The sequence below is a fragment of the Zingiber officinale genome, chromosome 11B, assembly GCF_018446385.1.
Source record: "Zingiber officinale cultivar Zhangliang chromosome 11B, Zo_v1.1, whole genome shotgun sequence".
NCBI lineage: Eukaryota > Viridiplantae > Streptophyta > Magnoliopsida > Zingiberales > Zingiberaceae > Zingiber > Zingiber officinale.
In genome coordinates, this window is record NC_056007.1 from 29858828 (window position 1) to 30003006 (window position 144179).

Below are 144179 nucleotides of genomic sequence, written 5' to 3' on the forward strand. Positions count from 1 at the left end.
ACATGTGTCATGTCATGTGCAAGATATCTTAAAACATATCATATAATACTTGAACATAATATCATCATGAGGGTCCGGCTCGTACCACATACATACATAAATGTGTGCAATCCCTAGGACAGGGTAGCTAGCCCCGAACCTACTAGGGAACTAGGTCAATTCTTTTAAAAATTTAATTAAGGTTAAGGATTTTAACTAATAGTTTTAATAGATTTGTTAAATAATTAGGAGATAATTAGGTCAATTCTTTAATTTAAGTTAAGAATTAAGTAGGTTTTAAAAAAGTGATTAAATTAAGAGATTAAGTTAAGTTTTTTAAGAACAAATTAGTGTAAGTTATAAGTTAATTTCAAGTTATGAAATTAAGTTAAAACTTAAGTTAATTAACATAATTTAGAATTAATTTTGAAGATTAATTATCTTAAGAAGTTAATTAAAGATTAATTTAAGAAAAAGTATGAATTTAATTAATGGTTAACTAAATTGATAAACTTGAGGATTAATTAATTCAAGTTTAAAGGTTATTTTGAGTTAATTTCATTAATTGATTAATTGAAGATTAATTTGAGTTAGTAATTGATTAAGTCAAAAATTAAGTTAACTTAGGTTAGAAAACTAATTGAGATGAGAATTTAAGACGAGTAGTAGTAATAAAAGCTTAGTTAAAGATACTCATCTATTATTGGTTCTTAATTGTCTAATCCTTGGTTACTAACTAACTATCAGAAGATAATAGTGTTTACTTGGTTAGTCAAATCAAGTATTTATGTCCAATTAGATATTTGCTGAAAAAGTACTACTTGATTTAATCAATGTATTGCTATATTTTTCGCCCAGACTTATGTTGATGCACTGATATGATCATCTGAAGTCCAAGCAAAATGCCTATGCATCTCACACCATTCTATATTTATAAATACACAATCAAGGTAACCTAGTGTGTTTGTGTAACGCCCCGCCCCTCCTACTAGTAGGGGAACATACATGCATATTAAAATTTCTTTCTAAAGTAAAACAACGGAAGTATCATGAAGTCATGCGGAACATCAACATAAATAAACTTAGTTCATGTCAACATAACATAAAATAAGCATAAGCAGGTCTTTTCTTTTTCTTAGCCGAGCCACCACCACACATATCTCTTGCCTCTCCTGCGGCTCCCCTAGTTATCCATTCTTTGCCTTTATCTGCGGTACAAGGAAAGAAAGCTATAAGCACACAGGCTTAGTAAGATCCTTTCCTACTCACAAAAACGTATTTCATATCATAATCACATAAGCATATAACAATGAAGACATAATCATTTAAACATCGTATCATGTAAACAGAGCATCATCACATATCATATCATTAAGTAACATCATGTTATATCATATCATAAATAAAAGAGCATCATGTCATATAAATCATAAGAGCATATCACATCATAAAGAAATATCATGATATATCATATCATAAATAAAAGAGCATCATGCCCTATAAATCATAAGAGCATATCACATCATAAAGAAATATCATGATATATCATATCATAAATAAAAGAGTATCATGTCATACAAATCATAAGGGAATATCATATCATAACTTATTATATCATGCAAGATGTCTTTTAAAACATGTGTCATGTCATGTGCAAGATGTCTTAAAACATATCATATAATACTTGAACATAATATCATCATGAGGGCCCGGCTTGTACCACATACATACATAAATGCGCGCAATCCCTAGGACAGGGTAGCAAGCCCCGAACCTACTAGGGAACTAGGTCCGTACTATGACCGTCGACCTAGGGGCGTACTAAGGAGCCCATCCGTTGTAAAATAAGATTGGTTGTTTGGTATTAATGAACATTAAAGACAACAGTTAAAAATGTTGTAAAACTAGGTAAACTACAACGAAATATTTTTGTAAAAAGTGATAAAAGACAATGATTTTATCCGTTGTAAAATATATTAAAACTGTTGTAAAAGAAACAAAACGTGTCAAATATTATCTACCACTACAGTTTATATTTGTTATAAAAAATGTTTACCACAACGGTTTATTTCTGTTGTTGAAATTATTTACCACAACGGTTTTAAAACGTTGTCATATCCTTCGTAGCCAAATTTTGGGCATATAAACAACAATGGATAAAAATCGTTATCAAATGTCTACAAAGACAACGGATTCAAAACCGTTGTCGTAGGGCAATACATTCTACAACACCCTCAGTTACAACGGTTTTTTGACCCTACGACAACGGATAATATCCGTTGTCGTTTGCAGTTTTTGTTGTAGTGATCATATCATAAGAAGAGTCATGAGCATGTTAGAGTAAATTTTAAGCTCTCCTAGGTCTTAATTCTCATCATGGGCGAAGCCCAAAGGTGTAATACATCAAGGTTCCAAACAACATACAAGCATGAAACCCTAAGAAATCTTCCTACCTTTTTATAAGGAAAGTCATGAGCATGATAGCATAAATTTTTAAACACTCCTAGGTCTTCATTTCTATCATTGCCAAAACCCTAATTCCCTAAGGTGGCATGCATTTAGGTTCCAATCAACATACAAGTGTGAAAACACTAAGTACTCTTCATAACATATTAATAAGCAAGTCATGATCATGGTAAACTAAATTTTTAAACTCTCCTAGTCAATTACTTCTATCATGGACGAACACTTCATGAGCATGAATTTAGGTTTTAAGCTACATACAAGCATAAGAACACCAAACAAATCTCTTATCATAGGGTACATATCATAAGGACTTAGTAAACATGTTGAGTTTAGGTCTTAAGCTTCCTAATCTTTTATTCACACTTTGGCCGAAAGTTCAAGAGCATGGATCTAAGTTTTAGTTAAGCATAAAAGCATAAAAAAAACATTAACTAACTCCTATACTAGGGTACATATCATAAGAACATAGTGAACATGCTTAGTTAGGTCTCAAACTTCTCTAAATCTTTTATTCAAGTCTTGGCCGAAAGTTTCAAGAAGTGACATTAAGTTTTTTAAGCATTCTAACCTCATGGAAAACACATAAACAACTTGTACCACAGGTGAGGGGATACTTACATCCTCTTGCTTATTTTTCCTAAGGAAGATGGTACCCTGTGAAGAGGAAGAAGAAACTTCTCCTCCTAGTTCTCTCTTTTCTTCTCTTGCTTGTAAGGAGTAGATCTTGAGGACTCCTTCTTGTGAATTAGTTTTCTTAGCAAGAAAAACCTTAGCTTGGATTTTCGGAAATGAGAGAGGGAGAGGTTTAGGTCTCGATGGAGGAGGAAGAAGAAGGAGGAAGAAGTAGCCAAACTTTCTCCCCTTTCTCTTCTCATTCTTATTTATTCTTAATGAGGATGAAACATGTCCCAATTCATCCCTTCACTCCTCTACTCTCTCACCCTCTTAATTCCCATGAAAATACAGAAAAAGAAGGAAGAAAGGTAACTTGTCTTTTGCTTGATTCTTTTCTTAACTAAGAGAAAGAGGAGGAAAGCCACTTGTCTTTCTCTTGTTCCCTTATTTAATCATACTCTTTATCTTTATCTATAATTTCTATTCCTTTCTATTCATGTGTCATTCATGATTCTAGTGGTTATTATACACTAATTTAACTTTATCATTTGTGGGAGGTTCAAGGTTCAAACCTTAATCTCTCTTTCTTTTTATTTCTTTTTAGTTCTATTTCCATTTCCCTTTTATTCTAAAAGAAAAATACCCATAAGTATAGCTTATTATTTTGTGGGTGTTACAGTACCCCATACCTCATAGAAAGTTCATCCTCGAACTTAAAATAGCTCCGGATACCTTCGTTTCATATCGTCTTCTCGTTCCCAAGTGGCTTCTTCGAACCGTTGATTTTACCACAGGACCTTTACTAGGGGTACCTTTTTGTTCCTTAGTCTTTTGATATCTCGATCTAATATCTGAACCGGTTAGCTCTCATAACTTAGGTCCTCTTGCACTTGTACTGTCTATGGTTCAATCTCTTGGTCCGTACTCGGAATACATTTCTTTAGCATTGAAACGTGGAACATGTTGTGGATGGCCGACATCTCCTGCGGCAGCTCTATTTCGTAAGCTACCTTGCTAATTCTTTTCAGAACTTGATATGGTCCCACATAGCGTGGGCTTAGCTTTCCCTTCTTACCAAACCTCATTACTCCTTTCATAGGAGCTACCTTGAGGAATACTGAGTCTCTGACACTGAATTCCAATGGCCTTCGTCGCTTATCCGCGTAATTCTTCTGTCGACTCTAAGCAGTTTCTATTCTTTGGCGGATGTTCTGTATAGCACGGGTGGTGTTGTCGATGAACTCTGTTTGAAATCTCATCTCCTTCTTTTCACCGCCTTCGTACCAACATATAGGAGATCTATATTTCCTCTCGTATAAAGCCTCGTTGGGCGCCATTTCAATAGTAGCTTGATAACTATTGTTGTAGGCGAATTCCGCTAAGCATAAATATCGGCACCAGTTCCCTTTGAAGTCTAAGGCGCAAGCCCGTAACATGTCTTCTAGTACTTGGTTCACCCTTTCTGTTTGTCCGTCAGTTTGCGGGTGGAAGACAGTACTAAATAATAGCTTCGTGGCCAAGAGCCTTCTGAACACATTCCCAAAAATGTGAAATAAAGCGACCATCTCTGTCAGAAATGATGGTCTTAGGAATCCCATGTAATCTAATAATTTCCTTGACATATAATTGAGTCAGTTGCTCAATTGAATAAGTCATCTTGATTGCTAGGAAATGGGCAGATTTGGTTAATCTGTCCACAATTACCCATATAGCGTTATGGCCGTTCATTGTCTTAGGTAATCCTGAAATAAAATCCATAGAGATATCTTCCCATTTCCATTTTGGAATTTGGATTGGCTGCAGTAATCCTCCAGGCCTCTGGTGCTCTGCTTTAACTCTCTGGCAGGTCAGGCAGGTACTGACGTACTGAGCCACATCTCTTTTCATACCGGACCACCAGAATTTCTTTTTCAGATCTTGGTACATTTTGGTGGATCCCGGATGCATTGCATAGGGTGTTGCGTGGGCTTCTTCTAGTATCTTCTTTCGTAACTCTGGGTCGTCGGGAACACATAAACGATCCTTGAGGTATAATATTCCACTGTCAGTAATACGGAATCCATCATTCTTTCCCTCTAATACCTCTTGATTTATCCTCTGGATGCTTGGGTCACGAGTTTGCTTCCCCAATACATCATCAAACAGCGTCGGTGCTATAGTCAGGGTAGAGAGTTGTCCGGACACATCTTCGGCCCTGTAGCACCAATTTTCCCTGGGTTCCCCAATGAACTCGAATATCAATTTAGCTTCAAATCAGAAAACCACTTTCCTTTGACGGCCCTCGATCGAAGCGCCGTACTTGCTTAGGAAATCCATGCCCAATATACTGTCATACTCTTGCATGTCAAGCACTATCAGATCACAGTAGAGTTCTCTGCCTCCAATTATGATGGGTGTGGCCCGTAACATATGAGTAGATGACATTACTTCTCCCGAAGGCAGGGTTGTTAAGAATTTGCCATTTAAGGCTTGTGGTGGTATCTCTAACTTATCCATGAAGGACGTAGAGACAAACGAGTGTGTCACCCCAGTATCAAATAACACATTAGCATACTGACTGAAAATAGGCAGCTGACATGTGACAACTGTAGAAGCACTCGCCACATCATCTTTTGTAAGAGAGAAAACCCTGGCATTCGTCGTAGTTGGTGGGACTTCCAATCTTCCTTGGCTAATCGGAGTTCCTTCGATGGCAACTTGCATTAGGTGTAGCTGTGAGGGGGCACTCCTGTTCTGGTTATGCTACTGGGCTGGTGTCTGGAACTGGATAGGGCAGTCTCTGGCCATATGTCCTTCCCGTCCACAATTGTAACACTTTCTCGTACCTATGTGGCATACCCCGGAATGTTGTTTCCCACAAGTAGTACACTAAGGGTACTTAGGTTACTTACTCGCTGGTCCTCCTTTAGTGTTGTTCCATTGCTTTCTCTTTCCATTAGGGTTTCGTTTCCAGCTTGCTCTAGTACCTTGAGGTTTCTATCCTTCTGTCTGTCCCTGATTCTTACTCTCGTTCATCATCTTCTGATAATGTTCGGTGATCAGGGTACTACTGACCAGTTCTTCTATAGTCTGCGGTCTATTAATTCCGCTGGCCACATTCAAAGCTATCTCAGGTCGGAGCATTTTCAGCATCAGCCTGATCCTTTCTCTTTCTGTGCTGACCAACTCTGGGCAGAGGCGTGCGAGACGGTTGAAGCGCTTTACTGCTTCGTTAACTGATAAGTCACCTTATCGGAACTCGGTGAACTCGTCGTAATGCCGGTTTGTTACTTGCATATGGAAGAATTCCTCAAAGAACTCTGTTTCGAAATCTGTCCAGTTCATCTGATTAACCTGTCTCTTGACCTTAACTCTTTCCCACCACATTCTTTCATCTCCAGAGAAGCAAAATAATACGCACTTGATCTTTTCTGGTACAGGCCAGTCTAGCAGTTCCACTATACTTTCCACTGTCTTGAACCAAGCCTGGGCGTCCCATGGCTCACAAGTACCCAAGAAGTTTTCCGGCTTCAGCCTTAGCCACTGTATCAAGTAAGTCTCCTGTCGGACCATTGGGGCAGGGGCTACCGGTGGTACTGGTGCAACTATTGGTATGACGGGCACTGCATTCGGATTTGCTGGTGGGGTGACAAGATTTCCTTGCTGACCCATCAAAGCAGTGATCACTTGTTGTTGTTCTGTGATCTGACGCTGGAGGTTTGTGACCACTTGGGTCAGATCTGGTGGAGTCATTGTCTCCTCGGTCCTGTTATCGTGTCTTCTAGCCATATCTATTTCCATAAATAACAATAAGGCTAGCATAAGTCTAGAGTCATCCCTACTTATATTCGTGCACATTAACATCGCTTATCATACATAAAGGAAATCCCTATCGGTCATACTTAGGTCCATGCATACTAAAAAAAAAAACATTTCTTATCATGCATAAATAGAATAGCGTAAGTACAGAAATTCTTACTTGGAGCGGCAGGATAAGGGCTTGATATGTGAGTAGTGGGAAGGCTAACCTAGCTCTGATACCAACTTGTAACGACCCGCCCCTCCTACTAGTAGGGGGTTACTTACTTACGAGGGGAACATACATGCATATTAAAGTTTCTTTCTAAAGTAAAACAGCGGAAGTATCATGAAGTCATGCGGAACATCAACATAAATAAACTTAGTTCATGTCAACATAACATAAAATAAGCATAAGCAGGTCTTTTCTTTTTCTTAGCCGAGCGACCACCAAACATATCTCTTGCCTCTCCTGTGGCTCCCCTAGTTTATCTATTCTTTGCCTTTACCTGCGGTACAAGGAAAGTAAGCTATAAGCACACAGGCTTAGTAAGATCCTTTCCTACTCACAAAAATGTATTTCATATCCTAATCACATAAGCATATAACAATGAAGACATAATCATTTAAACATCGTATCATGTAAACAGAGCATCATCACATATCATATCATTAAGTAACATCATGCTATATCATATCATAAATAAAAGAGCATCATGTCATATAAATCATAAGAGCATATCACATCATAAACAAACATCATGATATATCATATCATAAATAAAAGAGCATCATGTCATATATATCATAAGAGCATATCATATCATAAAGAAACATCATGATATATCATATCATAAATAAAAGAGCATCATGTCATATAAATCATAAGAGCATATCACATCATAAAGAAATATCATGATATATCATATCATAAATAAAAGAGCATTATGTCATATAAATCATAAAATTATATCATATCATAAAGAAACATCATGATATTTCATATTATGAATAAAAGAGTATCATGTCATACAAATCATAAGGGCATATCATATCATAACTTATTATATCATGCAAGATGTCTTTTAAAACATGTGTCATGTCATGTGCAAGATATCTTAAAACATATCATATAATACTTGAACATAATATCATCATGAGGGTGCGGCTCGTACCACATACATACATAAATGTGTGCAATCCCTAGGACAGGGTAGCTAGCCCCGAACCTACTAGGGAACTAGGTCAATTCTTTTAAAAATTTAATTAAGGTTAAGGATTTTAACTAATAGTTTTAATAGATTTGTTAAATAATTAGGAGATAATTAGGTCAATTCTTTAATTTAAGTTAAGAATTAAGTAGGTTTTAAAAAAGTGTTTAAATTAAGAGATTAAGTTAAGTTTTTTAAGAACAAATTAGTGTAAGTTATAAGTTAATTTCTAGTTATGAAATTAAGTTAAAACTTAAGTTAATTAACATAATTTAGAATTAATTTTGAAGATTAATTATCATAAGAAGTTAATTAAAGATTAATTTAAGAAAAAGTATGAATTTAATTAATGGTTAACTAAATTGATAAACTTGAGGATTAATTAATTCAAGTTTAAAGGTTATTTTGAGTTAATTTCATTAATTGATTAATTGAAGATTAATTTGAGTTAGTAATTGATTAAGTCAAAAATTAAGTTAACTTAGGTTAGAAAACTAATTGAGATGAGAATTTAAGACGAGTAGTAGTAATAAAAGCTTAGTTAAAGATACTCATCTATTATTGGTTCTTAATTGTCTAATCCTTGGTTACTAACTAACTATCAAAAGATAATAGTGTTTACTTGGTTAGTCAAATCAAGTATTTATGTCCAATTAGATATTTGCTGAAAAAGTACTACTTGATTTAATCAATGTATTGCTATATTTTTCGCCCAGACTTATGTTGATGCACTGATATGATCATCTGAAGTCCAAGCAAAATGCCTATGCATCTCACACCATTCTATATTTATAAATACACAATCAAGGTAACCTAGTGTGTTTGTGTAACGCCCCGCCCCTCCTACTAGTAGGGGAACATACATGCATATTAAAATTTCTTTCTAAAGTAAAACAACGGAAGTATCATGAAGTCATGCGGAACATCAACATAAATAAACTTAGTTCATGTCAACATAACATAAAATAAGCATAAGCAGGTCTTTTCTTTTTCTTAGCCGAGCCACCACCACACATATCTCTTGCCTCTCCTGCGGCTCCCCTAGTTATCCATTCTTTGCCTTTATCTGCGGTACAAGGAAAGAAAGCTATAAGCACACAGACTTAGTAAGATCCTTTCCTACTCACAAAAACGTATTTCATATCATAATCACATAAGCAAATAACAATGAAGACATAATCATTTAAACATCGTATCATGTAAACAGAGCATCATCACATATCATATCATTAAGTAACATCATGTTATATCATATCATAAATAAAAGAGCATCATGTCATATAAATCATAAGAGCATATCACATCATAAAGAAATATCATGATATATCATATCATAAATAAAAGAGCATCATGCCCTATAAATCATAAGAGCATATCACATCATAAAGAAATATCATGATATATCATATCATAAATAAAAGAGTATCATGTCATACAAATCATAAGGGCATATCATATCATAACTTATTATATCATGCAAGATGTCTTTTAAAACATGTGTCATGTCATGTGCAAGATGTCTTAAAACATATCATATAATACTTGAACATAATATCATCATGAGGGCCCGGCTTGTACCACATACATACATAAATGCGCGCAATCCCTAGGACAGGGTAGCAAGCCCCGAACCTACTAGGGAACTAGGTCCGTACTACGACCGTCGACCTAGGGGCGTACTAAGGAGCCCATCCCTTTTTACTAGACCCGTTCATAGTCTGTCGGCCTAGGGGCACTTATGGAGCCCACCCTTGGTACAAGCCATACAAAGTAAAATAACATGTCATAGTTTCTTATCATATCATGAAGAGTGCTCTTAGTCCCAACTAATAGGGAAGCAACTCTTAGGTCTTTTCTTGTCATGTCATAAAGAGTGCTCTTAGTCCCACTTAATAGGGAAGAAACTCTTAGGCCTTTACTAATTATATCATAAATCATGCATACTTGAGCATAAATCACATCATAAGATTCATCATAATGCATGATTCATAAACATACATAAATGAGCATATTACTTTTTATATCATAAAGCATGCATACTTGAGCATAAATCACATCATAAGATTCATCATAATGCATGATTCATAAACATACAATGAGCATATTGCTTGTCATATCATCTGCATACATACTTGAGCATAAATCACATCATAAAAGTCATTATCATGCATGGTTCATAAGCATACATAAGTGAGCATATAGTGCATCATAGGAAACATAATCATGCTTGGAAAACCTTAACTAGCATCTCTTCATTCATATCGTAGCATGTGAAACACCTAGTAAAATCATAATTGGGTCTCTAACCCTAATTCCATGTAGTGGCTGAAAGTTCCAAGCCTAGCCCTAGGTTTTATACAACATAAAATCATGTGAACCCTCACTACAACAAAAACCTTCATAGACATCGGTTTTCCACCGGTGTCTATTTCATTTTCGACCGATGTCTATGAAGCTGATGTTAAAAGTCTGCTATTTTAGACATCGGGTTAAAATCGGTGTAGTATCACTTAACGACACCGGTCTTCGAATCAGTTATTAACCGGTGTAGTATCACTTAACGACACCGTTTCATCAACGGTGTAAAACCGATGTAATATTGTATGTTAATAACACCAGTTTTGGCAGCGGTAAATGACCGATGTAATATTAGTTAATAACACCGGTTTTGCAGCGGTGGAAAACCGATGTAATATGTATATTTTTTAACAGCACAAATTTGATTTCCGAAACAATGAAAAACCGACAATAACAAAAAAAAAATTCACAAATATTCACAAATTATACAAATATTCTTCATTCAATAATATCCATAAAATACACAAATATTCACAAATTATATAAATAATCTTCTTACAACAATATCCATAAAATACCCAAACATTCTTTTTACATCAAATGCTAGCTAATAGATATCAAAATCAAGGTAAAACATTCTTTTAACACATCAAGGTAGAACCGCACTTCAAATGTAATCTAGCATGCCTTCAGCCCACTAGAACCGTACTTCGTCAATTTCAACTCTGGAGTACTTGAGATTTGTAAACTGTAAAAATACATAAATAATATATTAGTAAACCAAGACCAAAAATCATAGTTGAAAAAGTAGTAAGAGCACCAGGTAACAAGATGACTAATTTGAATGCTTAAATTAGAAGCAAAACTCTGCTTGCACAAAACTCAAATTAGAAGCAAGGAAAAGAGTTGGGTAGAAGGGAAAATGAAACTCTGCTTGCACAAAAACAATCACCTATTCTTTTTCGTCCCACCAGCAAAACTCTGCTTGCATCATGTTCCAGAGAACATTGTACATAAGCGTTGATGCTTGCTCAGGTGAAACAATCCTCTTCCTGCAGAAAGATCCGATAGAAGGACACTTTCTTTTCCGTCCACCTCGTGGCCGTGACTGCCATTGCTCGTCGATTTCTAGGAAGTCACCCTGCAACAAGAAGCTCAAAGCAACTCAGAATTCATGCAAACCTAGATTAAATATTTGTTCAGATTCAAACAAAATTCAAAATTGAATTTGCTAACATTTCAGATCACCATGTCAAGTCTAGTAGATAAATCTTAGACTAAACACTTACTTGAATGTAACTATGCACACCAGATTTTTCATGGTTATCCATGACATGCTTGTAGGGAAATTTCTTCCCACATTTAGAAAATCTACATGCAAATGGACGAAGATTTTGATGGACTGCTCTTATGTGCTATCTGAGATTTGATACCTGCAAGGCACAAAAACTATACTTTATAGTTACTAAATAGAAGATTGATTGCTTATCCAGAAATAAATTAAGTGATGGATATAAGAAGAAAAAAAGGGTGATCTTCCAATAAATTGTCCTTATCAACAAGTGTGCATTTATGCAATTAATAATGAATGTGGTAAAAGGCCATTTGAACATCTATTTTAACTGCCTACACACTCCAAGCCTCTGTTAAAAAAAGCTCAAATTACCTTTGATCTGTTCATATCTGATAATTGTCTTTGCCTAGGTGTTTTAAGCTTCTGTTAAAAAGGCTCAAATTAGACATCTCCATGATCTTTACCTTTGATCCATTCATATTCAATAATTGTCTCCTAGTTCAAGAACTGCTTCTAATACAGGAAAATCAACCTCAATAATAGTTTCAGCATGTCTTAGTCTCTTGCAAAGAGGTTAAGCTTCGAACAATGTCCTAACCAAATTCCTGATGGCGCACAAATTGGGATGCAAACATATTATGGTTTTATTTGGTCATGATTTTAACCTCATCCTATTAATTGAAAAAGTGCTACTAGATTGCCTCCAAATAGTAATTAAGCTTTGACGGCCTGAGAGACAGAAAATCGATAACTACACAAAATTCAGGTCTTACATTTGAAAAGGTGCGTTCACAACCTTCAAAGTTACATTTTGTCCTCTCAGTCACCTCACTTGCTTCATGCATGTGTTCATGTCGTTTAATATTCTTCTTCAGCTGTTTTGTTCCACAAATCACACAATCAACATAAAGGTGAGAAGTTTTGATATGTGCTTTAAGGCATTCTGCATTTGTGAATGTCTTCATACATCCAGGTTCATTGCTAACGACTTCCACATATTCCAATATATAAACAAAATGCTAACATTGAATATATATTCCTTAATTAGCACATAAAACTTTGAACATGCTTTAAATATCTGAGACACAAGTTTCAATATGAAGATGAATTTGACATGCAATCGAGTACCTGATTAGAAATGTAGTAACGGTTTCCAGACAAAACAAGATGAAAACCATACTTGCGTAACATTGGTGGGATGGGAAGCAAATAACAGTAGGAGCAGCTTGCTGCAACGACGAACACCAGAGCAATTTCAGATAGTTATCTAGCCGAGGTGAAAAACCAAACTTATTATTATCTTTGAATTTAGCGCCATCATATCCTTTCTTGACCTATCTCCTTTGTTGGTAAAATTTGGTTAAACTCCAAGTTGTTCTAAGAGGATTGGAGAGAACTGAACAACACCTGAAATTTCTCCCTATTGATGTTCTCCCAGTTAATTAACTCGGCATTCGGTGAAAGAGTGAAAAAGAGACCAATTCCCAGCACAAGCACCAAAACACTACCCTTCATGCAGCCAAAATTACGTGTTAACTTCATCAAAATTGTCTTGCAGTACTTGTCAGCTTCATTGATGGATGCTACTTGGCTGGGGTCTGTGTTTCTTTATAGGGCATCTTCATTCTTTGATAGAGAAAATAAGAAGAAAAAGATTTTGATCAGCAACTAAATTTTGAAAAACACTGTGCAACTAAACCTGACCACATCTAGATACAAGTGCAACAAATAAGTAAATTTATCATATCATGCACACGATAGATGCCAAGGATGGAAATCCAAAAACCGTGAGCTTCGAATGACTGAACTTGGACAAGAAAATTAGAAATATTTGATAGTAGCTATGCTTACTTTAGCCCTCAAATGCTTAAGTGTTACTTTGAGAGTGTCGGGGGAAATTTTGGCCGAGTAATTTCGCCACTCAGTGGAGAGTTTCCGAAGAACAATAATTGTCGCACCAACATTCTCTACATAGAGTTTTTACTTCATGATACAACAGTTAAAGTAGTTAGAAAGGTTTACAAAATAATAAAAGCTATAAATAGCACGTTTGAAGAACAACTCACCCACTGTTTATAGCACTCAGCATTCTGAGTCAAACACCAGATGAACAAATCCGTCGCTTCCTTTGTTAGCTCGGAATTATCTGTATATAAGTTCCATGTTAAGTACAGTCATACTATGAAAACATCAGCCTAGGACACATAATAATGCAATATCTCAATTACACTTTCTTGAATCGCTTGGATGGCAAAAGGCAAAAGCTGTTGTGATGCTTGCTTTGTGGTTTTGGTACCATAACCAGTAAGAGCCAACTCTTTTAGAGTAGGATAAAACGTCTCAAATCTTTCAGTTGTCTGCAGAAAGATATATTAGGAACTCATCGTAAAATTTTATGCAATATGGAGATCTTCCATGGAAATAGGCAAACCTTGACTCGAGCTGTAGAAGCAGGAAAAGTCGCCCGCATGAGTAGATCAAGTACAGCAGGTGGTACTATGCGTTCCCCCTTCCGAACAGCACCATTTAACATAATAGTTTGAGCTTTCGGTCCAGAGAGAATCCTGAAATAAAGCCAGAAAGTAGCTTTTGACTAAAGCAATAAATAGAAACAAAAGGATAAGAGTATCAGCATTGCCTCATGACAAACCTTTCGACCAATTGCAGCACCAAGTCCCTAGACTGTGGGTTCACATTTGATTTTCCACAAACTACAGGAAATAGGAAATATGACCAGATGTACATGCCGACAATCAGATCGGCCGTCCATGTCGCCGCTCCACCGCCTGCCTTGAATGTGCATCGCCTCGTACCCCTCCCCCTCGAACCACCGCTCCCGCTCCAAGTGGCGGCAAAGGGGGAGCCGTTGGAAGGGCGCCGACGAAGGCGAGGTCGTGATTGCCGGAGAGGTAGATCGGGCGCAGAAGGGGAGATAGCGGGAGGGGAGGGATAGGAGGAAGTAAGTCGATTCCCCTTCTGTGTACGAGCTCCTGGATCTTGGTGCTGTTCTATCTTCCTTCGGATTCCCTCACGTTGCCGACCAACCGTGCCATGGTGGTCATGGGCGTCCTCTCGTTGTTCGGATCTTGTCGGCCCCTACCTTAGCCGGGAAGAGCAAAGAGAGGAAGGAGGAGGAGGAAGAGAGGATCGGACGAGGAGGCAGAACGGAACGTCGATCCAGGAAGGGGCGTCGATCGAAGGGGAAGAAGGAAGGGGCGTCGATCGAAGGGGAAGAGGTAGATGAGGCTTGGAGGTTTAGCTTTAGGTTTAGGCTGAGAGAAGGGGTGCGATATTGGTAGGTTTGGAGGGAACTTTGTGAAGTATTGTAAATTTTGGCTGGTGGAAAAATTAAATTATTATTTTTGGTTAATTAACACCGGGTTTTAAAAACCGCTGTTAAAACCGGTGTCTATTAACAAAAAAAAAGGCGCTCATAGACATCGGCTAAAAAATCGATGTCTATGAGTGAAAATCTGCGCTCATAGACACCGGTTTTTAGAAAAACCGGTATAAAATACTCAAAGACATCGGTTTTTGCTTAAAACTGTTGTTGTTCCACCGATGTCTATGAGGGTTTTTCTTGTAGTGCCTAAACCAATTTCATATCATAAATCATTAAGAACATAATAAGCATATTTGGTTTAGGTTCTAAGCTTCCTAGGTCTTTGGACTTGTTAAGGCCGAAAGTTACCATGCCTAGTTCTAGGTTATACACAACATAAAAGCATGTGAACCCTAAACCAATTTCACATCATAAATCATTAAGAACATAATAAGCATGTTTGGTTTAGGTTCTAAGCTCCCTAGGTCTTTTAACTTGGTTATGGCCGAAACTTAGGGGCATGAAAACTAAGTTCTAAACAACATACCAGCATAAGAATATCAAGCTAACTTCATATCATATCATAAGGGAATTCATGAGCATGCTAGATTAAATTTTGAGCTTCTTTGGACCCTAAAATTCATCATGGCCGAAACATAAGGAGACATGTATGAAGATTTCAAGCAACATTCAAACATGATAACCCTAGGTTAGCTTTATATCATATCATAAGAAGTGTCATGAGCATGTTAGAGTAAATTTTAAGCTCTCCTAGGTCTTATTTCTCATCATGGCCGAAGCCCTAAGGTGTAATACATCAAGGTTCCAAACAACATACAAGCATGAAACCCTAAGGAATCTTCATACCTTTTCATAGGGAAAGTCATGAGCATGATAGCTTAAATTTTTTAAACACTTCTAGGTCTTCATTTCTATCATGGCCAAAACCCTAATTCCCTAAGGTGGCATGCATTTAGGTTCCAATCAACATATAAGTGTGAAAACACTAAGTACTCTTCATAACATATTAATAAGCAAGTCATGATCATGGTAAACTAAATTTTTAACCTCTCCTAGTCAATTACTTCTATCATGGCCGAACACTTCATGAGCATGAATTTAGGTTTTAAGCTACATACAAGCATAAGAACACCAAACAAATCTCTTATCATAGGGTACATATCATAAGGACTTAGTAAACATGTTGAGTTTAGGTCTTAAGCCTTCCTAATCTTTTATTCACACTTTGGTCGAAAGTTCAAGAGCATGGATCTAAGTTTTAGGTAAGCATACAAGCATAAAAAAAAACATTAGCTAACTCCTATACTAGGGTACATATCATAAGAACATAGTGAGCATGCTTAGTTAGGTCTCAAACTTCTCTAAATCCTTTATTCAAGTCTTGGCCGAAAGTTTCAAGAAGTGACCTTATGTTTTTAAGCATTCGAACCTCATGGAAAACACATAAATAACTTGTATCACAGGTGAGGGGATACTTACATTCTCTTGCTTGTTTTTCCTAAGGAAGATGGTACCCTTGTGAAGAGGAAGAAGAAACTTCTCCTCCTAGTTCTATCTTTTCTTCTCTTGCTTGTAAGGAGTAGATCTTGAGGACTCCTTCTTGTGAATTAGTTTTCTTAGCAAGAAAAACCTTAGCTTGGATTTTCGGAAATGAGAGAGGGAGAGGTTTAGGTCTCGGTGGAGGAGGAAGAAAGAAAAAGAAGGAGGAGGAAGAAGTAGCCAAACTTTCTCTCCTTTCTCTTCTCATTCTTATTTATTCTTAATGAGGATGAAGCATGTCCCAATTCATCCCTTCACTCCTCTACTCTCTCACCCTCTTAATTTCCACGAAAATAGAGAAAAAGAAGGAAGAAAGACAACTTGTCTTTTGCTTGCTTCTTTTCTTAACCAAGAGAAAGAGAGGAAAGCCACTTGTCTTTCTCTTGTTCCCTTATTTAATCATACTTTTTATCTTTATTTATAATTTCTATTCCTTGCTATTCATGTGTCATTCATGATTCTAGTGGTTATTATACTCTAATTTAACTTTATCATTTATGGGAGGTTCAAGGTTCAAACCTTAACCTCTCTTTCTTTTTATTTCTTTTTAGTTCTATTTCCATTTCCCTTTTATTCTAAAAGAAAAAATACCCATAGGTATAGCTTATTATTTCGTGGGTGTTACAGTACCCCATACCTCATAGAAAGTTCATCCTCGAACTTAAAATAGCTCCGGATATCTTCGTTTCATATCGTCTTCTCGTTACCAAGTGGCTTCTTCGAACCGTTGATTTTGCCACAGGACCTTTACTAGGGGTACCTCTTTGTTCCTTAGTCTTTTGATATATCGATCTAATATCTGAACCGGTTGGCTCTCATAACTTAGGTCCTCTTGCACTTGTACTGTCTGTGGTTCGATCACTTGGTCCATACTCGGAATACATTTCTTTAGCATCGAAACGTGTAACACGTTGTGGATGGCCGACATCTCCTGAGGCAGCTCTATTTCGCAAGCTACCTTGCCAATTCTTTTCTGAACTTGATATGGTCCCACATAACGCGGGCTTAGATTTCCCTTCTTACCAAACCTCATTACTCCTTTCATAGGAGCTACCTTGAGGAATACTGAGTCTCCAACACTGAATTCCAATGGCCTTCGTCGCTTATTCGCGTAATTCTTCTGTCGACTTTGAGCAGTTTCTATTCTTTGGCGGATGTTCTGTATAGGACGGGTGGTGTTTTCGATGAACTCTGTTTGAAATCCCATCTCCTTCTTTTCACCGCCTTCATACCAACATATAGGAGATCGACATTTCCTCCCGTATAAAGCCTCGTAGGGCGCCATTCCAATAGTAGCTTGGTAACTATTGTTGTAGGCGAATTCTGCTAAGCATAAATATCGGCACCAGCTCCCTTTGAAGTCTAAGGCGCAAGCTCGTAACATGTCTTCTAGTACTTGGTTCACCCTTTCTGTTTGTCCGTCGATTTGCGGGTGGAAGGCAGTACTAAATAATAGCTTCGTGCCAAGAGCCTTCTGAACACATTCCCAAAAATGTGAAATAAAGTGACCATCTCTGTCAGAAATGATGGTCTTAGGAATCCCATGTAATCTAATAATTTCCTTGACATATAATTGAGCCAGTTGCTCAATTGAATAAGTCATCTTGATTGCTAGGAAATGGGCAGATTTGGTTAATCTGTCCACAATTACCCATATAGCGTCATGGTCGTTCGTTGTCTTAGGTAATCCTGAAATAAAGTCCATAGAGATATCTTCCCATTTCCATTCTGGAATTTGGATTAGATGCAGTAATCCTCCAGGCCTCTGGTGCTCTGCTTTAACCATCTGGATGCTTGGGTAACGAGTTTGCTTCCCCAATACATCATCAAACAGCGTAAGTGCTATAGTCAGGGTAGAGAGTTGTCCGGTCACATCTTCGGCCCCGTAGCACCAATTTTCCCTGAGTTCCCCAATGAACTCGAATATCGGTTCAGCTTCAGGTCGGAAAACCACTTTCCTTTGACGAAACTCGATCGAAGCGCCGTACTTGCTTAGGAAATCCGTGCCCAATATACTGTCATAATCTTGCATATCAAGCACTATCAGATCACAGTAGAGTTCTCTGCCTGCGATTATGATGGGTGCGGCCCGCAACATATGAGTAGATGGCATTACTTCTCCTGAAGGCAGGGTTGTTAAGAATTTTCCATTTAAGGCTTGTGGTGGTATCTCTAACTTATCCATGAAGGGCGTAGAGACAATCGAGTGTGTCGCCCCAGTATCAAATAACACATTAGCATACTGACTGAAAATAGGCAGCTGACCTGTGACAACTGTAGAAGCACTCGCCACATCATCTTTGTTAAGAGAGAAAACCATGGCATTCGTCCTAGTTGGTGGGGCTTCCAATCTTCCTTGGCTAATCGGAGTTCCTTCGATGGCAGCTTGCATTAGGTGTAGCTGTGAGGGGGCACTCCTATTCTGGTTATGCTGCTGGGCTGGTGTCTGGAACTAGATAGGGCAGTCTCTGGCCATATATCCTTCCCGTCCACAATTGTAACACTTTCTCGTAAACTTGTGGCATACCCCGGAATGTTGTTTCCCACAAGTAGTACACTGAGGGTACTTAGGTTACTTATTCATTGGTCTTCCTTTAGTGTTGTTCCATTACTTTCTTTTTCCATTAGGGTTTCCTTTCCAGCTTGCTCTGGTACCTTGAGGTTTCTGTCCTTCTGTCTGTGCCCGATTCTTACTCTCGTTCATCGCCTTCTTATAATGTTCAGTGATCAGGGCACTGCTGACCAGTTCTTCTGTAGTCTGCGGTCTATTAATTCCGCCGGCCACATTCAAAGCTATCTCGGGTCGGAGCATTTTCAGCATCAGCCTGATCGTTTCTCTTTCTGTGCTGACCAACTCTGGGCAGAGGCGTGCGAGACGGTTGAAGCGCTTCACTGCTTCGTTAACTGATAAGTCACCTTGCCGAAACTCGGTGAACTCGTCATAATGCTGGTTTGTTATTCGCATATAGAAGAATTCCTCGAAGAACTCTATTTCGAAATCCGTCCAGTTCATCTGATTAACCTGTCTCTTGATCTTAACTCGTTCCCACCACATTCTTGCGTCTCTAGAGAAGCAAAATGATACGCACTTGATCTTTTCTGGTACAGGCCAGTCTAGCAGTTCCACTATACTTTCCACTGTCTTGAACCATGCCTGGGCGTCCCATGGCTCACAAGTACCCGAGAAGTTCACCGGCTTCAGCCTTAGCCACTATATCAAGTAAGTCACCTGTTGGACCACTGGGGCAGGGGCTACCGGTGGTACTGGTGCAGCTATTGGTATGACAGGCAATGCATTCGGATTTGCTGGTGGGGTGACAGGATTTCCTTGCTGACCCATCAAAGCAGTGATTACTTGTTGTTGTTCTGTGATCTGGCGCTGGAGGTCTAGTGGAGGCATTGTCTCCTCGGTCTTGTTACCATGTCTCTAGCCATATCTATTTTCATAAATAACAATAAGGCTAGCATAAGTCTAGAGTCATCCCTACTTATATTCGTGCACATTAACATCGCTTATTATAGATAAAGGAAATCCCTATCGGTCATACTTAGGTTCATGCAAACTAAAAAAAAAACATTTCTTTTCATGCATAAATAGAATAGCGTAAGTACAGAAATTCTTACTTGGAGCGGCAGGATGAGGGCTTGATATGTGTGTAGTGGGAAGGCTATCCTGGCTCTGATACCAACTTGTAACGCTCCGCCCCTCCTGCTAGTAGGGTGGGGGGGGGAGGGGGGGTTACGTACTTACGAGGGGAACATACATGCATATTAAAATTTCTTTCTAAAGTAAAACAGCGGAAGTATCATGAAGTCATGCGGAACATCAACATCAATAAACTTAGTTCATGTCAACATAACATAAAATAAGCATAAGCAGGTCTTTTCTTTTTCTTAGCCGAGCCACCACCACACATATCTCTTGCCTCTCCTGCGGCTCCCCTAGTTTATCCATTCTTTGCCTTTATCTGGGGTACAAGGAAAGTAAGCTATAAGCACACAGGCTTAGTAAGATCCTTTCCTACTCACAAAAACGTATTTCATATCATAATCACATAAGCATATAACAATGAAGACATAATCATTTAAACATCGTATCATGTAAACAGAGCATCATCACATATCATATCATTAAGTAACATCATGCTATATCATATCATAAATAAAAGAGCATCATGTCATATAAATCATAAGAGCATATCACATCATAAAGAAATATCATGATATATCATATCATAAATAAAAGAGTATCATGTCATACAAATCATAAGAGCATATCACATCATAAAGAAATATCATGATATATCATATCATAAATAAAAGAGCATCATGTCCTATAAATCATAAGAGCATATCACATCATAAAGAAATATCATGATATATCATATCATAAATAAAAAAGTATCATGTCATACAAATCATAAGGGCATATCATATCGTAGGTATCATGTCATACAAATCATAAGGGCATATCATATCATAACTTATTATATCATGCAAGATGTCTTTTAAAACATGTGTCATGTCATGTGCAAGATGTCTTAAAACATATCATATAATACTTGCACATAATATCATCATGAGGGCCTGGCTTGTACCACATACATACATAAATGCGCGCAAACCCTAGGACAGGGTAGCTAGCCCCGAACCTACTAGGGAACTAGGTCCGTACTACGACCGTCGACCTAGGGGCATACTAAGGAGCCCATCCCTTTTTTACTAGACCCATTCATAGTCCGTCGGCCTAGGGGCGCTTATGGAGCCCACCCTTGGTACAAGCCATATAAAGTAAAATAACATGTCATAGTTACTTATCATATCATGAAGAGTGCTCTTAGTCCCAAGTAATAGGGAAGCAACTCTTAGGTCTTTACTTGTCATGTCATAAAGAGTGCTCTTAGTCCCGCTTAATAGGGAAGCAACTCTTAGGCCTTTACTTGTCATGTCATAAAGAGTGCTCTTAGTCTCGCTTAATAGGGAAGCAACTCTTAGGCCTTTACTTATTATATCATAAAGCATGCATACTTGAGCTAAATCACATCATAAGATTCATCATAATGCATGATTCATAAACATATATAAATGAGCATATTACTTGTCATATCATAAAGCAGTCATACATGAGCATAAATCACATCATAAGATTCATCATAATGCATGATTCATAAACATACAATGAGCATATTGCTTGTCATATCATCAGTATACATACTTGAGCATAAATCACATCATAAAAGTTATTATCATTCATGGTTCATAAGCATACATAAGTGAGCATATAGTGCATCATAGGAAGCATAATCATGGATGGAAAACCTTAACTAGCATCTCTTCATTCATATCGTAGCATGTGAAACACCTAGTAAAATCATAATTGGGTCTCTAACCCTAATTCCATGTAGTGGCCGAAAGTTCCAAGCCTAGCCCTAGGTTTTAAACAACATAAAATCATGTGAACCCTAAACCAATTTCATATCATAAATCATTAAGAACATAATAAGCATATTTGGTTTAGGTTCTAAGCTTCCTAGGTCCTTGGTCTTGTTATGACCGAAAGATACCATGCCTAGTTCTAGGTTATACACAACATAAAAGCATGTGAACCCTAAACCAATTTCACATCATAAATCATTAAGAACATAATAAGCATATTTGGTTTAGGTTCTAAGCTCCCTAGGTCTTTTAACTTGGTTATGGCCGAAACTTAGGGGCATGAAAACTAAGTTCTAAACAACATACTAGCATAAGAATATCAAGCTAACTTCATATCATATCATAAGGGAATTCATGAGCATGCTTGATTAAATTTTTAGCTTCTTTGGACCCTAAAATTCATCATGGCCGAAACATAAGGAGACATGTATCTAGATTTCAAGCAACATTCAAACATGATAACCCTAGGTTAGCTTTATATCATATCATAAGAAGAGTCATGAGCATGTTAGAGTAAATTTTAAGCTCTCCTAGGTCTTAATTCTCATCATGGTCGAAGCCCTAAGGTGTAATACATCAAGGTTCCAAACAACATACAAGCATGAAACCCTAAGAAATCTTCCTACCTTTTCATAAGGAAAGTCATGAGCATGATAGCTTAAATTTTTAAACACTCCTAGGTCTTCATTTCTATCATGGCCGAAACCCTAATTCCCTAAGGTGGCATGCATTTAGGTTCCAATCAACATACAAGTGTGAAGACACTAAGTACTCTTCATAACATATTAATAAGCAAGTCATGATCATGGTAAACTAAATTTTTAACCTCTCCTAGTCAATTACTTCTATCATGGACGAACACTTCATGAGCATGAATTTAGGATTTAAGCTACATACAAGCATAAGAACACCAAACAAATCTCTTATCATAGGGTACATATCATAAGGACTTAGTAAACATGTTGAGTTTAGGTCTTAAGCCTTCCTAATCTTTTATTCACACTTTGGCCGAAAGTTCAAGAGCATGGATCTATGTTTTAGGTAAGCATATAAGCATAAAAAAACATTAACTAACTCCTATACTAGGGTACATATCATAAGAACACAGTGAGCATGCTTAGTTAGGTCTCAAACTTCTCTAAATCTTTTATTCAAGTCTTAGCCGAAAGTTTCAAGAAGTGACCTTAAGTTTTTAAGCATTCTAACCTCATGGAAAACACATAAACAACTTGTACCACAGGTGAGGGGATACTTACATCCTCTTTCTTGTTTTTCCTAAGGAAGATGGTACCCTTGTGAAGAGGAAGAAGAAACTTCTCCTCCTAGTTCTCTCTTTTCTTCTCTTGCTTGTAAGGAGTAGATCTTGAGGACTCCTTCTTGTGAATTAGTTTTATTAGCAAGAAAAACCTTAGCTTGGATTTTCGGAAATGAGAGAGGGAGAGGTTTAGGTCTCGGTGGAGGAGGAAGAAAGAAAAAGGAGGAGGAAGAAGAAGGAGGAAGAAGTAGCCAAACTTTCTCCCCTTTCTCTTCTCATTCTTATTTATTCTTAATGAGGATGAAACAAGTCCCAATTCATCCCTTCACTCCTCTACTCTCTCACCCTCTTAATTCCCATGAAAATAGAGAAAAGAAGGAAGAAAGGCAACTTGTCTTTTGCTTGCTTCTTTTCTTAACCAAGAGAAAGAGGAGGAAATCCACTTGTCTTTCTGTTGTTCCCTTATTTAATCATACTCTTTATCTTTATCTATAATTTCTATTCCTTGCTATTCATGTGTCATTCATGATTCTAGTGGTTATTATACACTAATTTAACTTTATCATTTGTGGGAGGTTCAAGGTTCAAACCTTAACCTCTCTTTCTTTTTATTTCTTTTTAGTTCTATTTCCATTTCCCTTTTATTCTAAAAGAAAAATACTCATAGGTATAGCTTATTATTTCGTGGGTGTTACTATACCCCATACCTCATATAAAGTTCGTCCTCGAACTTAGAATAGCGACATCACGCGGCACGGTCTTCCTGCTGAGTGCATCAGCCACTTTGTTCGCTTTTCCGGGATGATAAAAGATCTCGTAGTCATAGTCCTTAACTAACTCGAGTCATCTATGTTGTCTCATATTCAGGTCTTTCTGGGTGAAGAAATATTTCAGACTCTGGTGATCGGTATAAATATTACGCCGGACTCCATATAAATAATGTCTCCATATTTTGAGAGCAAAGACCACGGCTGCTAGTTCCAGGTCATGAGTGGGGTAATTCTTTTCATGCTCTTTGAGTTTTCTAGAGGCGTAGGCAATGACCTTGCAGTCCTGCATGAGTGTAGCTCTAAGTCCTAATTTGGAAGCATCGCTGTACATGTCGTAGCCTTTGTTATTTTCCGGAAGAGTAAGGATTGGAGCACTGGTCAGTCTCATTTTTAATTCCGTGAAACTCTTCTCACATTCATCCGTCCATTCATACTTTTTGTTCTTCTTGGTGAGAACTATCATAGGGGCTGCAATTTTAGAGAAGTCCTCTATAAACTTCCGGTAGTAGCCTGCTAGCCCGAGAAAACTTCTGATTTCACTAACATTCTTTGGCCTGTTCCAGTTACTTATAGCTTCGATCTTGTTTGGATCTACCATTACTCCGTCCTTTTAGATGACATGACCCAGGAATGATACTCGATCGAGCCAAAACTCACATTTGGAGAACTTTGCATATAGTTGTTTCTCTCGATGAACCTGTAGTACGATATTCAGGTGTTCAGCATGCTCTTCTTGGGTTCTCGAATAGATGAGAATATCGTCAATGAAGACGATGACAAATTTGTCGAGATATGCCGAAAATACCCGATTCATCAGGTCTATAAATACCGTAGGAGCATTTGTTACTCCGAAGGGCATAACTATGAACTCATAATGTCTGTATCTCGTTCGAAATGCCGTCTTTGGTATATCATCCTGCTTCACTTTCACTTGATGATAGCCGGACCTTAGGTCAATCTTTGAGAAAACGGTTGCACCCTTTAGTGAACAGGTCGTCGATCCGTGGAAGAGGGTACCTGTTTTTTATTGTCACATTATTCAGCGCTCGGTAGTCTATACACATTCACATAGACCCATCCTTCTTTTTCATGAACAGTACCAGAGCTCCCCAAGGAGAGTGACTCGGGCGAATAAGTCCCTTGTCCAGTAACTCTAAAAGCTGTCCCTGGAGTTCCTTCAACTCAGTCGGCGCCACACGATAAGGTGCTTTAGAGATCGGCTTAGTACCGGAAATCAATTCGATCTCGAATTCTATTTCTCTGTCGGGGCTAACCCTGGTAGTTCATCAGGAAACACTTCCGGATAGTTGCACACTACTCTGACATTTTCTAGTTTTGGGTCCTCAACTTGACTTGTATCGGCCACGTGTGCTAGAAACCCAGTACATCCCTTATTTAACATCTTTTGTGCCTTTATGGATGATAAGAATCTCCTAGTTTCTTTCCTTGGTTCTCCAACAAATTTGAACATTGGTTCTGCTTCAGGTCGGAAGACCACTTTTCTTTGACGACACTCGATCGAAGCGCCGTACTTGCTTAGGAAATCAATGCTCAATATACTGTCATAATCTTGCATGTCAAGAACTATCAGATCACAGTAGAGTTCTCTGGCTGCGATTATGATGGGTGCGGCCCGCAACATATGAGTAGATGACATTACTTCTCCCGAAGGCAGGGTTGTTAAGAATTTGCCATTTAAAGCTTGTGGTGGTATCTCTAACTTCTCCATGAAGGGCGTAGAGACAAACGAGTGTGTCGCCCCAGTATCAAATAACACATTAGCATACTGACTGAAAATAGGCAGCTGACCTGTGACAACTGTAGAAGCACTCGCCACATCATCTTTGGTAAGAGAGAAAACCCTGGAATTCGTCGTAGTTGGTGGGGCTTCCAATCTTCCTTGGCTAATCGGAGTTCCTTCGATGGCAGCTTGCATTAGGTGTAGCTGTGAGGGGGCGGAGTAACCCATAGGTATACTCACTTGGTTATCAGGATTCATAAACTCTAATACTTAAGCCTGGAGGTTTAGAGTCTGAATCCTGGGGGAGGCAAAAATCCACTGATCATGGGTGGAAAGTCCTAGTGAGTAACGGCACGGCCAATGGTTGTCGGTCGACGATATTAGAGGTCGCCAAATGGGCCGACGACATAAGGGCCGATGGTCGACGACATGAGAGGTCGCCAAATGGGCCGCTAAATGGGCCAAGAGGGTCGGGTCGTTACAGTTTGTAAGATGCTCAATTTCTATTTTTATAGGATCATGCTTTCTAGGGATTTGATCTAGGCTAAGGCCAAAACAAATTTTGGAACACTAATAAAATAGGAAATTTTTTAAAAACATAAATAATTTTCATAGAATTTAAACATTATCCAAATAAATATCCTCCCCCTTAATCTAAGATTTTTCAGACTCAATCAATATTTTTAAACTTATTTACAAACAATTTTAATGAATTAATTATGTGATTTTAGTTTAATTGTCACGCCCCAGAGGAGTCTCTGTCCGAAGAAATTTCGGCAGCATCTCCCCTATACGGCGGACAATATGAAACTTTCTACATATCACATATACATCAGCCACAGGCGGCTGGAATGATAACAAAAATAAAAAAAAACAAACACCACGTAGTTAATAAAGATATTCAGCCTCTGGCTGTCACAACCACGCAGTTATAATAGTAATCAATAACCATAGGACTCTGACTCAAAATCCACCCTACTCCACTACACTCGTAAAGCTCAAATCCAACGAACTCACCTCTTCTGCCGTCCAGGCAGGCACGTAGTAGAATGAAATCTAATATCATATCAAAAATCCATCAAAAGGTGTCAATCCATACAATATCTATAGGAAAAATCCAAAGACAATACTAAAACAAAGTCTGATATAGAAAAAGGCCAAAATAAAACCAATAACGAACTAGTAGAGAACTAGCTCTACGTGCATATGGGGGGCCAGCGACTGGAACTGCTCCGGACAGCCTCAACCTGAAAATATCAACAATAGAGGCGGGGTGAGTCCAACACTCAGCAGGTACAACTGATATGCATAATGAAACAAGTAACAGATAACACTAATCATGCGTACAGTCTCCTGAATACGAGAAGGAATAAATGCAACTGAAATGAAATCAGGAGATAACTGTACTAACCGGAATCAAGGTACAAAGGTAACAGGTCGTCAGACCGAAGAAAATCATAATCCTGTATGCATGTCAATCAAATGCATCCATACAAATGCAGCATATAAGTGCAGCAATCACAACAATAAAATGCAATAAATGCATATGGTGACCGTGCACTCGGACATCACTGCTCCTGACAGTGACTGAGTGGACGGAATGCTGTCGGAGTACTCCTGTCCTCTGGCCCCAAATCATAAATGGGGGAGCTCAATGCTCTCATCTCCCACAATGACGGGGAGGATATCTCTGCCGGCTACCACGCTGAGTCTCCTGACCAACGGAGCCAAACAGAGTCCACCATCTGCCGGCTACCACGCTGCTACACTAAATGCCAACGGAGCCAAACAGAGCGGAACTGACTGCCGGCTACCACGCTGAGTCACCTGACCAACGGAGCCAAACAGCAGAACCGCCACACTCCAGCCAGATATACAACTAATCCATGGGTGGTGTGTGCAGTACATGTAACTGGCGATGTGCTCAACCAAAGTGGAGCCGACAATCGCACAGCATGCAATCATGATGCATGTCACTAAAAACATGGCATAGTCCATATAACTAGATACAAGTGTGTACCACTGGAAGAAGTATCAAATAGAAGGTACACCAATAAAATAGGGTATCAAATAAACCCTAGATCCAAAACATATCATAGCATGTGGTTGGTTCACTACCTAAAGCATATGTGATCAGGTAGATATCATGCAGTGCAGCATAAATAAACAAACAAACATGTAACTAATCATGTAGCGACCAACCGAAACAAACAGATAACACAATTATTGTTATATGTTAAACATATTATCATGCATATCAAAAGACATTAGTCAAAGTACCCGCCTCCGAAAATAGAAAGGTCCAATCTGACTCCGAGATACTCGTCTCGCGTCAAAGTCCTGTGTTAAATCGTACAGTTTAGCTAATTTAATTATAAACAAATAGCTAAACTAATTTCTAATCCACTGACCAGTTAGGATTAGTTTCATTAACCCCAACTACACCGTTATACAACTTATAAACCTAAATCAATAATTATTGCTAACACAACTAGGAATAATCTAACACAAAGATCAAAACCATAAACCTTACCTCAAATCAACCGCTGCTGGAAGTCACAAAGTTGTTGCCCAATTAGGTTTGTTTACAGCCAGCAAAGATAAATTGCTGCTGGAACAAAACGAACAAACCAAAACAGTAATTAATCCACATTCTTATACATACAGAATTTCCAACCAAGCTACAACTAGGACAATCCATTTTCCTACATCTTACCTAGGTTGGCACCCGTTGCAGAAGCCAGTAGATACCGAAAGGAGTGGCTGTCCAACCACAGCACAACCCCACAGCAAGTTCTAATGCACCACACGATCACAATTGCAGCCTTGACTGCAAACCCACAACATAAAATTTCGCTTTACTGCTGGATATAAAAATGCGACAGGAAGGGTTGCTGCCAGAAATCAGAAACACCCCTCAAAGCACATAAACTCCACCAATTCGTGACCTAGAGTGGCAGCAAGGAGAGGTCAAGATCAAGAGTAGAGATTACTATCAAACAATAACCTAATTTCGACCAAACTTACCTCCAAGATCAAATAGGGCACGGCTGGAGACTAGGGCAGAAGCAAGGAACTGGCTGTGTCGCGAGCCCAAAGAGGAGAAGGAGTCGCGATGACCGATTCTCGCCCAAGCGTCGCCAACGTTAAAGCACAAGGATGGTGGCGTCGACAAGGCACAGGGGTGGCAACCGGCGCTAGGGCTCGGCTCGATCCGCGTCGGTGAAGGGAAGAAGGCGTCGGCTAGGGTACAACCCGCGGAATCGAGAGTAAGGTGGCGGTGGCGCAATGAAGGAAATGAAGAAGAGAAGAGTCGGCCTTCCGTTTTGTACACTCGGAAAGGAGCAACCACCGCCGGCGGTTAGGGCAAGGAAGAAGAGAAGAAAACGCACGGGGAGAAGAGGCTCGGGCACAAGGCTTCGACGAGGAGAAAAGAAGAATATAAAATAAATAAAAAGAAAAGTAAAAAGGAAAAGTAATCATAAACATTTCCTCGCTTAAATGGGGTAGCCTAAACAGGCTTTTCTGGACCCTGTTTTTATCCCCGTCAAAACGTCCGTACGAGCTCCGAAAAATTCTCGAAAAATGTCCAAAAATTCTGGAAAATTCCCTTATTCATATCCGCCTATTTCCGGTATTTTACATTAATTATTTAGATTTAATTTAATTTATTTTTAAATTATCCTTATTCATTTCACCCGTCTAAATTTTAAAATAAAAGGGATCCTATGATTTTTTTAGATTAGCTAAATTGAATTTTAAGGTTTGGTTTAACTTTATGTTAGATTCAAGTTTAACTTTGGGTTTAATAAATAGATATTCTTTGGATAAACTTCTGGGCTAAGGTGAGTCACCTGGACATCATTAGAGTAATCATGCCTTCAAGGCTTTCCAAATAGTCCTATCCACTGAACTTAATAACAAAACTTTGGTCTAATCAGGTAGGATTGGTAAAGGATAACTTCAGTTAGTTCCACTAAGTCAAATGTACCAGATCGAAGCCATATCTTCCTAGATATGAATAAATAGAGTTTTCCTAACCTACTATCATCCAAAACTTCTCCAGTACTATTTTTTCAAGTTAAACTTTTATCCATTTTTAATCTAATCCTAATTACCCTGCCGGATAACCTATTGTTTTGGAGGTGCAAACTAGTTTGGATCCTCCTCCTGAATTATTGACCTTTTTAGTTTAGGTTTTAGGTTTATGTCAATTACTTTTATAGTTATAATGGACTTGTTGATAATTTGAGTTTGAGTTAGGTTTGTAGTTATTTGATTTATTTTTTTGATTTGGATTTGGTTTAGTTGATTTTGTTTTACATTTTAGATTTTGGTTTGGATTAGGTTTAGATGGATTTATGTAATGAATTTCATGTTTGGGCACATAGAATTGATTGAGTCCTACTTGCATTGTTAGGCACACTTTTGGAATCCAAACTTTAATTAAGTTTTGTTTTAGTTTATGAGTGATATAAATATTTTATTTGTTGAGCTGGACTTGTATTCGAGTCCAAACTTATTGTACATGCCTTTTTGAGTTTTAAGAATTAAATCTAAATTTTTTAATCTAGTGGTGAAAGTTTCTAATAACCCTTTAAGTTTATTGATTTCACTTTTTAAATTTGTGTTTTCCTTCTCAAGTGTTACATCTTGATTTAGATCTTTATTTTTAGTGTCTTCTTTGAGACATAGATTTTCCTCAAAAAGTGATCCATTCTATTTTTCATAGTTAATTAATTTTTTGTTTAAACATGCAATTATTCTAAAAACTTTGGAGGTTAAGATGGAGAATAACTCGTTCGAACCTTTAGAAATGAGTACAGACTCGTGGCTTGATTCACCCTCAGACTTGCTTTTTGATTCCAGTCTTGTTGCCATCAATGTGAGGTAATTGTGATACTTATGATCCTCAACATCTGATTCTTTTGAGGATGACTCATCCCATGTCGCCTTGAGTGCCTTTTTCTTCCTGGCTAGTTTGGGTTTATCATCTCTCATCTTTGGACACTCATTCTTGTAGGGTCCTTTCTTGTTGCACCTGTAGCATGTGATCTTTGCCTTCGAGTCACTTGCTTTGATCACCTTTTGTAAGTCCTTCTTCGTGAAGTTATTCTTCCTTTCATGAATAATTTTATAACCATGTTCACGAGTTGTTCTTCTTCATCTTCTGAGTCAGATTCAGATTTTGGCTCTGGTTTGTGCTTGTGTTTAGCTTCTTTTGAGGGACCTGCAAAAAGATCAATATGTTTCTCGACCTACTTTTAGTTAGTCTATTCCTGGAGTTCAAGTTCACAAAACAACTCATCTAGTTTTAATTTAGAAAAACTTCTTGAAATTTTATAGGCATCCATGATGGATGCCCAAAATACATTTAGTGCGTACCTTATAAGATCATGGTTCTCCATTTGGTGGCCAATTGTGTGAAGTTCATTGAGGATAGCCTTTATCCTCACATATAGTTGACTCATAGATTCTCATTCCTATATTTTTATGTTAAATAGTTTATTTAAAAATATATCCCTATTGTTACCTTTACATCGTTGGTTCCCGCGTGTAATGTTATGAGTTTGTCCATAGCTCCTTCGCATTTTCATGTGGGCTGATGCGGTTCAGTTCTTCGTTCGTTAGCCGCACTGGATTGTATTAAGATCTTTGAAGTCGATCTGAGCCTTCTTCTTCATTTCTGGATTCCAATTATTTAGGTCCATTAGACTTTCGACGTTGTTGACGGGCACCTTGTATCCTTTGGTGACGTTGAACCATTGGTCGAAGTCGGTCTTCAAGTACACCTCCATCCATTTCTTCCAATATAGAAAGTTATCATCGTTAAAGATGGGAGGACGTATGGTAGAGTATCCCTCATTTTGGGCCATGAACCTTGCACATAAAAGAGGAAAAGGCAAAAAAAATTCCAAGACTAGGTCTTGGATTAGTAGTGTGGGAGAAGAAAAAAATATTAAAACTTGATTGGTGTTGCACCAATTTAAAGTCATTTGTAACGAAAAAAATTTATCCAAAAAAGGTAATTGTACCAGTTTGGACTATACTAAAAAAGTTCAAAATCCAAAAGAGCGAAAAAAAATTACCCCTTGCTTGATTGGCGGTTGCCCCAATTTAGAGCGGTATCCACTCTGATACCACTTGTAGGATTAGAAAGAATGCTAGAGGGTGGGGGAATAACAATCGTCGAAAATGAGTGCAGAATTAAATCGAAGTACGCAGTGGAAGAAAAATAAACCAATGCTAACAAACCAAGTTTTACTTGGTTCAGAGCCTTCGACGACTCCTACTCCAAGGTCTGCACTCGTCGAGTACTTTCGTTGGGCAATCCCCTAACAGTTTGCAAAAAGTGTGCAGGAGTTAAGTATAAGAACTGGAAATAAAAGTTACCAACAACAACAAAATGGGAAAGTCTTGGTTACAGGTTGTCGGAGGAGCTTCACAGCATCACAGGAGCTTTTTCGGAGTACCGAGCAAGAGAGAAACTTATCGTAGTTGTTGTTTTGAAGCTCTGGGTCGAAGCCCTTTAAATAGGTTCATTCCGGGTTCCTGGAACCCCTCTGAGCACCTGCACCACATGGCTTGACCAATCGACGCACTTCACGTCAGGTTGTGGATGATTTTTTTATTCCGGGGGCTTGGATCGAGTTCGGGTGCCCAGATCACCTGGGCACCCTCAACACTCACTGGGCGAGCCTGCTCTGAGCTCTTGGACTCCTTTTGAGAGCCCGGACCCTTTTCTTTAGCATCTTCCACCTGCAGAAATGGTTAGTCCATGCAATCAAAAAATATATGTTACCCTACAAAACAAAGTTAGCATAACATGATAAAATGTGAGTATTAATTAGATCCTGTCTCCACGAGACTTGGATTTAGTCAAGATCTTAACTTAGGTTTCCCAAATGGACCCAAGTTGGATCGACGCCTATAGTTCCCTCAACAAGGAATGAGTCCTCACTGGATCTCTTCCCCAGTTACTTACCTTCACTTACCACTTGCAGTCACTTGACTTGCCTCTGACCCACCAGGTCTTCCCGTCAGTTGTCAAGTCTGTAGACCCAACTGGAATTCGATCAGTTGTTAGGTCCCGTGGACTCAACTGGACTTCTTGCCAGATATCAGACCTCGCGAACCTATCTCGACTTCCCGCCAGCTATCAGGCCCGCAAACCTAGCTGGATTTCAACTTGGTGTCAGGTCCCTCAAGTCAACTCCTACGCACTTGGTAGAGTAGTTAGACAAACAACACATCTAACTTTAACATATTTATCATACATCAAAATCAGTTATTAGTGCAACCTGCACCAATAGTAACCAAGTAAAACTCTAGCCTTTTACCTACTCCTTTTAAGTTGTTATTTTTTTATTGTTATTATTGTGCTACTAATTAAAGGATCGAGAAAGGGGTTTATTTTTCTTGTAGGCAATTCACCACCCCTCTTGTCGACTCCGCTGCACCAATAATTGGTATAAGAGCTAGAACACCTTAGAAAGACTAACCGCTAACTGAAGCACCGAGACGATGGCCGAACCGAGCATCTACCCGTCGAAATTCAAGGGAGAATTTGCGTTATGGAAGAAACGCATGGAAATATTTTTTAAAAATGATTTTGAAATTCTTTTGATAATTAAATATGATTTTATAGCCCCCAAAGACCAATAAGGAGTAGAAAAGAAGAGTATATGTGGGCTAAGAAGGAGCAAGTAGACTTCCTAGAAGTCAGCAGAATTGATGCCTAAGAATCAGCAAAGGAAGAAACTTTGGGAGAAGTTCCTGGAGCTACACAAAGGTAGTCTGAAGCCAAGCTCACAAAATGGGATTTGCTCCGAAGCCAACTGATCAACCTCTGGCTGAAAGAAGGAGAATTAGTAGCGCAACTGCACACTAAATTGAAGGAGCTGATCATCGGACTCATGAATCTCGGAGAAAATGTAACAAACTGAGATCCCTAAGGTATGCATTAAATACTTTTCCAAGGACACCCGAATGGTCCTCAATTGTCAACTCCTATTATATTTCTAAAGATCTATAGGTAAGTACATTAGAAAGTTTATTTTTCACTTTGGAACTTCATGAATCTAGATATACAGAATCAAAGGAACCCAGACAGAACATCACCCTAAAGGAAAGAATGGATGATCCAGACTCTGAAGCATCAATTGATGAAGACGAAGTGACCCTAATGGTAAGAAAATTTAGTAAATTTATTAAAGCTAATAAATTTAAGAAGTCGTAGGCAAGAAAGTACTTTCGGAGCAAAAGAAATGTTTGGTGCTACAATTGCCAAGGAGAAGGGCACATTAAGGATGACTGCCCAAACTGAAGAAGAAGGAGAAGGATAAGGGAAAAAAACCAACACGATCAAAGCACAAGAATTTGAAGGCCACATGGGATGAATCATCATCCTCCAAATCCGAGATCGAAGCCTACGTCGGACTAACTCTAATGGAATATCACTAAGGAGAAGATAAAAGCAGCTCAGATATGAGTATCAATGAAGGGGGAAGATCTTTAAAAGAAAGTTACGATGAAGGAAGAGCATCAGAACATGTGGTAAGTGAGGTACGTGCAATTTCTCCAAAATAGTCTTTCTAATTCATTAAAATGCTTTCAAAGAACATAGTACAATTAGAAAATGATAATGCTAGGTTAAAATTAAACTTAGTAAAGTCATGCCCCTTAGATATGCTTGATAATCTAAAGTTGGAAAATGAAAAATTGAAAACACAAATAGAAAAGCTAGATAATGACTATTCATATTTGAGTTCAAATATCTTTCAAAGATCAACATTAAAAATAATGGTAGAATTAATTGGTACATAAGAAATCACCAAGGACAAATTAGGAAAATCCCTAGAAAAGAAACTATGTACCTCCCAAATTTTTAATAAATCTAGTAGGTAGGAACCTATAATGGGTTCCTAAATCTTACTTAGATAATTAAACAAATTTTTATTTGCATGCCTAAATTATCTTATTAGACAAAGTAATGCATGCTAGCAATTTAATTTACCTGATTTATTCTTGTCGATAAAATTAGTCATTTTTGTTCTAGTCAATTTTTTTGCTCAAAATTTATCTGTACAAAATGAAAATATTCTCAAAAATTTTTCCGTTGAGTTGTTTTTTTTTAAAACGGTATTTTAAAAAATATTTCATAAACTTATTCTATTTAAGTCTGATAAAATTTTTTAGAATTTTATGAAATATATAACAAATTTCTAAAAAAAATTTCGAAACAGAAGATTGATTAGTAAAGATAGAAATTTTTTAAAAATTATATGTAAAACCTGTTAGCATACTAATATTTCTTATTAAGAACCCCTAGAAAAATTTTCAAATATACTAATAGTTTATTTTATTTTTCCCAAATTTTATTTTGATGTGATCAAAGGGGGAGAAGTAAGTACAAGTTAAGGAGGAGTAAGAATTTTATTGCTTATTGCTTAATTCATTACAAATTTTATTACTAAATTCATTACAATATTTGATTCTAATTGCAACTTCTTTACATAAGTTATGTTATTGTATTTTTAACCTTAAGTTAAACTTGGGTTGATACACATAAAAAAGGAGGAGATTGTAAGTACCTCGTGGTAGTTTTGTTGTGGTCAACCAAGTTAAGTTTGGTCTTGTGTGTGTTTGATCCTTGTGTTTAAGTGTGAAGGAGCTTAAAAACACAAGAAGTTGAGTGGAAGACGCAGCTAGCGAGAAGGATGGCACGAGAAAAGAGCCGATGAGCTCGGTGCATTCGAGGGACGTAGTGCTACGGAAGAGTACACTGGTGGATGAGAAAGACGTGCATGACGTTCAAGGGACAAGAAGCCAGGGAGGAAGCTTGCTCGAGGAGAAGGTCGGAAGATGGGTCTAGGTAAGCCCAATTTTGAATGATCGAAATCACCCAGGCGATCGAGAGTAGCAGAAGAGCCAATGGGGAGCTATAGAGTTGCTGGAGGTGCCCTCAATTTGGTTGGAGGCACCTCCGGGCCTTTCTGTGGGAAGGTACCTTCAACCACCCATGGAAGACGCCTTCAACCCTTTGAAGGCATCTTAGACTAGGAAAAATGTAACCGTTAGAGAAGATAAAACCTTATCTTGGCTTGTCTCAGTGGAGGCGCCTTCCACATTGTTGGAGGCACCTTCCAACTTGTTGGAGGCGCCTTCCAAACTTGGATAAGATTTTTTAGGGGCTATAAAAAACTCTTGGACCTAGGAAATATAGAACACCTTCAGTATTAACTTTCCTAGTCATTCTTGAGCTGTCAACGTGTGTAAAAGGCTTCTCCGCCTTCAACGAAAGAGATCTTCTAGTGTTTTTCAATGTCTTAGATTAACAACCACCTAGGTTGTAACCAAGTAAAACTTTGGCCTTTTAATTACTCTTTTTAAGTTGTTATTTCTTTAATTATTATTATTGTGCTACTAATCAAAGGATCAAGAAAGGAGTTTATTTTTCTTGTAGGCAAATCATCCCCTCTTTTGCCCGCCCCGCTGCACCAATAGTTAAGAGCATTCGTAGCACGCATCGTGCACTGCAACTAAGAGCATTTGTAGTGCACAGTGCGTGCTACAGTTAGAATGTGATATTAACCACATATAATTATCAACATCGTACAATTATTATTAATATTTATTTAAAATATATAATCTAAATTTAAAATTTAGACATCAACATTGATCCTGTCCGAACGCTGAATCAACAGACGCTGGGTATGAGGCGCTCTCCGAAGGGCTGACGTAGACCTCCGACCAGTCGTGTGGACCTCCAGCGAACCTGCAAAGAAGTCGGACCGGGAAGGGGTTCCCGGCGACGACCCTCCGACGCTCAAGTCAGGCAAGAGGAAATGCAGAAGTGGCTTCGAATATGGGTGAATGCATACCTCTGGCGAAGTGTGAGGCTCCTTATATAGAGCTGTGAAGAGGCTCATGCACATATACCGAGGCGAATACGTGTCCTCTAACCATACCTCAGTATGGGCTTGTCAGAAGAGCTTACCTGACACCATACTGCTACAGTCCGCGCACATCTCTGATGGGACAGCGGAACCCTCTGTCGTAAGATCCTGCGTATGGCCTGGTTGTTGAAGATACCCGCTGTCAGAAGATGTTCCTGTTAGAGTGTATACTAAAAGCCTAGCTTTTGGTATAAACATTAATCTAGAAATAAGAATCGCATTGGTCAAATGTCTACATTTATGATAAATGTAGTTGCTCAATTAATTTATATTGTAGATAACATGGTGTGTGGTGTCACATACAGAAGATCATGTTATCAGTTCCTTATAAATTATAAATAGTAGCTCACGACCAAGATGGAAAGGAACAAACCATTGGAAGGTCGTAGTGTAATTAGGTATTAGTTTATCTTAACTATATGATTACACTAGTACACTTAGAGTGTATTGAGTAGGACCATTTGAGGTCGTTCCTTTTATACTGACTTTATAAAAGAATAAAGACCTAAGTTATTATGGAAGTGTGTGCTCTTAATCCTAATATAATAACAAGCACATATATTTGATATTTATTTCTTTAATTTATCAATGGGTGAGATTTAGTTCGATAAATCAATAAACCCGATAAGTTGGGAAATGGTATCACTTATAGTGTGTGTTGTTGATTATAGAAGGAAACTGTGTCCTAGAGATACTAGGTTGATAATGTCCTCAAGAGGAGCTCATAAGGATTGTCATGTTAAACCCTGCAGGTGGACTTAGTCCGACATGATAATAAGGTTGAGTGGTACTACTCTTGGACTTAGATATTAATTAAATGAGTTGTCAGTAACTCACTTAATTAGTGGACGTTCGATATCTTAAACACAGGGAGACTAACACGCTCATAATAAGAAGGAGCCCAAAATGTAATTTGGGATTGGTGCGGTAGTTCAATAATAGTTCTTTAGTGGAATGAATTATTATTGATGAAATTAAGTTGTGTGTTCGGGGCGAACACGGGATGCTTAATTTCATCGGGAGACCAAAACCAATTCCTCCTCTCGGTCCCTATCGTAGCCTCTAGTATATAGAGATTTATACCCACCGCATACCCACCTTCTTACCCATCCAATGGGGCCGGCCAAGCTAGCTTGGAACCCAAGCTAGGGCCGGCCAAGATCAAGTGGATGAGTCATGTAGGTGGCCGACCAAAGCTTGGGTCCCAAGCTTAGGTGGCCGGCCACTAGAATATTAAAAGGATTTTATTAAAATTATTTCTTATGTGGATATCATGATTTTAAAGAGAGTTTAAAAATTAAAATTTCCTTTTATAGTTTTCTACAAAGATTAAGAGAAGAGATTAATCTCTTTCCTTATTTGTAGTTTAAAAGGATGGTTTTAATTTTGGTAAAACTTTCCTTATTTGTAAATCATCTACATGTTTAAAAGAGAGTTTAAAATTTGAAATCTTTCCTTATTTGTTGATTAAAGGAGGATTTTAAATTTTAAGAAAACTTTCCTTTTAACCATGTTCATGATTTAAAGAAAAGTTTAAAATTAATAATTCTCTTTTATTAGTTTCTACAAAAGATTGAGAAAAGATTTGATATCTTTCCTTATTTGTAGATTAAAAGAGATTTTAATTTTAGAGATAACTTTCTTTTATCCACATGTTTAAAAGAAAGATTTTAATTTATTAAATTTCCTTTTATAAACCAATCATGAAGGATTAAATTATTGGAGAAATTTTATAAATTTCTGGAGACAAATTAGGAAGTGTTAATTAATTAAAACTCTCCTTGTTTGTAGCTTTGGTGTCGACCATGTAAATTGAGAAAAGGAAAATTGTTTTAATTAAATAAATTTTTCCTTTTCATGGCAAAAGAATTAAGGAAGTTTTAATTAAATTTCCTTATTTGCCAAGACCAAGGATTATAAAAGAGGGGGTAGAGAAGGCTTCATGGTGAACAACCTCTATTATTTCTCTCCCTCTTTTCCTTGGTGTTGTGGCCGGCCAACCTCTCTTCCTCTCTTCCTCTTGGTGGTGGCCGAACCTTCTCTATTTGCTTGGAGCTCTTGTGGTGGCCGGATACTACTTGGAGAAGAAGAAGAAGAAGGAGAGAAAGCTTGTATCCCTTGGAGCTTGGTTGGTGGAAAAAGATCTTCATCTTTTGGAAGCTTTGTGCTTGGCCGAAACTTGAAGAAAGGAGAAGAAGGTGCTTTGGTGGATTCTCATCTCGGAAGATCGTTGCCCACACAACGTCCGAGGTTAGAAGAGGAATACGGTAGAAGATCAAGAGGTCTTTCTAAAAGGTATAACTAGTATTTTTTCTTTCCGCATCATACTAGTTATTTTTGGAAATAATACCAAATACAAGAGGCTTACGATTCTAGTATTTCGAATATGTTTTTCGAAGTTGTGTTCTTTTGTTTTATTTTTCCTTGTGATTTGATTGTTCTTTTCGGTTAACCTAAAGTTATTTTAGGAAATTAAATATTAGATTTCTATAAAAGGTTTTGTCTAGTCGGTGGTGGTTGCTCCCATATCCAAGAAGGCCATGTGCCTCGCCACGTCAGTACTGGGAACCAATTATGGAAATTAATATTTAATGGAATTAATAACTTAAGGTGATCTGGGTCGAACGTGTTAAGTTCCGTAGGAGATCCAAGTCAAAACCTAAAAGAACAAATAGATTAAGTTTTGGATCAAACGTGTTAAGTTCCGCAGGCGATCCAAAATTTAATTTAAAAGAATACATGGTAGCTAGGAAAAGGTTCAGACCTTTGTACAAAATTTGTGTACAGTGGAACCTCTAGGCTTTCCGAGTAGCAACCAACAATTGGTATCAGAGCTAGGGTTTTGCCTCTGTGTATTTGGTATTAGTTTAATTATGTACATGTCATGCATAATTTAGTCAGGTTAATAGTAGGATGTGCTAACTTTGTGGATGCAGGATCCAACTATTATGGCTTTTAGTTATTATATGTGTGATTGGACCCTTGGACATGTCAAGGGCATTTATCTGTGTGTGCATGATTGTATTAAAATACAGCAGGAGCTGTATTTAGTTTTATTAGGATTTTATTTTTGATCTAGATACATGTACATTCCTTTTATGGAATATAGGATCAAAATGTAAAATTCTATTTATGTCGCGGATCGAATCTTGCAAAGCGTGGAACCTTCTAAGGACCAGAGGCGCAGCGGAACTAGGAGCAAGATGGATGCGACAGCTAGACCCGGTGGCGGTGGCCAAATATGGCAGCAGCTTGGGATGACAACACACGGAGGCCAACTAGAGATAAAAGCCATAATAGTTGAAAATTAGATTTTCTCTTTATTGCTTTTATATTGTGCTGTGTGTGCATGTTAGTATACATGACTAGTAGGCTAGCATAGTTAAAATTCCTCGTTTATAAATAACTAAGTGGGAGAGGGATTTTTAAATAAATCTCATGGTCTCCATTACTGGTTTGTAAGTGATGCAAACAAGCTTGCGCGTTGGCTCTGAGTGCCTTCCTCCATAACGGATGAGCTTGTTTGTGGATCACTAGAACAGACTTCCATTTTTGGATGACTATAGGAAGTTAATTAAGAGCGTGTGATCTTCCCTAACGGAAGGGTCATAATCTTATTAATGGACTTAGTGTCAAGTAATGGTATACACTTAGACACATCTAATAGTATCCTCCCCATCGGAGTCACTGCTATTATTTGTGTGACCAAATGAAACCAACTATTAATTTGTCATAAAACTAGGTTGACAAGATAATAAAATTAAAGGGTTAAAATCCCTCTTACAAATGATTGATTTTGTATACGTCCACACTAACGTGGCATACAAAATTAACGGTGTTTGAGATAATTTTATTTGTCATAAAGATACGTTGACAAGATAGTTAATGGGTAAAATCCTCCTTTTACAAATGTTGAATTTGTATACGTCCACACTAACGTGGCATGCAAAATTCACGGTGTTTGAGGTGTTGGTGAATTTAAATAATATTGTTTGAGGAATCAATATTTTATTTTAAATTCAAAAGTTTTGACCAAATATTTGATCAAAGATGATCAACTATTAATTTTATTCGTCATAAAGTAAAGTTGACGAGATAATAAAATTAATGGATAAAATCTCCTCTTTGATTTTGTATACGTCCACACTATCGTGGCATACAAAATTCATGGGGATTTTAAAGAATTGATCTTGACCAAATATTTTTGTGATTCTTAGGATTTATAATGTTTGTCAATCCCCAGTAGTCATACTATAGAAAAGACTTAGTAGTCCCAATTGTAATGATTGGAAATAGGACTTGGACATTAAGGTAGACTGTCTTCTAAAGAACTAAGAACAATTTAGGTGTATTTAATTCATTAGTTGAAACATGTCTAGTGGTGTTATCTACCAGAACCTGGAGTGTAGATACAAGATGCCATTAATCATGTCTGCAATTCATTGCAGGGTTCCAGGAAACCCGACAACTAAATGAAAGGTAAATCACCGTCCACATGGGCACTACTGTAAAAGTGGTAACTGTTGCAGTGGGAGATGTTTATCCTTTGATAAGAATAAAATATGGATTTTAAGTAATTGTCTTTACGTACCAAGTTTAGAAAGAACCTATTTCAGTTTCTAAACTATTATAGATATTATGTCTATTTTGATAACAAAGTTGTTATCAAGAAAAATAAGAAAGTTATCTATTCTGGTATGATGGTTGACAATTTATAATCCAATAACTCCCACGATGCAACAAATGGAAATTAGTAACACATCTTCTAATTTTAAGAGAAAGCAACCTTCGGAAATGAACCAATTATATCTTTGGCATCTAAAGCTAGGTTATACTTGAGTAGGATTCATTGGTAGCTGATGAACTTTTGGGTTCATTGGTAGTGGAAATCTTTCCAACCTGCGAGTCTTACTTGGAAGGAAAATAACCAAGAAGCTTTTAAGTCCAAGGGGTATAAAGTCAAAGATATGTTGAAATCGGTTCATTCTGATTTGTGTGATCCTATGACTATCCAGACAAGAGGTAGTATTGAATATTTTGTCTAAATTATAGACAACTATTCAAGATACAAATAAATTTACTTAATGTACCGCAAGACTAAGTGCTTTGATTAGTTCGAAGAGTACAAGGTTGATGCGGAGGAATAAAGTACAAAGTCACTATGGAAGATCGTAGTGGCAAGTACCTCTTGAGAGATTTTAGGAGTCACTTATCAGAAGTTGGATTTCAATCCTAACTAACTGCATCTGGTACACCCCAACAGAATGGTGTAGTAGAAAGAAGGAAAAGAACTCTTATGGAATAATTAGATAGATGATGAGTTATTAAGAAAATTACCAAATTTGTTTTAAGGATAAACTCTGAAAATGAAAGTGAACATAATAGTGCCTTCCAAGTCATAACTCTCTACTCATATAGAATTGCTGAATAGGCATAAGCCTATTTTAAAAGCATATTCGGATTCAGGTAATCCAGCATATATGTTAAAGAGAGATAATGATAAGTTGAATAGGAGTTCACTTGTTTGTAAGTTATCCTAGATAAACAAAAGTAGGTTTATAGTCTTAAAAATCAGAAGGTCATTGATAACATCAATGACTGATTTTTAGAAAAGGACTATATAATGAACCACGTGCTCATAAGTAAATTTATTCTTAAGAAAATAATAAAAGACATGTCTAATCTAGTACCAACTGTATAAGATGAGATACCACAAGAAAACTGCAACACGTATCACAAATGATACACAATTGCAGAAAATGCCTTGTCGTAGTGGGAGGGTTGTTAAGCAACCTTAAAAGATTCACGTTTTGGGAGAGTTTTTGAACTCGATCCCTGAAGGACATGAACCTGATCTCCGGACATATGATGAAGCACTCCAAGATAAATATGAAGCATCTTGGCAAAGAGTAATGAATAATAGAATTAGAATATATGTATTCTAATAAAATCTGGAAGCTTGTAGAACCACCAAGTGGTGTAAAAGCCTTTGGGTGTAAAAGGTCTATAATAGAAAAAGAGGGATAGACAGAAGGTAGAAACCTTCAAAGAAGGCTTATGAAAAGGAAACCTTTTTCACCGGTAGCCATGCTTAAGTCTATCCGATTCTTTTATCTATTTGGCAAGTGGATATCAAAGATTCCTTAATGGAAGTCTTGAAGAAAGCATCCATATAAAGCAACCGGAAGATTCATTACAAAGTGCTAAGAGCATCTTGTGTGTAAGCTCAATCGCCTATGGACTGATACAAAGCTTCAAGGTCTTGGAACATCCAGTTTATCAAAGTAATCCACACCTATGGATTTATTGAGTAAACGGATAAAGTTTTGTGTATACAAAAGATGTGATGGAAACGTGGTGGTATTTCTTGTACTATACGTAGATAACATTTTTGGTAGTTGGAAACAATATCAAAATGTTGTCAGAAGTAGGGGTATGGTTGTCCAAATAATTCGATATAAAGGACTTGGGAGAATGTATATATTTTTAAGATCAAAGTAATAAGGGATCACAAGAAAAAATATATTTATTCCAAGTTTGATACATCGGAAAAATCCTTGCTCGTTTTAAGCATGCAAAACTCCTCAAAAGGTTTCTTACCTTTTAAGCATGGAGTGTCTTTATCTAAAGAGATGTCTCCGATGACATTAAAGGAGATTGAGGACATGTAGGCAGTTCTTTATGTTTCGGCAGTTAGACAACCTAATGTATGCTATGCACGAGATCTGAAATTTGTTTTGCCAAGGGCATAGTTAGCAGATATCAAAGTAACCCTTGACAAGGACATTGGACTGCAGTAAAGCATATATTAAAGTACCTTAGAGGCGCTAGAGATTATATGCTAGCTTACAAGGCAGTTAATTTGGTCCTAGTGGGTTGCATGGATTTTGGCTTCCAATCGGATAGGGATAATAATAAGTCAACCTCGGGGTTTTGTGATTACTTTAGGAGGTATAGTCATAACTATGGAAGAGTGATAAGCATAGGTGTTTTTTTTGGACTCCACCATAGAAGCTTAGTATATGGCAAGCCTCTGAGGTAGCCATAAAAGCTGAATGACTCAATAACCTCAAGATAGACTTAGATATGATTTCTGGTTTGTCCAAAGATTATTACAATTTAATGTAATAATGTTGGTGCAGTATCAAACTCGAAGAAACCATAAGTCTATAAGGCAAGTAAACACAATAGAGCGCAAGTACCACCCAATACGAGAAATCGTATAAACGAGGAGAAGTTGTTGCTGCCTAGATTGCATCAGGTAATGACCTATAGATCTTTTCACTAAGGTCCTTAAGGCAAGAGCTTTTGATGGACATGTTTAAGAGTTGGGAATCAGATGTATGGCAGCAGATATGGCAGCTTAGTCTTTTAGTATAAGTGGGAGATTGTTAGAGTGTATACTAAAAGCCTAGCTTTTGGTATAAACATTAATCTAGAAATAAGAATCGCATTGGTCAAATGTCTACATTTATGATAAATGTAGTTGCTCAATTAATTTATATTGTAGATAACATGGTGTGTGGTGTCATATACAGAAGATCATGTTATCGGTTACTTATAAATTATAAATAGTAGCTCACGACCAAGATGGAAAGGAACAAACCATTGGAAGGTCGTAGTGTAATTAGGTATTAGTTTATCTTAACTATATGTTTACACTAGTACACTTAGAGTGTATTGAGTAGGACCATTTGAGGTCGTTCCTTTTATACTGACTTTATAAAAGAATAAAGACCTCAGTTATTATGGAAGTGTGTGCTCTTAATCCTAATATAATAACAAGCACATATATTTGATATTTATTTCTTTAATTTATCAATGGGTGAGATTTAGTTCGATAAATCAATAAACCCGATAAGTTGGGAAATGGTATCACTTATAGTGTGTGTTGTTGATTATAGAAGGAAACTGTGTCCTAGAGATACTAGGTTGATAATGTCCTCAAGAGGAGCTCATAAGGATTGTCATGTTAAACCCTGCAGGTGGACTTAGTCCGACATGATAATAAGGTTGAGTGGTACTACTCTTGGACTTAGATATTAATTAAATGAGTTGTCAGTAACTCACTTAATTAGTGGACGTTCGATATCTTAAACACAGGGAGACTAACACGCTCATAATAAGAAGGAGCCCAAAATGTAATTTGGGATTGGTACGGTAGTTCAATAATAGTTCTTTAGTGGAATGAATTATTATTGATGAAATTAAGTTGTGTGTTCGGGGCGAACACGGGATGCTTAATTTCATCGGGAGACCAAAACCAATTCCTCCTCTCGGTCCCTATCGTAGCCTCTAGTATATAGAGATTTATACCCACCGCATACCCACCTTCTTACCCATCCAATGGGGTCGGCCAAGCTAGCTTGGAACCCAAGCTAGGGCCAGCCAAGATCAAGTGGAAGAGTCATGTAGGTGGCCGACCAAAGCTTGGGTCCCAAGCTTAGGTGGCCGGCCACTAGAATATTAAAAAGGATTTTTATTAAAATTATTTCTTATGTGGATATCATGATTTTAAAAGAGAGTTTAAAAATTAAAAATTTCCTTTTATAGTTTTCTACAAAAGATTAAGAGAAGAGATTAATCTCTTTCCTTATTTGTAGTTTAAAAAGATGGTTTTAATTTTTGGTAAAAACTTTCCTTATTTGTAAATCATCTACATGTTTAAAAGAGAGTTTAAAATTTGAAATCTTTCCTTATTTGTTGATTAAAGGAGGATTTTAAATTTTAAGAAAACTTTCCTTTTTAACCATGTTCATGATTTAAAAGAAAGTTTAAAAATTAATAATTCTCTTTTATTAGTTTCTACAAAAGATTGAGAAAAGATTTGATATCTTTCCTTATTTATAGATTAAAAGAGATTTTAATTTTTAGAGATAACTTTCTTTTTATCCACATGTTTAAAAGAAAGATTTTAATTTATTAAATTTCCTTTTTATAAACCAATCATGAAGGGATTAAATTATTGGAGAAATTTTATAAATTTCTGGAGACAAATTAGGAAGTGTTAATTAATTAAAACTCTCCTTGTTTGTAGCTTTGGTGTGGCCGGCCATGTAAATTGAGAAAAGGAAAATTGTTTTTAATTAAATAAATTTTTCCTTTTCATGGCAAAAGAATTAAGGAAGTTTTTAATTAAATTTCCTTATTTGCCAAGACCAAGGATTATAAAAGAGGGGGTAGAGAAGGCTTCATGGTGAACAACCTCTATTATTTCTCTCCCTCTTTTCCTTGGTGTTGTGGCCGGCCAACCTCTCTTCCTCTCTTCCTTTTGGTGGTGGCCGAACCTTCTCTATTTGCTTGGAGCTCTTGTGGTGGCCGGATACTACTTGGAGAAGAAGAAGAAGAAGGAGAGAAAGCTTGTATCCCTTGGAGCTTGGTTGGTGTAAAAAGATCTTCATCTTTTGGAAGCTTTGTGCTTGGCCGAAACTTGAAGAAAGGAGAAGAAGGTGCTTTGGTGGATTCTCATCTCGGAAGATCGTTGCCCACACAACGTCCGAGGTTAGAAGAGGAATACGGTAGAAGATCAAGAGGTCTTTCTAAAGGGTATAACTAGTATTTTTTCTTTCCGCATCATACTATTTATTTTTGGAAATAATACCAAATACAAGAGGCTTACGATTCTAGTATTTCGAATATGTTTTTCGAAGTTGTGTTCTTTTGTTTTATTTTTCCTTGTGATTTGATTGTTTTTTTCGGTTAACCTAAAGTTATTTTAGGAAATTAAATATTAGATTTCTATAAAAGGTTTTGTCTAGTCGGTGGTGGTTGCTCCCATATCCAAGAAGGCCATGTGCCTCGCCACGTCAGTACTGGGAACCAATTATGGAAATTAATATTTAATGGAATTAATAACTTAAGGTGATTTGGGTCGAACGTGTTAAGTTCCGCAGGAGATCCAAGTCAAAACCTAAAAGAACAAATAGATTAAGTTTTGGATCAAACGTGTTAAGTTCCGTAGGCGATCCAAAATTTAATTTAAAAGAACACATGGTAGCTAGGAAAAGGTTCAGACCTTTGTACAAAATTTTTGTACAGTGGAACCTCTAGGCTTTCCGAGTAGCAACCAACAGTTCCCTTGTCCTTTTGTCTCTTCTTACCCCATTCCAAGCGTTCGGCCGGTCAACAATCCCATCACGTCCGGCCGGTCGTATGTGCTAGTCCGCTCGGGAGATTCCCGGTTGTGTGCTCTGTGGAGATTGTTCGCAGTATTACTACTTTATGCCTTCGGCCGAGCGGGTTACTCGCTCGGCCATACAACCCTGTTCAATATGAGTGTTGGAACCCCGACTCCCCACCGGGGTGTCTTTACTTCCGTTCGGAAAGTTCGGCCGGTCGCCCCAATCTTTATCCGCTCGGATAAACCCATGGTTGAACGTTTACCTTTCAACCTCCACATGGTGTTGACTCTGCTTAAAGGCGGGTCCCCCCTCCTTACTACCGGATCACTTGCCTCCCCTTCAAGTCTAGTCGAAGGAGGCGATTAGTCCGACTGACTGGACCATCAGTTGTGCCGAGCGGCGTCCATATGCATCTTTGCTTCCGCTCGGACACACGGGGGCAGCTAAAACGCCAGTCAACGCCAACATTCCTCTGTATCTTTTCGAAGTTTTCGCCAATCTCCATTATTAAGGTCGAGCACGCGCTCATTAAATGCGTTCCAGTGGCTGAATGCCACGTGGCGATGCTGCCGTCATTGTACGGCGGCAGCGTGGTGTTCTAACGGGATCGAGGCGGTTCGAAATGAACGGTGCGATGCGTGCTCCGGTTCTCACGACCTGAATCCGACGGTGGAGGCCGCTCGGGCTCCACCCTATAAGTGCTTCGCTTTCGTCCTTCACCGCATTCTGCTCTCACGTGCTCCATAGCTTCTCGCTCTCAGCATTCCGGCGTCCCTGTTCTTCTGTTCTCCGACGATCCTCGACGTTCTTTCTTCGATCCTCCTTGTTCCCTGTAAGGCTCTTCCTCTTCTCTATCTTTGGTTCTTGTGGTTCGTGTTTCTTTGCGTTTCCTTCCCGAGTTTTGGTTCTCGGGGCACTGTTTCGTTTGCCATCTTCTTTCTTTTATCCTCTGCCTTTCGTCTTTTTTTTTGGTTTCGTCCGCTCGGCCAATGGCTAGCTCCTCCCAACCTCTAGACCAAGCCCTCGGCCCATGGTATACTACCATGGAGTCGCGCTTCGATCGGCGCGACGCCGATATTTTGATGGATAATTTTGACATCCCATCTGACTTCGAAATTATCTTACCCACTTCCTCCGCTCGGCCTCACAAACCGCCGTGCGGAGCCTTTTGTGTTTTCCACGACCAGTTCACAGCCGGTCTGCGATTTCCCATTCATCCCTTCATCATTGAAGTCTGTAATTTTTTCGGCATTCCGCTCGGAAGCCTAGTCCCCAATACTTTCTGTCTTTTATGCGGCGTCGTTGTCCTGTTCAAAATCCACCACATCCCCCTCCGACCGGAGGTTTTCTATTATTTTTATTACCCTAAACAGTCCGAGCTAGGCACATATATGTTCCAGGCTCGTCCCGGTTTGGTTTTCTTCAATAAACTTCCTTCTTCCAATAAGCATTCGAAAGAATTCTACTTCTACCTTCGTATGCCCGAGGGGGCCCCCTTCCTAACGAAGTGGCAGATCGGACCACCAACCTCACCAGAGCTCAAAAGGTTCAAAACCCGACCGGACTATCTTCATGCCGCCAACATGCTAGCTGGTCTGAGGTTTGACATCAACAAATTCCTGCCTGAAGGGGTGATGTATATATTCGGTCTGAGTCCGATTAGGACCCCCCTTCTGAGCGGCTTCGGTAAGAATTTTACTTTGTGCATTCGTTTTAATTGCTAACTGATTTTCTCTGTTTTCCTTTGCAGCAAACATTGTCATAGAGTCGGTGATGGATGGAATTTTGAAGAGGAAGGCGGCGACGCTCGAAGCCGCGGCGGCCAAAGAAATGGAGACGCTCGGCATCCAGCCGGTCGGCTCTAATGAGGGAGAGAGCAAGACAAATGCTAGGGAGTCGGCTACTCAGGCTTCTCTCCCAGAGCCAGGGCTGGCGCAACTGCTAGTTGAGAGCCTTCCATCTGGGATGAAGGCTCGGCTCAGGAGGAGGAGTGCCCCCTTCGTCAAAAACGATGCTGCACGGAGACACCGCTCCGCTCGGCTACATCTGCGGTTCATCCATCCGAGCGGGCAACCGATGCTTCTCGAGGCAAAGCGCCAGAGGTGGAGGCGATTTCGTCCGATCGGATGCCCTCCCAACTAGACGCATCTGCGGACCCCCTTGAGGCCGTTCCGATCAGCGCCCTTCCACCCACTCCTCGCCAGGTCCAACGTTCAACACTTTTGTCCCAGTTTTCGGCGCCGGCCTCTGATCCTTCCCCGGCTTCCGCCCAGACAACGCCCGGTCGGCACCGCACCATCCGGTTTCCCTGCATCTCCCCACCGAGGAATTACTGCCCGAAGCTGATCGGCCAACAACGCCCGAGCACCTGATCACAATGAAAGGGCCCTTAGCTGAAATGTGGGCCGATGCTCGGGCACGCGTCGCAATGATTCCCCTCAGTAATCTGGCCAACAGCCACATGCAACAGGCCACGGGGGTAAGTTTGTTTTCTATAGTCCTTTACGCATTCTCTCCAACCGGCTTCTAACAACTTTGCTCCTGACAGAGATGGGTGGAGGAGATCGCCGTTTGCAATTTTCTAGCGATGGCGGACGCAGAATTAAAGAGGCTGAAGGCTCCGGGCAGCCCTTCCGGCTCACAAGGTCCATCATACGCCGAGCTCAAAAAGACTCAAGATTTACTGGAGGCCGAGCGGAAGAAGACGGCTGACCAGGCACACAATCTAGACGAACTTGATCGCCTGAACAAATCACTGGATCGCAAGATAAGCCTGGCCACCGAGCGGAAGAAAACGGCTATCTCTGATCTGGAGAAGAAGAACGTAGAGGCTCGGGGGCTGGAGCAAAAAGTTAAAGAGCTGATGGACCAACTGGCCAACGAGAAGACTGCCCGCTCGGATGAGGTGACGAAACTCGAGGCTATTTTACCAGAACACCAGGCAGCCGCCGATGCTTCCCGAGCGGCACTTAAAGAATATCAAGAGGCCGAGCCAAGCCGGGTCGCCGCCCTAAGACAGAATTACATCCGTTCGGCCGAATTTTCGGAGAAAGTTTGCGAGCGGATGTACATGGCCTTTGAACTTGCCATGAATGCCACGACAGAATATTTGAAGTCCAAAGGGCAACTTCCCGATTCCGCCGTTATCCCCGCTCAGGACCAGGCAACACTCCTCAACAACATCCCGAAGGATCTCTATGAGTATTTAGAATAGAAGTTTGCCTGTTATTCGGCCGCTCGGCCAAAAATCTATCCCTTTTTGTAATCTGGCCATTCAGCCTTAATTTCTTTAATGCTATCCTTTTACTTGCTTTTTCTTTTGCTAATCAATACGCATGCCGTCCGCTCGCCTCTTATCACACCTCTCTTGTGTTCGCAAGGGATTTTTACGAAATATTTTGCGTAGCTTTTCCACTCGACTTAATATATCATGTCTCGACAAAAGAGGTTGTTCGCTGGACATTGACGAAGTACTTTTGGGTACTTGGCCGATCGACTAAATGACTCACCAGCAAAACCTCTTTATTGCATTCGTCCGGCCGAAGGGTTTATAGTCGCCGGCTCGACTCTCGATTTTTACTGTCGGAGCTCAACGGTCTTCCGCTCGGAGGGTTTATAGTCGCCGGCTCGACTCTCGATTTTTAACGTCGGAGCTCGACGGTCTTCCGCTCGGAGGGTTTATAGTCGCCGGCTCGACTCTCGATTTTTAATGTCGGAGTTCGACGGTCTTCCGCTCGAAGGGTTTATAGTCGCCGGCTCGACTCTCAAATTTTAACGTCGGAGCTTGACAGTCTTCTGCTCGGAGGGTTTATAGTCGCCGGCTCGACTCTCGATTTTTAACGTCGGAGCTCGACGGTCTTCCGCTTGTGGGTTAATAGTCGCCGGCTCGACTCTCGATTTTTAACGTCGGAGCTCGACGGTCTTCCGCTCGGAGGGTTTATAGTCGCCGGCTCGACTCTCGATTTTTAACGTCGGAGCTCGACGGTCTTCCGCTCGGAGGGTTTATAGTCGCCGACTCGACTCTCGATTTTTAACGTCGGAGCTCGACGGTCTTCCGATCGGAGGGTTTATAGTCGTCGGCTCGACTCTCGATTTTTAACATCGGAGCTCGACGGTCTTCCGCTCGGAGGGTTTATAGTCGCCGGCTTGACTCTCGATTTTTAACGTCGGAGCTCGACGGTCTTCAAGGCTAATTTTAACACTGTCGTTCGGCGAAGCTTGGCAGATGCCTCTTTTTATCATTTTGCTTCCTGCATTACAAGGACATAGGCGACCAAAAGATACACAAAATGAATTACATCAGCGCACCTCTCACCCAGCTCGGTACGGCTGGAGATGATTTGCGCTCCATGGTCGATCCAGTTGCCGTCCATCTTCATCTTCTAAATAATAAGTACCCAAGCGGAGCTTTTCGATGACTTTGAAGGGACCCGCCCAAGGAGCCTCCGGCTTGCCAACGTCGCCGACCAGCTTTACTTTCTTCCATACTAGGTCGCCGACTTGGAATGCCCTAGGGATCACGCGCCAATTGTAATTCTGCTTCATCCTCTGCCAGTACGCCATCAGCCGGACCGACACTTTGACTCGCTCTTCATCAATCAGGTCCAATTCCATGTTCCTCCGCTCGGCGTTATCATCATCATAATTCTGGATCCGGACGGACTCGACGCCGACTTCAACCGGGATAACTGCTTCGCCGCCGTACACTAAATGGAACGGTGTGATGCCCGTTCCCTCTTTTTGAGTCGTGCGGATGGCCCATAGGACGCCTGGCAGCTCGTCCACCCAACTTCCTCCTATGTGGTCAAGTCGAGCTCGGAGAATTCTGAGTATTTCTCTGTTGGTTACTTTCGCTTGGCCGCTACTCTGGGGATATGCTACGGAAGTGAAGTGTTGTTCAATGCCATAACTTTTGCACCATTCTTTGAGCTGCTTCCCGACAAACTGTCGTCCGTTATCAGATACGAGCCGACGAGGAATGCCGAACCGACAAATTATATGCTGCCAGATAAATTTTTTGACCATTTGCTCTGTGATCTTCGCCAGCGGCTCGACCTCCACCCATTTGGAGAAATAGTCGGCCGCCACCAGTAGGAACTTCAGCTGACCGGTCGCCATAGGGAATGGACCCACGATATCCATTCCCCACTGATCGAACGGACAGGCTACCGTAGACGCTTTCATCTCCTCTGTCTGTCGGTGGGAGAAGTTGTGGTACTTCTGGCAAGAGAGGCACGTCGCGACGGTCCGAGCGGCGTCTGTTTGCAGGGTTGGCCAGAAGTATCCGGCCAGCAAGATCTTCTTGGCTAGCGATCGTCCGCCCGGATGTCCCCCACACGATCCTTGGTGCACTTCGTGGAGGATGTACTCCGCATCCTCCGAGCTTACACACTTCAACAGTGGGCGAGAGAAATCCTTCTTGTAGAGTTGGTCTCCAATGAGCGTGAATCGACCGGCTCTCCTCCTTAATAGCTGGGCTGCCTCCCGATCGGACGGTGTCGCACCCGAGCGGAGAAACTCCATGATGGTCGTCCTCCAATCGCTCGAAAACTCGAGGCCCTCCATCCGATCGATATGCGCCACAAGGGATACTTGCTCAATTGGCTGTTGCATGACGACCGGTGATATTGAACTTACAAGTTTTGCTAACTCATCTGTAGCATGATTCTCCGCTCGGGGTATCTTCTGGATAATGACCTCTCTGAAGTTGACCTTGAGCTTTTCAAAGGCTTCAGCGTAAAGCTTGAGCCGAGTGTTGTTAATATCAAAAGTGTCCGAGAGTTGCTGAGCGACCAACTGGGAGTCCGAATGGATTGTCACTCGACCGGCTCCTACATGCCGAGCTTCCTGCAAGCCGGCTATGAGGGCTTCGTACTCAGCTTCGTTATTTGTGGCTCTGTAGTCCAACCGAACGGATAAGTGCATCCTTTCTTCTTGGGGAGAGAGTAATAGCACGCCAACCCCGCTACTGAGCCGAGTGGACGATCCGTCCAAAAATATTTTCCACATGGCTTCGGGTTCTGGCTTTTCCACTTCGGTGACAAAATCTACCAAGGACTGCACCTTTATCGCCGACCGGGGTTGATACTGGATATCAAACTCACTCAACTCCGTTGTCCACTTGATGAGCCGTCCGGATGCTTCTGGGTTCAGCAGCACTCTTCCCAATGGGCTATTCGTCCGGACTATGATGGTATGTGCTAGGAAATAAGGACGAAGTTGTCGAGCGGCGAGGACCAAAGCAAAAGCTAGCTTCTCGAGCCCAGTGTAGCGAGATTCAGCGTCTTTTAAAATATGGCTTAAGAAATACACAGGTTCTTCTCCGCTTGCCCTCACTAATGCCGAGCCTACTGCCTGCTCGGTTGAAGATAAATAGATACAGAGCGGCTCACCCATAGCTGGCTTGGCTAGCACGGGCAAAGAATTCAGATATGCCTTCAATTCTTCAAACGCCCGATCGCATTCCTCGTCCCAATGGAACTTGGTAGCTTTGCGCAGGATTTTGAAAAAAGGGAAGCTCCGGTCGGTAGTCTTTGAGATGAATCTGGACAATGCTGTTATCCGACCGGTCAAGCGTTGTACTTCCCTTAGATTTCTTGGGGGCGGCATGTCTTGTAATGCTTTCACTGTGTTGGGATTGGCCTCGATGCCCCGCTCGGTCACTAAATAGCCCAAGAAACGCCCGCCTTTTGCCCCGAACAGACACTTCTGAGGGTTCAGCTTAACTCCATACTTCCACAGCGTTCGGAAAGTCTCCTCCATGTCTTTAAAGAGATCGGCCGCTCGGACGGATTTGAAGAGAATATCATCCACGTACACTTCCAAATTTCGTCCGATCTGCTCCTTGAACACTCTGTTCATCAGGCGCTGGTAAGTTGCTCCAGCGTTCTTCAGTCCGAACGGCATCACATTGTAGCAGTAAGTGTCGTCTGCTGTAACGAAGTTGACCTTCTCTTGATCTTCTCGGGCGAGCGACACTTGATGGTAGCCCTGATAGGCGTCGAGCATGCATATCAACTCGCAGCCGGCTGTGGAGTCCACCAGTTGATCGATCCAGGGTAGAGGATAAAAATCCTTTGGGCATGCTTTATTGAGATCCCGGAAATCGATGCAAACTCTCCACTTGTTTCCCGGCTTGGAGACAAGCACCACGTTTGCCAGCCAGCTCGGGAACTGGACCTCGCGTATGTGGCCGGCCTCCAGGAGCTTCTCAACCTCCGCTCAGATGATGGCATTTTGTTCAGCGCTGAAGTCCCTCTTCCTTTGCTTCACCGGCCGAGCGTCCGGTCGGACGTGGAGCTCGTGCTGCGATACTTGGCGAATTTCTGGGAAGCTCATGCGTCGACCAAACGAAGACATCGCAGTTTTTCTAGAGACATTTGATCACTTCCTTTTTTTGGCTTGCCTCCAGATTGGCCGCGATGAAGGTGGTTGCTTCCGGTCGGGTCGGGTGAATCTGAACTTCCTCTTTTTCTTCATAAACCAAAGAGGGTGGTTTTTCAGTTATGGCATTCACCTCGATCCGTGGCGTTTTCCGGGCGGAGTTAGCTTCTGCTCGGACCATCTCGATGTAGCATCGCCGAGCCGCCAGCTGGTCTCCTCTTACTTCTCCTACTTTATCCTCCACCGGGAACTTGATTTTCTGGTGGAAGGTGGAGACGGCCGCTCGGAACTCGCTGAGCGCCGGTCGCCCCAAGATGACATTGTATGCTGAAGGAGAGTAGACCACGACGAAGTTGGCAGTCCTCGTCCTTCTGAGCGGCTCCTCTCCCAGAAAAATAGCCAGTCGGACCTGTCCGACAGGCAGAACTTCATTGCCCGTAAACCCGTAGAGGGGCGTTCTCATGGGCAGTAGCTCGGCTCGATGAATTTGCAGTTGGTTGAAGGCTTTTTTGAATATAATATTGACCGAGCTTCCTGTATCGATGAAAACGCGGTGAATAGTATAGTTAGCTATTACCGCTTTGATGAGGAGAGCGTCATCATGTGGCACTTCGACTCCTTCCAAGTCCCTGGGCCCGAAACTGATTTCGGGACCGCTCGCACGTTCTTGGCTGCAGCCGACCGCATGGATCTGAAGCTGCCGGACGCTCGCCTTCCTTGCTCTGTTGGAGTCGCCTCTGGTCGGCCCGCTAGCGATGATGTTGATTTCGCCTCGGGAAGTGTTATTTCTGTTTTCTTCTTCCCGAGCGGACGGCCTAGGCCGCTCCCTAGACACCTGGGATTGTTCTCGTGCCTCTGAGGGTGATACCGCTCGGGAGACTGGCGTCAATCGGCTTCATGGTGTCGCTGGCGCCTGTCGGACGATGGCGATCGATGGTGGCCACACCGGGGCATGGGGTGGCCGATCAAGGGAAGGCTCCGGCAATCTCTTGTATTATGCGTGTCTGTCCGGTGGAATGAGCAAAACATCAGGGTCCATACCTTCTTTTTAGGTTTGGGCCGCTCGGCAGCTACTTCTTGAATGGTGTGGGATCTTGCATGTTGCTGGGGGCGGGCTACTTCAGCTCGCGGTCCTCTGGGCGGCTGATGAGCAGTGTGCGGCTTCCACTCGGCAGGGGGTGGACGCTCGGTTGGAGCTTCCTTCCTTTGGGCCGCCTTGGCTTCCTCCACATTGATATATTCATTAGCCCAGTGTAACATATGATCGTAGTCTCGGAGCGGCTTTCGAATAAGTGAACGGAAGAAGTCATCATCCACGAGGCCCTGTGTAAACGCATTCATCATCGTTTCTGAGGTGGCCGTTGGAATATCCATGGCCACTTGGTTGAACCGTTGGATATAAGCTCTGAGCAGCTTTCTGGGCTCTTGCTTGATGGCAAATAGGCTGACGCTAGTCTTCTGATAACACCGACTGCTTGCAAAATGGTGGAGGAAGGCTGTGCGGAAGTCCTTGAAACTTGTGATGGATCCGTTCGACAGCCTTCGAAACCACCGTTGCGCCGATCCCGAGAGAGTGGTAAGGAATACCCGACACTTTACTCCATCTGTGTATTGATGTAGGGTAGCTGTGTTGTCGAACTTACCCAGATGATCGTCCGGATCGGTGGTTCCGTTGTATTCACCGATCGCAGGGGGCACATAGTGCTTTGGTAGAGGGTCCTGCAGGATGGCCTCTGAAAATTGTCGGTTGATCCGCTCAGGGGAGGCGTCCGTTCGGGGGGCCTTGCCTTTTCTGTTGTCTCGCATAGGCGCCTCGTCGGATGAAGATCTTCGGTCACGATTAATTGTTGCGGCTTCAGGAGGCGTACGAAATAGGGCCCGATGAAATGGAACCGTGGCTGGCGGTGCTTCCACTCGGCCTCCAGATGCGGACGTTGCTTGTTGCTCGATCCGCTCGGCTTGTGCCTTCTATTTTTGTTCAACAAGCTTAGCCGCTCTCGTCTCGATCAGAGCATCGAGCTCCTCCGTGGAGAGCATCACCGTATGCGGTCGTCCAGCTTCGTCCATTGCTTCCGCTCGGATGCAGGTGCTTTCCCACAGACGGCGTCAATTTGATCCTGTCCGAACGCTGAATCAACATACGCTGGGTACGAGGCTCTCTCCGAAGGGCTGACGTAGACCTCCGACCAGTCGTGTGGCCCTCCGACGAACCTGCAAAGAAGTCGGGCCGGGAAGGGGTTCCCGGCAACGACCCTTCGACGCTCAAGTCACGCAAGAGGAAATGCAGAAGTGGCTTTGAATACGGGTGTATGCGTACCTCCGGCGAAGTGTGAGGCTCCTTATATAGAGCTGTGAAGAGGCTCACGCGCATATACCGAGGCGAATACGTGTCCTCTAACCATACCTCAGTATGGGCTTGTCAGAAGAGCTTACCTGACACCATACTGCAACAGTCCGTGCACATCTCTGATGGGACAGCGGAACCCTCTATCGTAAGATCCTGCATATGGCCTGGTTGTTGAACATACCCGCTGTTAGAAGATGTTCCCTTGTCCTTTTGTCTCTTCTTACCCCATTCCGAGCGTCCGGCCGGCCAACAGTCCCATCACGTCCGGCCGGTCGTATGCGCTAGTCCGCTCGGGAGGTTCCCGGTTGTGTGCTCTGTGGAGACTGTTCGCAGTATTACTACTTTATGCCTTCGGCCAAGCGGGTTACCCGCTCGGCCATACAACCCTGTTCAATATGAGCGTCGGAACCCCGACTCCCTGCCGGGGTGTCTTTACTTCCGTTCGGAAAGTTCGGCCGGTCGCCCCAATCTTTATCCGCTCGGACAAACCCATGGTTGAACTTTTACCTTTCAACCTCCACGTGGCGTTGACTCTGCTTAAAGGGGGGTCCCCCCTCCTTACTACCGGATCAACCATAATTCATTCATCATATAAATAAAAATAAAAATTTGTCGACAAGGAATTAAAATATGAATATATAATTCTTTTTATTTAATAAACATTTGAATCGATTTTACAAATGAAATAGTAGTGATAAGTCTTTTACATTTAAAGTTAATATATATTAGAAATAACTGAAAAAAACTTACTCTCACAATTAACTAAAAAGATTTACTGGTGCACGTGATTTTCTATCATCCCTCTACTTAGATTTATCACATGTCAAGGAAAGTCTGCACTATCTCTCTTTATCTGGATAACTTTTGATATTATGCCATATGAATACATGAATAGCACATTTCTTCAATTTTGGGATACCACTAATAGGAACCAACAATAAGCAAAACAACTTAACTACTAATAGAAATAATTGTAGACTTATACAATCTAAAATTAACAAAATCATTTAGTGGGTCAAAGTAAGAACACTAAAAAAATTGTGCACTTAGAGAAATAAAGTAGTGCATAAAAAAAGATAACAAGTTCACGTAGAAAAAACAAAGGCGGCAAAATGAACAGAAGACTAATTAAAAGGATTCGAGGAAGTTTTACATACAAATGAAACTATAAAAAAATGACCTTTATGTAAAATTTAAGATTGATTCAGAAAATCATTGCTAACTAATCACACATATAATCTATGTGAGTAGTGTTGGATATTGGAGCCTAAATGGACCAATACGATTTTGAGGAGGAAAAATCGGAAGCCATCAATTGTTGAAAGTCGTAATTGACTTCAAAATTGAAATCTACGTTTCGCGTAGATAGATTTAGACTATTAATTTGCTCAAAACCGATTAAGGGTGAATGAGAAATTAATGTTCAAAGTCGGCCCAAAATAACGTTGGTTATTCATTAAGGAAATGCAAGGGAGAATAGTCCCACATCGGAAATTTCCGATGTGCATTCCTTACTTATTAATGATGTTGAGTTATTGGAGTTAACTCAGAAAAGTACCAGGTACTCTCTGCTCAGGGGCGAGCAGGTGCTCGCACCTGTGAGCCCGCCACCCGCCACGTGCGCAATGGGCGCAATGGGCGCTTTGTAGGCGCACTTTGCACTTTGCACTTTGCACTTCGCGAGGAGCATTGAGGAGCTTAAATTTATGCTCCAGGTGACATTGCAGTGCCTACATGGCACTCGGGTGACGTGTCAGGCTAGTACCTGACATGGCAGTGCCTATGTGGCATCCTCGTGGGCAAAGGGAGATGACTGGACAGTTGGTTGGGCGAACGGATGGCAGCCGTTGATCAACGTTGATCAAAGAAGTATGGTGGATCGCTTGTGATGCGATCTAGAGCGTTGGATCACAATGAATCACGATCTGACGGCTTGGGATGAGACATGATCTGAAGCATCGGATCAATGGATCCAGATCCGATGGCTGATAGATCTGAGGGTCACAACTCTTAGATCTGATGGATGAGATTAAAGGGGCTATGTGAAGGGTTATAACTCTTCAGTCCGGACGGCCCAGATTAATCCACCCAAAGGTCACACCCCTCCCTAAAGCCTCTTCCTTCTGTATAAATAGAACCCTCCAGATTGGAATCAAATCACTCAACTTAATCTTCTCTTCCTCAAGTATTCACTCACTCATCTTGTGCATTCAAGAGTCCAAGAAGCCTACGAGAAGGTTCGCTGGTCTCGGAAGTCGGAGTGCTACGATTCCGAGACGATTGTCGTCGTTGTATCTTGGGAACGAATTGCAACAATCCGTTAAGCACCGTAGCGGAGCAATATCGTTTACGGAGATAGTGTCGAACACTAGCCTCGACGATCAGTTTGCATACTCCGGAATTTACCGGAACCAACAGTCGTAAACGATATTCCGTACAAACTGATATGGCTACCAACGACGTTCCAACCGCCATTCCGACCGCTGTTCCGACGGCCGTTCCGACATCCATTCCGCACGGAGAAAAGCCGGAGAAATTCACCGGAGCCGACTTCAAAAGATGGCAGCAGAAGATGCTGTTCTACTTAACAACGCTAAACCTTGTACGGTTTTTGCGTGAAGACCCGCCAGTCGCTACGGACGGTAGCAAGGCTGCTTGCGATACGTGGACGCACGGAGATTTTCTGTGTCGCAACTACATTCTCAACGCCTTGGACAACACGTTGTATAACGTGTATTGTTCATTGGAGACAGCGAAATCTTTGTGGGAATCGCTTGAGAAGAAATACAAGACCGAAAATGCCGGACTGAAGAAATTCATCGTCGGCCGGTTTCTGGATTTCAAGATGGTGGACTCAAAGAGCGTCTCATCTCAAGTCCAAGATATGCAATTAATACTGCATGATCTGGACGCCGAAGGAATGAAGCTGAACGAGTCATTCGCAGTTGCTGCGGTAATTGAGAAGCTCCCTCCGTCATGGAAGGATTTCAAGAATTACCTAAAGCACAAGCAAAAGGAGATAGGGCTGCAAGACCTGATCCTGAGGCTACGAATAGAGGAGGATAATCGAAAGTTATCCGACTGCAGAGGAACCAAGCGGACTATAGACGATATGTCCAACCTGGTCGAGCCGAACGCTAAAAAGCCGAAACAGTTCAAGAAGAAGGCACAAGCGAAGAAGTTCAAGGGATCCTGCTACAACTGTGGAAAGGCAGGACACCTGTCCAAGAACTGCAGACGCCCGAAGAAGCCAACCAAGGGGCCAAAGGATGCTGCGAACCACGTCGCAACCTCTCTTGAGGACTTGGATCTCACTGCGGTTGTATTTGAAGCCAACTTGGTGGATACCAACCCGAAGCAATGGTTCATTGATATCGAGAAACTCGTCATATCTGTTCCGATAAGGCGATGTTCTCCAAGTATACTCCGATAAATGGCAGGAAGCTCTATATGGGTAATTCCACGACGTCGCCAATTGTCGGACTCGGAAAAGTTGTTCTGAAGATGACGTCCGGAAAGGAGCTAACACTCATTGATGTACTACATGTTCCCGACATCAGTAAGAACCTAGTTTCTGGAGCGGCACTAGTTAAGGCCGGATTTAGGCTAGTGTTCCAGTCAGACAACTTTGTACTTACGAAGAATAATATCTTCGTAGGAAAGGGGTACCTAGAAAAGGGTCTATTCAAAATGGTTGTAATGCCTGTACTCCGAAATATTGATGGTAATAAAATAAATGCTTCCAGCTATGTTGTTGAGTGTTTTAATTTGTGGCATGATCGACTCGGACATGTGCATAATAATACTCTTAAACGTCTCGTCAAATTAAATTTATTACCAAACGTCAATGTTGATGGAACACACAAATGTGAAGTGTGCGTGGAAGCAAAATGACGAAACTACCTTTTCATTCGGTGGAAAGGTCAACTCCTCTAGAGTTAATACATAGTGATCTATGCGACTTGAAATTTGTGCAAACTAGAGGAGGTAAAAGTATTTTATTACTTTTATCGATGATTGCACAAAGTTCTGTTATGTCTTTCTTTTAAGAAGTAAAGACGAAGCCCTAGAGGCATTTAGAACTTATAAAACAGAAGTTGAAAATCAACTTGACAAACGAATTAAAATAATTCGTAGCGATAGAGGTGGAGAATATGGTGCACCGCTTAATGAATTTTGTTCAGAATCGCATTATTCATCAAACAACGGCACCTTACTCACCTCAATCGAACGGTGTTGCCGAACGTAAAAATCGGACACTAAAAGAGATGATGAATGCCTTGTTGATAAATTCAGGCTTACCTCAAAACTTGTGGGGAAGCAATATTATCGGCAAATCACATTCTCAACAAAATCCCTCATAAGAAAAGTGATAAAACTCCTTATGAACTATGGAAAGGCCGCGAGCCATCGTACAAATACCGAAAGTGTGGGGTGCTTGGCAAAGGTCGAAGTACCTAAACCAAAGCAAGTAAAGATCGGACCTAAAACGTTCGATGCGGTATTTGTCGGATATGCCCATAATAGTAGTGCATATCGTTTCCTAGTTCACAAATCAGACATTCCTGATATTCATGTGGGAACAACCATAGAATCTCGGAATGCAATATTCTTTGAAAACGTATTCCCAAATAAGAAGGGAAATGTTGAAATGATAACAACGGAAGTTCAAACGAGAATGTCGTTACCGAACTTAGCTGTTATAAAAGAACTATTGACGATCAAAACAAAGAGCCACGTCGTAGCAAACGGGCTAGAGTTGAGAAATCGTTCGGGCCAGATTACATGACTTTCATGTCAGAAATGGAACCAAGAACATTAAGTGAGGCTCTCTCTAGTCCCGATGCTCCAATGTGGAAAGAAGCTGTCAATAGTGAGATTGAGTCTATCATGAATAATCATACTTGGGAATTAGTAGACCTTCCTTCTGGTAATAAACCATTAGGTTGTAAGTGGATACTAAAACGCAAGTATAAAGCTGATGGATCAATTGACAAGTATAAGGCCAGACTTGTAGCCAAAGGGTACAAGCAAGAGGAAGGCCTTAATTACTTCGACACCTACTCACCGGTGACAAGGATTACGTCCATACGAGTGCTAATAGCCATTGCAGCACTGTATGACCTTGAAATACATCAAATGGATGTTAAGACTGCGTTCTTAAATGGTGAGTTGGAAGAAGAAATTTATATGGAGCAACCCGAAGGGTTCATAGCTCCAAGAAATGAGAAAAAGGTGTGTCGACTTGTTAAGTCGTTATACGGACTTAAGCAAGCGCCTAAACAATGGCATGAAAAATTTGACAAAGTAATGCTGTCAAACGAATTCAGAATAAATAAATGTGACAAATGCATTTATGTCAAAGACACACCCAAAGGCTATATAATCGTCTGTCTGTACGTAGACGATATGCTAATAATGGGCAGTAATCATGACTACAAAGAAAATGTTGACCAAAAATTTCGATATGAAAGATATGGGTCAAGCAGATGTTATATTGGGAATTAAAATTCTCAGACATCGAGGATAGTTCTAACACAATCCCATTATGTAGAATCAAATTGAAAAGATTCAATGCGTACGATCTTTCTACTGTAAAAACACCTATGGATCTAAGTCAACACTTAGCGAAAAACCATGGTGAGACCATATCACAGTTGGAATACTCTCGGATAATAGGCAGTTTGATGTATCTTACAAACTGCACACGTCCGGATATTGCCTGTACGGTCAACAAGCTGAGTCGTTTCACCAGTAATCCAAACGACGCCCATTGGAAGGCATTGATGCGAGTTCTTAGATATTTGAAATATACTATGAACTATGGATTACATTATAGAAAATATCCCGCTGTGTTGGAGGGATATTGTGATGCTAATTGGATATCAGATACAAAAGACTCCAAATCCACTAGTGGATATGTATTCACGATTGGTGGGGGAGCAGTATCTTGGAAATCCACTAAGCAGACGTGCATTGCTCGGTCAACTATGGAATCCGAGTTTATAGCACTAGACAAAGTAGCTGAGGAAGCTGAATGGCTGCGGAACTTCTTGGAAGATATTCCGAGCTGGGAAAAACCTGTACCTGCCGTACTGATCCACTGTGATAGTCAATCGGCGATTGGAAGGGCACAGAGTAGTATGTATAATGGGAAGTCAAGACATATACGTCGTAGACATAATACCATTAGGCAGTTGATCTCGAATGAAGTGATTGTAATCGACTATGTTAAGTCCAAAGATAATTTGGCAGATCCTCTTACGAAAGGGTTGAGTCGAGATCAAGTATACTGCTCATCAAGAGGAATGGGATTAAAAAATCTACAACTGAAAACGACTGAAGTGGAAAACCCAACCTTGTTGACTGGAGATCCCAAGATCTTGGTTCAATGGGACAACAAAGTTTCAGAAGTTGTGGTTCAGCACAGGAGATAGTTTATCTCTATCCCAATCCTAGGATGAATTTGTGCTGTCCTACCTCATGTAGTGAGGTTAAGCTTATGCTTTTAGTGACTTCTATACCTTATAAGGTGGAGTATGGTAGGATACTCTTGATAGAAGTGTCACCTATGTGAGTGTGAAGACAGGTCGCTTCAATGAAACACTCATGAATCCTAGATGGTGTCCATGGCCAAAACGGAACCAACCATGAGAACCTAAAGTAGGTGAGATAGGTCTCTGTGTGGGTGTTATTGTCTTAGTATACACAAACAGCTGAGCAGTTCAAGACATCACGTTCACTGCGCAGCCTAGTATACTCGATAGCATTCCACTACGGAAGGTTCAAAGCCACAAGCTACCTCTCCCGATGCAGTGACTTATCGATTGGACTCTTGTAATGTGTCAGCATGCATACACGCATTACACTAATTTCCATTCATGTGGGGGATTGTTGGATATTGGGGCCTAAATGGACCAATACGATTTTGAGGAGGAAAAATCGGAAGCCATCAATTGTTGAAAGTCGTAATTGACTTCAAAATTGAAATCTACGTTTCGCGTAGATAGATTTAGACTATTAATTTGCTCAAAACCGATTAAGGGTGAATGAGAAATTAATGTTCAAAGTCGGCCCAAAATAACGTTGGTTATTTATTAAGGAAATGCAAGGGAGAATAGTCCCACATCGGAAATTTCCGATGTGCATTCCTTACTTATTAATGATGTTAAGTTATTGGAGTTAACTCAGAAAAGTACCAAGTACTCTCTGCTCAGGGGCGAGCAGGTGCTCGCACCTGTGAGCCCGCCACCCGCCACGTGCGCACGTGCGCAATGGGCGCTTTGTAGGCGCACTTTGCACTTCGCATCGTCACGATCGCTTGTGATGCGATCTAGAGCGTTGGATCACAATGAGGAGCATTGAGGAGCTTAAATTTATGCTCCAGGTGACATTGCAGTGCCTACATGGCACTCGGGTGACGTGTCAGGCTAGTATGGCAGCCGTTGATCAACGTTGATCAAAGAAGTATGGTGGATCGCTTGTGATGCGATCTAGAGCGTTGGATCACAATGAGTCACGATCTGACGGCTTGGGATGAGACATGATCTGAAGCATCGGATCAATGGATCCAGATCCGATGGCTGATAGATCTGAGGGTCACAACGCTTAGATCTGATGGATGAGATTAAAGGGGCTATGTGAAGGGTTATAACTCTTCAGTCCGGACGGCCCAGATTAATCCACCCAAAGGTCACACCCCTCCCTAAAGCCTCTTCCTTCTGTATAAATAGAACCCTCCAGATTGGAATCAAATCACTCAACTTAATCTTCTCTTCCTCAAGTATTCACTCACTCATCTTGTGCATTCAAGAGTCCAAGAAGCCTACGAGAAGGTTCGCTGGTCTCGGAAGTCGGAGTGCTACGATTCCGAGACGATTGTCGTCGTTGTATCTTCGGAACGAATTGCAACAATCCGTTAAGCACCGTAGCGGAGCAATATCATTTACGGAGATAGTGTCGAACACTAGCCTCGACGATCAGTTTGCATACTCCAGAATTTACCGGAAACAACAAGTAGAAATGCACCTTTTCGCCTGAAATTGGGTCAGATTCATCAACAACAACTTGACTAAATACATGTTTCCCATAGTAGCCCAAAACAAAATTCTTTGAAAAGACATTGCCTTCTCCTTGGGCACAAGTCCACTAACAAATCCAAGTTTTAATTACTTTGATGGCTCTGTCACAATTTCTTGAACAATGATACCAAGAATATTATTTAAAATTAAGATAAAACAACAAATAGAAGAAACATGCATGGTGGTTGCAATACTTGTTCCAATAACAAAGGACTATCAAGAGAACCATCAGCGCTTTGGTGTGACTCATTGTCTCTCTGCTAAGTAGTAGCACTACTTTGCTCCGAGTGAAAAAAATTCTCTAGCCTGAGAACAAGGAAGAAAGTTCATAATGCTTGATTGTAATAAACTTACCAAAAAAAATCAGCACAAATATAGAATGGTTTTTGTTAACAATTCGAGTCGCAAAAATCATTTTTTGCATTGCGGAAACTCCGAATCTAGCCACGGATCCGTGTGAAGATATATTTAAAAATTAAATCATGTGCATGTTTCTACCCTAGATCTACCTTAGATCTACATGAAAAGAGAGTTACCTTTGTAGCGAAGCCCTTCGCTTATCCCGCTCGTCCAAGAGTTGCCGGATCTCATAGGGTGTCAAGTGTACACCCCTCTATATGTATCCACATGAACAATAGGTGGAGAAAGAACACTTAGAGTGTGCTAGCACTCTTGGTGGTCTCGGCAATGGAGGATGAGGAGAGGGAAGAAGAAAGGAAGAAGATGATGCCTTGAATTAGCATACAAAATGCATTCATACATTCAATAAGTGGCCGGCCACTTTTAGAGGCTTTTAAACCTCCATGTAATACCAAGAGTCATGACTCTTGGTCTCCCTCATGAGCTGACACACACTTGATGTAGCCTTGATGATGTGAAACAGCATCAATGGCTGACCCATGCCAAGTCACAAATGAGGTGGCATTTGGTCAAGTCAAATTTGACCCTTCATCTTCCCTCTCAAGTCAAGTCAAACTTGACCCATTTATCTCCCATGATTGATCAAATCTAACTATTGATTCAAGTCAATTTAATTTAATGAATCTCTATTCATTGAATTAAATTGATTCAATGAGTCATAATTTAAATTAGACTCATTCAACACATGAATCAAATTGAGTCCAACTCAATTAGTCTAATTTGGATTACTCTTAATCCAATTTAGTTCATCATATGAACCTGATCCTCTTGGTCCATCATATGAACCTATTCTCGATATAATTGCCCTTTGTGCCCTATAGGTTCTTGTAACGTTGGCAATGCTCCTAAACCCATTTAGAAGCATAAGTAATGAGCGATATCTAGCAACACATCATTACTACCTAAGTTACAAGAATGTTGAGATCCAACATCACCTTGTGACTACTAATTGTGACTCTCACAATATATGATAATACCCTTCTATCCTAGACATCTAAATTGATCAACTGAGGCATAGACCGTGTCATCCTCTAATCAATTTATATCTCGAACTCCAAGTAGACTCACTCTAATCAAATGAGCTCAATATCTCATATTGACTCATTTGGGCATGACCATGCACTTAGTGGTCTCACTCTATCAAAAATCATGATGTCACTCCCGTCATATAGAGGGATAGATCCCATCTATATCACTCACATCCCTCCACATAATTTGTTACATACCCAGTAATCGCCTTTATAGTCCACCCAGTTACGGGTGACGTTTGACGAAGCCAAAGTATGCAACTCCTTATGTAGGGAACCATGGTGACTTCAGGTCCAAGGACTAATAGTCATATTAATAGTCACATGAGAAAGTATATGACACTCATATAATGATCCATGATACTTTCTCATGCCGGGTCATTCAATATACATTCTCCAATGCATACCCATGTGTCAACTTGATATCTTTATATCCATGAATTGTGATATCAAGTCATCGAGTTGACCTACATGCTAGTCTCAGCGCATTAACATTGTCCCTGAATGTTAATACTTGACTAGGAATGATTAAGAGTACTATTTCTCTAAATCATCTCACTATCGATTCAACCAATCGATTGATATAGATAAGAACCTTCTACTCAAGGACACTATTATACTTAGTTATTTGACACCAATACAAGTAAGTATAATAACCATAAAGAAATGTCTTTATAAGTATATAGGAATATGATACATCGAGTCCATACAATAATCATCATATGATTGGCTCTAGGGCTCTAACTAACAATCTCCCACTAGCACTAGTGCCAATCAGTGTAGGCTCTAATGCCTAATGACCTAGTGTGACCATCATGCTTTCTCTGTGCCAAAGCCTTGGTCAAGGGATCAGCGATGTTAGCCTCTGTGGGTACTCTGTAAATCTTCACATCTCCTCTATCGATGATCTCTCGAATGAGATGGAAGCGCCGTTGTATGTGTTTGGTCCGCTGGTGTGAGCGAGGTTCCTTAGCCTGTGCAATTGCTCCATTGTTGTCACAATAGAGCTCTATAGGATCGACTATACTAGGAACCACCCCAAGCTCAGTAATGAACTTGCAGATGTAAACTGCCTCCTTTGCTGCTTCTGATGCAGCAATATACTCAGCCTCTGTTGTAGAATCAACAACTGTGTCCTACTTCAAACTCTTCCAGCTCACAACACCACCATTCAAACAAAACACGAACCTAGACTGTGATCTATAATCATCCTGGTCAGTTTGGAAGCTGGCATCACTGTAACCCTTTACAGCTAGCTCGTCATCGCCTCCAAATATCAAGAAATAGTCTTTAGTCCTTCTCAGGTACTTAAGAATATTCTTAACCGCTATCCAGTGACGTTCACCTGGATCTGACTGGTATCTGCTCGTCATGCTCAAAGCATATGAAACATCAGGACGAGTACATAACATGGCGTACATGATAGATCCTATGGCTGAAGCATAAGGGATCTTATCCATGCGGTCTCTCTCCTATCTAGAAGAGGGACTTTGAGTCTTCGAAAGACTCACACCATGTGACATCGGCAGAAATCCTTTCTTGGAATTCTGTATGGCAAACCGTAGTAATACCGTGTCAATATATGTACTTTGACTTAGGCCAAGCAATCTCTTCGATCTATCTCTATAGATCTTTATGCCTAGAATATAGGCTGCTTCACCTAAGTCCTTCATTAAGAAATAATTCCCCAGCCAAGTCTTTATTGACTGCAATAAAGGGATGTTATTTCCAATGAGTAGTATGTCATCCACATACAATACAAGCAAGACAATTGTGTTCCCAACAACCTTATTGTAGACACAGGGTTCATCTTCATTCTTGATGAAACCAAACTGTTTGATCACATCATCGAATCGAAGATTCCAGCTCCGAGAAGCTTGCTTTAGTCCATAAATGGACTTATGCAGCTTGCATAATCTGCCAGTATGCAGTGGATCTACAAAACTCTCAGGTTGTGTCATGTACACATCCTCAAGCAAGTTTCCATTCAGAAACACGGTTTTGACATCCATATGCCAGATCTCATAATCCTGGTATGCTGCAATAGAAAGCATGATCCGAATGGACTTAAACATCGCTATTGGAGAAAAAGTTTCATCATAGTCAATACCATGAATTTGCTTGAAACCTTTAGCTACCAAGCGACCCTTATAGGTAATAAGTCTATCCATGTCAGTCTTTCTCTTAAAGACCCACTTACACTCAATGGGTTTGACGCCTTCAGGTGGATCAACCAAAGTCCATACTTGGTTAGTGTACATGGATTCCATCTCGGATCTCATGGCCTCTAGCCATGACTCAGAATCTAGCCTCACCACAGCTTCCTGATAGGAGGTAGGCTCATTCTCAACGAGCATAACGTCATCATGGTCAGACAAGAGAAATAAGTATCTCTCAGGCTGATGACGTACCCTATCAGACCTGCGAAGAGGTAGGTCTACTTGAACTGGTTGTTGTTCCTCAATTCCTTGTGGAACAATCTCATCATCCACAACACTTTGTGGTTCCAGTTCAACTTCCATCAAGGCTTCAGTGCTATGGTCCATATCTTGAACTTCTTCAAGATCGAACGTACTCCCACTAGTTTTTCTAGAAACAAAGTCCCTTTCTAGAAATACCCCAGTCTTAGCCACAAACACTTTGTATTGACTGGGAATGTAGAAGTAATATCCCTTCGTTTCCTTGGGATATCCTATAAAATAACACTTATCAGATTTAGATCCCAGTTTATCCGAGACCTGACGTCGAACATAAGCCTCACAACCTCAATTACTCATAAAAGACACCTGGGCATCTCTCCCAGTCCATATCCTATATGGTGTATTTATCACAGCTTTGGATGGAACATAGTTAAGTGTGAAGGCTGCTGTGTCTAGAGAATATCCCCAAAAAGATATAGGAAGATTTGTGTGTCTCATCATAGACCGTACCATATCTAATAGGGTACGATTCCTCCTTTCGGATACACCATTCCACTGTGGTGTTCTAGGAGGAGTGAGTTGGGATAGAATCCCACACTCAGCTAGATAGTCACGAAACTCATGGCTAAGGTATTCAGCACCTCGATCTGATCGAAGTATCTTAATACTCTTGCCTAGCTGATTTTGTACTTCATTCTTGAATTCTTTGAACTTTTCAAAGGATTGTGATTTATGTGTCATCAGATACACATAATCATATATACTGAAATCATCAGTAAATGTAATGAAGTATCTATAACCACCTCTGGTAGCGACATTGAAAGGGCCACATACATCACTATGTATAAGTCCTAACAAGTCAGTCGCTCTTTCGCTATGTCCACTAAAGGGAGTCTTGGTCATCTTGCCCAGTAGGCATGAATCGCATATCTCATATGATTCGAAATCAAATGAGTCCAGCAAACCATCTTTATGGAGTTGGGATAAGCGATTCTCATTTATATGACCTAAGCGACAATGTCAGAGATAGGTTCGGTTCATATCATTTGACTTGAACCTTTTGGTACTTATGTTATAGATGGGGTTCTCTAAGTCTAGAATATAGAGTCCGTTCATCAGAGGTGCACTACAATAGAACATATCGTTTAAGTAAATGGAACAACATTTGTTCTTTATTATAAATGAAAAACCTTTCTTATCTAAATAAGAAACTGAAATAATGTTCTTTGTGAGAGCAGGCACATAACAACATTCATCTAATTCTAGTACAAGCCCAGAGGGCAAAGATATATAGTAAGTTCCTACAACAACAGCAGCAACCCGTGCTCCATTGCCTACTCGTAGGTCCACCTCGCCCTTTGTCAATGCCCTGCTATTTCTCAGCGCCTGCACATTAGTACAAATGTGAGAAGCACATCCGGTATCCAATACTCACGATGCAGAAATAGATAGATTGACTTCTATAACATATATACCTGAAGTAGAAGTCTCACTCCTCTTCTTCTTAAGATCTTCCAGATATACTTTGCAGTTCCTCTTCCATTGCCCGGTCTGACCGTAGTGGAAGCAGGTAGCATCCTTGGCAACCCCTCCTTTAAGTTTCATTACCTTGCCTTTGCCCTTGGCTTGGGACTTTCCCTTACCTTTAGGCTTGCCCTTGCCTTTATGCTTTTGCACCATCAAAATGGAGTTGGGCTTTACCTTCTTAAGGTTGAGCTCAGCAGTTCGCAACATGCTAAGCAGCTCAGGCAGTGGCTTGTCAATTTCGTTCATGTTGTAATTCATGACAAATTGATTGTAGCTCTCTGACAAGGATTGCAAGATCAAGTCTGTGGCCAGCTCTTGGCCAAGTGGGAATCCCAACCTCTGTAGGTTTTCCATGTACCCAATCATCTTGAGCACATATGGACCTACGCGAGTCCCATCTTGCATCTTGCACTGAAATAGTGCCTTGGAGATCTCGAATCTTTCGTGCCTCGCTTGTCCTTGATATAGTTGACAAAGATGTTCAACCATATCATAAGCAGACATCAACTTGTATTGCTTCTGAAGCTCAGAGTTCATGGTCGCGAGCATGAGGCATGACACATCTAATGCATTATCTTGATGCTTCTTATAAGCATCTCGGTCAGCTTGTGTGGAAGTGGCAGGAGGTGCCTCGGGAATGGGCTGCTCCAGGATGTACAGTTTTCTTTCTTGTGTGAGAACAATTCTCAGATTCTTGTACCAGTCCAGGAAATTAGCTACATTGAGCTTGTCCTTGTTAAGGACAGAATGCAGGGAGAAAGTGTTCATGTTTGTCGACATGACAATCTACAACAGAAATAATGCAGAAAGTAAATATCATATTCCATTTATCATTTAATTAGGCCTTTAACTAAATGATGCTCCTACTGAATTATAGAACTTTTGTAGAATCAAGTCATGGATGTGGTCAAACCACACTACTAGATTCATACCGATTAGCTATAATTCTCACGGGACAAGATTCACATCATACTACGCTTTGAGTTAGCTTTGGCTAAATCACCCACGACTTAGTATAATTGGTAGATAACTAATTATCAATTACATCTCTATGCAACTCTTGTTTATAGGATCAAGATCCTCATTTATATTAAAACTTGAGTTAGCTTTGGCTAAATCACCCAAGATTTAGTATAAATGTGATTTTTATCCTATGTTCCAACCGTTGGAAAAATGGCTATAGTTATACCCGATCAAATTGAGTTAACTAGTTATACTCAATCTAATTGAGTTTGTACTCACCCAAGCTTTGATAGGCGGGACCAAGATTGTCCCTCCGCACCCTACCAAGATAATATACGTTGTTATATTAGTTAGAGCCCTAGAGCCAATCATTTGATGATTATTGTATGGACTCGTTGTATCATATTCTTGTATATAAATAAAGGCATTTGTTTTTGGTTATTATACTTACTTGTATTGGTGCCAAATAAGTAAGTATAATAGCGTCCTTGAGTAGAAGGTTCTTACCTATATCAATCGATTGGTTGAATCGATAGTGAGATGATATAGGGAACACTACTCTTAATCATTCCTAGTCGAGTATTAACATTTAGGGACAATGTTAATGCGACGAGACTAGCATGTAGGTCAACTCGATGACTTGATCTCGCAAGTCATGGATATGGAGATGTCAAGTTGACACATGGGTATGCATTGGAGAATGTATATTGAATGACTCGCCATGAGAAAGTATCATGGATCATTATATAAGTGTCATATACTTTCTCATGTGGTTATTAGTATGACTACTAGTCCTTGGACCTGAAGTCACCATGGTTCCCTACATAAGGAGTTACGTACTTTGGCTTCGTCAAACGTCACCCGTAACTGGGTGGACTATAAAGGCGATTACTGGATATGTAACGAATTATACAGAGGGATGTGAGTGATGTAGATGGGATCTATCCCTCCTATATGACGGGAGTGACATCGATATTCTTGATAGAGTGAGACCACGAAGTGCATGGCCATGCCCAAATGAGTCAATATGAGATATTGAGCTCATTTAATTGAGTGAGTCTACTTGGAGTTCAAGATTTAGATTGATTAGAGGATGACACGGTCTATGCCTCACATTGATCAATCTAGATGTCTAGGATAGAAGAGCATTGTCATATATTGTGAAGACTCACAATTAGTAGTCACAATGTGATGTTGGATCTCAACATTCTTGTAACTTGGGTAGTAATGATATGTTACTAGATACCGCTCATTACTTATGCTTCTAAATGGGTTTAGGAGCATTGCCAACGTTACAAGAACCTATATGGTCACACACAAAGGGAAATTAGATGGAAATTAGGTCATTTGATGGACCTAAAGGATTAGGTTCATATGATGAACCAAATTGGATTAAAAGTAATCCAAATTGAGCTAATTCAGTTGGACTCAATTTGGTTCATGTGTTAAGTGAGTCTAATTTGGACTTAGACTCATTTAATTAATTTAATTCAATGAATAGAGATTTATTAAATTAAAATTGACTTGAACCAATGGTTAGATTTGATCAACCATGGGAGAGAAGTGGTCAAGTTTGACTTGACTTGAGAGGAAGATGAAGGGTCAAGTTTGACTTGATCATTTGCCACCTCATTGGTGAGTTGACATTAAGTGGGCCAATGATGATGCTCCACATCATCATGGTTACTTAAGTGGGATGCCATCTCACGGGAGTTACCAAGAGTTTTGACTCTTGGCATCCCATGGAGGTTACAAACCACTCAAAAGTGGCCGGCCACTTTCATTCAAGGGGCAAGTTTCATTTTGTTTTTGAAACTCCCATCTTCCTCAAGTTCTTCTCTTCTCTCCCTCTCCTCCATGGTTACTGATATTCTAAGGTTGGTAGCACATCCTTAGAGGTTCTCTCCATCAACTTGTTCGTGTGGATACACATAGAGGGTTGTACACTTGACAACCTCGAGATCCGGTATCACCTGGACGAGCGGGATACGCGAAAGGCTTCACATCAAGGATAACCTTTCTTCCTTGTAGATCTAGTGTAGATCTAGGTTAGAGAAACTCGTACATGAAGTTTTACGAAATTTTATAAACTTTGCACGGATCCGTGGCATGGGTTTCGGGGTTTCCGCAACGCAAAAGCGGTTTTTACGACCCGAAAAATCAAACAGTGGTATCAGAGCCACGTGCAAGCCGTGTACGAGTTTTGTTTTTGTTTTTATGACAAAGATTTAGATCTGTAAGTTTCTGTATATTTGTGATTTTTATAGATTTTATGGGTATTTTTCTCTTAGAAGCGAAGCACAAGTGTTTAGACACTTGTAGGCTTCGACTACCGAGAAGATTTTTCTGAAACGGCAAGGTTTCGCCCCAAATCATTTTGGGACAGCGGGCTAAGGCACTGTAGAATCGCTAAGGAACACTCGCAATGGTTATATCACGGGTAGGGGTACTGCCCCTGACCCCGCAAGGGGATTCGTTCCGCGATTGCACCCGAAAATCGCTAAACGGGACCGCCGAGAATTTTTATTCATAAAAAATTATAGAAATTGTAAGAAAAATTATAGAAATTTATAGAAATTACATAATTTAGAATTATGTATTATTTTGTGATGGTCATGGCCCAAATGACCCAATTATATTGGAAACATTGTGTTGTAATTGACAATATGGCATGCGTGCCATTTTGTGTTTGTGCGTGTTGTACTTGATTCGTGACCTGCGCGTCGTGCCTTCCTCTATTATATTCCTGTTGTAATATAGTTTTTAGACTCGAATGTAACTCGAGTTTCACCTTTGTAATGTACAAATTGGAGCGGTGGAAGATTCACTCGAGACGGAGTTACGAGGAGGGTGCGAGCAACACAAGGTGGTCAAGGAAGGAGCTTGAGAAGTTGTTGACCTTAGGTTGACCATCCGATCTTCTCATTGGCTTGAGAAGATCGTAGTAGGGCCATGACTAATAACAAAACATTTAATTAATTGCTTGTGTGTGTAAATGTGATGCATGCTAGAATAAGTAATTAATTAGCGCCTTAACGATTCGATTCGATCAATCGCGTATATGATACACCTCGATGATTAGATTAGATCTAAATCGCGTACATGATGCGCCCTAACGATTAGATTAGATCTAAATCGAGTATATGATACACCTCGTCGATTAGATTAGATCTCAATCGCGATAACTCGTAATGCCTACCATGCCGTGATACCTATCACTACCTCGATCACATGTTCTTGTTGAATCTACCAAAGCAGAGCAACACATATTATCTTGGTAGGGTACGGAGGGACAATCTTGGTCCCGCCTATCAACGCATGGGTGAGTAAAACTCAATTAGATTGAGTATAACTAGTTAAATCAAGTTTAACTGTAGGCATTTATCCAATAGTTGAAAGATTGGACAAAATCACATTTATTTTAACTCTTGGGTGTATTAGCCAAAGCTAACTCGAGTTTTAATATAAATACGGATCATGATCCTATAAACAAGAGTTGCATAGAGATGTAATTGGTAATTAGTTACCTACCGATCTTACTAAGTCTTGAGTGATTTAGCCAAAGCTAACTCAGGGCATAGTATGATGTGGATCTTGTCCCACATGAATTATAAAATTCAGTGGGAGCATCATTTAGTTAAAGGCCTAATTAAATGATTAATAGAATATGGTATTTATTTTTCTGCATTTTTCTGTTGTAGATTATCATGTCGTCGAACACGAACTCCTTCTCCCTGTGTTCTGTTCTCGATAAGGACAAGCTCAACGGAGCAAATTTCCTGGATTGGTACAGGAATCTAAGAATAGTTCTCACCCAAGAACGTAAACTGTACGTTCTGGAGCAGCCCATTCCGGAGGCTCCTCCTGCCAATGCCACGCGAGCAGACAAAGATGCTTATAAGAAGCATCAAGATGACGCATTAGATGTGTCTTGTCTCATGCTCGCAACCATGAACTCTGAGCTTCAGAAGCAACACGAGTTGATGGGTGCTTATGATATGGTTGAACATCTTCGTCAACTGTATCAAGGACAAGCAGGGCACTGGAAGAGGAACTACACAGGATACCTAGAAGATCTTAAGAAGAAGAGAAATAAGATTTCTACTTCAGGTATACATGTTATAGAAGTCAACCTCTCTATTTCTTCATCGTGGGTATTAGATACCGGATGTGCTTCTCACATTTGTACTAATGTACAAGCGCTGAGAAATAGCAGAGCATTGACGAAGGGCGAGATAGACCTACGAGTAGGCAATGGAGCATGGGTTGTTGCTGTTGCTGTAGGAACTTACTATCTATCTCTACCCTCTGGGCTTATACTAGAATTAGATGAATGTTGTTATGTGCCTGCCTTAACTAAGAACATAATTTTAGTTTCTTGTTTGGACAAGAAAGGTTTTTCATTTATAATAAAGAATAAATGTTGTTCAGTTTATTTAAATGATATGTTCTATTGTAGTGCACCTCTGATGAACAGACTCTATATTCTAGACCTTGAGAACCCTATCTATAACATAAGTACCAAGAGGTTCAAGTCAAATGACATGAACCAAACCTATCTCTGGCATTGTTGCTTAGGTCATATAATTGACAAGCGCTTATCCCAGCTCCATAAAGATGGTTTGCTGGACTCATTTGATTTTGAATCATATGAGACATGCGAGTCATGCCTACTAGGCAAGATGACTAAGACTCCCTTTAGTGGACATAGTGAGAGAGCGACTGACTTGTTAGGTCTTATACATAGTGATGTATGTGACCCTTTCAATGTCGCTGTCAGAGGTGGTTATAGGTACTTCATTACATTTACTGATGACTTCAGTAGATATGGTTATGTGTACTTGATGACACATAAGTCTGAATCCTTTAAAAAGTTCAAAGAATTCAAGAATGAAGTACAAAACCAGCTTGGCAAGAGTATTAAGATACTTCGATCAGATCGAGGTGGGGAATACCTTAGCCATGAGTTTTGTGACTATCTAGCTGAGTGTGGGATTCTATCCCAACTCACTCCTCCTGGAACACCACAGTGGAATGGTGTATCCGAAAGGAGAAATCATACCTTATTAGATATGGTACGGTCTATGATGAGTCACACAGATCTTCCTACATTCCTTTGGGGCTATGCTCTAGACACAGCAGCCTTCATTCTCAACCGAGTTCCATCCAAGGTTATGATAAAGACACCATATAGGATATGGACAGGGAGAGATGCCCAGGTGTCTTTTATGAGGATTTAGGGTTATGAGGCTTACGTTAGACGTCAAGTCTCAGACAAACTGGGACCCAAATCTGGCAAGTGCTATTTTATCAGATATCCCAAGGAAACTAAGGGATATTATTTCTACATTCACAATCAACACAAGGTAGTTGTGGCTAAGACTAGGTTTTTCTAGAAAGGAATTTTGTTTCTAAAAAGACTAGTGGGAGTACGTTCGATCTTGAAGAAGTTCAAGATGCGAACAATAGCACTAAAGCCTCGATGGAAGTTGAATTGGAACCACAAAGTGTTGTGGATGATGTTGTTCAACAAGGAGTTGAGGAACAACAACCAGTTCAAGTAGACATACCTCTTCGCAGGTCTGATAGGGTACGTCGTCAGCCTGAGAGATACTCATTTCTCTTGTCTGACCATGATGACGTTGTGCTCATAGAGGATGAGCCCACCTCCTATCAGGAAGCTGTGATGAGACCAGATTCTGAGAAATGGCTAGAGGCCATGAGATCCGAGATGGAATCCATGTACACTAACCAAGTATGAACTTTGGTTAATCCACCTGAAGGGATCAAACCCATCGGGTGTAAGTGGGTCTTTAAGAGAAAGACTGACATGGATGGACTTATCTATAAGGGTTGCTTGGTAGCTAAAGGTTTCAAGAAAATTCATGGTATTGACTATGATGAAACCTTTTCTCCAATAGCAATGTTTAAGTCCATTTGGATCATGCTTGCTATTGCAGCATACCATGACTATGAGATATGGCAGATGGATGTCAAAACCGTGTTTCTGAATTGAAACCTGCTCGAGGATCTGTACATGACATAACCCGAGGGTTTTGTAGATCCACAGCATACTAGCAGAGTATGCAAGCTGCATAGGTCCATTTATGGACTAAATCAAGCTTCTCGGAGCTGGAATCTTCGATTCGATGATGCAATCAAACAGTTTGGTTTCATCAAGAATGAAGATGAACCTTGTGTCTACAAGAAGGTTGTTGGAAGCACAGTTGTCTTCGATATATTGTATGTAGATGACATACTACTCATTGGGAAAGACATCCCTTTGCTACAGTCTGTCAAGACTTGGCTAGAGACTTGTTTTTTAATGAAGGACTTAGGTGAAGCATCCCGCATTCTAGGCATACATATCTATAGAGATAGATCTAAGAGGTTACTTGGCCTAAGTCAGAGTACATATATTGACAAGGTACTCCTTCGGTTTGCCATGCAGAACTCCAAGAAGGGATTTCTACCGATGTCACATGGTGTGAGTCTTTCGAAGACTCAAGGTCCCTCTTCTAAAGAGGAGAGAGACCGCATGGATCAGATCCCTTATGCCTCAGCCATAGGATCTATCATATACGCCATGCTATGTACTCATCCTGATGTCTCGTATGCTTTGAACATGACGAGCAGAAACCGGTCAGATCCAGGTGAAAGTCACTGGATAGCGGTCAAGAATATTCTTAAGTACTTAAGAAGGGCTAAATAATATTTCTTGATATATGGTAGCGATGACGAGCTAGCTGTAAAGGGTTACAGTGATGCCAGCTTGCAGACCGACCAGGATGATTATCGATCGCAGTCAGGGTTCGTGTTTTGTATAAATGGTGGTGCTGTGAGCTGGAAGAGTTTGAAGCAGGACACAGTAGTTGATTCTACAACAGAGGCCGAGTATATTGCTGCATCAGAAGCAGCAAAGGAGGCAGTTTGGATCCGCATGTTCATTACTGAGCTTGAGGTGGTTCCTAGTATAGCTGATCCCATAGAGCTCTATTGCGACAACAATGGAGCAATAGCACAGGCTAAGGAACCTCGCTCACACCAGCGGATCAAACACATACTACGGCGCTTCCATCTCATTCGAGAGATTATCGAGAGAGGAGATGTGAAGATTTGCAGAGTACCCACAGAGGCTAACATCACAGATCCCTTGACCAAGGCTTTGGCACAGAGAAAGCATGATGGTCATAGTAGGTCATTAGGCCTTAGAGTCTATACTGATTGACACTAGTGCTAGTGGGAGATTGTTAGTTAGAGCCCTAGAGCCAATCATTTGATGATTATTGTATTGCCTCGTTGTATCATATTCTTGTATATAAATAAAGGCATTTGTTTTTGGTTATTATACTTACTTGTATTGGTGCCAAATAACTAAGTATAATAGCATCCTTGAGTAGAAGGTTCTTACCTATATCAATCGATTGGTTGAATCGATAGTGAGATGATATAGGGAACACTACTCTTAATCATTTCTAGTCGAGTATTAACATTCAAGGACAATGTTAATGCGACGAGACTAGCATGTAGGTCAACTCGATGACTTGATCTCGCAAGTCATGGATATGGAGATATCAAGTTGGCACATGGGTATGCATTGGAGAATGTATATTGATGACTCGCCATGAGAAAGTATCATGGATCATTATATAAGTGTCATATACTTTCTCGTGTGGCTATTAGTATGACTACTAGTCCTTGGACTTGAAGTCACCATGGTTCCCTACATAAGGAGTTACGTACTTTGGCTTCGTCAAACGTCACCCGTAACTGGGTGGACTATAAAGGCGATTACTGGGTATGTAACGAATTATACAGAGGGATGTGAGTGATGTAGATGGGATCTATCCCTCCTATATGACGGGAGTGACATCGATATTCTTGATAGAGTGAGACCACGAAGTGCATGGCCATGCCCAAATGAGTCAATATGAGATATTGAGCTCATTTAATTGAGTGAGTCTACTTGGAGTTCAAGATTTAGATTGATTAGAGGATGACACGGTCTATGCCTCACATTGATCAATCTAGATGTCTAGGATAGAAGGGCATTGTCATATATTGTGAAGACTCACAATTAGTAGTCACAAGGTGATGTTGGATCTCAACATTCTTGTAACTTGGGTAGTAATGATGTGTTACTAGATACCGCTCATTACTTATGCTTCTAAATGGATTTAGGAGCATTGCCAACGTTATAAAAACCTATATGGTCACACACAAAGGGAAATTAGATGGAAATTAGGTCATTTGATGAACCTAAAGGATTAGGTTCATGTGATGAACCAAATTGGATTAAAAGTAATCCAAATTGAGCTAATTGAGTTGGACTCAATTTGGTTCATGTGTTAAGTGAGTCTAATTTGGACTTAGACTCATTTAATTAATTTAATTCAATGAATAGAGATTCATTAAATTAAAATTGACTTGAACCAATGGTTAGATTTGATCAACCATGGGAGAGAAGTGGTCAAGTTTGACTTGACTTGAGAGGAAGATGAAGGGTCAAGTTTGACTTGACCATTTGCCACCTCATTGGTGAGTTGAAATTAAGTGGGCCAATGATGATGCTCCACATCATCATGGTTGCTTAAGTGGGATGCCACCTCATGGGAGTTACCAAGAGTTGTGACTCTTGGCAACCCATGGAGGTTACAAACCACTCAAAATGTGGCCAACCACTTTCATTCAAGGGGAAAGTTTCATTTTGTTTTTGAAACTCCCATCTTCTTCCTCAAGTTCTTCTCTTCTCTCCCTCTCCTCCATGGTTACTGATATTCTAAGGTTGGTAGCACATCCTTAGAGGTTCTCTCCATCAACTTGTTCGTGTGGATACACATAGAGGGTTGTACACTTGACAACCTCGAGATCCGGCATCACCTGGACGAGCGGGATACGCGAAAGGCTTCACATCAAGGATAACCTTTCTTCCTTGTAGATCTAGTGTAGATCTAGGTTAGAGAAACTCGTACATGAAGTTTTACGAAATTTTATAAACTTTGCACGGATCCGTGGCATGGGTTTCGGGGTTTCCGCAACGCAAAAGTGGTTTTTGCGGCCCGAAAAATCCAACAGCTCTGCTTTTGGCAGATTCAACAACAACAAATGATCGAGGTAGTGATGGATATCAAAACTTGGTAGGAATTTTGAGTTGTCTTGATTAAGATATAATCTAATCATGAATGTGTATCATATACGCATTAAGACACTAATTACCCTACATTAGCATGCATCACATACACACAAGCAATCATATATACTGATTAATTAAATTATGATGAGGTCATGGCCCTACTACGATCTTCTCAAGCCAATGAAAAGATCGGACGGCCAACCTAAGGTCAATGGCTTCTTCAAGCGCCTCCCTTTGACCGCCATGTGTTGAAATCACCCTCCTCGTAACTCCTTCTTGAGTAGACCTTCCACCTCTTTATTTTGTACATTACAAATATGAAACTCGAGTTACATTCGAGTCTAAAATCTATTTACAATAGGAACATAAGAAAAGAGGCACAATGCGCAGGTTGCATATCATATACAGTACGCACAACACAAAAAATGACGCGTATGCCATATTATGAATTACAACACAATTTTATCCAATCAAATTTGGGGTTTTTGGGCCATGACCATCACAATATCATACATAATTCTAAATTATGTATTTTATATAAATTTCTATAATTTTACTACTATTTTTATCAATTTTATGAATCACAACTTTCCGGCGGTCCCGATTAGCGCTTTTTGGGCGTGATCGTGGGACAATGCCCCTTGCGGGGTTAGGGGCAGCGCCCCTACTCGCGAAATGAATATCATGAGTATCCCATCTTGATCTAACAGCACCTTAAGCCATTATCCCAAAACAATTTGGGCGAGATCTTGCCGTTTCGGAAGATTTTTCTCGATAGTTGAAGACTACAAGTGTCCAAGCACTTGTTGCTTCGCCTCTAAGAGAAAATTACTCACAAAATCCATAAAAATAGTAAACTTACAGAAACTTACAGATCTGAAACATTTTCAAAAAAATAAATACAAAATATGTACACGCTTCGCACGTGACTCTGATACCACTGTTAGCAATTCAAGCCGCAAAAACCACTTTTTGTGCTGCGGAAACCCCGAAGCTAGCCACGGATCTGTGCGAAGATATATTTAAAAATTAAATCATGTACATGTTTCTACCCTAGATCTACCTTAGATCTACATGAAAAGAGAGTTACCCTTGTAGCGAAACCCTTCTCTTACCCCGCTCGTCCAAGAGTTGCCGGATCTCGTAGGGTATCAAGTGTACACCCCTCTATATGTATCCACACAGACAAAAGGTGGAGAAAGAACACTTAGAGTGTGCTAGCACTCTTGGTGGTCTCGTCAATGGAGAATGAGGGAGAGGGAAGAAGAAAGGAAGAAGATGATGCCTTGAATTAGCACCCAAAATGCATTCATACATTCAATAAGTGGCCGGCCACTTTTAGAGGCTTTTAAACCTCCATGTAATACCAAGAGTCATGACTCTTGGTCTCCCTAATGAGGTGGCACACACTTGATATAGCCTTGATGATGTGGAACACCATCAATGGTCGGCCCATGCCAAGTCACAAATGAGGTGGCATTTGGTCAAGTCAAACTTGACCCTTCATCTTCCCTCTCAAGTCAAGTCAAACTTGACCCATTTATCTCCCATGATTGATCAAATCTAACCATTGATTCAAGTCAATTTAATTTAATGAATCTTTATTCATTGAATTAAATTGATTCAATGAGTCATAATCTAACACTACAACAAAAATCCTCATAGACATCGGTTTTCCACCGATGTCTATTACATTTTCGACCGATGTCTATGAAGGCGATGTAAAATGTCTGCCATTTTAGACATCGGGTTAAAACCGGTGTAATATCACTTAATGACATCGGGTTTAAAATCGATGTAATATTATATATTAATAACACCAGTTTTGACAGCGGTATATGACCGATGTAATATTAGTTAATGACACCGATTTTGCAACGGTGGAAAACCGATGTAATATCAATATTGTTTATCCGAAATAGTGAAAAATCAATATTATCACCAAGAAAATCATAAAATTAAGTAAATATTATTAATTCACTAACAAAATCACAAATAAAAATGCACCGATGTATCTAAACACACCAAGTCAATATCCATATAACCAACACATAAATATTCTTCTTACAACATAAAAAGATAATAGATATTGTGCACATCAAGTCGGTATCCACAAATTACACATAACTATTCTTCTTACAACATCAAAAGATAATAGATAGTACACAAATATGTTTCTTACTAGTGCCAACATTATCCTTCTTGCTCTGTGCATAATAGCTAAGTTTACCCGTGAAGCTAAACCGGGCACAGATAATCCTCCAGAACTGATGCTTCTTCCCATGTTACCACTGCCAACAATGTTGCCTACAGAGCTTATAAGTCTTGGCCATACATTACTCAATACTGGAGAAACTGTTGGTGCGGTAAGCATCCGACGATCGAACCTAAGTTTTGATAATGGCAAAGGATTCAAAGTTAAGGTGCTTTGTTTTCTGACAGCTTTTGCTGAGTGTTTCAGGAAAGTCCTAACTGCGGTTAGGCAAGGTAAAACCCTAGGGGGTGGTAACCCTAGGTCATAGGGGGTGATAACCCTATGCGGAAAGCCTTGGCAGGTCGATGGCTTCAGGCAAAAGTCCTAGGGGGTGGTAACCCTAGGTGGAAAGTCCTGGTGTCGCGAACCAGGTGAAAGTCTGAACTGGCCGGTGAAGCGGATGTTCAGCAGAAAGTCCGGGAGCATCGAGTGCCGAGCAAAAGTCCAGTCGATCTGGAGGATCGTACTGGCAACAGGTAAAATCTCCTGAGAGGAGTAGGTGAGGGCGCGTTAACAGTAGGCGTCGGACCAACCTAGGGTTTCCGGCTGGAAATCCGAAGTCAGACCCGGACAGTCCGGAGACTGTCATAATTTCATATTCATACTATTATTTTGTGTTAACTTTGTGTTGCAGGTATCTTTGGATTAACATACTTGCAGGTACCAAAAACACAAAGAAGGACTCGGATGAACAGTGTCCGAGGCGCCTCCATGGAGCTTGGAGGCGCCTCGGGTGCGAGCCAGGAAAAGGCCAGCGCAGCAGACTGGAGGCGCCTTGAATGGAGATCAAGGCGCCTTGGACCGGAGGTTGAAGGCGCCTTGGATAGGCTGAAGGCGCCTTGAACCAGATAGAGTTCGACCAGGTCAGTGCTGATCCACGCGGGTGACTCGGCTCGTTCAAGGCGCCTTAATGAACAGTATAAGGCGCCTTGAACCCCCTTTATAAGGGGTCTCGACCAGCAGCTTCAAATATCTTCTTCCAAGTGACTCAAGTGCTACGTGCTGCTCCAAACGACGTTCCGAAGTGCTGCTACTTGTGCCCGACGACCAGGAGCTCCGAATCTTCATTTCTTTGTCGTTGGTATAATTAATTACTGTCGTTTATTGTACTTCAACTTGTAATCGTTTATCGAGCTTATAGTTGTTGCCCACCGGAAGCGATCAAGGATCGCGGGCCTTCGAGTAGGAGTCGCCTTAGGCTCCGAACGAAGTAAACGACCGTGTCTCTGTGTTTGTGTTTATTTACATTTTCCGCTGCTTTAATTACTCTACGAACGTTTTACGATTCCGATAATCGAACGAAATAGCCGCGAGCGCTATTCACCCCCCCCCTCTAGCGTGGTTTCGATCCAACAATTGGTATCAGAGCGGGGTCGTTTTGAATTGGTGTAACCACCTTTCAAAACAAATTTTTACGCAGTTTTTTTTGTTTTCGGAGTCGAATTAGAATTTAGCCTTATAGCTATATTCTAATTTCTGTTTCCCTCGAATCGACTTTTGCTCGAAGTAGGTGCAACACCACTCGAGTTCATCTTTATTATTCTTTATTCCAGCACTACTAATCCAAGACTCAGTCTTGGAACATATTTTGTTGTTTTCTTTTGTTACATATTATAAATGGCCCAACAAGAGGGTTTCAGCACTGTACGTCCCCCGCTATTCTCCGGAGAGGATTTTGGCTACTGGAAGGGAAGAATGGAAACGTATCTAAAGATACAATTCGAAACGTGGATGATCATAAAGACGGGACTGAAACTGCCAATCGATGACGACGGCAAAACTACACCCTGCGAGAAGTGGGACGCCTCTTTAATAAAAAAGGTTGAAGCCGACGCCAAAGCTACCTGCACCCTCCAGTGTGGTCTTACCAAGGAAGAACTCAACAGAGTTGGCCCGTTCTCCTCTGCAATGGAGCTCTAGGAAAAGCTCATCGAACTCCATGAAGGCACTGACGACACCAAGGTAAGTAAAAGAGATCTTTTGCTTAATAAATTATACAATCTAAAAATGCAGGAAGGCGAAACAGCTAGCTCTCTTCACGCGAGAATACAAGATATCCTTAACTCTCTTCACGGAATTGGCCAAAAGATAGAAAATCGGGACGTGATAAGGTATGCCCTAAACTCGTTTCCAAGGAATACATTGTGAGCATCAATGGTAGATGCCTACAAAGTTTCCAAGGATTTATCTTCTTTAAAACTAGATGAACTTTTTAGTGAATTTGAACTTCATGAGCAGACTAATGCACAGCCTACCGAGAAAGATATTGCGTTGGTTGCAGGTACAAGCCGAACCCGGGAACCAAGACAACGACGGAGAACCGAACCAGCATCAGAAGCTGAACCAGATTCTGACGATGAAGAAGGTGACATTACAACCGAGCTGGTAAACCTCGTGAAGAAGCTTTACAAGACGAAAGGATTTGACAAAAGAGATCTAAAGAAGGCAGTAAAATCAAAGGAAGGCCCACAAAATACAAAGATGAAGTTTGAAGTTACATGCTACGGGTGTAACCAAAAAGGGCACATCAAATCCAACTGCCCTAACCTGAAGGAGGTCAAAAAGCAAAGAAGGAAAAAGGTCTTTAAGGCAACATGGGACGAATCTTCATCGGAGGACGACGACGACGAGCTCGAACAAACGAGTCTACTTGCATTAATGGCCCGGGACCAAGTCGTCGAATACGGATGCGAGAGCGAGTCTGAGGCCGAGTCCGAGCAAAGCCACGGATCCGTATCCGTTTCCGAAGGACCAGACCCCACTGTAAGTATTTCCCGGTTGAATACTTTAGTTAGCTATTTATTGCGCAAATTAACTAAGTCAAACCTGAAAGTTAAGTCACTTCTAAAGGAAGTAAGTGTCCTTAAAGAAGTGGCTAACACCAAACCTTTACCTGACCAGAGTCAGACTGAATTACCAACTCAAGTTCAAAAACTTGAGAAAGAAAATTCAAATCTAACAAATCAGGTTAAAAATTTAGAAAATACCTTAGAACGGTTTACTTTGGGCTCCAAGAATTTGGACTTGATTCTTGGGACACAAAGAGCCGTCTACAACAGAACTTGGCTGGGATACAAAAGTAAATATAGATCTTATTTATCATTAATAAACAAACAAAGTGTTAAATCAGTCCAAGCATGGGTCTCCAAATCTAACTTGGTCAATCAAGTTGGACTTGGCCAATACTGGGTTCCGAAGGATCAAATACACTACCTCGATAGACCATATCGAGGCCATGATCCAGGGGGAGCAAGAAGAAAAACAATCCTAAAAATTAAAAAAAAAAAAAATATTTAAAATTAGAATTAAATTCAAAATTAAAATTAGAATTAAAATTCAAATTAAAATTAAAATTAAAATTAAATTCAAAATTCAAATTAAATTCAAATTAAATTCAAAATTTGAAATTAAAACTCAATATGCAGGATCCAGACTCACTGGCATCCCCAACCAAATTACCCGGCAGGGTAGCTGAACCTAATCTACCCGAAATGGGTAAAACAAGAGTAGATCACCCAGCAGGGCAATTAAGGTTAGATTAAAACGGACTAAGGTTAACTTGAACCACAGTACTGGTGAAGTTTTTGGATGATAGTACGTTAGGGAAGCTTGGGCATCGCATGTCTAGGAAGATATGGCTTCGACCTGGTGCATTTGGCCAAGTGGAACTGACCGAAGCTACCCTTAAATGGATCCTAACTAGTTAGACCAAGGTTTAGTACTAAGCTCAATGGGTAGGACTATTTGGAAACCTCGAAGGCATGGTTACTTTAATGAGTTCCTTGTGACTCACCATAGCCCAGAAGTTTATCCAAAGAATGCTTACTTGTTGAACCCAAAGCTAAACCTGAATCTAACACAAAGTTAACCCAAACCTTAAAATTGAATTATAATTCATCTCACAACAATTATAGGATTCCATGATTGAAAATCTAGGTCGGGTGAGATGATTAAGAAATTTTAAAACTTAAATTTCAAAATTATCTTAAACTTAAATTTCAAAATTATTTTAAACTTAAATTTCAAAATTATTTTAAACTTAAATTTCAAAATTATTTTAAACTTAAATTTCAAAATTATCTTAAACTTAAATTTCAAAATTATTTTAAACTTAAATTTCAAAATTATTTTAAACTTAAATTTCAAAATTATCTTAAACTTAAATTTCAAAATTATTTTAAACTTAAATTTCAAAATTATTTTAAAACTTAAATTTCAAAATTATCTTAAACTTAAATTTCAAAATTATTTTAAACTTAAATTTCAAAATTATCTTAAACTTAAATTTCAAAATTATCTTAAACTTAAATTTCAAAATTATTTTAAACTTAAATTTCAAAATTATTTTAAACTTAAATTTCAAAATTATTTTAAAACTTAAATTTCAAAATTATTTAAACTTAAATTTCAAAATTATTTTAAAACTTAAATTTCAAAATTATTTCAAAATTATTTTAAACTTAAATTTCAAAATTATCTGAAACTTAAATTTCAAAATTATTTTAAACTTAAATTTCAAAATTATTTTAAAACTTAAATTTCAAAATTATTTAAACTTAAATTTCAAAATTATTTCAAAACTTAAATTTCAAAATTATTTTAAAACTTAAATTTCAAAATTATTTTAAACTTAAATTTCAAAATTATTTTAAACTTAAATTTCAAAATTATTTTAAAACTTAAATTTCAAAATTATTTAAACTTAAATTTCAAAATTATTTCAAAACTTAAATTTCAAAATTATTTTAAAACTTAAATTTCAAAATTATCTTAAACTTAAATTTCAAAATTATTTTAAACTTAAATTTCAAAATTATTTTAAACTTAAATTTCAAAATTATCTGAAACTTAAATTTCAAAATTATTTTAAACTTAAATTTCAAAATTATTTTAATTTTAAATTTCAAAATTATTTAAACTTAAATTTCAAAATTATTTAAACTTAAATTTCAAAATTATTTTAAAACTTAAATTTCAAAATTATTTTAAAACTTAAATTTCAAAATTATTTTGAACTTAAATTTCAAAATTATTTTTAACTTAAATTTCAAAATTATTTAAATTTCAAAATTACTTTAAACTTAAATTTCAAAATTATTTTAAAAACTTAAATTTCAAAATTATTTTAAACTTAAATTTCAAAATTATTTTAAACTTAAATTTCAAAATTATTTTAAAACTAAATCTCAAAATTAAACTAAATCTCAAAATTATTCAAAACTCCTTCAAAAATTTATCTCTAACAAGTTTACTTCAATTTAACTATCATGAAATCCATTAAAACAATTCAACCACTTACTATGTAGGAATTGGATCAATGGATGCTGGATAGTGGCTGCTCCAGACACATGACTGGAGATAAATTAAAGTTTGCTAAACTAACGTACAAGAACTTAGGATCAGTTGCATTCGGTAACGAAGGTCAACTTAAGGTAATCGGAAGAGGTAATATTGAACTCAACTCCGATTTTATTATTCGAAAAGTCCTGTTAGTTGAAAATTTCAAGTTTAATTTATTAAGTATAAGTCAACTGTGTGATAGCGAATACTTAGTAACTTTTGACAAAACCAGGTGTTTAGTTAAAAACATTGAAAATCCTGAAATCTTACTTAAGGGACTTAGGATAAATAATATGTATTCAATTAATCTACCGACATCCTCAAAAAGGTGTTTTCTAACACAAGAAGAGGAAACTGATTTGTGGCTCAGAAGATTGTGTCACACTCACACTAGACTCATTTCAAAAATGAGTCATAATGGTTTAGTTAAAGGTTTACCAAAACTAAAATTCATTGAAAATTCTATCTGTAATGCGTGTCAACAGGGAAAACAAACTAAGTCAACACACAAATCAACAAATCTGGAAAGAACCAGCTCCTTACTTGAGCTCCTTCACCTTGACCTATTTGATTCACATGGAGCTAAGTCACTAAGCAAGAACCAGTATTGCTTAGTAATAATCGATGACTACTCTAGATTTTCATGGGTAAAATTCCTAAAAACTAAAGATGAAACCTATGAAATATTTAGTAACTTTTGTAAATTAATAGAAAATGAAAAAGATACTAAAATTAAAAGAATAAGAAGTGATCACGGAGGGGAATTTGAAAATCATAAATTTACCCAATTCTGTAAAATAAATGGTTATCAACATGAATTTTCATGTCCTAGAACCCCTCAACAAAATGGTCTGGTGGAACATAAAAATAGAACTCTACAAGAAGCCGCAAGAACCATGTTAAATGAATATAATTTAAATCACCAATTTTGGGCAGAAGCAATAAATACTGCAAATCATATTCAAAATCGAATCTTGATCAACAAATTTCACAAGAAAACCCCTTATGAACTATATTATCATAAGATTCCTAACTTAAATTATTTAAAAGTATTTGGATGTAAAGTTCACATTTTAAATACTAAAGATTATTTAAGAAAATTCACACCCAAATCTAACAAAGGAATATTTTTAGGATATTCCTCAAACAGTCGAGCCTATAGAGTCTACAATCAAAACACCCTAAAAGTTGAAGAAACAACTAATTTAATATTTGATGAAGAATATAATCTACCAAATGAGAATGTTGATGTTGACCCAAGAAATATAGAAGATGATGAAATTCAACCAAATCTTAATATACCAGAGGAACCAGCCCCTGACCCACTTATCAGACCAACTAGGGTCAGTACCTCTCACCCATCTGATCAAATTTTGGGTGATCCAAATCTAGGGGTAAGAACTAGATCCTCCTACAGAATTCACAGTCAGATTGCCCTAATTTCTAAAATCGAACCAAAAACAATAGAAGAAGCACTACCTGACCCGAACTGGATCATAGCTATGCAGGAAGAGTTAGCCCAATTTGAGAGAAATCAAGTCTGGGAACTTGTATCTAAACCCTCAAATAAATCAATAATCGATACAAAATGGGTATTTAGAAACAAGCTAGATGATCAAGGCGAAATAATTAGAAATAAGGCTAGGCTTGTAGCTAAAGGATTCAGCCAAGTTGAAGGTTTGGACTATGATGAAACCTATGCCCCAGTAGCTAGACTAGAATCCATTAGAATGTTGTTAGCCTATGCAAACAAAGGATTTAAACTATACCAAATGGATGTCAAGTCAGCATTCTTAAATGGATTTATTAAGGAGGAAGTATATGTAAGCCAACCCCCAGGATTTGAGGACTTAGGATATCCTAATCATGTATTTAGGTTAAAAAAGGCCTTGTACGGACTTAAACAAGCCCCTAGGGCATGGTATGAACGATTGTCAAATCACTTAATATCCAAAGGTTTCAACCAAGGTCAAATAGATCCAACTCTATTTGTAAAAACTGTAGACAAAGACATCTTCATAGCTCAAATCTACGTTGATGATATAATTTTTGGATCAAATAACTCTAAATTTTTAAAAGAATTCACTAAATTAATGGAAAATGAATTCGAAATGAGCATGGTTGGTGAACTTAATTTTTTCTTAGGCTTACAAATAAAACAAACTAAAGATGGAATATATATTTATCAAACTAAATATGCAAAGGAATTAATTAAAAAATTCTGCATGGAAAATTCAAAAATAATAAATACACCCATGGCAACCAACATTAACATAGACTCTGACCCTGAAGGCAAACCAGTAGATCCAAAGTACTATAGGAGTGCCATAGGAAGCCTGCTTTACCTAACTGCAAGCCGACCCGACATATTATTTGCAGTTGGTATGTGCGCAAGATACCAATCTTGTGCAAAAGAGTCACATTTAACCTATGTTAAAAGAATACTTAGGTACATTAAAGGTACTCTAAATATAGGACTCTGGTACCCTAGAACTTGCACCTTTGACCTTCTTGGCTATTCTGACTCGGATTACGCCGGATGCAAGTTAGACAGAAAAAGCACAAGTGGTAGTTGTCAATTTCTAGGGCAATGCCTAGTAAGTTGGTCAAGTAGAAAGCAACATTGTGTGGCTTTGTCTACCACTGAAGCTGAATATATAGCCTTAGGGGAATGCACATCTCAATTGCTTTGGATGATGCACACTCTTAAAGACTATCAACTGAACTATCATAACACAAAAATCTCAATTGATAATATAAGTTCCATAAATTTAACAAAAAACCCAATTCATCACTCAAGAACTAAACATATAGAAGTGAAGCACCATTTTGTAAGGGATCATGTAGCTAAGGGTGATATTATACTCAACTATGTTGAGTCAAAATCAAATCTAGCTGACATCTTCACAAAACCCTTACCTGAACTTGAGTTCAGCTCACTTAGAAGACAAATAGGAATGTGTTGGGTAGAATAGACAATGTTTAAAAAAAAAAAAATATTGGTTATGATTTGCTTTTAAAAATTTCTAGGAAAATACTTATTTCAAAATTCCAATTTCTTAGAATTTTCAAAAATTCTGGATTTAGCTTAGGCTTTCCCCTAGATATCATGTACCCCTAGATTAAAGCCAGAGCATCTCACAATCACCTAGGTATATCTTGCTTGTGTTTTGAAAAACTTAGAAAGGCGTGAGATGCATAGGGCATTGCCTGGACTCACGAATGCTTATATCTGTGCATCAATATGAGTCTGGGCGTTAAATAGGCAATAAACATTAATCAAGTTAAGTTCTCCAGCTCTAGTCAAGTCTACCTGGATCAAATTAACTCAACTTGACTAACCATGTGAAAGCTACTGCCCTCTATGCAATCAGCAAGTAGCTAAAGGTTAGACAATTGGGAAAAGTGTGTTTTCAATTTGTTTTAAAGTTCTAATCAAATGACTTTACCTGATTATTTTAAGGCTCTGATACTTAAACTCAGTAATTTAATCTGACTCATGCTTGGACTAGAAAACAATCTACTGCTACTCCCTGTGTCCTAAAACTAAATATTTTTTATCAAAGTTTCTTCAAAATGCATATTCAAAACTTAATTACAGTTTTTCAAAACTTGTCCATGTAATTGAGTATTTAAATATTTTCAAATCTGGTCAACTTCTTATAACGTTTTAAAGTTTTCAAGTGACCTCATATTTTATAACTTCTAAGCAAATCCCTTTATTGAAAATTCAAATACTCATATTTTCAAACTTAGTTAGTTTTAAGACTATTTCAACTAGACTCAGTTAGATTGTACTCTAACCTTAGCTATTTGGCAAAATATTTTCTCGATACAAATCATTTCGACGCTAAATATATAGCTAAGTATTTTCAAATTTGGCAATCTAAGAAGAGAATTCATTGTTATCCCTCTTTGAAAATATTCCTTTAGAAAAATACAAATCCACTTTCAAACTGGTTTATTTTTGATATATGGCAAAGGGAGAGAGTAGGTAATTAAAGTTAAAAGAAAACTCAAAGTAATTAATAAAAGGAGGGCTTTTATTAAGGGGGAGTCTAATATTACCAAGTTAAAAGTTTCCAGCTTAACTGCTATTGCATTTGAAGTCTATTTACTTAAGCTTGGTTTACTTTATGCATATGTTGTTTTTTTCTTAACTTTGAATTACGTATTGCCATAATCAAAAAGGGGGAGATTGTTGGTGCGGGAAGCATCCGACGATCGAATCTAAGTTTTGATAATGGCAAAGGATTCAAAGTTAAGGTGCTTTGTTTTCTGACAGCTTTTGCTGAGTGTTTCAGGAAAGTCCTAACTGCGGTTAGGCAAGGTAAAACCCTAGGGGGTGGTAACCCTAGGTCATAGGGGGTGGTAACCCTATGCGGAAAGCCTTGGCGGTCGATGGCTTTGGGCAAAAGTCCTAGGGGTGGTAACCCTAGGTGGAAAGTCCCGTGTCGCGAACGGTGAAAGTCTGAACCGCCGAAGCGGTTGTTCACAGAAAGTCCGGAGCATCGAAAGTGCGAGCAAAAGTCGGTCGATCCGGAGGATCGTCGGCACAGTAAAATCTCCGAGAGGAGTAGGTGAGGACGCGTTCCCGTAGAGGAATAGTGGGCGTCGGGTCGACCTAGGGTTTCCGACCGAAATCAGACCCGGACAATCCGGAGACTGTCATAATTTCATATTCATACTATTATTTTGTGTTAACTTTGTGTTGCAGGTATCTTTGGATTAACATACTTGCAGGTACCAAAAACACAAAGAAGGACTCGGATGAACAGTGTCCGAGGCGCCTCCATGGAGCTTGGAGGCGCCTCGGGTGCGAGCCAGGAAAAGGCCAGCGCAGCAGACTGGAGGCGCCTTGAATGGAGATCAAGGCGCCTTGGACCGGAGGTTGAAGGCGCCTTGGATAGGCTGAAGGCGCCTTGAACCAGATAGAGTTCGACCAGGTCAGTGCTGATCCACGCGGGTGACTCGGCTCGTTCAAGGCGCCTTAATGAACAGTATAAGGCGCCTTGAACCCCCTTTATAAGGGGTCTCGACCAGCAGCTTCAAATATCTTCTTCCAAGTGACTCAAGTGCTACGTGCTGCTCCAAACGACGTTCCGAAGTGCTGCTACTTGTGCCCGACGACCAGGAGCTCCGAATCTTCATTTCATTGTCGTTGGTATAATTAATTACTGTCGTTTATTGTACTCAACTTGTAATCATTTATCGAGCTTATAGTTGTTGCCCACCGGAAGCGATCAAGGATCGCGGGCCTTCGAGTATGAGTCGCCTTAGGCTCCGAACGAAGTAAACGACCGTGTCTCTGTGTTTGTGTTTATTTACATTTTCCGCTGTTTTAATTACTCTACGAACGTTTTACGATTCCGATAATCGAACGAAATAGCCGCGAGCGCTATTCACCCCCCCCCCCTCTAGCGTGGTTTCGATCCAACAGAAACTCCCAAACCAGGAACAGAACTACGATTCCCATAAGCTGAACTTGAGGAAATACCAGTTATTGACCCAGTGACTCCATTAATATTACTACTACTAAAAGCATGATTTCCAACAACATTAATACCCCCTCTATTTGTGACACCAGAGCCATGAGGCATTTGCATGAAAAAAAATCTAGAATCAATACTATAAAACACATTCAATGGACCATATGGTGCAGTGAAGTAATGTGGAAATAAACTCATGCCAAACCTGAGATAATGCAACCAAAAGATTGTTTGATGAGAACCGTCCACTAGGAATGCTTCCTCCTGGTTGCTGAACACCACCTGATGGTACAACACCCATTGCGGCCTCTCTAGATGCAAGCGAACCAGGCACAGTTGGCAGGTTGAAGCTTCCATGAATATTATGCAATCCTTGAAGGCCACCTATTTTTTTACAAACCATAATCAAAATTCCACATACAAGCAAAATTTCACATGAATATGTTAATAAAGTTTATGTAGGAATGTCTAACCAGAAGGATGGAACCAAGGCACTGTCGCAGACTGGCCAGAAAACAATGTGGTATAGGGTCGGCCTGAGGAGTCCGCAAGATTAGATGTTGAACCATTAAGAGTTGACTGTACCAAGACACCCAGTAATTTGATCAGCAAAAGCAAGACTAGTAAAAGCACAGGGCATGGGCTAGGTGCTAACAAACTTAGTATGCTAACCAATAAGAAAGAAACAACCGCGTCAAGTTAGTATTTACATAAACTGTATTGAACATCTGCACCAAACAACAAAATCTACTCATCTCTAACAATGTGGTATAGGGTCGGCCTGAGGAGTCCGCAAGATTAGATGTTGAACCATTAAGAGTTGACTATACCAAGACACCCAGTAATTTGATCAGCAAAAGCAAGACTAGTAAAAGCACAGGGCATGGGCTAGGTGCTAACAAACTTAGTATGCTAACCAATAAGAAAGAAACAACCGCGTCAAGTTAGTATTTACATAAACTGTATTGAACATCTGCACCAAACAACAAAATCTACTCATCTCTAACAATTGAAACTCGGCTAAGAATAAGGAATTATATTATTAATACCAAGAGTAAAATTACATCAGATACAAATCCCATACATAAAATAACAGATAGGCAATTTGGGATGAATATTGAAGTCTATAACTATTTATTCTACTTCTCTCCATCATGTTAGAACATAATGGAGCATAGACATTGATGGTGCTTAGTTTGTCAAGTTGTACTCAATAAAGATTTGATTATCAATTTAGTAACCTTGTGATTTCTTAAACCATGCTCTAAAAATTTGTTTGACATCATAGATAACTTTCTTAAACATTCTAAAAAATTTCAAGTTTACAATGGAAATAACGCTCTAACAATTCACAGAACCTAAACATTCTAAAAACACTAAATCTAAGAATTTATTTGTGGTAAAGAATCTAAGCTTGTTGCACATGAAATGTAATGAATCTGGAATGCAAATGCTAAACACACTAGGAGTTGAAGTCTTATGAAAGGTCATGTGCAAGAAAAGGTGAGGAGGGCCTCCTGAGGTTTAATCTTAACAACTTAGCATCTAATATTTGGACGCTAAATTCAATGTAGGTTGATGACTTTAACTCTGAAATCTACAATATCCACAGTTTACACATGATTACAGTACACTCTTCTTCATAGCAAACAACACAGAGTAGGAATCTACTACTCTGAAGGATCAAATGAGTTGTTGCTCAAGTCCCTGTAAATGAAATCAGGTATACATAATCTCCCATTTCACCAAATGGAAAATCAAGCTAGTCTTGAAATGGCTTATTCTCACAGATTGTAGAGGGCATGCATTCCAGTCATATTTGGTATCAGACAACATGATTCTATATTCTTTAATTTGATTCCTTACTATACCTTGATGCCTCTTCTTTCTACATGTTTGTGGAGTTATACTAGCATGCGAATCCCATCAGTGTCAATGGAAGTCACTCCTGTGCTCAAAAGTGCAAAAACTGGTTATTTTTATTTTACTATTTTCCTTAATTTGATATCATCTGAACCAGATAATAATTATTTTCAACAAGAAATAAGGCTTACCGTCCATGTCCAGAATCAGATATTGCAGTGTTTCTTCCTCCTCTATCCACCTCATAATTCTGTCCAGAATCAGATATTGCATTACAATAGAATAATCAAGTTTATCTAGTACTGCATATAATACAAATAATCATTTAAGTAATCTTCATCATGAAACCTTTGTAAACATGAATTGCTTATAAGTAACATCATAATAGAAAAAGTTTGGTTGATAAGCTATCAAGCTTAAAGTATAAAGAAACCTGAACTCGCATGCACGTCTTGTATAAACAAGCATAACATAAATATTTATTTAGTACTAACATTACGCCTGATAGAAATTGATTACAGATAAGAAATTGAAATAGTTATTGCTAGTACAGACATGAAAAGCAAAGGAGAGGTGTCACTTACAATTAAAAGAAGAGGCAATAGTTATATGTATACATGGGACACGGCTATTCCTTGCATTTGAGGAGTCACGGTTGCCAAATTTAAACTAGCATATGAAGAATCATAGCCACTGAAAAGAGCATCTACTATTTAAAAGAGTATCTAATAATACAAAGTGTGTTAGAAATGTAAAGGGGATAGACATCCTGCCAATTTCGAGTGGATTGACTGAACCCAAATTTATTAGGACTATCTGTTTAATTTGAACATTTTCAGCTAGCATATTTACTAAAACACACAAGCATCTTCAGAAGTTGATAATTCTTGTTCTATGAGAAGAGATCTCCATTCAATCATATTATCTTAGATGTTGCACAGAACTAAAAGCGCAATTAAATAAACAAGAGCCTTATTTCTAAACTACAAATAACCTCTCTTTTTTTAAATAAAAATTTATTTTGCAGACTACAAAGAAAGATCAACAGCAGAACGTTGTAAGATTGGCAACTTGTAGCAGGAAGCTAAACATTGCATCGCAATAACTTCCAATTTTCAGCAGAACTAAGCTTTGGAGAACCTGATACTACAGATTAAGAGGTCTATGTCCCTTAACCGCTAACCAACATGAAACAGTCGGATGCATGAGATTTGAGAAGCCATACCTCGAATGGGTTTTATCTTCATTGCTCCCTCAGTAGTTGGTCCTTCCGTGCAGCTCACGGTAGAGGCTTCTTGAGAGTCTCAAGCACGGCGAAGACGTTAGTGCTATTGATCTTCAGCGGCCCATCGTCCCTCCTGCTTCCGCCTCCTACCATCTCTCCCAATCGATGCACCAAGACAAATCCAGCCTACACTTGCGATATCGGCCTCAAACCTAACCCAGCGCTTCGGAAAAGAGCCAAAACACACAAATCGATGCACAAAAAAAATGCGAACAAGCTAGAGACAATAAAAAGGATATGTTTACAGAGCAATAGTCTTTCCAACGGAACTCTGGTGACTGGTGAGGAGGATTTATCTTCGTTCCTTCAGAGGTCTTCGGAGTTTAAGAGGTCGAGAAGGCGGAGCACGAATGAGTGGTCGATGTAGCTCTTGGCGACCTTGGTATCGGTGTCGGACGAAACGACGTAGAGGAGAAGGAGCTCATAGACGAGCTGGAGATGAGGCCAGGCGGGGTCGAGGTAGGGGTCCTCCTCCTCCGGGTCGGTGGGCTCGACGCCGGTGTTTTCATGGGAAGCCGGAGGGAGACTGCGGAAGATATTGACGTCTACAGTACAGACGAGCTCTTCCTGTACCTGCTCGTTGAGCCGACTGGAGCGAGATTGCACAAAGTCGACGAGCTCCGACAGCGTCTGCCGCTTCACCTCCTTCTCGTGGGCCGACTTGAGCGTGTCGGAGAAGTCGAAGAGCACAGAGCAGATCTGGAGTTTGCGGAGAAAGAGCGCCTGGAGCTCGAGTACAGGCACATCGCGGAAGAGTGGGAGGGACTTGATTTGCGGGACGGCACCAGGGGCTGGGGAGGAATGCAGTTGGCGGGGGGAGCCGGGATCGGCATCTGAGGAGCGGGAGCCAAAAGAAAGCGCCTGAGGAGCGTGATCGGCGCCTGAGGATTAGGGTTTCAATTTATGGTGGGCGAGGAGAAGCCCAAAAGAAAGTGTGCTAAGAAAGTCTGCCAGAATTTTGATTCATAGACACCGGGTTTTAAAAACCATGGTTAAAATCGATGTCTATTAACGAAAAAAAGGCACTCATAGACATCGCCTAAAAACCCGATGTCTATGAGCGAAAATCTACGCTCATAGACACCAGTTTTTGGAAAAACTAGTGTAAAATACTCAAAGACATCGGTTTTTGCTTAAAACTGTTGTTGTTCCACCGATGTCTATGAGAGGTTTTCTTGTAGTGTAAATTAGACTCATTCAACACATGAATCAAATTGAGTTCAACTCAATTAGTCTAATTTGGATTACTCTTAATCCAATTTGGTTCATCATATGAACCTAATCGTCTTGGTCCATCATATGAACCTATTCTCGATCTAATTGCCCTTTGTGTGTGACCCTATAGGTTCTTATAACGTTAGCAATGCTCCTAAACCCATTTAGAAGTATAAGTAATGAGCGGTATCTAGCAACACATCATTACTACTCAAGTTACAAGAATGTTGAGATCCAACATCACCTTGTGACTACTAATTGTGACTCTCACAATATATGATAATGTCATTCTATCCTAAACATCTAAATTGATCAACTGAGGCATAAACCATGTCATCCTCTAATCAATTTATATCTCGAACTCCAAGTAGACTCACTCTAATCAAATGAGCTCAATATCTTATATTGACTCATTTGGGCATGGTCATGCACTTAGTGGTCTCACTCTATCAAGAATCATGATGTCACTCCCGTCATATAGGAGGGATAGATCTCATCTATATCACTCACATCCCTCCGCATAATTTGGTACATACCCCGTAATCGCCTTTATAGTCCACCCAGTTACGGGTGACGTTTGACGAAGCCAAAGTATGCAACTCTTTATGTAGGGAACCATGGTGACTTCAGGTCCAAGGACTGATAGTCATACTAATAGTCACATGAGAAAGTATATGACACTCATATAACGATCCATGATACTTTCTCATGGCGGGTCATTCAGTATACATTCTCCAATGCATACCCATGTGTCAACTTGATATCTCTATATCCATGACTTGTGAGATCTCACAAGTCATCGAGTTGACCTACATGGTAGTCTCATCGCATTAATATTATCCCTGAATGTTAATACTTGACTAGGAATGATTAAGAGTAGTGTTTCTCTATATCATCTCACTATCAATTCAACCAATCGATTGATATAGATAAGAACCTTCTATTCAAGGACGCTATTATACTTAGTTATTTGACATCAATACAAGTAAGTATAATAACTATAAAGAAATGTCTTTATAAGTATATAAGAATATGATATATCGAGTCCATATAATAATCATCATATGAATAATTCTAGGGCTTTAACTAATAATTTTGTGGTTGAAGTTTCCATAGTTGATTACACTTGAGATCACAGCCTCTACCACTTAAATGCATTTTAAGTGGTGGGCTTCATGATTGAAAAACTTAAAAAATCATTAGAAAGCAACACCATCAAATGCAGAATATATATATATGTTTGAAAGACTTTGACCGTTATCAAGCACATCTGATGTGAAAAGTTGATTTTTTTCAAACTTCAAGTACCATATACCAAACAAAGAGATTGATGTAGCATTTCATTTTACGTATGAAGGATTTCCTGAGCTCAAAGTTGAAAGGTTATGTATCCAATTAATATTTAAGACTTAATTTTAGAACAGTCCAGTAATGATACTATCGATGCAATGTATTATAGTTGATCGAGGCCTTAGCCAATGGGCTTCCTGAATCAATAAGTCAACTTAGCATCATGCTCCATGATTTAGAATGCACACCAATGTGTTCATAAGATCAAGACTTCTTTATAATTGTGATCATGTTGAACAGTAGGTAAACACTTGAATGCAAGATTAATAAAAGCAATAGGATAAAATTCATATTATTACAATGAACAAAACCAAAATGACAATTACAAAATTTACTTGGAACTGTGCAATCAATTCAAACATCAATAACATATGTGAAGAATGCATATTTAAAGAATACAAGTTACAGCAAGGCTCGTATTACCATCCTGATTACAGTTAATAGATCTTATTAAATTTTAAATAATAATAATAATCATCTGCATCTGGCCCATTAACATCTACAAATCGTAGTAATTTAAACCTTTTTGAGAACTAACATGTACTCAACTAGCTAATTATAAGCTCTTTGTAGTTTTTCATTGTTTGAATTAACTTCAATTAGCTCAGCTTCAATCTCTCCCAGTTTTATCTGCCATAAATGACAAAGTTCAATGCAAGAACATTTATATATCACAAGCATATGCCAACATGCAAATAGCACTTGAACAACAATGTCACCTCCAATTCATCAAAATCGATATGGATTTGTGTTGGCATTTCTGAATGCACAATTTCAGCCTTTTCCATTTTTATCTTTCATGAAATTTAGTTTGTGCGACATTTCACCACATCTTTTGATCTGCAGAGCAGTTAAGAAGATACATTTAGAGAGGATGGGAAATATTATAGTAATGAAACTATAGATATGAAAAATGGTGAACCAATAAAGCTAACTTTAAAAGAAAGAATAAGTAATTTGTAGACTAATGTCAAAATAATATAAATTTCTCCTTTAAGCACAAAAAAGTGCAATTTATTTTACTATATTTCAATTAAGTATATATATATATATATATATATATATATATATATATATATATATATATATATATATATTTGTTCGCTGGAAACACTATAAGAAAATAGGGTATTAGAAATGGATTTTTTAAATAAAAATAAAATCTATTTTAAATTTTAGTAAATTATAAATGGATTCACTAAGAATTATCAATCCATTTCACTTTAAAAAAATTAATATACATAATATACAAAAAAATAAAAACAAAAATTAAAATAAATTAGAAATAGAATTTATAAATAAATTTTTATAAACAATAATAAATATAGAATAGCAACTAAATTTGATATAAAATTTTATTTGTCTATACAACTATTTAAAATATTTAAAATAAAAAAAATAATCTGTTTATAATTTATATAATTCGGAAAGGAATTTATTAAGTAATTATAAATATATTTTATTTTAATTCATTAAAACACTAAACCCTATTCTATTCTATTTGGGTGTGTTTCTTTCTCTCAAATCACACACGACTCTAAGGTACGTGGCTCTAGATTTTTTTTTCACTCAATCTTCTTCTCCACCAAACCACATATCCACTGAATAAGCTCAAACTCAGTTAATCCTCTCTCCTTCTCTAGCCTTCTTCTCTGTTTCGTAGTGCACAATAGAAGTTGTGTCCAACCAATGTGACAATGGGCGATCACGCTGCCTAATCGCATGCGAGTCTGACCTAACTGCACGATGGCTTCCGCCTTGTCACTGCCATCTTGGTCGCTGCCATTGCTATCATAGCCTTGGAAGTGCTTGTCAATTCCCGCATGCAGCGTATTCGTGTACCCTAATCTCATGCGATGCTAGCCTAATCGTTACGTTTAGTTACATAAGTTGGCAAAAGGTGATCGTGCTCGCCCCCAACTCTCTTGTCAACATGTCCCAGGGTCAACATGGAAGAGGTAAATCACGGATGACTAATAGCCCTTAGAATAATGATTAACATATAAGAAAGATATTTATCTCGACTATGTTAAAATTCAAATTCTAAATCTTAAGTTGATGAAATCTCATGTACTCGATCGTCTACAAAGAACTAGGTTTAGTTACATAAGGATATTACTAATAATGCATTTTATATATTTTTTTGACGCTGCCCTTTAGTTACGTACGGATAAAGCATTCCAGGTTCTAGAAGATTTGAATGTGGTTCTGTCATTAATTTTATATGCTAATTGCTCCCTAGACTAACATTTCAGTAGGCATTGCTTGACCTGGATAAAACATTCCAGCTTTATATTATGTTGGTCTAGCATAAACTAATGATGCATGCGATATTCAAATGGATTGGTAGGTGGCTTGAATTTAATTGAGTTTTCAAATAATCCTTCTAAATTTGCTACATCCACAAAATGACTTCTAGAGTTTGTCAAATCGTCATTTAATCTCTACATACTAACAGTGTTGAATTTTCCCTCGTGAACATTGTAGAGATTCTTTTGTTTTTTTTTTTTTTTGCTCCTAGGACTGACCCATGTTGATTCAATTTAGCCCTCATAGCAATTGTCTTTGTTATTTAAAACTCATGCTTATTATGGTCACTATTACTATAAAAGAATTTTGGTAAGTAATCTAAAATACTGAAAGATTATCTCGATGAGATTTAATATGAATCTCATCCCATGCATGCATTGGTTTCATTATGAGAGTTATTGCCAATAAAAACAAGGGTATGATAATGAAACTGTGTGAGTGAAAAGATCTATTTGGAATGAGAGATACTCTTTGCATCATATTTATTATCAAATCATATTATGTATAAGGAAACGATTCAACTATATGGGCTTTATCTTTCATTTTATTTATGTATAATAACCATTGATTATTTATTCACCTATGCTATTATTTATAACCATTGATTACTTGTTAGATTTGGCACAGTTGAAATATTGGCACAGTTGAAATATATTTGGGATAATTTTACAGATAGGGAAATGAAAAAGGTATGGAGTGAAAATGTAAGTGAGAGATACGACATGGCATGCATTCATTTGGCTAAGAAAGTAGTATTATGCACAAGAAGATTTAGGAAGGGAAACCGGTATATTAGATATGATAGGTAGGAGACCTGATTGGATGAAAGCTATATATGAAATAACTTAGTTAAGATCAAATGTAAAATTACACTTAAGAATAAAATGATAGTGAATGATAGGTCAACTACCAACATAGACGGATATATGAACGAGTTGTACTGGGCTGTAGCCCAACCCTATTTGAGAATCATTTATACTTCCAAGCCACCTCCTTTGAGCTTTTGCTTCCTCTGATTTTGCACCCGTTTCCTTCGTCTTTGAGGTGGTAGCAGCCTCTATTTCTTCACCCTTCGCTGTTGTTTCAGATATGTCTTCTGTAACTATTTTCCTTGATCTTCGTGTAGTGAGACACAACACCGAGCAAGTTATGTTAGGATGTATACTGTAAGCCTATCTTTTGTATGAACATCTATCTTGAAATATTTTGAAATGAAAATCACTTTGGTCAAATGTCTGCATTTTATATTTATATATATGTCAATGCAGTTGTCCATTTAATTTATATTGTAGATAACATGGTGTGTGGTGTCACACAAAAGATCATGTTATCAATTCCTTATAAATTATAAATAGTAGCTCACAACCAAGATGGATTGGGACAAACCATTGGAATAGTTGTAGTGTAATTTGGTATTAGTCTGTCTTGACTATAAAATTACACTAGTACACTATGTGTGTATTGAGCAGGACCATTTGAAGTTGTTCGATTTGTATTGACTATATAAAAGAACAGAACCTCTGTTATTATAGATGTGCATCCTCTTAATCCCTATATAATAACAAGCATGTATACTTAGTATTTATTTCTTTAACTTATCAATGGGTGAGATTTATTCGTTAAATCAATAGGCCCGATGAGTTGGGAGATAGTATTATTTGTATTGTGTGTTGTTGATTATAGAAGGAATTTGTGTCCTAATTATTTAGGCTGATGATGTCCCCTTGAGGAGCTCATAAGGATTATCATGTAAACCCTGCAGGTGGACTTAGTCCGGCTTGATAATAAAATTGGTGGTACTACTCTTGGAATCAGATGTTAATTAATTGGGTTGTTAGTAACTCAATTAATTAACGGACATAAGATATCTTAAACACGGGGAGATTAACGCACTCATGATAAGAAGGAACCTATATTGTAATATAGGATGGATGCGGTAGTTCAATAATAATCCTTTACTGGTATGAGTTATTATTGATGGACTTAGATTGAGTGTTTAGGCCGAACACAGGAAGCCCAAGCCCATTAAGAGTCATAATCCAATTCCTCCTCTAGGTCCCTGTTGTAGCCTCTATATAAAGTCTCACATCCACCCATCCACAACTTGGTTTGGTTTAAGTTAACTTGGTTTGGTTTTCTCCATCCTAGAAAGGGAGATTTTTCCTTAACAGAATTTTGTTATTTTTCTTTCTTTGTAACCGACGTCAAACCTATAAAAAAGAGTAGGTGGTAAATCCTAAAACCTAATTTTTCCTAATTTTCTCTCTTCTCCTCCATGTGTCCGGCGCCCCTCCCTTTCCTCCTCACCTAGGGCCGTCGCCCCTCCCCTCCTCTTTGCTTAGGGTCGGCGCCCCTCCCCTTCTCCCTTGCTAAGAGCCGACGGCCCCTCTCCTTGCTAGGGCCGACAACCCCCTCCTTGCTAAGGTCGGCGTCCCCCCTCTTCTACTCCTTGGTGGGCGGCGGCTTGGAGAAGAGGAAGAAGAGGAAGAAAAGGAAGAAGAGAAGAAGGTGCCCCATCCTAGAGCCTCCTTTTGTAGCTGACGGTTTGGAAATCGAGAAGAGAAGGAGGGTGGTGTTGTCTTGGTAGATCATCACCCACACTTCATCCAAGAAGAGGCGAGGAATATGGTAGAAGATCAAGAGGTCTTTAGCTACGAAGAAAGGTACAACTAGTTCTTTAATTCCGCTACGTAATTAGTTAGTTTTCTTTGTATCATTTTTGGACTACCAACACAAGAGGCTAGCGATCTTGTATTTTGATCAAGGTGTGTTTTGATCATTCAAGAACTTGCTTGATTAATCAAACACATGATTGATCGAACACGCAGATTGCTAGGAAAAGTTCTGTTCTTATACAATTTTTTTTTGTACAGGGAAATTGAAATAGAACAAAATTTCAGCGCCTTCAAGTGGTATCAGAGCATATTTTCTAGTTCTATGTGATTGATTTTTGGTTAAATTATGCATTACTCATACATAAGTTTAGGCCGGATAATAGTAGGATGTGCAAGAAAGATTAACTCTGTGGTTGTAGGCGTCCTAAGTCCAACTATTATGGCTTTTGTGTTTGTGTGTGATTTAAACCCTCGGGCATGTCGAGGTTGTTGTGTGTGCATGATTGTAATAATTAAATATGGTCGGTTGCCGTATTATTATTTTTTTACATTTTGTTCAATCAAGATTACATGTAAATTTCTTCATGGAATATAGGATCGATAAATGTAAATTTTATTTCTTTTGTTGTGGCTTGTATCCTTGCTATGCGTGGTGCTATTTTGAGGACCGGAGGCATGGCGGAGAAGGAAGCAAGATAGACGCGATGGCTTGATCCATTGGTGACATATTGGAGGATAGCGATCCATTGGCGACATATTGGAGGACAACGTTGGATGAGGCCATAATAGTTGAAAATTTTATTTTTCATATTTATTGCCTTTATATGCTGTTTTATGTGCTGTGATGTGTGTGCATGTTAAAATTCCTCGATTTAAATAACTAAGTAGGAGAGGGATTATTTAAATAAATCTCACGGTCTCCATTACTGGTTTGTAAGTGATGCATTCAAACTTGCGCGTTGGTTTTAAGTGCCTTCCTCAATATCGGATGAGTTTGTTTGCGGATCACTAGATCAAATTTCCTTTATGGATGATTACAGGAAATTATTTAGGTATATGTGATCTTCTCCATCTGAAGGGGAACAATCCTAATTAATAGACTAAGTATCAAGTAATGATATATACTTAGATACATTTAATAGTATCCTCCCCACCGGAGTCACTGCTATTATTTGTGTGATCGAAGATGAAGCAACTATAAATTTTATTTGTCATAAAGTTAGGTTGACAAGATAATAAAATTAATGGGTAGACCTCCTCATACAAATGTTTGAATTAGTATACATCCACACTATCGAGGCATACGAAATTCACGGTGTTTTAAGATATTGGTGAATTTAAATTATATTATTTGAGGAATTAATATTATTTTAAATTCTAAAGTTTTGACCAAATATTTTATTTTGTGATTATCAGGATTTCAAAATGACTTTCAATTCTCTTGCTATTATTTTAAAAGAAAATAAACTTACTGGTCCAAATTATATTGATTGGAAACGAAACTTGAACATTGTCTTAACTGCTGAAGAATACAAGTTCATACTTCTTGAGGTCTGTCCTAGTGTGCCTGATAAGGATTCTAGTGAAGAGGAGATAGAGATACATAGGAAATGGGTCAAGGCAGATGAGATGGCGCGGTGCTACATTTTGTCTTCTATGTCAAATGTGCTGCAACATCAGCATCAGGCCCTACCCACTGTCTATGACATAATGCTCAATCTCAAGGAACCCTTCGGACACCAGAATCGGGCTGCCAGGCAAGAGGCCATGAGAAACTTAATGATGACCACCATGACTGAGGGGGCACCCGTAAGGGATCATATCCTCAAGATGATGGCTCATTTGAATGAGATGAAAGTCCTTGGAGCTGAAATCGATTGGGAAACCCAGGTCGATATCATTCTCCAAACGCTGCCCAAAAGTTTTGAGCAATTCCGTCTGAATTACAATATGAACAAAAGGGTTTATTCGTTGGCAGAACTTTTGACAGAACTCTAAGCGACAGAAGGGCTATTTTTTCAAAGTTCTCAAGTTCACATGGCTGAAAACGTTTCTGCCTCTAAGCCGAAAGGCGGAAAGAAGAAGAAGAAACAAGTTGGTTCGGCAAAGAAAGTGATTCGACCTCTTGGGACCGGGCCGCAGGCAGGTGTGAAGAAGCCGAAAGGCAAGTGCTTCACATGCAAGCAGTCTGGACATTGGAAGGTGGGTTGCCCTCGCAGAAAGAAGAACAATAAAGGTATATCTTATTCATTAGTTGTTGAAACATATTTAGCGGTGTTATCTACCAATACTTGGTGTGTAGATACGGGAGCCACTGATCATGTCTGCAATTCATTGCAGGGGTTCAAGGAAACCCGACGACTACATGAAGGGGAGATCATCATATATATGGGCAATGCTACGAGAGTGGCGGCTGTTGTAGTGGGAGATGTTTATTTATCTTTTGATAGGAATAAAACTTTGATTTTGAAAAATTATCTTCATGTACCATGTTTTAGAAAGAACTTGATTTCAGTTTCTAAATTTTTTATGGATTGATATTCTGTTTCTTTTGATGACAAAGTGCTTATCAAGAAAAATAGGGTGGTTATCTATTCTGGTGCGTTGGTTGGCAATTTGTATATGTTGGATCGAGAAGCGCTAGAGGGGGGTGAATAGTGCTCGTGGCTATTTTGTTCGTTTTAGAATCGTAAAACGTTCGAAGAGTTAATAGAGTAATAAACGCAGCGGAAATTAAAAGCACACAGAAAGACGCAAGGTATTTACTTCATTCGGAGTCTAGTTCGACTCCTACTCGAAGGCCCGCGGTCGTTGACCGCTTTTGGTGGGCAACAACTATAGAATCATTAAGATTTACAAGTATAACAATTACAACTTAATATTAAAACAATAATCTTATACCGACAGCAATAGATGAAGAAATGGAGCTTTGGGTTGTCGGGAGGTTGTCACAGCACTTCGGGATCGCGTCGTTGGCAGCTTGTCATAAAGGAATCACTTGGTTGATGATGATCCAATAAGCTGCTCGAGACCTGCTTTTAAAGCATGTTGGAGGCGCCTTGAAACCACTCCGAGGTGCCTCAGACTCAGCGAGTCAGCCGCGCGGATGAGCGAAGAACTGGTCACAACTTATCCTGCTTAAGGCGCCTTCAGATCCTTCAAAGGTGCCTCCAAGCAGCGGTCCAAGGCACCTCCAACACCCATGGAGGCGCCTCCAGCTCCCGCGCACAGCCAGCTCATCCTTGGACCCGAGGCGCCTCCAAGCTCCATGGAGGCGCCTTGGACACTGTTCATCTGAGGCTAAATTGTGCTCCTTTGGTCCTGCAAAAAGTGTTAGTCCCAAACACATACTCTGCAAAACAAAGTTAGCACAAAACAACAATATAGATATGAGAATATTATGACAGCCTCCTGACTGTCCGGGTCTGACTTCGAATTTTCAACTGGAAACCCTAGGCCGACCCGACGCCTACTGTTCCCTCTGCGGGGAACACGTCCTCACCTACTCCACTCAGGAGATTTACCTATTGCCAGTATGATCCTCTAGATCGACTGGACTTTTGCTCGGTGCTCGATGCTTCCGGACTTTCTGCTGGACTTCCGCTTCCAGGCTGGTCCAGTCTTTCACCTAGTTCGCGACACCAGGAGTTTCCACCTAGGGTTACCCCGCCCCCCCCCCCCTAGGACTTTTGCCTGAAGCACTCGACCCACCAAGACTTTCCGTATAGGGTTACCACCCCATGTGATCTAGGGTTACCACTCCCTAGGGTTTTCACCTTGCCTAACCATAGTTAGGGCTTTTGCCTAAGTACACTTAGGACTTTCCTGCAATCTCATTCAGACTGTTAGATCACCACACACCTTAACTTTGAATCCTTTGTCATTATCAAAACTTAGGTTTGATCGTCGGATGCTTCCCGCACCAACAATCTCCCCCTTTTTGATTATGACAACCCAAATTCAAAGTTAAGTAAAACAAATGCATAAATATATTTAAAAGGTTTAAGTGAGCAAGTTTAGGTATATAAATTCAAATACAAGCATAACTTAAGCTAACACTTAAACTTTGTGAAGCTCCCCCTTAATACAGGGCTTTCTTTTTGAATTAGACTTTTACTTTTGAATTTCCTTACTCTCCCCCCTTTGCCATTTATCAAAAACAAGCCAGTTTAAAACTTGTTTAAATTTTTTTTAAAAAAAAAACAGATAAGGCTTTGAAAGATGCTTATGTAACACTTAGCTTATAATTAAACTTTACTGTAAAAACTATTAGCTAAGTGAGATAAAGGACTTAAAAGGAATATTTTTCACCTAAGTTTAAAAGGCTAAAATAGGGTTGACTTTGAAGGATGACTTTAGCCAAAAAAAATACTTAACTAAATTTAAAAAAAATACTTAACTTTTTAATACTTTTAGCTAAGTATAGAATGAATCTAAGAGGTAACTTAGAAAAGTATAGAAAGGTGGCTAAGTTTGAGAAAGTTTGAAAGTTGCTATATGAGTCACTTAGCTAAGCCTTTTGCAAACATTGAATTTTGAAAAAGTAGCTTCAGTTTAAAAAAGGTACTTAGCTTAATTAAAAAAATTTAATTTTGAAAAAATAGGAGTAAGAACTTGTTAAGTGAATTTTTAGGACAAAGTGGGAGTAACTAAATATTTAATTTAGGTTATGTAATCAAATTTAGTTGGTCCTTAAGTCCAAGCATGAGTCAAGTTAAATAAATGTTAAGTTATTCAAATTGTTTTAATCAGGTATCAGAGCCCTAAAGTACAAGCATGCTCAATCTTAAAATCTCCTTTTCCTTCACCAACTGTCTAACCTTTAGCTACTTGCTGATTGCCTAGAGGGCAGCAGCAGCTTTCACTTGGTTAGTCAAGTTAAGTCAATAGATCCAGTTAGATTTGACTAGTACTGGAAGACTTGACTTGATTAATGTTGACTAGGTATTTAACGCTCAGACTCATAATGATGCACAGATATAAGCATACTAGAGTCCAGGCTGTACCCTATGAATCTCCCGCCGTTCTATGCTTTTCAAACACAAGCAAGGTAAGCTTAGGTGTTTGTGAGATGCTCTGGCTTAAATATAGGGGAATATGATTTCTAGGGTAGAGCCTAAACTAAGTCCAACTTTTGAAAATTCTAAGAAAATGGGATTTTAAAATCATTATTTTTCCTAGAATTTTTGAAAAGAACAGGATGATGAGTTTGAAAATCAACATCTATTCTACCCAGCACATTCATATTTGTCTTCTAAGTGCACTGAACTCAAGTTCAGGTAAGGGTTTTGTGAAGATGTCAGTTAGGTTTGATTTGGACTCAACATAGTTGAGTGCAATTTCACCTTTAGCAACGTGATCCCTTAAAAAGTGGTGTTTTACCTCTATGTGTTTAGTCCTAGAGTGGTGAATTGGATTTTTTTTGTTAGATTAATTGAGCTTATATTATCAATTAAGATTTTTGTATTTTTGTATTCTAATTGATAGTCTTTTAAGGTATGCATCATCCATAAAAGTTGAGAGGCACACTCTCCTAGGGCTATGTATTCAGCTTCAGTAGTGGATAGAGCAACACAATGTTGCTTTCTGCTTGACCAACTTACTAGGCACTGACCTAGGATTTGGCAGCTCCCACTTGTACTTTTTCTGTCTAATTTGCACCCAGCATAGTCTGAGTCAGAATAGCCAAAAATGTCAAAGGTGCTAGTTCTAGGGTACCAAAGTCCTATATTGAGGGTTCCCTTAATATACCTAAGTATTCTTTTAACATATATTAGATGTGATTCTTTTGCACAAGATTGGTATCTTGCGCACATACCAACTGCAAATATTATATCTGGTCGACTTGTAGTTAGGTAGAGTAGGCTTCCTATTATACTTCTATAGTACTTTGGTTCTACTGGTTTTCCTTCTGGGTCAGAGTCAATGTTGATGTTAGTGGCCATTGGGGTATTTATGATTTTTGAATTTTCCATGCCAAATTTTTTAATTAGTTCTTTAGCATATTTAGTTTGGTAAATATAGATTCCATCTTTCGTTTGTTTAATTTGTAAACCTAAGAAAAATTTAGTTCCTCAACCATACTCATTTCAAATTCATTTTCCATTAATTTAACGAATTCTTTTAGAAATTTAGAGTTAGTTGAGCCGAAAATTATATCATCAACATAGATTTGGGCTATGAAGATGTCTTTTTCTATAGTTTTTACAAATAAGGTTGGATCTATGTGACCTTGGTTAAAGCCTTTGGATGTTAAATAATTGGATAATCGTTCATACCATGCTCTAGGAGCTTGTTTAAGTCCATATAAGGCCTTTTTCAATTTAAATACATGATTAGGGTAGTCTAAGTCCTTAAATCCTGGGGGTTGGTTTACATAGACCTCTTCATTAATGAACCCATTTAGGAACGCAGATTTTACATCCATTTGATATAACTTAAACCCTTTATGTGCTGCATAGGCTAACAACATCCTAATGAATTCGAGTCTTGCTACTGGGGCATAGGTTTCGTCATAGTCTAAACCCTCAACTTGACTAAATCCTTTGGCTACTAGTCTAGCCTTATTTCTAATTATTTCATCCTGATCATCCAACTTGTTTCTAAATACCCATTTGGTATCTATTATTGACTTATCTAAGGGTTTAGGTACAAGTTGCCAGACTTAGTTTCTATCAAATTGGGCTAACTCTTCTTGCATAGCAATGATCCAGTCTAGATCAGGTAGGGCCTCTTCTATAGTCTTGGGTTCAATTTTAGAAATAAGGGCAATATGACTAAAGTTTCTATAAGAGGATCTAGTTCTGACTCCTAGGTTTAGATCACCCAAAATTTGGTCAGGTGGGTGAGAGGTACTTGCTCTAGTTGGTCTTATGTTTGGGTCAGAAATTGATTCCTCTGGTTTATTGGTGTTGGGATGAATTTCATCGTCTTCAATAATTCTTGGATTAATGTCAACATTTTCATTTAAGTTAGGTAGATTATTTTCTTCATCAAATATTATATTAGTTGTTTCCACAACTTTTAGGGTATTTTGGTTATAGACTCTATAGGTCCTACTAGTTATGAAGTACCCTAAAAAGATTCCTTGGTTTGATTTGGGCGTAAATTTTCCTAAGTAATCTTTAGTATTTAAAATATGAACTTTACATCCAAAAACTTTTAAATAGTTTAGGTTGGGAATTTTATTATAATACATTTCATAAGGAGTTTTATTGTGAAGTTTGTTAATTAGAATTCTATTTTGAATATAATTTGTTGTATTTATGGCTTCGGCCCAAAATTGATAATTTAAGTTATACTCATTTAGCATAGTTCTAGCGACTTCTTGTAGGGTTCTATTTTTACGTTCCACTAGACCATTTTGTTGGGGGGTTCTGGGACATGAAAATTCATGTTGGTATCCATTGATTTTACAGAATTGGGTAAGCCTATGATTTTCAAATTCTCCCCCATGATCACTTCTTATTCTTTTAATTTTAGTATCTTTTTCATTTTCTGTTAACTTGCAAAAATTACTAAACTCTTCAAAAGTTTCATCTTTTGTTTTTAGAAATTTTACCCAGGTGAACCTAGATTGGTCATCAATTATAACTTAGCAATACTAGTTCTTGCTTAGTGACTTGGCTCCATGTGAATCAAATTAGTCAAGGTGAAGGAGCTCAAGTAAAGAGTTAGTTCTTTCTATATTAGTTGATTTGTGGGTTGACTTGGTTTGTTTTCCTTGTTGACAAGCATTACAGATTGAGTTTTCAATAAATTTTAATTTGGGCAAACCTTTAACTAGACCATTTTGGCTCATTTTTGAAATGAGTCTAGTGTGAGTGTGACCCAATCTTCTGTGCCACAACTCAGTTTCCTCTTCTTGTGTTAGAAAACACTTTATTGAGGAAGTGGGTAGATCAATTGAGTACATATTATTTTTCCTAAGCCCCTTAAGTGTGATTTCAGGGTTTTCAATATTTTTAACTAAACAACTAATTTTGTCAAAGGTAACTAAGTATTCACTATCACACAATTGACTAATACTTAGAAGATTAAAATTAAAGTTTTCAACTAATAGAACTTTTCGAATAATAAAATCGGAACTAAGTTCGATGTTACCTCTTCCGATTACCTTAAGTTTGTCGTCGTTGCCGAATGCAACAGACCCTAAGTTCTTTAGTTTGAGCTTTGTGAACTTTAATTTATCTCCAGTCATGTGTCTGGAGCATCCACTGATCCAATTCTTTATGTTCCTACACATAAATTGTTTGAATTGGACTTTATTTGATGAAAAGAGAGTGAAGTGATTAATGCTGAGTTTGTATTGGTTGAAACATAAGTTTAAATTTAGGTTAATTGAATTCTCGAAAAATAATTTTAATTTAAAAAGTAATTTAAGTTAATTAATTTGAAAAATAATTTAAGTTAATTAATTTTTTATTATTTATTTATTTATTTTTATCGTTGAAGTAGTTTATGATTAATTAAGTTTTGAGAGGTTATTAATTTCTATTAATTAGATTTTTAGATTAAATATTAAAAGTTAATTTAATTTTGAGAAATAATATATGTTAAGTTAATTTTAAGAAATCTTTTAAGTTAATTAACTTTGAAAAATAATTTAAGTTAATTAAGTTTGGAAATTTTTTTAAAATGATTTTGAAATTAAGCTTTAAAAGATTTTTAAAATGATTTTTAAAAGACTTTGTCAAATAATTTTGAAATAAAGTTTTTAAAATATTTTTAAAATGATTTTAAAAGACTTTTTCAAATAATTTTGAAATTAAGTTTTTAAAGGATTTTACATTAATTTAATTTGATTTTTAAAATGATTTTTAAAAGACTTTTTCAAATAATTTTGAAATTAAATTTTTAAAAGATTTTACATTAATTTAATTTGATTTTTAATCATTAATTTAATTTAGATTATTAATTATCAATTTGATTTGAATTATTACTTAGATTTGAATTATTAATTAGTAATTTGATTTGATTAAATTAATTTAATCCTTAGTCATCTCACCCGATCTAAATTTTCAATCAGGTAATCCTATAATTGTTGTGAGATGAATTGAGGTTCAATTTTAGGGTTTAGTTTAACTTTGTGTTAGATTCAAGTTTAGCTTTGGGTTCAACAAGTAAGCGTTTTTTGGATAAACTTCTGGGCTATGGTGAGTCACAAGGACATCATTAAAGTAACCATGCCTTCGAGGTTTTCCAAATAGTCCTACCCATTGAACTTAGTACAAAACCTAGGTCTAACTAGTTAGGATCTATAAAGGGTAGCTTCGGTCAGTTCCACTTAGCTAAATGCACCAGGTCGAAGCCATATCTTCCAAGACATGCGATGACTAAGTTTCCCCAACGTACTATCATCCAATACTTCACCAGTACCGTGGGTCAAGTTAAACCTAGCCCCTTTTTAATCTAACCTTAATTACCCTGCCGGGTAGTCTACTCTTGTTTTCCCTTATCGGGTGGATTAATTTCGTAAGTGCCAGCTATTCTGGATCCTCCTTCTATCTTTATTTGATTTAAGTTGAATTTTAATTTTTAAATTAATTTTGAATTGAATTTTGAATTTTAAATTGAATTTTGAATTTTTAATTGAATTTTTAATTTAATTTCGAATTTTTTAATTGAATTTTGAATTTTTAATTTTGAATTTTGAATTATTATGTTCGTTTTATTAATATTGTCTTTCTTTTTGCTCCCCCTGGATCATAGTCTCGATATGGTCTATCGAGGTAGTGTATTTAATCCTTCGGGATCCAGTATTGACCAAGTCCAACTTGATTAATCAATTTGGACTTGAGGACCCATGCTTGGACTGTTTTCCTATTTGCTCTTTGTACAAGAGATAAATAAGATTTATATTTCTTCTTTGGTTTAAATCCTAGACCAGTTCTATTGTAAACGGCTCTTTGTGTCTCAAGAATTAGGTCAAGATTCTAGGAACCTAAAGAAAACCGTTCTAGTGTTTTCTCCAGATCCTTGACTTGAATTCTCAGGCTGGAATTCTCTTCTTCAAGTTTTTGGACTTGAGTTGAGTTTCCAGTCTGAACTGGTTCAGTCAAAGATTTGTAGTTAGTCACTTCTTTAAGGACTTCTACTTCCTTTAGAAGTGACTTGACTCTTAGGTTTGATTTAGCTAATTTTCGTAACAAATAATTAACTAAATTATTGAGTCAAGAGATACTTACAGAGGGATCGGGCCCTTCGGAAATGGATACGGATAGGTGGCTTCGCTCGGACTCAGCCTCCGACTCGCTCTCGCTCTCGGACAGGTTGATCTAGTCCTGGGCCATCAGCACAAGTAAACTCGTCTGTTCGAGTTCATCGTCGTCGTCATCTGAGGAAGATTCATCCCATGTTGCCTTCAGGGCCTTCTTCCTTCTCTGCTTCTTCGCTTCCTTTTGGTTAGGGCAGTTGGCCTTGATATGCCCCTTCTGGTTACATCTGTAGCAGATCACCTCAAATTTTACCTTAGAATCCGGTTGGGCCTCCTTGGATTGGACTGCCTTCTTTAGGTCCCGCTTGTTAAAACCTTTCTTCTTCTTGTAGAGTCTTTTCACAAGGTTCATGAGTTCAATGGTTAGTTCATTGTCTTCTTCATCTGAGTCGGTTTCTACTTCTGGCTCCTGTTCGGTTCTTCGTCGTGATCTTGATTCGCGAGCTCCACCAGTACCTGCAAGCAAAGCAATTCCTTTCTCGGAAGGCTATGTATTAGTCTGCTCATGAAGTTCGAATTCTGAAAATAGTTCATCTAATCTAATTGAAGATAAATCTTTGGAGACTTTGTAGGCATCTACCATTGATGCCCACAATGTACTCCTAGGAAAAGAGTTGAGTGCATACCTTATGATGCCCCTATTCTCGACTTTTTGACCAATTGCGTGGAGGGAGTTGAGAATGTCTTGTATCCGTGCGTGGAGTTGACAGGCCGTCTCATCTTCCTGCATTTTTAGGTTATACAATTTATTAAGCAACAAGTCATGTTTACTTACTTTTGTGTCAGAGGTTCCCTCGTGGAGTTCGATCAGCTTCTCCCAGAGCTCCTTTGCTGATGTGAACGGACCAACTCTGTTGAGTTCCTCCTTGGTCAGTCCACATCGGAGAGTGCAGGTTGCTTTGGCATCAGCTTCCACCTTTTTGATTAGGGTCGGTTCCCATTTTTCGCAGGGTGTTGGCTTGCCGTCTTCGTCGGATGACAGTTGTAGTCCGGTCTTGATTATCATCCACGTATCGAACTGAGTCTTGAGGAAGGTTTCCATTCGCTCCTTCCAATATCTGAAGTCTTCTTCGGAGAAGAGTGGGGGGCGAACGGTGCTGAAACCTTCTTGTTGGGCCATTTAAAATCCTGAACGACAAAAATAATAAAACTGGTTCCAAGACTGGGTCTTGGATTAGCAGTGCGGGAGAAATAAAGGAAAACGAGCTCGAGTTGTATTGTACCAACCTCGAGCAAAACCGATTCGATAAAACAATTGGAATGTAGCTATTAAGCTAATTCTAATTTGACTCTGAAAAATCTGAAAATACCACGAAAAAATGTTTTGAATAGTGGTTTCACTAATTCAAAATGACCCCGCTCTGATACCAATTGCTGGATCGAGAAGCGCTAGAGGGGGGTGAATAGTGCTCGTGGCTATTTTGTTCGTTTCGGAATCGTAAAACGTTCGAAGAGTTAACAGAGTAATAAACGCAGCAGAAATTAAAAGCACACAGAAAGACGCAAGGTATTTACTTCGTTCAGAGTCTAGTTCGACTCCTACTCGAAGGCCCACGGTCATTGACCGCTTTCGGTGGGCAACAACTATAGAATCGTTAAGATTTACAAGTATAACAATTACAACTTAATATTAAAACAATAATCTTATACCGACAGCAATAGATGAAGAAATGCAACTTCGGGTTGTCAGGAGGTTGTCACAGCACTTCAGGATCACGTCGTTGGCAGGTTGTCGTAAAGGAATCGCTTGGTTGATGATGATCCAGTAAGCTGCTCGAGACCTGCTTTTAAAGCATGCTGGAGGTGCCTTGAAACCACTCCGAGGCACCTCAGACTCAGCGAGTCAGCCGCGCAGATGAGCGAAGAACTGGTCACAACTTATCCTGCTTAAGGCGCCTTCAGATCCCTCAAAGGCACCTCCAAGCAATGGTCCAAGGCGCCTCCAACACCCATGGAGGCGCCTCCAGCTCCCGCGCACAACCAGCTCATCCTTGCACCCGAGGCGCCTCCAAGCTCCATGGAGGCGCCTCGGACACTGTTCATCCGAGGCTAAATTGTGCTCCTTTGGTCCTGCAAAATGTGTTAGTCCCAAACACATACTCTGCAAAACAAAGTTAGCACAAAACAACAATATAGATATGAGAATATTATGACAGTCTCCTAACTGTCCGGGTCTGACTTCGGATTTCCAACCGGAAACCCTAGGTCGACCCGACGCCTACTGTTTCCTCTGCGGGAAACACGTCCTCACCTACTCCACTCAGGAGATTTACCTGTTGCCAGTATGATCCTCCAGATCGACTAGACTTTTGCTTGGTGCTCGATGCTTCTGGACTTTCTGCTGGACTTCCGCTTCCCGGCTGGTCCAGTCTTTCACCTGGTTCGCGACACCAGGACTTTCCACCTAGTGTTACCCCCCCTAGGACTTTTGCCTGAAGCACTCGACCCACCAAGACTTTCCGCATAGGGTTACCTCCCCCTATGACCTAGGGTTACCACTCCCTAGGGTTTTCACCTTTCCTAACCACAGTTAAGGCTTTTGCCTAAGTGCACTTAGGACTTTCTTGCAATCTCATTCAGACTGTTAGATCACCACACACCTTAACTTTGAATCCTTTGCCATTATCAAAACTTAGGTTCGATCGTCGGATGCTTCCCGCACCAACAGTATACTCTTAATCCAATAACTCCCACAATGCAACAAATAGAAATTAATAACACATCTTCTAATTCTAATAAGAGAAAGAACCTTCAAAAATAAACTAAACATATCTTTGGCATCTAAGGTTGGGGCATATTAACTTGAGTAATATTCAAAGGTTAATAACTGATGGACCTTTGGGTTCATTGGTAGTGGAAAACTTTCCGACCTGCGAGTCTTGCTTGGAAGGAAAAATGACCAAAAGGCCTTTTAAGGCAAAGGGGTATAGAGCCAAAGAAGTGTTGGAATTGGTTCATTCTGATTTGTGTGGGCCTATGTCTATCCAGGCAAGAGGTATTTTTGAATATTTTATCTCTTTTATAGACGACTATTTGAGATATGGGTACATTTACTTGATGCACTGTAAGTCTGAGTGCTTTGATAAGTTCAAAGAGTACAAGGCTGATGTGGAGAAATGTCATGGTAAAAGTATCAAGATACTATGGTATGATCATGGTGGAGAGTACCTCTTAGGAGAGTTTAGGAGTTACTTATCAGAGGCCAGGATTCAATCCCAATTATCTGTACCTAGTACACCCCAACAGAATGGTGTAGAGAAACGAAGGAATATGACTCTTATAGAAATGGTTAGATGAATGATGAGTTATTCAAAATTACCAAATTCATTTTAGGGATATGTGATAACCATGATTTTACTGCATTATTTTGATTCATATATGCATGGTTTGATGTTGATTTCATAGTTTAAATCATGGTTACATCACATTTTGTGCATTGTGTGTATTTTTGGACTTAATTGTAAATTATCTTATTTTTGTGCTATTTGATGCTAATATTTGATTCTTATTTTGTAGGCATCAAAGGATCTTAGATTTGGATCTATTTGGACCGAAATTGGGCTCGAATCAGAGTTAAAAAGAGAAGATCAAGCTTTGGAGCATTATGGGCCGTTCATCAAGAATAGGACAGATCTAGACCATCCGTTGAAGATCTGGTTGATCCAACTTAATGGGGAGTAGATCTAAGCCATTGATGAAGATCCAGAAGTTTTGATCCAGATATGAGTTCATCCAGCCATTCATCCAGCCGGATTAATCTGGGCCGTTCACTGAAGACTGTGCAGATCTGGGCCATCCAGTGATGATCTGATCGATCCGACCTACGGGAGAGTAGATCCAGACCTTAGATCAACATCAGTACATTCGGATCGGATTTTGGGCAAGCTTTCACCATTGATTTAGCCCGAAACATTATCAGCCATCCGATCAGATTTGAAAGGGGTATAAAAGCTTTGAGAAGCTACAGTGTACTCAGCTCGGCGTTGGCTCGCGATTTTCCACTGTAGCTTCGTCTTCCTCTGCCGACGCTCCCATCTCCACTTCAGATCCACTTCTCGGCGAGTTTCATTGGCGTTGACACTTCCTTCTACTGGCGTCCAGCTTCCGTATCTGAGCATCGCTTCAAGGTGGTCCTGCGACAACGATTCTGCTTCGGCGACTCTGTTTCTACCCTGCTCGGCGGTGTTCCTCCGATGCAGTGGCTCCACTTCACAGTTGTTCACCGGCGGTGGTCCTCCGATGGTACCTGAAACCTTCCGACGATCTTCGATCCACCATCGACTCCACCACAGCTCAGAGTTTCCAGCACAGTAGAATTACAGATTTCTGGAGTTTTGGCAGCTTCAATCTTCGTTAGATTCGCTTGGAGGGGTGTCCGGTGAATCTGGTAAAGGTTGAGTTGAGCTAGATACTGAGATTGTCTCCTCCAATTGCCAAAGTGAGGTTTCACCGAGCTTCCTTGTGTGACGGCAAGGAGAGACTCGTTTTAGAAGAGATTTGGAGTTGAGATGGTTTAGGGTTTAATTTTTGCATTCATTTTATTGTTGAAAGATTTAGATTTCAGTTATGCTATTTTGATTCAGTAATCATAGTTCTTCTTAGCTTAATTGTTTTAATTCATGTGTTTTGAGTAATTTAGTTTCAATTGATTTTAAAGTTGTTGTTAATTTTGCTTTAGCTTAGGGTTAAGTATTAGTGAGTAATTTAGTTTTCTGTAGTTTAATTAGCTTTAATTTCAGCAGTAGTGTAGTTTCTTATTTGCTTGCATTTCATTTGCTTAATTTGGATTTAAAGCTTTAAAACCCCCAATTCCATTTTTATATCGAAAACCCCAAAAATAGGAATAAAAGACAATCCTAAATTACATTCTACCGTTGGTTCCTCGGATCGATCCTAGGCTCGTTACTACAACGTTAATGTGAAATTAAGGGGTTCAGTGGAAAATGCATTTGTTAATTTGATTTACGAGTGTGACAGACTCGTTATCAAATTTTGGCACCGTTGCCGGGGACATTATAATATGCAATGTTTAGTAATTTTAGGATTGTTGTTTTGATTGCTTTCATGAATATATATCCATGTGTTTGATTTTATTTGTTCCTGAGTCTTCTAATTTTATTTACTAGTGTTTCAGTGTAAGAACAGGAAATTCATGTGATCATGGATCCATATCATCAGTATTTTGGAGATGGGATGGAGAATTATTTTTATCAGCCTCAGACTTAGTTCTATCAGTCCTACCTACCTATGGAGCAACGGAATAGGTATGAGGATGCACAAGAACAAATTGAAGAATCAATGTGGAAATGCAATGAAGTTATGCAACAAATGAGAGAGCATCAAGAGCAACAATTTGTAAGGATACAGAATATACAGAGTCAGTTAGATCAGATAACATCATCTATTAATCAGTTACAAGCACAAAGAGCCAGTGAAGAGGTGGATTGTGGAGATCTTGTCAGGCCTGACACTACTTCTATTTCTTCACAAGAATTTTCTAATATTATTTTTGATGATGATGTAATTGTTCAGATTTCTGATTCTACTAATTATGTTGCTCTAGATGTTGTGAATGATGCAGGTATTATTTTTGAAGATGATTTAAGTGTAGGGGAGTGCTTACCGGAAGCAATACCTCAAGAATCACCAAGAATGGAGGATGTAAGTGTAGGGACTTGTGCTATGGAGCCAAGCACCCAAGAATCACTACATGAAGATGTACATACACCAGAACTGGAGTCTGAGCCATTAGTTGAGGAGAAAGAGGTAACAAACACCACTCCAGGTACCTCTCAAGATGACAAGGTGAGTATTTTGTGTAATTTTTCAGAGAATTTTATAGAGGTACCATTTGTTGATTTTATTAGTTGTGAATCATTTCTTGAAATATCTTTTGCCCACACTAATATTCTCCTATTTTCTTTTTACCCCACATGTGTGTGGGAGGTATTTTCTTTTATTGATGTTGTAGGAGAACACAAGCTTCCGGAGTGGGTGCTAAAACTGAACTGATTAAGACCTCCGGAAAGAATTTTGAAGGGAAAAATGAGTAATAAGGAGAATTTGAGTGGAACCATGATTACTCCACTTCCGGGGTGGCTTCTTCTTTTAGACCTTCTTCAACCACCGGGAATTAAAGGGGAGTTAGTTCCAATTTTGCTTTCTCTTGCATTTTGAGTCATGCTTTGTGTTTAGTTTTTCTCTAATAAATTAGTTATACATTTCTTTGGTTTCATACTTTGCACTTGCACTTTGTTTTTACAATTTTGCATTTTATTTTCATACTTTGCATTTAGTTAAGTACATAGCATTTCATTTGAATAAAAGCCATCATGGGAATTTTCTAAATAATATTTGTAAGATGGTAAAAGTTGTTTTAAATTTGACCATCAATTTTAGGTCATTTAACATGATTGGATGCTTTTCTTGCATATTATTGGTTAATTTGGTGGTGGATTCCAATTTGATTAGTTGAGCTTGATTGCATGAAAATACCTAGAGAGGACCACTTAAAGCCTACATTTTATTTAATTGTTGTGTGCATGCACTCATAGCAAATGAAACTCTAGAACTTGCTTAGTTTCTTTTCAAAATCATAATAGCATTTGTGTGCATGGAAATTGAGGATTTTGTCAATTTTGTTTCTCTTTATACTTTCCAATTCCTTCCCTCACAATTTTCTTTAACCATTCTCATCTAGCATTCCAATTCTTGAATTTCTTTGCTTGTCATTCTTATTTCATTTAGAGTTTTGGTTTAATTGCTTGATGAGTTAACTTGATCAAGATGTGGATAAAGGTTAAGTGTGGGGGAGAATTGTAGATGCTTGAGATTCTTGAAGTTTCCTACTTCGAATTGTGTGGAGAATTCTTTGGAGTTCATTTTGAATACAAACTGTGAAGCATAATTGAAAAGTGTAACTTTGAATTGCTGTTGATTCAGAAATCTGTTGGTAAAGAAATTCAGAAATGCAGAATTTGGTAACAATGATCTTAGAACTCCAAAACAGTGGCTGGCTGGAAATTGGATGCAGGAAGAAGAAATAAAAGGAGATAGTGATGGTTGATTAGTTTTGTGAAGTGATATTCAATTCAAGAAATGGAAGTTCAAATCTGAATTGGAACAGTGAAAACAAAAGGGAATGATGCTGAAAGAACAGGAAATCACCGAGAAGCAGTAACCCTGAAAATGCAGATTTTGCAGAATGAATTGGGCCTTTGTGTGCCAATTTGAGAAGAGAATTGTGATGAGTAAAAACTGCTGGGAAATGGAAGACCTTTGGATATGCATTGTAATGGTCTTAAGAGTCGAGATGATGAAGTATTGAGATTTCTTGTGGCTTAATAGTGACATATTGATACAAAAGTCCAGAATCTGTATTTTCCTCCATAAATGGAGTTCAAGGATATTAATTCATGAAAAATTTTGAAACCCAGCTGATATTTGAGCGGTGATAAATGGATAACTTTCTTCTCCAAAGCTTATAAGAATTTAGGCAAGAAATTTGATACCAACCAGGGAAATAAAGCTAAAAATTGGAAACTGAAACAAAATTGCAGCTTTGGTCCATAGGTAATCTGCTGATTTGAGGCAAGTTCTCTTGCTATTCGAATCTGAAATGAATGGACTTTAAGCTGTTTTGATTCATTATTAAATGTGCTATCTTCCAAGGATACTTTCTTGGGAAATTTGGATGAAAGGTCTTGAAGCAGAATTAGTATAAGCAAACTAAAAACAGTTTCATAATGCCACTGTGCCAAAGCTACTGGTTATCAGGGTTTTAATGGTTGATAAGGAATGGAAGACTTCAGAGATGGAACTTCAATTCATGTTACATTGAATGTAATTCTCAAACGAATTAGAATGGAGTGTTATCTGTTTAAGAGATCAGCTCAGTAAACTTTTTTTTTTAAAAAAAAAATCTGAACTCTGGAATTGGGGTTTCATGATGCTGCTGCTTGAAATCCAACTTGGTTATTTCTTCAACCATACAATGGGAGAATACTTACTCTGTTAATCAAGGGACAAGTTGCAATTATTGCTGTAAAGAAATCAGAAACTTACAGCAATGCATAACCTGCAATTTCAGATTTCTGAAATCTATTCTGTGGCGTCTTGAAACAAAAATGCATAAGTGAAGTTTGAAAATCAGAACTTAATTTTCAGATTCAATTCTGGAAGCTCAAGTTATTTCACAGAAACACTTTGAAGTCCAATCAGATTGTAATTTCTTATTATGATAGTGCCAATTACCACTCCACCAAATGGTTAATTGGTTGAAATCTGAATCCATTCATGAATTGAAACAACTTGAAATTCATTCAGAATTCATTACTGCAGAAATAAAATTTCAGCTCTGCTTCTACTGAATTTAACAGATCTAAATTTGAATCACACGAATCCTGAAATCTGGAAGTTCTAAATGTTGTTGCTTAACCTAGAAATAGTTGCTGGACAATTCTATGGAAATTTGAACTATGTTGACTATGTTTATGATGTATTCAAAGTTGCAGGAAAAAATTCTGTAGGAAGGAAAAGCACAGCAATAAAGAGACCACAATTCAGCTAGTAAAAGTTGATTATGGAAATGTCGATTTCAACATGCTGTGTACTTAATTGTATTGTGATTTCAGTGCTAAATGAAACCCTTTACAAAGCTTAACTCTTCATGGTTCAAGGCAAATACAGAAATTGAAGCTCTGAACTTGGAAGCTAGTTTTGGATTTCCAGGAGATGAGTTCTTTTGGAAAGGTTTATATTCTGAATGTCATTTTATAAAAAGGATGAATTCTGAAATGAAACTCAGCACTTGATGCTACATGTTTCAGTTTGTACTGCAGTAAGGAAATTTTGTGATTAATACTGCTGTTTCAGAAACTTGAGGTCTGATCGAGTTATGATAATTGCAAAATTCATAGGCTAATGATACCCTTTTAATTTATGATCCAGCATCAAAACATTTCTGCTGTTGATAGCATAGTGTCAACTGCTGCAATCTAAAAGGTTTAGATTCTGAAAATTTTAGATTTAAGACTAAAATTGCTGCAATCAGAATTTAAGAAATCAGTTTTAAGTCTGTTTGTTGACAGCTTGGAATGATGTAAAAGTAAGACATAAAAGATAGCCAAATCTGGAACTAAGAAGCTAATTATGCAATGCAAAGGAGGAAGAGAATATTTCTGATTTAAGTAGCACTAAAATTCTCCCTGCAACAGAGTTTCAAGTTCAGTGCTAAATGAAATTCTTTGTGAAGATGAAGTCTCCACGTTACATTAGTTGTTTCCATGTTGATTGTGGCTAAATTCTGTGATCAAGGTTGCTGCAGGTGTTAAATGAAGATCAATATGGTTTTCTACAAATGTAATATAGTTGAACATCTCTGGTCGAGTGATATTGAGTTTCATTGACTCACAATTCGTGTGACTGAAATCTTTAACAGCAGATTATAGAAACCAGTTCTGTTCTGAATTTCTTGAAGTAGATTCTGTTGTCTAAAATCAGTAATTCTAGAGAGAAGGTTTGAGGGTAGCAAAGAGAACTGTGTTCTGAACTTCTTAAACAGAGTTACTGGACTTGAAAGGTTATTATTGATAAAGCCTTGGATTGTTAGTTGAAGTGAAGATTTATTTGAATGATTAACTTCTGAAATCTTGAAATTTTCTACTGTATTTTTGAGAAATCTGTAACTGAGAGAAACCACAGAGAGAAAAAAAAAAAGACAGACACAGAGAAAAGTATCAAGTACTGCAGAAATGGAATTTGTTGAAACTATTGGAAGTATTTGTAATTCAATCTGCTTCTGATTTCTGATATAGAAATCTATAGAAACAGAGTATATAAACCAGCTGATTCATATACACTGAACTTAAGAATTTTCTATCAAGTTGCAAGTTCTATAGAAGTCACTGATTCATTGTTCAGTAACGAATCTGTTCACACTAAATTTTCAGCTAAGAATTTGGAGATGTTTTCAGTGGTTATTAATTTCGTTTCAGTTCTCCATCTGTGTAGAGTGGATACACCTTTTAAGAGGTTGAGGGAACAAGTGCTAGCACAAGATCATGTAACTCCAATGGATCCAGAATCTGAATTTTGCAGAATTCAGAATCAGATCAGTGAGGTTTTGAAGTTGAAGTTGCAGGAACTGCAACTTAATTACAGCAAATATCATTTTTGAAATTGAAGTATCAATGGAGTTTGATTTGGTATTGCCCTTGCAGTCTTTTAAGATGTTCTTTACAGAATTTGTGGTAGCAGTTGTTAGAATCCAGATTCCATTTACTGAAGCAGCATCATCACTTTACCAATTGCTGAACTGAAATCTGGAAAATCAGAATTCAGCAGTTACTTTTGATTTATATGGGTGCCAGAAGTTTCTGAGCAAAAGGAAGTCAATGAAAGGAGCCAAGATTCAAGCGCTGCAATTCTGGGAATGGATTTCTGATTTTGAAGTAGTGAGCACAGAAATTCCAGAAGTTGAATCTGCTGGATGCAATATTTATGAGACTAAGTTGCAAGAAATTTTGTAGGAACTCTTAAAAGATTTCTGAAGTTGCTCTACAGAAATATGACAGGAAGCAGTCCTTTCGAGTGGAATTCAAGAGCTGCAATCTATTGTTCTTGCAATCTTTGATAACCTGTTCCATGATGCAGAACCTGGAATTGTTCGATAACCTGTTCCATGATGCAGAACCTGGAATTGTTCAATTGCACTGCAGTGCAAGGAATCAGTAGATTGTTTATTTATTTTTAACAAAAATGTTTTGTGCCTGTTGTGGATGTGATTTCACTGCATTGCTAGTATAAGTCATGGTTTTTGAATTCCAGAATCAGTTTTTTTCCTGAATCTGAAAACTAGAGCAGAAAAGGAATCTGTCCTCATCAGCATTTCTGCAAATTCAAATTTCTGTTTCCTTTTGTGATCAAAGCTGCAATTCAAGTGGATTGATTTTCCAGAACTGTACAGTCTCATTGCAGTGCAAGAAGACAGTAAGAAAAGTTGGTTAGAGAAGAGTTGAGTGATGGAATTGGCTTTAGCTTGTCTGAGACGGCCAATGCTTTAAGTGTGGGGGAGGGAGCTATTCTCCATAAGGTGATTTGAATTGTGTTAGTTTCAAAGTGCTGGAAGTGAAATGTGGAAAAACAGTGAAGAAAAAAAAACAGTGGCAAAAGAGTACCAAGAGTGGAAGAAAAAGTATCAAGATTCTTTGTTAGTCATCAAATTCAAGGGGAGGTTAGCTTGATACGTTGAATTGATAAAAACAAATGGTATTCATCTCTTTTCACATCAAATGGTCAACTCATCAAGTATATTCCTCCAATACTCTCATTCTCTCATTTTTTTCATTAAATACTTTTCTTTTGCCTATTTCATCCACTTTCATTGTTCTTTTTGCTTCCATTTCACAAATTCATGATAAATTCCTTTTGATTCATGTATGCTATGTTTATAGTGGTGGAGAATTAGAAAATAAGCAAGCTTATGGTAGTGAAATGTTGTGAGTTGCATTGAGTGTTCTCCACTTATACACATGCTTGAGTGTGAGAGATAGATTAGGTAAATCCCTTGTGAGATTGCAACTTGCTAAATTTTTTCGATTGGATTGAAACTACCATACCTACTGATTATTGTTTGGATTGTATTCATGATTGTTTGTGATCTTTAGATGATCTTAGTTAAATTCCTTTTATTATCTTTTAGATATTGCTAGGGAATTTTCTATGGAGATGATTTTTAGTTTTCTTTACTTGCACGAGACGTTCAAGACTAAGTGTGGGGGATTTGGCGCTAGAAGGAGGGCCAATCAAATTGTACAAATGTATATAGTCACTGAACCCCTTAATTAAGCAATAATGTTGTAGTAACGAGCCCAGGATCGCTCTCGAGGAACCAACGATGATATGTAATCTAAGATTGTATTTTTATTCCTATTTTTGGGGTTTTCGATATAAAAATGGAGTTGGGGGTTTTAAAGCTTTGAATATAAATCTACAAAGGAAAACACAACAGTAAAGAAATTAATCTAAAGCATAACTAAAACCTACCTATGTGCCAACAATCAAACCTTAACGCATTGTCACTCCTACATTGAGATTAAATCATTGACACACTCTTAAACTAAGAATAAACAACAAGACATGAATGAATACGTTCTAAAGCAAAATTTAAATCTTAACTACTATAACTAAGCTACTCAACAGTGCTGAAATTTAAGCTTAAGCTAAATTAACAACAACTTCAAAATCAATTGAAACTAAATTACTCAAAACACATGAATTAAAACAATTAAGCATAAAATGAACTATGATTACTGAATTCAACAACGAAAACTGAAATCTAAATCAATCAACAATAAAAAGAATGCAAAAAGTAAACCCTAAATCATCTCAACACCAAACCAAGTCTCACGGCAACTTCTCCTTGCCGTCACACAAGGAAACAACGGAGAACATTCCAACTGTAATCGGAGAAGACAATCTCAGTAGCTACACTCAGCCCAACCTTTACCAGCACCATTAGAGACCACTCCAAACGAAGCTGATGAAGATCGGAGCCGCCCAACTCTGGAAATCTGCAAATCTGCAACTACAACCTCAGATCTGAAATGGAGCTGATGGTGGATGGATTGTCGTCGGGAATGGTCCAGAAGCAGTGGAGGAACACCGCCAAAGCCCACGGATGGAAACGGAACCTCGAATCGGAAGAACACCTCCAAATCGGGTGCGGCAGAAGTAGAGGTTTGCGGAGCAGAATTCTCGCCGTAGGACCACCTTTGAACGAGCTCAGATGGCCGGAAGCTGGTCGCAAGCAACTGAGGGCATCGTCGCCGATGAAATCACTGGAAACATGGATCTGGAAGAGGAGATGGTGGTCGGAATCTCGGAGAACGCCGCGGGACGCGAAGAACGGCGCTGTGGAGATCGACGAAGCAGAAAGAATACTGTAGCTTCTCATTTAAACAGATCTCAGATTTGAACCGACGACTGAGATTGATTCTGGGCTAAATCAACGGTAAAAAGTCATCAAAAATCTGATCCGAAGGTACTGATGTGGATCTAAGGTCTGGATCTACTCTCCCGTAGGTCGGATCGATCAGATAATCACTGGATGGCCCAGATCGGCCAATCTTCAATGAACGACCCAGATTAATCCGGCTGGATCAATGGCTGGATGAACTCAGATCTGGATCAAAACTTCTGGATCTTCATCAATGGCTTAGATCTACTCCCCATTAGGTTGGATCGGCCAGATCTTCAACGGATGGTCCAGATCTGTACTATTCTTGATAAACGGCCCAAATCGACCCAAAGCTTGATCTTGTCTTTTGAACTCCGATTCGAGCCCAATTCCGGTCCAAATAGATCCAAATCTAAGATCCTTTGATGCCTACAAAATAAGAATCAAATATTAGCATCAAATAACACAAAAAATAATATAATTTGCAATTAAGTCCAAAAATACACACAATGCACAAAATGTAATGTAACCATGATTTAAACTAGGAAACCAACATCAAAACCATGCATAAATGAATCATAATAATGTCGTAAAATCATGGTTATCAAATCCCCCACACTTAGTCTTGAACGTCCCGTGCAAGTAAAGAAAATTAAAAATCATCTCCATAGAAATTTCCTAGCAATATCTAAAAGATAGTAAAAAGAATTTAACTAAGACCATCTAAAGATCACAAACAATCATGAATACAATCCAAACAATAATCAGTAGGTATGGTAGTTTTAATCCAATTGAAAAATTAAGCAAGTTGCAATCTCACAATGAATTTGCCTATTCTATCTCTCACACTCAAGCATGCATATAAGTGGAGCTCACTCAATGCAACTCACAACATTTCACTACCATAAGCTTGCTTATTTTCTACTTCTCCACCACTATAAACATAACATACATGAATCAAAAGGATTTAATCATGAAGAATTGAAATGGAAGCAAAAGGAACATGTGAAATGTATAACATAGGCAAAAGAAAAGGCATAAATGAAGAAATTTAGGAGATGAGAGTATTGGAGGAGTGTACTTGATGAGTTGACCATTTTGATGTGTAAAGAAATGAATACCATTTGTCGTTACCAATTCAAAACATCAAGCTAAACTCTCCTTCAATTTGATAGCAAACCGAAAATCTTGATACAATGTCTCCACTTGATACTCTTTTGCCACTGTTCACTGATTTTACACTTCAATTTCAGAATTTGGAAACAAAAATAATCTCAAATTACCATAGAAGAAGAAGAACTCTCTTCCCCACACTTAAATTGTTGGCCGTCTCGGACAATTAAACTCATCATGCTGTCTAATTGCTTGATACTCTTGTTGTTACTAATCAAAATTGGCATAGAAGTTTGGCACTAAACATGTACTTGTAGGTATTGTCTTCATTCTGCATTCCAGCAAGGAATATGGTTTTAGACCTCTAATTCTATGCACTGCAATGAGACTGGACAATTTCAGCAATCAGTTCCATTCACAATTGTTGATGAAGCCTGAATCTGGATTCTAATTCTACATAGCTGCTGTATTTCAAAAATCAGAGATCAAACTCTACAAGTTTCCAATCCATTCCTGTTCTCTGCATCCCAAATCCGAATAAAACTGGTATCCAAATATTTGTATTCATCCTCAGCTATAGCACAATGTCACATGGTTAAAGGAGCAAACAAAATTCTGATGTCATAATTACAGCACATTGTAAATTCTGCACTTCAAAGTTCAGATTCTAGAAATTCCAGATTTCTTGAATGCTAGAAAAAATGACCTAAATTTCCAGCTAAGTTAATGACAGCAACAAAATTCCAGAATCATTTCTTAAAACTCATACCAACTTCTTGAATTCTGCACTACAGTGAACCACCAGACTTAAGGTTCCGTTTCTGAAAATTTTAGAACTGTATATTTTGTTTTCAGATTCAAAAATGTGATTCCAGCAGGATGCTTTTCAGGTTCAGTATCAAGACTTTGGTTTCAGAGAGTTCTTCTTCTTCTATGGTAATTTGAGATTATTTTTGTTTCCAAATTCTGAAATTGAGGTGTAAAATCAGTGAACAGTGGCAAAAGAGTATCAAGTGGAGACATTGTATCAAGATTTTCGGTTTGCTATCAAATTGAAGGAGAGTTTAGCTTGATGTTTTGAATTGGTAACGACAAATGATATTCATTTCTTTACACATCAAAATGGTCAACTCATCAAGTACACTCCTCCAATACTCTCATCTCCTAAATTTCTTCATTTATGCCTTTTCTTTTGCCTATGTTATACATTTCACTTGTTCCTTTTGCTTCCATTTCAATTCTTCATGATTAAATCCTTTTGATTCATGTATGCTATGTTTATAGTGGTGGAGAAGTAGAAAATAAACAAGCTTATGGTAGTGAAATGTTGTGAGTTGCATTGAGTGAGCTCCACTTATATGCATGCTTGAGTGTGAGAGATAGAATAGGCAAATTCATTGTGAGATTGCAACTTGCTTAATTTTTCAATTGGATTAAAACTACCATACCTACTGATTATTGTTTGGATTGTATTCATGATTGTTTGTGATCTTTAGATGGTCTTAGTTAAATTCTTTTTACTATCTTTTAGATATTGCTAGGGAATTTCTATGGAGATGATTTTTAATTTTCTTTACTTGCACGGGACGTTCAAGACTAAGTGTGGGGGATTTGATAACCATGATTTTACGGCATTATTATGATTCATTTATGCATGGTTTTGATGTTGGTTTCCTAGTTTAAATCATGGTTACATTACATTTTGTGCATTGTGTGTATTTTTGGACTTAATTGCAAATTATATTATTTTTGTGTTATTTGATGCTAATATTTGATTCTTATTTTGTAGGCATCAAAGGATCTTAGATTTGGATCTATTTGGACCGGAATTGGGCTCGAATCGGAGTTCAAAAGACAAGATCAAGCTTTGGGTCGATTTGGGCCGTTTATCAAGAATAGTACAGATCTGGACCATCCGTTGAAGATCTGGACGATCCAACCTAATGGGGAGCAGATCTAAGCCATTGATGAAGATCCAGAAGTTTTGATCCAGATCTGAGTTCATCCAGCCATTGATCCAGCCAGATTAATCTGGGTCGTTCATTGAAGATTGGCCGATCTGGGCCATCCAGTGATTATCTGATCGATCCGACCTACGGGAGAGTAGATCCAGACCTTAGATCCACATCAGTACCTTCGGATCAGATTTTACGGCAACAGCGCCAAAATTTGATAAGGCCGTAAAATCATGGTTATCAAAATTTCATGGTTATGTTAATTTTGATAACCATGATTTTACGGCATTATTATGATTCATTTATGCATGGTTTTGATGTTGGTTTCCTAGTTTAAATCATGGTTACATTACATTTTGTGCATTGTGTGTATTTTTGGACTTAATTGCAAATTATATTATTTTTGGTGTTATTTGATGCTAATATTTGATTCTTATTTTGTAGGCATCAAAGGATCTTAGATTTGGATCTATTTGGACCGGAATTGGGCTCGAATCGGAGTTCAAAAGACAAGATCAAGCTTTACTAATGAAGCACCTAATGAAGTTTTACTTGAGTGTTAGTCCTTTTAGTGCCACCTTCTTCTGCAATTGTGAGGAATTTATTACTGAAGGAAATCACAGAAATACAAAAACTGAATCTGCTACAGAAAGAAAAAAAAAACAATGCAGTGGTTAAAAGAATTTTACGCAATTAGATGCAAGATTTGTTTCGTTGTCCGAGACGGCCAATGCTTTAAGTGTGGGGGAGGGAATTCTTCTTCATTAATTGAGTTGAGATTATTTGAGTTTGCAAGTGATGAAATTGAAGAATTAAAGCCGAATTGGAGTGGGAAAAACAGAAAAAAAAAATAGCAAAACAAAGAGTATCAAGAGTGGAGATAGAGTATCAAGAATTTCGGTTTGCCATCAAATTGAAGAAGAGTTTGGCTTGGTTTTTTGTATTGATAAAAACAAATGGTATTCATCTCTTTTCACATCAAAATGGTCAACTCATCAAGTAAATTCCTTCCATACTCTCATTCTCTTCATTGAATACTTTTCTTGTGCCTACTTTATCCATTTTCATTGTTCTTTTTGCTTCCATTTCAATTCTTCATGATAAATTCCTTTTGATTCATGTATGCTATGTTTATAGTGGTGGAGATTTAGAAAATAAGCAAGCTTATGGTAGTGAAATGTTGTGAATGACATTGAGTGAGCTCCACTTATACACATGTTTGAGTGTGAGAGCTAGAATAGGTAAATTCCTTGTGAGATTGCAACTTGCTTAATTTTTTAATTGGATTGAAACTACCATACCTACTGATTATTGTTTGGATTGTATTCATGATTGTTTGTGATCTTTAGATGGTCTTAGTTAAATTCTTTTTACTATCTTTTAGATATTGCTAGGGAATTTCTATGGAGATGATTTTTAATTTTCTTTACTTGCACGGGACGTTCAAGACTAAGTGTGGGGGATTTGATAACCATGATTTTACGGCATTATTATGATTCATTTATGCATGGTTTTGATGTTGGTTTCCTAGTTTAAATCATGGTTACATCATATTTTGTGCATTGTGTGTATTTTTGGACTTAATTGCAAATTATATTATTTTTGGTGCTATTTGATGCTAATATTTGATTCTTATTTTGTAGGCATCAAAGGATCTTGGATTTGGATTTATTTGGACCGAAATTGGGCTCGAATCGGAGTTTAAACGACAAGATCAAGCTTTGGGTCGATTTGGGCCATTCATCAAGAATAGGAGAGATCTAGACCATCCGTTGAAGATTTGGCCGATCCAACCTAATGGAGAGCAGATATGAGCCATTGATGAAGATCCAGAAGTTTTGATCCAGATCTGAGTTCATCTAGCCATTGATCCAGCCCGACTTAATCTGGACCATTTATTGAAGACTAGGCGGATCTGGGCCATCCAGTGATGATATGGACGATCCGACCTACGGGAGGGTAGATCCAGACGTTAGATCAACATCAGCACCTTCAGATCGGATTTTGGATGACTTTTCACTGTTGATCAATCACCAAATTAATCCCAGCCGTCCGATCAGATCCAGATCTTATTTAAAACAGAAGCTACAGTGCCTTTCTGCTTCGTCGATCTCCTCCTCAGCGCAGCTTCATCCCGGCGGTCGTCTTCTTCCGGATTTCGATCCCTTTCTCTTCTCCAATCACTCTCCCGAGCTTCTATCTTAGTGGTGAGTTTCTCGGCGGCGACATCCCGATCATCTGGAGCCATCGGAGAGTGTTATCTCCGGTGGAATTTGGCTCGCGGCATCTTCCTTTTCCAGCTCGATTTGGCGGTGGTCGTCCAAATCCAAGCTCCGATTCCCATCAGCAACATTCGGAGGTGGTCTTCCGGTGTTCCTGAGCTTCACTCGACGTTCATCCGCGTTCCACAGCCTTCCATCAGATCCAGAGGCAGATTTCTAGATTTTCGGCATTTTCTTGGGTTTAGGGTTGTTTCAGCTCGTCGGGGGTGGTCCGTCGGCGTTGTTGAGCACTCCTTGAACTGAGACGCGGCTGAGGTTCTTCATTAAGGTCCAGAGTTGGGTGGTTTCGATTTTGGTACTCTTGTGTGACGGCAAGAGTATGAAGTTTGGTGAGATTGGTTGTGAGTTGGATTGGTTAGGATTTATTTCGTTTTATTAGTGTTTTATTAGTGTTCTTATCATTGCAATTTAGCATTTCTTTGTTTTGTTGAAGTTTAATTCATGTTTGGTAGTTGTTTAATTCTTGTTTGATGCTTAGTTAATTGTTTAGTGTTTAAGTTCTAAGTTAGGGTTTAAATTCTGCTTAGATTAGATTTTATTTCTGTCTTGTTATTTCATATTTAGTTTAAGTGTGTTGATGGATTTATCACAACGTAGTGTGACAATGCGTAATGATTTGTTCATTGGCACATAGTTAGGTTTCATTTATGCATTAGACTAATTTCTTTACCGCTGTACTTTTCATTTGTTAGATTTAAATTCAAGTTTAATTCCCCCCAATTCCATTTTTATATCGAAAACCCCAAAAATAGGAAATAAAGACAATCCTAAATTACATTATACCGTTGGTTCCTCGGATCGATCCTGGGCTCGTTACTACAACATTATTGTTTAATTAAGGGGTTCAGTGAATATACATTTGTACAATTTGATTAGCGGTTGTGACAGATTCGCTATATCAAATTTTATATAGCGAATCTCCATAAGGTGATTTGAATTGTGTTAGTTTCAAAGTGCTGGAAGTGAAATGTGGAAAAACCGTGAAGAAAAAAAAACAGTGGCAAAAGAGTATCAAGAGTGGAAGAAAAAGTATCAAGATTCTTTGTTAGTCATCAAATTCAAGGGGAGGTTAGCTTGATACGTTGAATTGATAAAAACAAATGGTATTCATCTCTTTTCACATCAAATGGTCAACTCATCAAGTATATTCCTCCAATACTCTCATTCTCTCATTTTTTTCATTAAATACTTTTCTTTTGCCTATTTCATCCACTTTCATTGTTCTTTTTGCTTCCATTTCACAAATTCATGATAAATTCCTTTTGATTCATGTATGCTATGTTTATAGTGGTGGAGAATTAGAAAATAAGCAAGCTTATGGTAGTGAAATGTTGTGAGTTGCATTGAGTGTTCTCCACTTATACACATGCTTGAGTGTGAGAGATAGATTAGGTAAATCCCTTGTGAGATTGCAACTTGCTAAATTTTTTCGATTGGATTGAAACTACCATACCTACTGATTATTGTTTGGATTGTATTCATGATTGTTTGTGATCTTTAGATGATCTTAGTTAAATTCCTTTTACTATCTTTTAGATATTGCTAGGGAATTTTCTACGGAGATGATTTTTAGTTTTCTTTACTTGCACGGGACGTTCAAGACTAAGTGTGGGGGATTTGATAACCATGATTTTACTGCATTATTTTGATTCATATATGCATGGTTTGATGTTGATTTCATAGTTTAAATCATGGTTACATCACATTTTGTGCTTTGTGTGTATTTTTGGACTTAATTGTAAATTATCTTATTTTTGTGCTATTTGATGCTAATATTTGATTCTTATTTTGTAGGCATCAAAGGATCTTAGATTTGGATCTATTTGGACCGAAATTGGGTTCGAATCAGAGTTAAAAAGAGAAGATCAAGCTTTGGAGCATTATGGGCCGTTCATCAAGAATAGGACAGATCTAGACCATCCGTTGAAGATCTGGCTGATCCAACTTAATGGGGAGTAGATCTAAGCCATTGATGAAGATCTAGAAGTTTTGATCCAGATCTGAGTTCATCCAGCCATTGATCCAGCCGGATTAATCTGGGCCGTTCACTGAAGACTCTGCAGATCTGGGCCATCCAGTGATGATCTGATCGATCCGACCTACGGGAGAGTAGATCTAGACCTTAGATCAACATCAGTACATTCGGATCAGATTTTGGGCAAGCTTTCACCATTGATTTAGCCCGAAACATTATCAGCCATCCGATCAGATTTGAAAGGGGTATAAAAGCTTTGAGAAGCTACAGTGTACTCAGCTCGGCGTTGGCTCACGATTTTCCACTGTAGCTTCGTCTTCCTCCGCCGACGCTCCCATCTCCACTTCAGATCCACTTCTCGGCGAGTTTCATTGGCGTTGACACTTCCTTCTACTGGCGTCCAGCTTCCGTATCTGAGCATCGCTTCAAGGTGGTCATGCGGCGACGATTCTGCTTCGGCGACTCTGTTTCTACCCTGCTCGGCGGTGTTCCTCCGATGCAGTGGCTCCACTTCACAGTTGTTCACCGGCGGTGGTCCTCCGGTGGTACCTGAAACCTTCCGATGATCTTCGATCCACCATCGACTCCACCACAGCTCAGAGTTTCCAGCACAGTAGAATTACAGATTTCTGGAGTTTTGGCAGCTTCAATCTTCGTTAGATTCGCTTGGAGGGGTGTCCGGTGAATCTGGTAAAGGTTGAGTTGAGCTAGATACTGAGATTGTCTCCTCCAATTGCCAAAGTGAGGTTTCACCGAGCTTCCTTGTGTGACGGCAAGGAGAGACTCGTTTGAGAAGAGATTTGGAGTTGAGATGGTTTAGGGTTTAATTTTTGCATTCATATTATTGTTGAAAGATTTAGATTTCAGTTATGCTATTTTGATTCAGTAATCATAGTTCTTCTTAGCTTAATTGTTTTAATTCATGTGTTTTGAGTAATTTAGTTTCAATTGATTTTAAAGTTGTTGTTAATTTTGCTTTAGCTTAGGGTTAAGTATTAGTGAGTAATTTAGTTTTCTGTAGTTTAATTAGCTTTAATTTCAGCAGTAGTGTAGTTTCTTATTTGCTTGCATTTCATTTGCTTAATTTGGATTTAAAGCTTTAAAACCCCCAATTCTATTTTTATATCGAAAACCCCAAAAATAGGAATAAAAGACAATCCTAAATTACATTCTACCGTTGGTTCCTCGGATCGATCCTGGGCTCGTTACTACAACGTTAATGTGAAATTAAGGGGTTCAGTGGAAAATACATTTGTTAATTTGATTTACGAGTGTGACAGACTCGTTATCAATATGCTCTGGAAATGACGATGTACATTCTAAACTTCGTACCTTCTAAGTCAATACCCTCTACTCCCACAGAATTGTGGAATGGACGTAAGTCTAATTTGAAACACATTCGGAATTGGGGTAGTCAAGCACATGAGCTGAAGGGAGACGCTGATAAGTTGGAATCACGTACAGAAGTTTGCTTGTTTATGGGATATCCTAAATGAATGAAAGGTGATTTGTTTTATAGTCCTAAAGATCAGAAGGTAATTGTTAGCACCAATGCCCGATTTTTAGAAGAGGACTATGTAATGAACCACAAGCCCATGAGTAAAATTCTTCTTGAGGAAATAAGAGAGGACACTTCTACTTTAGTACCAATGGTACAAGATGAGATACCACAAGTAACTGCAATGCATGTCACAAATGATGCACAATTACAGGTAGTGTCTTGTCGTAGTGGGAGGGTTGTTAGGCAACTTGATAGATTCATGTTTTTGGGAGAGTCTTTGGACATGATCCCTAGTGGACATGATACTGATCCCTGGACATATGATGAAGCACTCCAAGATAAAGATGCAGCATCTTGGCAAAATGCAGTGAACTCTGAAATAGAATCTATGCATTCTAATCAAGTCCGAGAGCTTGTTGAACCACCAAATGGTGTAAAAGTCATTGGATGTAAATGGGTCTACAAAAGGAAAAGAGGAACAGACGAGAAGGTGAAAACCTTTAAAGCGAGGTTTGTTACGAAGGGGTATACTCAGAAAGAGTGAATTGATTATGAGAAAACCTTTTCACCGGTAGTCATACTTAAGTCTATCCGGATTCTTTTATCTATTGCTGCTCATATGGATTTGAGGTTTGGAAAATGGATGTCAATACAGCTTTCCTTAATGGAAGTCTTTAAGAAAACATCTATATGAAGCAACCACAGGGATTCATTGCGAAAGGCAAAGAGCATCTTGTATGTAAGCTCAATCGATCCATTTATGGACTGAAGCAAGCTTCAAGATCTTGGAACATCCGATTTGATGAAGTGATGCAGTCTTATGGATTCATTCAGTGTCCAGATGAGTCTTGTGTATACAAGAAAAGTGACGGAAATGTGGTAGTATTTCTTGTACTATACGTAGATGACATTTTGCTCATTGACAACAATGTCAAAGTGTTGTCAGACGTAAGGGTATGGTTGTCCAAGTAATTTGATATGAAGGACTTGGGTGAATATGGACATATTCTTGGGATCAAAGTAATAAGGGATCCAAGAAAAGGATGTTGTGCTTATTCCAAGCTTCATACATCGATACTATCTTAGCTCGTTTTAGCATGCAAAACTCCAAGAAAGGTTTTCTACCTTTTCGGTATGGAGTACCTTTATCTAAAAGGATGTGTCCTAATACATCAAAGTAGATAGAGGAGATGAAGGCAGTTCCTTATGCTTCGGTTGTAGGAAGCCTAATGTATGTGATGCTATGTACGAGACAGAATATCTATTTTACTGTGGCCATGGTTAGCAGATATCAAAGTAATCCAAGACCGGGACATTGGACAACTATAAAGCATATATTAAAGTACCTGAAAAGGACTAGAGATTATATGTTGGTTTACCTGGAAGATGATTTGCTCCCTATGGGTTACACAAATTCATACTTCCAATTAGATAGGGGCAACAATAAATCAACCTCGGGGTATGTGTTTACTTTTGGAGGTGGAGCCATAGCATGGAGGAGTGTTAATAAGAAATGCATTTCAAACTCCTCCATGGAAGCTAAGTATGTGAAAGCCTTTGAGGTAGCCGAAGAAGCTGTATGACTCAAAAACTTCTTGATGGACTTAGATGTGATTCCTGATTTTCCCAAAGTTATCACAATTTATTGTAATAATAGTGGTGCAGTAGCAAACTCGAAGGAACCATAAGCCCATTAGGCAAGTAAACACATTGAGCGCAAGTACCACCTGATACGAGACATTGTAAAACGAGGGGAGGTTGTTGTCGCCAAGATTACATCAACAGATAACCTGGCAGATCCTTTCACTAAGGCCCTTCCGGCGAGAGCTTTTGATAGACATGATGAGGGGATGAGAATCAGATGTATGACAGCATTTATGGCAGCAAAGTCTTTTAGTATAAGTGGGAGATGTTGGTGCAATTGACCTAGGTTTTGATGTGTGTGTCAAAGAGTTTAAGTTAGACTTTCATATGTATTTGATATGTGTTTGAGTCTTGCAGGACTTTGTGAAACACATGAGAACTTGGTGCAACCAAGTGTGGAAAACTTATCCAAGGGCTCGGATCCTTGAGTCAGTGAAGGATGGTGTGGAAAGACATCCGAGGGATCGCCGGACGAGGAGCAATGGAGTGGAGCCGAGGGAAGTGGACTTCAAGGCAACATGAAGGATGGCACGGAGAGGAGCCGCGAGCTCGGGTGCATATGAGGGACGAAGGATGAGGAAGAAGACTTCAAAGGCAACTCCAAAAAGGATGAGAGGAGTGAATGTACTGGGACTAGTCGACTGGTAATGGGACCAGTCGACCGATCCAGGTTCACAGAATGCACAGAAGCATTCTGTGCTTATCGGCTACGGGGAACAGTCGACTGGTACATAGCCGTTGGCAGAATTTGACTTTCTACAGAGAGCCGTTGGCTGGGTCCAACGGCACACCAGTCGACTGGTGTCGGGGTTTGAGTTGATTGTTGATCAACTCTCTCCTCTTATTTAAGGGATGCTTTGAGGGCTTGAAGAAGGTTACTGGTGCTAATTGTAAACCTTCTTAGTCTTGCCCAAAGCTTCCAAGTTCAATTCTCTTCCTCCCAATCTAAACTCCATCTTGTAAAGAGGAAGAGATCATCTTGTGAGAGGTTTGCTCCATCGAGAGGAGAAGCTCTAGCCGGAGATTGCCGGGGACTAATCCACCGAAGGATCAAGGGCTCATCCACCTCAAGGACACGTCGTGGAGTAGGAGAATCATCTCCGAACCACGTTACATCGAGCGTGTTAGCATTTGTATTCTTGTTTGTTTTTCATTGCTTTAGCTTTTGCATATTCCGCTGTGCACTAACCCTCTTGTAGAGAAGAAATTGATTTGGGGGTGACCTAGCTATCCAACCCCCCTTCAAGCCGACCACCGATCCTCCTACAATTGGTATCAGAGCAAGGTTGCCCTTCAACGGACTAATCTACAAGAAGATCACATCATCAAATGGTCGGCTCAAACATTCATCCACCCAAATTCGAAGGGGACTTCTCTTGGTGGAAGAAGAGAATGGAGGTATTCTTCGAAACCGATTTTGATATTATGCTAATCATGGAAAATGGTTTTGAAGTGCTTAGGGATCAAGACAATAAGATACTTGAGAAAACAAGGTGCAGCAAGAAGGAAAGGGAAGAACATTTAGCGAATTCGAAAGCCATCCATCATCTACTAAATGTTCTTCCCCAACAAGAAGTAACACGGGTGGGAACCTACTCAAGCGCCAAGGAGTTATAGGAAAAGCTAGTGGAGCTTCATGAAGGCACATCGGAGGCTAAATTGGGAAGAAGAGGTCTTCTCTGAACTCAACTCAACAATATAAAGCTTGAGAAGGGAGATAAGGTATCTACACTTCATGCTAAAATTAAAGAAATTTTAAGTGGACTAACAAGTGTAGGCGAGAAACTCTCCAACCGAGACATCATAATGAAAGCCATCAATGCTTTCCCAAGAACCTCAACATGGAGCTCCATTGTCGATTCATTCTACATTTCAAAGGATCTAGAGAAGAGCTCTCTAGATGAATTCTTCTCAACAATGGAGCTTCACGAAACAAGGGTCGAAGGATTAGAAGGAGAAACAAATAGATCAAGAGAAGTAGCTCTTGTGGAAAACAAGGGAAAGGGTAAGAAGAAGAAGTCTTCATCCCCACCATCATCCGACTCCGAAGAATCAAGCGCCTCAATGGATAGCGACCAAGAGGCGTATATGGTAAGAAAAATGAGAAGAGCTTTTAAAAAATTTTCATCTAACAAATCCCATGCTAGGAAAAGCTCAAGAAGCAAAAGTAGGACAAGGAAGATCATTTGCTACAATTGTCAAGGAGAAGGACACATAAGAGATGAATGCCCCCTATTGAAGAAGAAGGAAGAAAAGAAAAAGACAAAAGAAAAGGGGAAGAAAGTCAAAAATTTAAAGGCTACATGGGATGATCCATCATCATCGGAGGAAGAGGAGCACCATGTAGTAAATTTTGCTCTAATGGGAATTGATGATATAGCCTCCACTTCATCCGAACAAGAAGAAGGAAGGAGCTCAAGTGAAGATGAAGAAGGGAGCTCAAGTGAAGGGGGAGGTCAAACTTCGGATTCGGACTTCTCGGTAAGTGAGGTACATAATCTTCCTCCTCATATTTTAATTAAAATTATTTCAAGCACAAATGATGACTTGTTCAAGGCAAAAAGGAAGAACAAGTCTTTGAAACATGATATTAGCATGCTTGAAGAAAAATTAGAATCCATGTGTACTAAGGACAACTTCGGATTCGGACTTCTAGGTAAGTGAGGTACATAATCTTCCTCCTCATATTTTAATTAAAATTATTTCAAGCACAAATGATGACTTGTTCAAGGCAAAAAGGAAGAACAAGTCTTTGAAACATGATATTAACATGCTTGAAGAAAAATTAGAATCCATGTGTACTAAGGACAACAATATGCATGCTTCTTATAATGATTCATGTTTAGAAGAAGAAAATAGGAAATTAAGGGAAAAGGTAGAATACCTTACCAATGCCCTTAGGAAATTTGAAATTGGCTCTAAAACCCTAAATATGATCATTGGGAGCCAAAGGGCAAGTTTTAAGAAAAATGAAATAGGATACAATGAACCAAACAATGAAAAGACCTATCATTGTCTACTTGCTAGGGGCAATCCAAGACAAAGACCATAGATAGGAAATGGATCCCCAAAGAGTACTTGGTCAACCCAATTAGAAAGAATTTCTATTGGGTGCCAAAATCAATCCTCAAGAGTTAGAGGATTTTTGGTTAGTCAACCATTGAAATCATAATTCAAATCCTTGAAAAATGGTTGACTTGAGACCTTAAGGGGGAGCACTTAGCATTGCTAGAAATTTAAGTAGAAGTTACCTTTATCTCACAATGACTTGTCTTCTTTTCTGACCATAAATGTGAGATATTAGGATGATACAAATAATTCACAAATGCTTATGACATTTTGATGAGTTATGAGATGTATCAATTTTTAGTGATGATAGGCCAACTATGGGAAAACAAATATTTAATTAATGAACATCTTGCCCATAGATCATAGTTGGATATTTTAAATGTTTTATAAAATAATCCTATGTTTTATTTACTATGGTATAGCTATATTGAAACATATGAGTGCAAAACTGGGTTTTAAATTGATACAAACTTGCATGGTTTTGAGATTTGGTCAAAATTTCAAAAATACTTTGAATTTTCATGAAAACATATTTTTCCTTGTTAAAGAACATGTCAAGAAATATGTGTTCAAAATTTCATGATTTTTTGAATTTTCTGGAATTTTTTATGGATTTCTGAAGTTGGCCTCAAAAGGCTGAAATTCGAGTTCAGCATGTATCAGTCGACTGTGACAGGTACCAGTCGACTGGTACCAGCCTTCCAGCACTCTGAGGGTTTCTAAAATCAAGTGTTTGGTCCAAAATTGGTTGGAATTGATACCATAGTATGTGTACGTGTCTGGTACAATATTTTTAATGGTGTCAAAGGGGGAGAAAAGGGAAGGTTAAGTTAGTAACCTACTTGGTTTACTTGTGTGCAAATCTTTGAAAATTAAGGTTGAGAGCATGTATTAAGGGGGAGCTTAGGTTTTATGCTTCATGTTTACATATTGCTTCAAATTTTCAAAGTTATTATTTATGCCTAACTTAAACATATCGCCACACATCAAAAGGGGGAGATTGTTGGTACAATCGACCTAGGTTTTGATGTGTGTCAAAGAGTTTAAGTTAGACTTTCATATGTATTTGATATGTGTTTGAGTCTTGCAGGACTTTGTGAAACACATGAGAACTTGGTGCGGCCAAGTGTGGGAAACTCATCCAAGGGCTCGGATCCTTGAGTCGGTGAAGGATGGTGTGGAAAGACATCCGAGAGACCGCCGGACGAGGAGCAATGGAGTGGAGCCAAGGGAAGCGGACTTCAAGGCAACGTGAAGGATGGCACGGAGAGGAGCCGCGGGCTCGGGTGCATCTGAGGGACGAAGGCCGAGGAAGAGGACTTCAAAGGTGACTCCGGAAAGGATGAGAGGAGTGAATGTACTGGGACCAATCGACTGGTAATGGGACCAGTCGACTGGTAATGGGACTAGTCGATTGATCCAGGTTCACAGAATGCACAGAAGCATTCTATGGTTGTCGGCTACGGGGACCAGTCGACTGGTACATAGCCGTTGGCAGAATTTGGCTTTCTGCAGAGAGCCGTTTGCTGGGTCCAACGGCACACCAGTCTACTGGTGCTTGGACCAGTCGACTGGTGTCGGGGTTTGAGTTGATTGTTGATCAACTCTCTCGTCTTATTTAAGGGATGCTTTGAGGGCTTGAAGAAGGTTACTGGTGCTAATTGTAGACCTTCTTAGTCTTGCCCAAAGCTTCCAAGTTCAATTCTCTTCCTCCCAATCTAAACTCCATCTTGTAAAGAGGAAGAGATCATCTTGTGAGAGGTTTGCTCCACCGAGAGGAGAAGCTCTAGCCGGAGATTGCCGGGGACTGATCCACCGAAGGATCAAGGGCTCGTCCACCTCAAGGACATGTCGTGGAGTAGGAGCATCATCTCCGAACCACGTTACATTGAGCGTGTTAGCGTTTGTATTCTTGTTTATTTTTTATTGCTTTAGCTTTAGCATATTCCGCTGTGCACTAACCCTCTTGTAGAGAAGAAATTGATTTGGGGGTGACCTAGCTATCCAACCCCCCTTCAAGCCGACCACCGATCCTCCTACAGGAGAATGTTGGGATGTATACTATAAGCCTAGCTTTTGTATGAACATCTGTCTTGAAATATATTGAAATGAGAATCACTTTGGTCAAATGTCTGCATTTTATATTTATATATATGTCAATGTAGTTGTCCATTTAATTTATATTGTAGATAACATGGTGTGTGGTGCCACACAAAAGATCATGTTATCGGTTCCTTATAAATTATAAATAATAGCACACAACCAAGATGGATTGGGACAAACCATTGGAACGATTGTAGTTTAATTTGGTATTAGTTTGTTTTGACTATAAAATTACACTAGTACACTATGTGTGTATTGAGCAGGACCATTTAAGGTTGTTCGATTTGTACTGACTATATAAAAGACCAGAACCTCTGTTATTATGGATGTGTGTCCTCTTAATCCCTATATAATAACAAGCACGTATACTTATTATTTATTTCTTTAACTTATCAATGAGTGCGATTTATTCGTTACATCAATAGCCCAGATAAGTTGCGAGATAGTATTATTTATATGGTGTGTTGTTGATTATAGAATGAAACTATGTCCTAATTATTTAAGTAGATGATGCCCCCTTGAGGAGATCATAAGGATTATCATGTAAACCCTGTAGGTGGACTTTGTTCGCCATGATTATAAAGTTGAGTGGTACTACTCTTGGAATCAGATGTTAATTAAGTGGGTTGTCAGTAATTCAATTAATTAATGGACATACGATATCTTAAACACGGGGAGATTAATGCACTCATGATAAGAAGGAGCCCATATTGTAATATGAGATTGGTACGGTAGTTCAATAATAATCCTTTAGTGGTATAGGTTATTATTGATGAACTTAGGTTGGGTGTTCGGGCCGAACACAGGAAGCCAAGCACATCAGGAGGCCTAAACCAATTCCTCTTCTAGGTCCCTGTTGTAGCCTCTATATAAAGCCTCGCATCCACCCATTCACAACTTAGTTTGGTTTAAGTTAACTTGATTTGGTTTAACTTAACTTGGTTTGGTTTAACTTAACTTAGTTTGGTTTAACTTTGTTGGGATGTATACTATAAGCCTAGCTTTTGTATGAACATATGTTTTTAAATATTTTAAAATGAGAATCAATTTGGTATTAGTATGCCTTGACTATAAAATTACACTAGTACACTATGTGTGTATTGAGCAGGACCATTTGAGGTTGTTTGATTTATACTGACTACATAAAAGAACAGAATCTCTATTATTATGGATGTACATCCTCTTAATCCCTATATAATAACAAGCACGTATACTTAGTATTTATTTCTTTAACTTATCAATGGGTGATATTTATTCGTTAAATCAATAGGTCCGATGAGTTGGGAGATAGTATTATTTATATGGTGTGTTGTTGATTATAGAAGGAAACTGTGTCCTAATTATTTAGGTTGATGATGTCCCCTTGAGGAGCTCATAAGGATTATCATGTAAACCTGCAGGTGGACTTAGTCTGGCATGATAATAAAGTTGAGTGGTACTATTCTTGGAATCAGATGTTAATTAATTGCGTTGTTAGTAACTCAATTAATTAACAGACATACTATATCTTAAACACGAGAAGATTAACACACTCATG

The 144179-nt window shown here is 38.8% G+C and overlaps 2 protein-coding genes, 1 non-coding gene and 1 pseudogene across 3 annotated transcripts; 1 reads left to right on the forward strand and 3 right to left on the reverse strand.

The window, feature by feature from the left end:
- Window positions 1–11298: 11298 nt before the first annotated feature.
- LOC122033862 lies at window positions 11299–13155 on the reverse strand (annotated as a pseudogene).
- Window positions 13156–13658: 503 nt separating this feature from the next.
- Window positions 13659–93569, reverse strand: LOC122033863. Its single transcript, XM_042593019.1, has 10 exons — window positions 93394–93569; window positions 93143–93299; window positions 82288–82460; window positions 32394–32483; window positions 30875–30954; window positions 30533–30765; window positions 14291–14351; window positions 14072–14204; window positions 13871–13997; window positions 13659–13786 (listed from the first exon to the last, which is right to left on the reverse strand). Exons 1-10 carry the CDS (start codon window positions 93487–93489, stop codon window positions 13659–13661), a joined length of 1278 nt encoding a protein of 425 aa, XP_042448953.1. The 5' UTR covers window positions 93490–93569.
- Window positions 93570–93661: 92 nt separating this feature from the next.
- Window positions 93662–93739, forward strand: LOC122035634. Its single transcript, XR_006127163.1, has one exon. It is a non-coding gene; the product is annotated as a small nucleolar RNA snoR35 (small nucleolar RNA).
- Window positions 93740–96642: 2903 nt separating this feature from the next.
- LOC122033864 (serine/threonine protein phosphatase 2A 57 kDa regulatory subunit B' beta isoform-like) lies at window positions 96643–97303 on the reverse strand. The gene is made up of 2 exons (XM_042593020.1): window positions 97288–97303; window positions 96643–97217 (listed from the first exon to the last, which is right to left on the reverse strand). Exons 1-2 carry the CDS (start codon window positions 97301–97303, stop codon window positions 96643–96645), a joined length of 591 nt encoding a protein of 196 aa, XP_042448954.1.
- Window positions 97304–144179: the final 46876 nt, after the last annotated feature.

Coding starts and splice junctions, on each gene's coding strand:
- LOC122033863 (XM_042593019.1), bottom strand. CDS start 93,489: ATGGGTGTTGTACCATCAGGTGGTGTTCAGCAACCAGGAGGAAGCATT. Junction 14,205..14,290: donor GTGCTGCAATTGGTCGAAAG/GTTTGTCATGAG, acceptor GCTTTATTTCAG/GATTCTCTCTGGACCGAAAG. Junction 13,787..13,870: donor CATCCAAGCGATTCAAGAAA/GTGTAATTGAGA, acceptor ACTTATATACAG/ATAATTCCGAGCTAACAAAG.